The sequence below is a fragment of the Micrasema longulum genome, unplaced genomic scaffold (genome assembly GCF_059751315.1).
Source record: "Micrasema longulum isolate JH-2025_06_02 unplaced genomic scaffold, ASM5975131v1 h1tg001602l, whole genome shotgun sequence".
Classification (NCBI taxonomy): Eukaryota; Metazoa; Arthropoda; class Insecta; order Trichoptera; family Brachycentridae; genus Micrasema; species Micrasema longulum.
In genome coordinates, this window is record NW_028278783.1 from 1 (window position 1) to 119,112 (window position 119,112).

The 119,112-nt window shown below is 34.7% G+C and overlaps 4 protein-coding genes across 8 annotated transcripts; 2 read left to right on the forward strand and 2 right to left on the reverse strand.

Annotated features, from left to right (window-relative positions):
• The first annotated feature begins 12,214 nt into the window (after window positions 1–12,214).
• On the forward strand, window positions 12,215–37,323 carry LOC148274711 (serine protease snk-like). 5 transcript variants are annotated; one of them, XM_088236759.1, is made up of 9 exons: window positions 12,215–12,285; window positions 15,514–15,671; window positions 20,549–20,650; window positions 23,459–23,550; window positions 24,815–24,930; window positions 25,821–25,979; window positions 28,013–28,107; window positions 32,551–32,711; window positions 34,981–37,323. In XM_088236759.1, the coding sequence occupies exons 2-9, from the start codon at window positions 15,578–15,580 to the stop codon at window positions 35,143–35,145; spliced, it is 984 nt and encodes a 327-aa protein (XP_088092885.1). In that variant the 5' UTR covers window positions 12,215–12,285; window positions 15,514–15,577; the 3' UTR covers window positions 35,146–37,323. The 5 variants fall into 5 exon arrangements, with proteins under 5 accessions (XP_088092885.1, XP_088092883.1, XP_088092882.1 ...); XM_088236757.1 differs by having other exon boundaries at window positions 12,223–12,289; XM_088236756.1 differs by having other exon boundaries at window positions 12,226–12,332.
• A 12,912-nt stretch (window positions 37,324–50,235) lies between these two features.
• Window positions 50,236–87,987, forward strand: klg (klingon). The gene is made up of 12 exons (XM_088236752.1): window positions 50,236–50,607; window positions 59,609–59,714; window positions 61,968–62,057; window positions 63,583–63,710; window positions 68,649–68,843; window positions 70,036–70,174; window positions 72,257–72,354; window positions 73,732–73,853; window positions 80,342–80,522; window positions 81,893–82,060; window positions 83,657–83,811; window positions 86,747–87,987. The coding sequence occupies exons 2-12, from the start codon at window positions 59,639–59,641 to the stop codon at window positions 86,790–86,792; spliced, it is 1,398 nt and encodes a 465-aa protein (XP_088092878.1). The 5' UTR covers window positions 50,236–50,607; window positions 59,609–59,638; the 3' UTR covers window positions 86,793–87,987.
• Window positions 87,988–103,203: 15,216 nt separating this feature from the next.
• LOC148274713 (uncharacterized) lies at window positions 103,204–107,220 on the reverse strand. Its single transcript, XM_088236754.1, has 2 exons — window positions 107,146–107,220; window positions 103,204–106,268 (listed from the first exon to the last, which is right to left on the reverse strand). Exons 1-2 carry the CDS (start codon window positions 107,146–107,148, stop codon window positions 105,093–105,095), a joined length of 1,179 nt encoding a protein of 392 aa, XP_088092880.1. The 5' UTR covers window positions 107,149–107,220; the 3' UTR covers window positions 103,204–105,092.
• Window positions 107,221–111,073: 3,853 nt separating this feature from the next.
• LOC148274714 (uncharacterized) lies at window positions 111,074–118,557 on the reverse strand (the record flags this gene model as incomplete). Its single annotated transcript, XM_088236753.1, has 5 exons — window positions 111,074–111,822; window positions 114,323–114,404; window positions 115,936–116,101; window positions 117,629–117,807; window positions 118,253–118,557. Coding segments are annotated over 5 exons (1,013 nt in total), but the record flags the coding sequence as incomplete, so codon positions are not given.
• Between the last annotated feature and the right edge of the window lie 555 nt (window positions 118,558–119,112).

Sequence of the window (119,112 nt, forward strand, 5' to 3'; positions counted from 1 at the left end):
TCCCAAGCCCAGATCCCTAAAGTATAATGATTGATTGATTGATTGGTTTATTTATTTCTTTATTGGTTGATTGATTAATTGATTAATTGATTGATTGATGTATTTATTAATAAATTTATTAATTTATTATTTTTTCAATTGATTTACTTATTTATTTATTATTTATTTATATATTTATTTATCTATTTATTTATGTATTTATTAATTTATTTTCTTGTTTTTTTATATATTTTTTTATTTGTTTATTATTTATATATCTTTTTATTTATCTATTTATTTATGTATTTATTTATTTATTTTATTGTTTTTTTATTTTTTTTTATTTGTTTATTATTTATATATCTTTTTATTTATCTATTTATTTATCTATTTATTTATGTATTTATTTATTTATTTTATTTTTATTTATTTTTTTATTTATTTTATTTTTGTTTATTTTTTATTTTTTTATTTGTTTGTTTATTTAAGCTTGGTTGGCTAGCCAAATGTCAAGATAGGAGTTGCCATAGTACTTGTAATTTAATTTTTACTTTTTTGTATGAGATACTCATGCATTTCCAAAATATTAGGAGTATCTAATACAAAAAAGTGAAAATTAAATTACGATTACTATGGCGAATTTTTTTCTTGACCTTTGGATTGCCAACTGCCGCCGCCGGCTGAATGCAATAAATAGCATGATAAATAATAAATAAAAATATAAAAATAGTAGTTTTGGAATATTTTCCTTATTTACACCGGAAAAATTCAAATATGTGATTGCGCAGCAGGATTATACGTCGCGAAACGTAAATATTTTGACATTTAATATTAGGTGCTCACGAATGTTCAATTGTGATCTTGAATATGATAAACAACCATAGTGAGAAATTGTTATTTTATTTTATTTTATTTTATTTGGGAAATCAACAGTTCTACATACATATTTATAGTAAACAAACATAAATAGTGTATAAACTCAGAACTAATAACAGATTTCCACAAAGTATATAAAGTTAGTAGAGAAAATATATTACATATTGAATAAATATACACATATAAGTTTATACATATAAAAATGTAATTTTCATGTACTTACTATTTTTTTAAAAATATTTTAAGAACAGTAAGTAATTGTAAATTGGGCGGGATCAGGACAAGGATGCTTGAAGAGAGGATAAGGAGGGGAAGGGAGATGTACATATTTATTATTATATTGTCTACTAAGTTACATAATGCATTTTTAGTGTAAATTTTAAATCTGACAGAGTGATGTTTGTGTAATCTATATCTTTAAATGTTGTATTGTACACTGAAAAAGTCCTACGAAAAAAAGCATTTTTAACATACGATGTTTTACTTATTGGTACATATCACGTCGTTTATTAGCACGTCGATAGTTATTTGTGATTGAGCTACTGGGACTATTTTATTTCAACTTAAAACAGTATTTTTTCGAAGATAATATACTTCAGTATTTTATTCACGTATCAAATAGCTTATTGCGTTAATTTCTGCGTTTTTAACTTAAAAACAGCAAAACGTAGACTACCGTGTTTTATCCTCTAAGGTAGAGATGTTATCTGTGTCGTATTTTAAATCTTTATTTTATTTATTTATTGTTTACAAAGTGCATAAAAAGTCAGCGGTAAATGTATAAAAAAGTCAGAAGCACTTAACCCCATAACTTTGCATACAAGATAAAATATAAAAACATAAAAAAACACAAAGTTTAGGAGTGACAGAGGTAATGTATCATAATGTATTCCTGTTGACCCATCAATGCGTGATGCATTGCCCTATTTTCAGCTTGGAGCAATTTTATTTATTTATTTGACAAATTGTAGTCTGCATAACTTTACGGGCTGTTTAACCCATACGCAATGCCGGGTGTAAATATTTATTTATTTATTCATATTTTTTCTCTTACAAACTATAATTAATAATTAAAATAATGTGACCTCACTGAGGTTACCCGTGCCGAGGACACTTAACAATATACTTTTTTTGAAATATTTTTACATTTAAGAATTAACAAAGAAGACTTACTTAATAAACAGAGATTTTTGAAATATTAAGACAGTTTTAAACACTACGTATTTATGTTTATAATTAATTTATGTACGTCTATATTATGAATATTACAAAACGCACAATGAAAGAACAAAAACCTAACATAAGCTATACACTTGTGGAGCAGTTGATTCAATATTAGTTTGGACGAATGAGACAATCCATTTTACTTGTACCCAGCTCCACTGTCCATTTTTAATAGCCTTTTTGAACATTTTCTCGTTACTAATTGCTTAAATAGTTATAGATTTTAATAGAATAATACTCAAAATCCCTTTTTCCGAATGTGGTATTAGTTTTTGTTTGTTTAAATTGTCTTTGTGTTGAGGATCTAGTGATTATATTATTTGTATGTGATTTATTTTAGGGGTTTGTCTTTCATTTGAGTAAGAGTAGTTTTTGAATCTGTAAGTGAGTATTATTTTAGCGTATTATTGTTTTCGTGTCATAAGTTGTGATTTGTGGAATATTTCTTCAGTAGATGTCTGCATCGAGACTCTCAAGTATTATTTTAACTATGGATTTTTGTGCAACAAATTTAAAACTGTGTCACTCGCACCACCCCATCCGATTATACCGTTCTCCAAAATTGATTGGCACATATAAGTTAGACGTTAATGAATAGAAAGCAGATAGCTACCAAACTGCTGATATGTATAGAAAAATAGATCCAAAGCAGAAGCCGTATTCAGCCAGCAAATTGCCTTATTAATTGGTAAATTCTCACTTGCATTTGTACGGCTTCTGAATGCGTAAAATAGTGCCTGAGATCTTGCTCTAGTATAATTATTGGGAACATACAAACTGATCTCTTTCAGTATATTTGGATTAAATATACTTCCAGAAATCAGCTTGTACAAATGTTTTCAAAAAAAAAATGACGATGAGATTCGAGGGTGTTTTAATCCGGCGTCCCTGCTAGATACAGTAATGGATAACTATTTTTTTCTTTAAAATATAAGTATCGCAAAAATCGCTTTAGAGCCTTATCTATTTCAAGGATGTGGTTTGATTCAATGGGGTCCCAAATGATGGAACAGTATTCTAGTATGCTGCGGACTAGTGTATCAGATCATGAATTGCGGTAGTATTATTGAAATATCTAGAGTTTCGAAGTAAAAATCCGAGCATTTTACTAGATTTATCTACAACACCAGTCTCACTTCTGTGTACTTCATAGTCCTAACGCCCCTATATACCTGCGTGAAAAATTTCAACGCTTATCAGTTCATGGTTTGCCTCTTCGTTCTTATTCTCAAGGCACTCTCCTAATACCCATCCACAATTCCTCTTTCTTCTCTAACTCATATAGCGTCCATGCGGCTCGACTGTGGAATCATCTGCCATCCACCATCAAAGATGTTACTACATTATCTCTCTCTGTTTAAATCACGTCTGAAGAAACATCTCCCTTCTCTTCCTTAATCTCTCCTCCTTTCCTTTTTCTTCTTTTTTCCTTTTTCCCATTGAGTAATAGTTATTATTTAAGGTAATTTATAAACAAATACGTTTATTTCTTTTTTTATATATCTTGAGCTTTTTAATATTTTTTTCTATTGAATATGTTCTGTAACTTGAATTATAAATATAAAACTTTTATTTTATTGGTTGGTTGAAAGAAATTTCCATTTGGCAATAAGCTCGCCAATGTACAAATAACATTATGTACAAAAAGTTAAATTAATATATATTTTTAAAAAAAATTGGGACTTAAGCGTTAATTTCGCAAATGCTGCTAGAGGCGAGGTGAAGAAGTCTGAATGACGATCTGGAAGATATCGTAACAAGAATAAGTCATAAAGACTCACCGCTTGAGGTCATAAGGCTCATGCATGGTAAAAATAGACGTAATTTTTGAAATAAGTAAAAATAGGACACAAAATGCTAAACACTCTCGTGGAACGGGAGGTCTGTTGATGCCTGTCAATAGTCCGGCTTCTCCTGAATGAGTTTTTTGTGGTTTCCTCTTCTTAAAGCAAATGTGGCAATTATCGTACAGCGCCCTTGATGCGGTTTTGACGAAAATAGCGCTACATAAATTGTTCGGACCAACACTCAACTAAATCTTTATTTACCTACCTGTCCGTCCCGTTTTCTAGCATACTCCACGCAACAATAATTCTACGTGTGAGTGCCAGCAGCAACATTAAAATTGTAGTACTAATCGAACGTCAATCAGGTGAAGAGCTTAACAAATCTTATATCAAGCGGGCTCTGTTTAGACCGCCAGCTCCATACAAGCTGTGCCAGCGTCTCCCGACCGCCAGCTTCACCAGCCAGGTTTACAGCACACGTCACGCCTCATCGTCAGCTGGTTAGTGGAGTTGCGCAACCTTCCTTCCCCAACAATAGAGTCCACTCTAAATTTTTCTCCTCCAAGGACGAGGTATTTTTCACACTATGTCCACTCCTCCGCATAAATTATCCAAATATAATAATTCCCCTCCTCGGTGGTCTTCCGGGCAGACAGCTAACGGACGGGATTTTGTAGGCAATAGTTTAGGGAATTCTGGAGCTGTACATTAATGGAGTTATTGACGTAATCTCTCTATAATATATTTACTATGCACTGGGTATCGCAAATCCGTCTAACTTCTTGACTCTAGATTCTGCCTCTTTGGGGTTTCCCTGCGATTGCCTTTAGTACTTTCATCTCTGGCGTTCTGAACAGTTATTTGGTTTTTCTATTTAGTTTTTCTCTTTAGTTTTTCTACTTGGTTTTTCGATTTTTTTATTTTCTCTCTATCTATCCTCGCCTTTGTTGTATACACCATGATTTGGTCTGACACACGTTTTGTACATCCGAATTATGTTTCCAATAATCAGGTGTTCATTGTACTATACGACATTTCTTAGGCGTCCAGATGTTTACTAACTGAGATGGATATGTCACTATGGCAGCGTCATCTGCATGGCATGTGATGTTAATGACCTTATCTCCCTTAGTAGATTCACTGCTTTTTTTATTCTTAAAACGTTTTTTTAAATATATTTATTCTGCTTGTGTAAGAAAAAGTTTAAGACGAATATAATATTGTGCTACATTTAGTTATAAAGGTGCTAAACTTGCTTTGTTTCTTTGTTGTTCTCAATATGTGTTATTTTCTAAATGTTAATATTATTTTTGTCCCGAATTGAGTTGTTGTAACTCGTGGGAATGTAATTCAACGTATTATACTTTGTATTATATGATTTATAAATAAAATTAAAAAAATAATAATATGTTATTTTATAAATATTTCACTAAATTGCGAAAATGGTTAGATTATTTGTTTTGCCTTGATCAATTCATTTACGATCATGTTATACACGACATTGTCGTCATAACTATATCGTGACATCGGTTTAACTAATGTTGCATTTTATTTCTGTTTTATTATCTTCTTTTTCTTCTTTGTTTAGATCGGTTGATTTGTTATCGGCCAAAGTGTGATTCCTGAGTTCCATCTGTCCTTCTATCTCTTTGGTGGTCTTTCAGGCAGACGGCGACCAGCTGGGATTTTATAGATTACTGTACGAAGAATTTTGCAGCTGTCCATTCTATCGACGTGATCTCTTCAGAATCTTCTCTTTGTTCTACTCCACCTCTCTGCTCACCAAGATCTTGAGTATCGCGAGTCCGTTTAATTTCTTGATTCCGTATTCTGCCTCCTAGAGTTTTCCCTGCTGCTGCTCTTTGTACATTTATCTCTGATGTTCTGAGCAGATTTTTTGTTCTCACCGTATCAACTCACGTCTCTACTGCATACGTCATGATTGATCTGATACACGTTTTGTATAAATGGACCTTGCTTTCAATCCGCATGTGTTTATTGTGCCATCAAATATATTGCAAGCATCCAGATATTTCCGAGGCTTTATTAATTTGTTTTCTCACCTCAGAGTACAGGTCACTGTGGGTCGAGCTTTCAACACCTTAATATTTAAAAGATATGACGAAGATATTCCATTCTTATCATCCATCATCAGTTTGCATCTCTAAGCTACTGTTAAGCTTTTTGTTTTACTGACTGAGATGCTCATGTAAGTTTCTTAGATGCAAGATAAAACTTGTGGAATATGCTTCGTAAATCATCTTTTGATTCTCCAACTATGGTTGCATCGTTTGTGTAGCATATTATACTGATAACCTTATTACCCATTTTGTAACTTAGTCCTAGATTTGCCACTCTAAGATCTTGTCCATAATTAAACTGAATTGAAAGGGTCTCAGCCTATAACCCTGTCTTATGCCAATGGCTGCTGGGTTTTCTTTGGACATTTCACCATCGATTTTTATTTTGGTTTTGCTGCCAGTGTTAAATTATCATTAAGTACTTTATTTATTTATTATATATACGGCCTAAGCCAATTACAACAGTTACATGAAGAAACATAAATGCAAGAAACTGAACAAAAAGAACATTAAACTATTTAGCAAAGACAAACAAGGGCAAAACAATTATTGTATACAATATATTAAAAAAAACGAAAGACCTAAAAACTTTGAGCTAAACCATGCCAATCCAACTTCATCCCACACTGTTTAGTCGCGAAGAGGTCTACAAAAAGCCGGAAGATCTATCCCAAAGAATTCCAAGTCATGTGATGAATTGACTAATCTACACATTCTGGACGGGGCATAAAAACCAAAGTTGCTCTTAGAAGATTTTATAAATAGCAGATTTTGACTTCTGGTGACACGGTTGGGAACATGAAAAGAAATTGATCGCAACAGAGATGGGACATCACTTAAAGCATTAAGTATTTTGAAAATGCATATAAGGTCCATCTCAGTTCTACGTCTCTCCAATGAAGACAGATTAAGAGATTGCTCTATTTCAAAATAGGAATAATTACCTCTTTGTAATTTAAGGTATTCTCCATCCCTGTTGTAATTTGTTGAATACAAGTATTCACCAAAAAATAAGACATTTATACTTTTTTCGTGAACATTATCAAACGAAATATTTTTTTATTCGATCAAATTACATTGATCAATTTGTCCCATCTCTAACGTTTTTGCAAAATAATGTAACCTTGTAAGAACACCGTTAATAATTAGGTTTATGTTGGGTTTTTTTTAGTTTTAAAGCTGATTTTATATATTTATGTTGATTTATATGTCGAGCATTGTATTAAAAAAATAAATTAACATACCAAATATGAATGATTTTTCGTGTTTCAATATAAATCACTCCTTAGACGTTACTTCAAAGTTATGTCGTCAGTTTTTTTGACAACTCTCATTCTAATCATGCTATATTGTAAGGACTTTATTGTGACATCACAGTCACGCAAGAGTTAAACAAAGCGGACAGGATGAATTGTATTTTTAAATAATAATATAATAATATTGGTTCACGGCTTGTAAGGGGTCGGATGTTTTTGTTGTTAATATCAAAAACCGGTTCAGGGACTTAACTCTGTATAATAATAAAACTTCTCGGTATTATACGTAGACATATGAAACTGGTATTCCCATACTGGGGAAAATACCCATAACTGGCCACCTTTCGAAAACTGAAATGATATTATTTTACAAATAAATAATGAAGTTTTAGATCATGTAGCTAAAATAACTATCGACGTGATAACAATTTCTCACCATGGTTGTTTATCGTATTCCCGATCACAATGGAACATCCGTGAACACCTAATAAAATGTCAAAATATTTACGTTTCGCGACGTTTAATTCTGCTGCGCAATCATATATTTGAATTTCACTTATATTGATCTTTAAGAAACAGGATGGGATCATATTTCATGTGTAATTAGCAAATGCATATGTAAGGAGCAAATTCATTACTTAACAATATTTTGAGTTTGTCCAAATGTTTGTAGAAAGGGACTGGATTCAACTCCCTGGAGAGCTGTTTATATTAACACATTACAACAGAGATGAAGAACATTTAAGATAAGGTAATATAGAAGTCTAGACATCTACAGGGCTTATGACCTGTCAATGGCTGGTTTAAGTGGCCACTTTACACACCGTGTAACATTCACCATTCTGTCCATATTTGAACATCTATATTCCTTCAATTCTTTAAATGTTCTTCATCTCTGTTGTAATATGTAAATATAAACAGCTCCCCAGGGAGATGAATCCAGTCCTTGCCTTCAAAAATTTGGACAAACTCAAAATATTGTTGATAAATCCACCTGGTGGACCAGTTGGATTGATCAAGAATTTCTATACTTTTTCAAAAAGTATAGAAATTGAAAAATAACATTTTCAGGCGTTGCCTAGTATGTAGGTTCAATAATTCAATTAGATGAATCTCATCCGCATAAATGAAGGTTTCAGCTCTTTAACTTCACAAACATCAACAGATGAAAGAATTGAAGTTATATAGATGTTCAAATATGGGCAGAATTGTGAATGTTACACAGTGTGTAAAGTGGCCACTTAAACCAGCCATTGACAGGTCATAAGCCCTGTAATTAAATTAATTAATTAATTAATTATGGATAACTTATAAAGCGCCATTTTCGTAATAAAATACCTCAAGGGCGCTTTACATGGTGATTCTATTGTTAAGTTAATTTAATTGAAGCTTTTAAATTTGTAATTTAATTAAAATAATTTATTTTGTTATCACGTGCTACGGATTTATTCAAATGATTTAGAGAACAAGTGGGTTTTATTTATTTATATATATTTACAAGTGGGTAGTGGGTGGGTGTTGATACCTAGACTTTTATATTACCTTCTCTTAAATGTTCTTCATCTCTGTTGTAATATGTTAATTCAGTACTTATAAATTAAATAATTTTTCTATCTGTCAGATTGTCAAAAAAAATAAAATGGACATTTCGTCAGTGTTGCAAGGGTAGTAATTTATTTTTCCTTACTTTGCTCATCTAATGAAAATCGGATCTCGGATTAAACAACGCCGTGGTGGACATTTGACCGACATTATCTTTTAAACATCAAATATTTTTAAACATCCGTTTCATGTCAAATAAAATTTGTTTTATATTTTAAGTTCGTTAATTCAATTACTCCTTATCAAATGACCCTTGCAGGAGCCATCTTGAAAGAAGCCATCTGGAAAACTGTTTTCCCTGAAGATGGCTCCTGCAATGGTAGCCGAAACGTCGGATCAAATCCAACATACACGGTATCACCCAAAAAAGATACATAATATTAACATTAAGAAAATTCAATCTTTACAAAACTCGGCTCTTAAATTAATTAAGAGATCAGATAGAATTGATAAGGAAGAGGTACCCACACTTATTAAAAAGCGAGGGTGCCTGTCCGTTAATGCTATTCTATGGCTCAAATTTGTTACTAGATTTCGATTTGATAGTAACTACCAGAAAAGGTATTTACATACACATAATACAAGGCTAGCACAACGTGAAGGCTTGTCAGTACCGAGGTTTGTAAACGAATATGGTCAAAGAACATTTCGTTATACAATTACAAAAATTTTCAATAAGATTCCTAAGCTGACCTCAAAAGAAAATGTTGACAAAACTTTTAAGAAAAAATAATTAAATGGCTTATACATAACAAGACTTTATAACATTTTTTGGTTCGTGTACCTGCACACAAATCTGGATTTTCTCCCAAATAAAAATAAAAATACTCAACTTCAATATCAATGCATAGATGGCGCTTCCAACTCGCTTGTGGATGGGTTCTTGATTCGTAGCATATATACAAAAACCAAAAATGTTACCTGGTGTGGATATTCGCTAAATAAGCGTAATGGGGATTGTTGTAGTACCTACATAAAGTGGCCACTTAACCCAGCCAATGACAGGTCATAAGCCCTGTAAACGCTCGAATATCCATAATCCTGAATCTTGAATTTGAAAAAATTCTACCTCATCTCTGTAGGGATATAAATAAAAACAAGACTTTATATTGATTATTATTTTATATCAACGGTTATCTACTACTTCCTAAATTTTATGATAAATTAAGTGAGGTCAAAAGAACCCAACAAAATATAAACACTCGTTCAGCAACACAAATTAACTGTATTGTCCCATTTGTATCAACCGCCTTTGGTAAAAAGCAATACAATGTAATTGCTCCAAAAATATTTAATGATTCATTGCCAAATAATAAAAGATTCAAAATGTAAAAAAAATAAAAAATAATAATAACTGCACATATAAATAGTGGAGCGAGAGATTTTTTTTGTTTTTTTTTTTTGTAAATCAATAAACGTACTTTATATAATTGGTACACGTATTATTTATATTTTTATGTATTTCATTGCTTTATATTTGTTTTATTATATATTATACTTTATTATTTATGTTTAAGTAACATGTAACAGGTCGAAGAATTTGTATATCTGGGTAGTATGTTTACTAGATATGGAAATATGGACAAGGATATTGAAAGGAGGGTTAGTGCCGGTAACAGAGTTAATGGTGCCTTAAAGTCTGTCGTAGCAAATAAGTGTCTATCGCAAGAGGCTAAATTAGCAGTTCATAATGGAGTTCTGGTACCAACCCTAATGTATGGAAGCGATGCATGGAGTTGGAAAAAAAGGGACGAAAGTAGACTGAATGCTGTTGAAATGCGATCCCTCAGGCGAATGTGCGGAAAAACAATGTATGATACCCTAATGTCGAAATTAGAGCAGAATGCAAGGCTGAGTTAAGCATTATCGACAAAATTAAGAAAGGTCTTTTGCGATGGCTCGGTCATGTGGAGCGAATGAATGATGAAAGAACGGCTAAAAAGATTTATGATGCGAATGTGTCTGGTTGTAGAAGTCGAGGAAGGCCGAGAAAGACATGGCATGATCAAGTACAACAAATTCTTGAAAGTGGTCATGTGAAAAGTCGGAATAATCGACGTGCGTGCATGAGAAGATGTATGAATGTGAAGGAAGCAAAGGAAGTGTGCCAGGACAGAGTGGTGTGGCGTTCTATCCTCTCTGCCTACCCCTCCGGGGAAATGGCGTGATGGTTAGTTAGTTAGTTAGTTAAGTAACATGTTTTCTTGGCACATATATGTACTTTATATTTGTATAATAATAATTTTTAATTGCTTACATTTGATTAGCTAGGCATTTATAATTAAGTAGTTTTAGTTTTTTTTAATGTTATTGTTTTATTAGTTTAGGACTACTTACGCTCTAAATCTCCATCTTAGAACAGGCTGTGCCATGTTAGATGGAGACTATCATAAACATAGAACACTCCATTTTCATTTTACTTCAATTGGTTTTATATAGATTCCCCGTTATTAAGTATGTATGTATATTATTTTTTTGCAATAAATTTATAAATAAAAAATAAATAAAATAAATCTATTAAAGTTTTTGTTTTTAAATTTTGTGTAGAAATACGTATGCTTTAAGTTCTTAACTCTTGTGTGGCTGTGATGTCACACTAGTCGATGTAGGACACAAAACTCAATATATCTCTCTTATTTTTTTTAATGATGAACTCGTGTTTTTTGTAATCTCCAAATAGATATTTTCACACTGAATTTAGAAAGTAAAATTTGTATAACTATGCTGGATGTTAATACAAAAAAATATATCCTTACCACGCGACGGATGAATTTCCGCTAATTCAGCAACACATATGTATGAGAGAGAGCACGAAGATAGAACTTATAACAAGAAAGACAGATACGCTGTTCTGTAGCGGGTGTTGTGTCAAACAGATTAAGTATTTGGTCGGTTGATGACAGTGATGTGGGACGCACGCGCGTAATATTTATGATTTTTTTTTGTTGCTATAACAGGACTAAATTTTATGTTTATTTTCATAAATTATGAAAAAAGAATTATTAAACAGTATCTCTCCATGTTTGTTTTTTATTCAAACGTCTGAACTTTAAAATATTCCGTCTTTTACTAGTGGTAACATGATGTTACATCACCGCGCGCAAAGGGATTATTTACCACAGTATTTTAAGAGTTAATAATGTTTATATTACTTTTTAAATTGATGTAATTTCTCCAACGTTTTTCTTTGTAAATGAAAAATAAAAATCTGCAGACAAGCCGGTTTCGCGGTTGAGTGGGTTTCATTATTTTTCTTTTTATATTTTCTGTTCGTGCTTACCTTCTTAAATAAAAATAAATACAAAAAAAAGTATAATTGTGAAATTAGCAGTTCACTGGCTAAATTACCCTCTGTTGCTGTTTGTGCCTTGTACAGCCATTTAAAATGATTTTCTACGTAAACAAACATAGTTTTGCATTTAATTTTAAATGATTCGGACGCGTCATATTTACTGAGATAATTTTTGATCCCAAGCCACAGTAGGTCAATACTCAGAGTACAAGTAAATTAATTAAACGTATTACAGGTTAGATTTTCTTCGCTACAGAAAAAAAACGGTTTTAAATATACTTCAGCGTGATTTTACAAGATAATTATGTTCAGTTTTTTTTTGCTTTAGTGGTGCGTTTGGAACTGCGACACAACGCAAGATAATTAGACTTACGCTTCAGGAGACGGTGATAGTAAAATAATGTTGTTAACGACGCGTATAAGTGACAGTTCTTTCACGAGTTATTTTCTATGTCCGAGAATACAGTTTTGTGTGTAAAATAAAAACAGATCTCTAAACGAGTGTTTTTGACTCGATTTCTACTCTCTAGTAAAAATCTTGAGCAGGAAATCGAAAGAGAGATAAGTCCGTCTTGTAGTGTAGTGGTTGGCACGTGCGTCTTCCACGCTTGAGGTCCCATGTCAGATCCCTGGAAGGCTAGGCGTAAAATATGGTGACCTTCCCAAGAATCGAACCCAGGATCTCAAGCACTGCAGACAAACGCGTCAATCACTAATACGAAGCGGACTTATTTCCTCTCGATTTCCTTTTTCGTGGTTTTTACCGGAGGGCCATTTGTTGGCCTCGCGCGTCTGCCTACCATGCAAGAGGTCTCGGGATCGATTTCCGACATGGTTGACATGAAATAATTATTTAAAAAAAGGTATGTTTACACTAGATAGTCCCTGGGCCTCGATTACAATAGGAAGTTGACAGAGTTATCTTTGACTGTCTATAAAGAAAAAACCATTTTGGAATAATGAGAAGAACAGAAGTCTTTGATAAAAGTACAAAATTAATGATAGACAATGCTTTGATACTTCCACACTTTGTATATGGATTTTGTGGTTACACAAGTAAAAGCGACCATTTGCAAAAATGACGAAATTGAGATTATTGACTTTTTGACATCGTACTAGCATAATGCTTAACTGGTAAAAATGCCAAGTCGATCCGACACTCCAAAAAAAAATTAATTTGTAAAATATGTAACCATTTGATAGAAGATCACAGATTTTTGACAAGTAAAGCTGACCAACCAAGCCCTGTAGATGCCTAGACTTCTATATTACCTTCTCTTAAATGTTCTTCATCTCTGTTGTAATATGTTAATTAAAGGATTCTATTTCTTTTTCACACAGAACTGTATTCTTAGTCCGCCTGTACACACAAAACAAAAATTCTCTAAACACACTGCGATTCAAGTGCTGATGCGGTGCTCTATGCACCAATTAAAAAATGATTATGATCAATGGAAGTTCAATATTTTTATTGACAGTTATTTCCATTCTCTTTAGCATGTCGAAACTTCGTTTCGTATCTACGAACAAATTTCCGTTCGTATCCCATATTTCTTCTTCGCTTAGTGCCCTGTCAGGTACCCCAACGTTGGCAATCACTCTGGCAAAAGTCGCTCTGTCCTGTGCTGCCCGGAAAATCTGCTCCACAGTCCTGAAGCCAGTCCAGTTTCGTATATTACGCAGCCAGGACGTCTGTCTTCTTCCAGCCCCTCTGTGACCCTCAATCTTGCCTTTCAAAATTAAATTAAGCACGTGGCACTTTTCTCCGCGCATTATATGCCCCAGGTACGAACTTTTATGGTGGTTAAGAGTTCTCTGTTCGTTCTAGCATGACTTAAAAATTCTGAGTTCGTTATTAGGTCTGTCCAAGCATTCTGCGATGCAACCACATCTCAAAAGCCTCCAGCCTGTTCATAGTGTTTACCTTCAGAGTCCAAGTCTCACAGCCATACAACAACACAGACCACACCTAACATTTTACCTATCTTTGCCTTATTTTCAAGTTGAGATTAGCATTGCAGAAGAGGGATTTCATGTTATTAAAAGCAGCTCTTGCTGTCTCAATTCTGCATTTAATTTCTATATCTGGGTCGAGGGTCTCTGTTAGAATGCTGCCGAGGTATTCAAATTTGTCCACCTTTTCAATGTCACTACCCTTTAACTTGAGAGAAAATGCGGAGCAATCAAGTCGGCCAAACGTTATCCATTTTGTTTTACCAACATTAATTGTTAATAATATTGATATTTTTTGTTGATATTTCTTGATAAAACTCCATATGTATGATTATGATAAAATTATAAATAAACTTATCAATGAAACTACTTGGTTTAGTTTTACTTTTTATTATTTTGACCAACGAGCGCTTTCGCCTAAGTAGGCATCTTCAAGACTGGTGAATTGTTTACAACATTAACAGTTTGATCACTATTCTTAACATATTTTGGAGATAAGATCAAATGAGTATTTTAACAGGGGACAGAAACATAAATATTTACAACTAGTTTGCTGAACAGTTTATTTTTGGGAGTTTTTGGTCCGAAATTGGGATTAAGCTTTTATTATTTAAATGGTAGGAAAAGAACACATGGCGAAATACAACAGAGTGGGAAATACACATTTTAACAGATAAAGTTAGCACAATACTTGATTTTTGACAGGAAAGTTTACATACCTACAGATGAATGACGAAATATTTTAAGATACATCTAGATAATACATTGTTTATGGAATGAAGTCAAAATATTTCGTCATTCATCTATAGGTATGTAAACTTCCCTGTCAAAAATCAAGTATTGTTAGCACAAAGTTAGCACTTTATCTGTTAAAATGTCTATTTCCACTCTGTTGTATTTCGCCATGTGTTCTTTTCCCACCTTTTAAATAATAAAAGCTTAATCCCAATTTCGGTCCAAAAACTCAAAAAAATAAACTGTTTAGCAAACTAGTTGTAAATATTTGTTTCTGTCCCCTGTTAAAATACTCATTTGATCTTATCTCCCAAATATGTTAAGAATAATATTAAAACTGTAAATGTTGTAAACAATTCACCAGTCTTGAAGATGCCTACTTAGACGAAAGCGCTCGTTGGTCAAAATAATAAAAAGTAAAACGAAACCAAGAAATTTCATTGATAAGTTTATGTATAATTTTATCATAATCATTGATTGTTAAACCCAGTTGTTCGCCAAAGGTATCCACACTCCATGCATCACAGCTCCGCTCCTGAAGATCGGTAATGGTATCTGCCAGCAAAACATGTCGTCGGCGTACCTGATATTGTTGATTTTAACTCCATTAATCTTCGGGCCTATTTCTTTGTTGTTCAACGTTTAAAAGCATGACGCTGACTGAAAACTGCCCGCTGAATCCCATATATATATATATCTATAGTATTTCGTTTTCGTTTCCACTACAGAAGAACTATTTATTTGTGAATCTTGTGCTAACTAAATTTTTGTTGACGCTATAAAAATACAAAAATGTTTACCAAAAGTGATAGATTCTTTAGTGTTATTGTATTGAATATTTTGTGTTATATTTCACTTGTTGAAAGCATCATTCCGAGGAACACGTGTAAGTTATTTTTCTTATCAATCTTTAATCTTTAATTTCTACGATATATAAACTACAAACTAAACATTCCAATACAAAATGTGAATTATGACTATTTATACACTGCTCAACCTAACAACACTTTCTGAAAGAAGAACTATTAATGATCTCATTGTACTGTATAAAATTGTAAACTCTCTTTTTAACGCACCAAAAATACTTGAATTGATTAATTTTAGAGTACCTGCTGTCAACACTAGGAGTACTTTATTGTTTCATTGCTCCAGTACTTCTTCCAACCGACAAAACAATTCCTCGATACCGAGACTGCATAGTGCGTAGGTTAGGTAACACTTATGGAACGGCTGCAGACATTCTGTCCAATTCTTTACCATCTTATAAGTCCACAATATCAAGTTTATTTGTAGCTGCTCGTCAAACTATTATTGACAATTCAATTTCATAAATTAAAAAAAAATACTTTTTTATTTTTATTACCTTATACTTGTTTTTTATTTTTTACTATTATATCAAATTGCATTGTAGTATTGGCAAATACGCATTTCAGATATACATATTTTTATTTCTTCTTTTTTCGCGATAATACATTATGCTTGCTTGTTCATTAATTTAACTTAAATTTGTCTTTCTTGCTTACCGTAACACTTTATTTATTGTTTGCTTTACAGAATTTATGTCATAAGCTTATATCTTTGCATTTTTTGTTTATATGCTTACTGCTTTTTCTTGCATACCTTTGTTATTATTGTTTTTATTTTTTTATTTTGTAAAACTTTTTATCATATCCTTTTTAACTAATTTCGTAAATTTTTTCTGTATATTCTGTTTATTATTTAGTATGTTAGCATGTATCATTTTTATTTTTTGTAAATGCCTTTTGGGCGTTAATGAACAAAATAAATAAATATACGAGGGCGGATTGAAAATTAAGCTGCCTAAGTAGGAAAAAAACATTTATTTTTTTCAAATACCATTTATTTCTCAACATAGTCTCCTTTTACTTCGACACACTTAGTAAGACGATTTTCCAACTTTTTTCTCCATCTGAATAATACGATTTCGGGAACCTCTCAAAATACGCGTTAGTTTCGGTAATCACTTCTTCGTTTGAGCTGAATCTTTTTTCTGCGAGCCGTTTTTTCAAGTTTGGAAACAGGAAAAAGCCACAAGGGTCGCTAAATCTGGACTATAAGGTGGATGATCAACCAATTCGAAGTGCATTTCACGTAATTTTGGCATCCTATCTAACGCTGTGTGAACCGGTGCGTTGTCTTGGAGAAAGAACACTTTTTTCTTCTTTAAATGTGGTCGATTTTCCCTGATTGCATCATTCAATTGATCCAATAATGCACGACAATACTTTCCTGTGATTGTGGACCCTTTTTCAAGACAATCGATGATCAATATTCCTAGTGCATCCCAAAATACAGTGGCCATAACCTTGCCAGCCGATTTCACTGCCTTTGCCTTCTTCGGAGCACTTCCACCAGCTTCCACCCAGTGTTTCGATTGATTTTTGGTTTCAGGTGTATAGTAGTACACCCACGTTTTATCAATAGTTATTAATTGACGCCAAAAATCAACAGGATTACGCTTTATCATGTCCAAACACTGCAGTGGAATGGTCTCTCGAACTCGTTTTTGTTCGACACTGAGCAAACGCGGCACCCATCTTGCCGATAGCTTTTTCATATGCAAATGTTCATGCAAAATGTTGAACACGCATATTTACGTATGAAAATGAGATGTTTACCATTTCAACAATCTCACGCAACTTCACTCGGCGATCGTTCATAACTACATCGAGGATTTTCTTGATATTTTCTTCAGTAACCACCTCTTTTGGCCTTCCTGTTGATGGTATTGTTGCAGTGCTTGTTCGGCCGCGTTTAAATTCAGCAATCCAATATTTTACCAAGTAATCTGACGGAGCAGACTCACCGTAATGTTTATCGAGCTATTTTTTTTTTTGTCTCTTTCGCCGTTTTCCCTTTCAAATAATAGTGTTTAATCACTGCACGCTATTTGCTTTTTTCCATTTTTCAAGAAACACAAAAGTTGTTTACTTCAAACGACTACAACAAATAAACTAATCGATGAATTTGGGTGACATTTTAACAGCTGTCGTTTGACAGATCGCAATTTGGAAAAAAAAAGATTTTTTGTTTGTGCTGCCATCTAGCGCTAGGTAGCGTCATTATCAATCCGCCCTCGTATTTAACGTTTTTTGTGTGCTGATGATGCCGTGCTTCTTGCTAACAACAAAGAGAAACTGCTATTCTTGGTAACAACGATCTACGATGTATGCGAGGAAAGCGATTTGCTGATGAATGTGATGGTATTTGAAAGAAATAAAAGTATGACTAAATGTGAAATATCTGTGAATGAGGTTAAACCAAAATAAGTAGACGAATTCGTGTATCTGGGAAGAATGTTTACTAGGGATGCAATGACTGAGAAAGTTATTGAAAGGAAGGTAAGTGCCGGGAACCGAATGAACGGTGCAATCAAATCAACCTTGGCAAATAAATGTTTGTCGCAAGAGGCAAAATTAGCAGTTTACAATGGAGTCCTGATGTCCTTTATTTATGCGGGTGAGATTCATATAATTGAATTATTTCACCTACATACTAGGCAACGCCTGAAAATTTTTAAACTTCTATACTTCTTCATGGACCAGGTGGATTTATCAACAATAATTCAATAAAGATTTCAGCTCTTTAACTTCACAATATAGATGTTCAAATATAGGCAGAATGGTGAATGGTACACAGTGTGTAAAGTGGCCACGTTAACCAGCCAGGGACAGGTCATAAGCCCTGTAGATGCCTAGACTTCTATATTACCTTATCTTATATGTTCTTTATCTCTGTTGTAATATGTTAATATTAACATCTCCCCAGAGAGTTGAATCCAGTCCTTGTCTACAAAAATTTGGACGAACTCAAAATATTGTTGATTAATCCACCTGGTCCATGAAGAAGTATTGAAAATGAAAAAAAAAATTCAGGCGTTGCCTAGTATGTAGGTGAAATAATTCAGTTACACGAATCTCACTCGCATAAATAAAGGTTTTTGCTCTTTAACTTCACAAACATCAACAGATGAAAGAATTGAAGGGACGTAGATGTTCGAATACGGGCAGAATGGTGAATTTTACACAGTGTGTTAAATGGCCACGTAAACCAGCCAGTGACAGGTTATAAGCCCTGTAGATGTCTAGACTTGTTTATTATCTTCTCTTATATGTTATTTATCTCTGTTGTATATAAACAGCTCCCCAGGGAGTTGAATCCAGTCCTTTTCTACAAAAATTTGAACTAACTCAAAATATTGTTGTTTATATGGTGTCAATTCCTTCTCGATAGGTTAAGGGAAGTACCTCGCTGCCATTGCATCGGTGCGATTGCAAGAAATACAAACGGAACTTATTTTATGAACACATGTTTTAATTTTGCAGTTTGGTCTCCATTTTATATGTCTTAGCAAACAAGGCATCTAAATTTTATATCCTAAGCACGGGAGTTCCTCAGGGTAGTGTACATCTCCACTTCTATTTTCCATTTTCATAAAATCAATATTGAACCAGGTTGAGGTACCAGGGCTAGTGTTCCGGACTCAGGCATTAAGAGTCCTTGGTTCGGATCCCACTTTACCACAGCTTAATTCGAATTTTTCTAGTAGTGAGTTATTTATAGCTCGTTAAAAATGGCCCTCAAAATTGAAATATTTGGGTAAATCGGAAAAACGCAAATATTTTTTTTTCTTTTTAAAGGAATAATCTGCTCATCCTCTATTTTGAGGCTTGTCAGCAGGTGGGATAGAGGGGATATGGAAAAAGGTAATGAAAAATACACCACAACACCCAGACCAATTGAGAAAAATATATTTCTTGGATTTTTTCTTGCAACTGGCGGGAATCGAACCCGCGACGCCAGTTTCACAGTTGGCCGTCTAACCAACTGCGCCACGACGCCTGTATATATATATATAATATATAGCCTTAAAATATGTAATAAATAAACTGGCAGTGCACAACGGAATTTTTGTCCCAACACTTATGTATTGAAGTGAAACAAAGAACTGGCAAAGGAAGGATGAAAGCCAATTAAACGCGGTTGTAATGCGATCTCCTAGACAAATGTGTGGGAAATCAATGTGACAGGGTTGCGAATGATGAAATCAGGCGCGATTGTAAATCTGAGTCAGATTTAATTGATAAGATTAAGAAAGGGTCTCTGGGATGGTTTGGTCATGTAGAACAAATGGACACCAAAAAATTGGTAAAACAAGTAGATATGGTGAAAATAAACGGTAACGTGAGACGAGAACGACCAAGGAAGACGTGGCATGATCTGATGAACCAAAATCTTAAGTCTGGTCATGTCGAAAGCAGGCAGAGCCAGAGGGCTGTATGGCAAGATGTATGAATGTGGATTGTGGGTAGAAATGTATGCCAGGATATAGACGTCTGTGGCGGTCCATTCTCTCTGCCTGCCCCTACGGGGAAATGGCGCGATGGTAGTAGTAGAGTTAAAATATATATATATCTTCGCCTTTGGCTAGTTCCTTTCATCTCTATGTCAAAGGTCTTCCAATTTACCTGCACACTGATATTTTTTTATTTATTTATTTAGTGTGTTAATTTAATTTTCAATTATTGAGACATGAATCCCAATTTCATGGGACCAAAGTACTGTTTTGAGTTGGGACGAATTGTATGCAATACTTTGAGTTTGTCCAAATGTTTGTAGATAAAGACTGAAGTCACCACCGAGGTAGTCATGAAGATAAATATATTACAACAGAGATGGAGAACATTTGAGAGAAGGAAATATGGAAGTCAAGGCGTTTACAGTTTAAAATGTTTCTTTCAGCGGAGGGGCTTATCTTTTGCTGTCCGGAAAATAAAACTCGTGTCGAAAATGCTCCCCCAGTTATCAAAAGAAATTCAATGGGACAGAGAATCAGCGAAGAAAGTAAGTTAGCCACATTTTGGGTATTTATAAATATTTACAGATAAAAGCTGGTCTCCATCCGCAAGGGAGATTGAGAGATATCAATTTGACAAAGTTTAATGTTGCATTCTGGGAGAGAACATGAATTTATTATGATCCTTTTTCAAAAATGGCCTACCTCTCTTTTGCAATATATCTCGAAAGAGTAAATCTTTGTGTCTGGATGGATGAAAAATACAATCTATCATCATCATCATCAAACCCTTCGGTCACCGCATTGTTTAAGTAAATGCAGCCGTTTTCACCAAAGGTTTGGCAAATCGCATGAAAGCCTCGTGTCGGATATTATTGCTATATCTGTAGGGTTTTTAAGTCCATAATTAATGAGACACACCTGAAATAGTGCGATGACCGAACAAAGCAATGTCATCATTTTCTCTGGAATCCAATAAAACATATAATGCAACTCTTACAGTATTTCACATAAAATTGGAAACATCGTTCTGCAGTACATTTACATCGTCCCTTCCATGAAGAAGTGAACTACAAATGAACGTGGCCTATGAAGAGACTACAGGGCGTGGCAACGCCAGACAGTCATTCAGTCATTTCAGTTCATCTCCACTCAGCCACACAGTTCCAGCATGTAGTTCAAGTGCAGTCTTTTCAACTCCTAATGCGACATAATTCATTATTTATTCGCCGTGTGTTAAATAAACATCAAACGGCAAACTCGTGTCTTCTCTCAATCTCTAACTGGGGTAGCTCCAACCAACCCTCAACAATTAATTCCTACATATCTTATATTTTACTTGCATCAAATTCAGTTATCAAAATCACCAGTATTGCACTTGTAAACCACTTCATAAACAAATATCCACTTGATTTCCTCTTTCAGGATTTTTCGTCAGAGAACAGCCGTCGAGGTAAAAATCGCTCGTCTAAAATTCTAGTTCTAATCTTCATCAGTCTGAACATCAAAAAAACCTTGTGTTTCAATACACCTTGTGTTGCAATCAACCAAAAATTGATTGTAAGAGCCAAAGTGTCAAAGTCCTATATTTTCAGCATTCAAAATCAAATGTTCAAATTCATATTTATTCGTTTTACTAAAATAATATTACAAATATCTTATATATTCAAGGCATTACATCGAGACAATATTTCAAACCAGGAACGACATCATGAAGGTATAATACTCTCAACAGCAAGAATAGGTGGCCTCCTTGGTGTAGTGGTCAAGACGCTTGACTCACGCACGGAAGGTTCCGGGTTCGATTCCCGGTGAGAACACAAAAATTAAAAATGTGATTTTCCTCAAGCCTGGGTGCTCTGTGATGTAATTCACCACTGTAATTAGGCCTCCTGGCCTGTTTTGGTGCAAAAAAAAAAGTAAAAATGTATGTTAATGTAAAAAATATTTGCCTCTTAAACATAGTTTCGCTGATGTGAAAGCTGTCGATCTCCAAAGTGATAATGTCCAGCTGCTTGACTGCTCTTTCAATCGGCATAACCAGATGCAGGATGATTCTGGAAGCCGGGAGGTAAAACAGTCTCTGCTGACGCTGTCGGAGATAACCATCAAGAACATAAAAATGTATACTTTCTAAAATGATTAAGTTCTCGATAAAACCTCTGATCGTTCGGAAAAAATGGGTTCCACATTCCAAAGTTGCAAACTGTTGGTCCCAAGCATGCTCAAGAGGAATGCAATGGGAAAAGGTCACGTATAACTACCATACTCTCCATGCAGAGATACCTCAGATTTTTTTTTTGCGTGACTGAAGGAATACTGAAGAACCTGTTACCGCTGGCATGCTTACCAGATCCTGCTTCGAAAGAGTTTATGGTATTTTTGTAAATGCATATATATTATCTATGTATGTGTGTATCTTCCTCTTCCAAGTCGGTCCCTCAATGCTGAGGATCGTGATCACCATGAACACTTCTGATTAGTCTGTTCCACTCCAGTTTTTCCTCAGCCCGACGAACTGACTCATCAAATTTTAGCCCCGTAGCCACCTTCATTTGGTCAGTCCATCTATATGGGATTTTACCCCGGCTTCTCCTGCCTTCAACTCGGCGAGACATTATTGCCAGATTATCTGGCAATAATGTCTCGCCGAGTATCGCCGGTTATTGCTAGATTATCTGGCTCGCGCCTAGCAATATGTCCCAAGAAAGGCAGTATCCTTCTCAAACACACCACTGATAGACGAGTTGTAATATGCAGCTCTTCCAATATCGATGCATTCGTCCTTCTGGCTGTCCGAGGCACACGCGGCAGCCTTCTCCGACACCACATCTCGAATGCATCGATCCTCTTCCTCTCGTAGGCACGCATTGTCCACGTTTCAGCCCCATATAGGAAAACGGAGAATATCAGTGTGTATATATATGTATATATATATATATATATCTGTGTATATATGTGTGTATGTGTATATGAATGTATTTATATATTTTATTTAATTTTACATTTAAGGTAAACTATACTTTTTTTTTCTTATCTTTTGGGCTATAATAACTGTTTTTTCTATTTCTTCAATATTATTTTTATTTTTATTTATAGGAAACATATTCGAAAACCATATTTTCCGCAACAAATCGTTTTTTTAGAACAGGCATTTGCCCATATAGGAACCGATTGCAACATTAGGCATACTTATATTTCTGGCTTGCCGAGCCTTCATATACTGAGCCTACTCCGAGTACAAACAGAATTTGCCAGGGTGTTTTTTTGCCATCTTTGTATTACATCCTCTGTAAGGATGTAATAGTCGGCGTCAGCCAACTGCCGCTTTGATGTAAATTTTTCCTTTTTTTCAGAGTGTTTGGAGTATTCGAACTGCGGTGATTTGCCGCAAATTCATTCTATTGTTGGTGGAACCGCAGTTCGCGAAAGAGAATTTCCACATATGGTAAGATTTTCATGGAACTTTTCAGAGCCTAAGCGTGAAATAATCCTTTTCAGCAGGAGGAACCAGGAATACCCCAGGTAGAATGCTTTAATACGACGTAAGTTAAGTCTTTCAGGTACCCCAGCGTCAAGTTGTTCGAGGAATTCGATACATTAGATATAAGGCAATTATATATATCTAGAATAATTATGGTATTAGTATTCGAAAGAAAATTACTTGGGAAGATATTTGGTACTGTCAACCAAAACGGAGTGTGGAGGAGACAGTTGAATCATGAATTAGAGGCACTGTATGGCGAACCCAACATTGCGCAATTCATCAAAATAAGAAGATTACAATGGTTGGGCCATGCGCACAGAATGAATGATAACCGCACCCCCAAAAATATTATTTATACCGCTCTGGAAGACAGACGAAGCAGAGGCAGACCAAAATTAAGATGGCTGGATAATGTGGAAAGTGACGTTAGAGCGACTGGCCTGACGAACTGGAGAAGAGCCGCGGGGTGCAGGGAGGAATGGAGACAAATTCTGGAGGAGGCCAGGGCCCACAGCGGGCTGTAGCGCCACTGATGATGAGAATAATTATGTTTGTGAAAGCAAATTATTCTACCAAATCCCAAAAGGAACATTCCCACACTACTAGAAGTCAAACTAGAGGATGGGTCATGGGGTCTACCGCTAACTCTGAATTCGGGTAAAGAAATTTCCGGTTTCTGGGCCCCAAAATATTTAATATGTTACCCGAACATTGCTAAACCATGACCCGGATTCAATTGAATAAATTTGTAAAAAAATGGTTACTGGGTTTAGGTCGAAAAAATTGGAAAATTTACTGAAAAACATTATTAAATAATAAATGGTATAAATTAATATTGTATAACTGTACAGTAAATTAACTGGTAGGTAGTAATGTTATTGTTTATTTTGCATAAAAATGTCTGCCTTAAAACAGGTTGTACCTAGTGAGGCAGACTAGACATGATCCAGAGAAATCTATTACCTAAGTGTGCATGTAGTAGATAAAGTCATTTTTGTTAGTAAACCATGATAATAATAATTATTATTGATGTTGGCCTAGTGAAAAGTAACGATAAAAAAAGTCGTCGGATTTTCTAGCGAGTCAGGGCAACTTCACAGGCATGGGTCGTTCTTGTTCTGTGTCACTTTAAAACTGTGTCTCTGTCCCCAATAAATAAATGTATATACAGGAATTAAAACAATATTCCGAGTTTCATATAAAATATTTATATAAATTTTTGCAGGCTGCAATCGGGTGGAGACAAACAGGAAAAGCGGGGTACATCTGGAATTGCGGAGGATCGCTGATATCTGAAAAATTTGTCCTTACAGCCGCCCACTGCTCTTCTTCGAGAGAAAAGTACGTATAATATACCTGCCGTAATGATTTTTGTACAAATATGAATAAAATTCCTTGGTGATGATGATGAACGATGGCGACGATGACGACGGTGAAGATGATGGACGATGACGACGATGTCGATGATGTCGATGACGTCGATGACAATGATAATGATGATAATGACGACGATGACGACGATGACGATGACGACGATGACAACGATGTCGATGATGATAATGATGATAGTGACGACGATGAAGATGATGACGATGAAGACGATGACGATGACGATGACGACGATGTCGATGATGATAGTGATAATGATGATAATGACGACGATGAAGACTATGACGACGATGACGATGACGACGATGACGACGACGATAATGATAATGATGATAATGACGACGATGAAGACGATGTCGATGATGATAATGATAATGTCAACGATGAAGACTATGACGATTACGACGATGACGACAATGACGACGATGACGACGATGACGACGATGATGATGATGATGATGATGATAATGACGACGATGAAGACTATGACGACGATGACGACGATGACGACGATGATGACGATGTCGATGATGATAATGATAATAATGACGACGATGAAGACTATGACGACGATGACGATGATGGACGATGACGACGATGTCGATGGTGATAATGACGACGATGAAGAATATGATAACGACGATGACTACGGTGACGATGATGAACGATGGCGACGATGAAAATGACGACGATGAAGACTATGACGACGATGACGATGACGACGATGATGACGACTATGACTACGGTGACGATGATGACGATGATGATTATGATAATGATGATGATTATAATAATGATGATAATGATGATGATGATTTATTTATTTTATATTTAATTTTTAGCCTCGAGCCTGTGATTGTGAGGTTGGGGGAAAGGGATTTGGAATTCGACGATGGGAATGAACAAGATATATTCATCGAAAGTATATACGTCCACCCGGAGTACAGTCCGCCTGTGAAATACCATGACATCGCGCTGTTGAAATTAGCAAGGCCAGCTAGGTGAGTATCACATTTCTTCATATCTGACAAAAAATCAATAGATTTCATATTTTGATGGGCAGTGATGAGTCCGATCTATCACGCTCGAGCTCCGGTTGCCCGAGACAGCAGCGCCATCATCTAACGGCTGGCGTGTCGCTCTGGATAGCGTCGCGGAATCAGCCCATTGAGACGTGAATGATTTTACCTGAAATATAGATCGACGACCGATGAACCAAGTCAACGTTTTATATTGGATACAGTAAATTTTATTCTGCAAGACTTACAGTATTGCACATTTCCTTTAAGTTTTTTTTTGTTTTTTTACAATATACGTAAGAGGTAAAACAGAATATTCAAAAAATAAAGGATAATTACATAGCAATGAGATACATATTAACAGTAAAAATAGTAAAGAAAAATCCCACAAAGGCACGGCCTGTTCGTGGGTATACAAGAAAATGTTAATGAATTTTTGCTCCTATAATAAGTAGAAAGTTATAATATTTTTGTGTAAGAAAGAGAAAATAAAATATTCTGTAAAAGATTATATGGTATTTTTTTTATAGTAAATAAAAACTATTTTAAAAAACATAAAAATATTCCTTATTAAAGGGCAACAAAATATATCATAGAAAAAAAGAGTTCATATCTTTAGTTAGAATCCAGGATAGTGCGTGTTTTTTAAATGTTATCAACATTATAATATTTGAGTTTGTCCAAATGTTCGTAGACAAAAGACTAGATTTCACCCCCTCGGGAGTCATTAAGATTAACAAATTACAACAGGGATGGAGAATACCTTAAATAAGGGAATATGGAAGTCTAGGCATTTACAGGGCTCATGACCTGTCATTGGCTGGTTTAAGTGGCCACTTTACACACTGCGTAACATTCACCATTTTTCCTATGTTTGAACATCCATATTTCTTCAATTTGTTGATTTTAGTGAAGTTAAAGAGCTGAAACCTTTATTGTTGTGAAACGATTCATCTGACTGAATTATTTCACATACTAGGCAACGCCTGAAAAAGATTTTTAAATTTTTAAACTTATTCTTGGACCAGTTGGATTCATTACAATATTTGAGTTTGTCCAAATGTTCGTAGACTAAAGACTGGATTTCACCCCCTCGGGAGTCATTGAATGGCGAATGTTACAGTGTGTAAAGTGGCCACTTAAACCAGCCAATGAGCCATGTAAATTAGAGTGGGCCGATGATGTATGAGGTTTTAAATTTTTTTAGATATCAAAGTGAAAGGGGTCTAAAAAGTTGCATTTTGGATCACATTGAACGTAAAAATTATTTAAAAAAATATTCCATACTACTTTTGGCCCTCAACCGAGGTTTGAAGTTTATCACCGTCTGAACATTTTGTTAATTATCTATATTGAGACAATTATTTTGTGTTAGTAAAGAAACAACTTAATTCCATTACAAATTCGAACGCGCTTTAAAACTACCGAAATGGAAAAAGTTTACACTCCGCGGAACTAATTCCGTCGAGCGCCTGGCTAATATTGACGAAAACAATGGCCTATTAAAACAATGCTACCCATTTATTACAAAACAAAGTGCAACTAACGCCCTTAGATGCTTATTTAAATAATATTAATAAGATTGAATGCACATTATAACATTTAATTAGACTGATTTTCTTACTTAAATACGAAATGACAGCCGGTTTACTCCATAAAATCGACTTTTTCGAAAACTTCAAGCTCTGGTTGAGAGCCAAAAGTAGTATCGAATATTTTTTTTGATATTTTTTGCATTCTGAGTAATCCAAAAGGCAACTTTTTAGACCCCTTTCATTTCAAAAATCGGAAAAAAAAGTTATCGGCCCACCTTAATGTAAATGCCTAGACTTCCATATTCCCTTATTTAAGGTATTCTCCATCCCTGTTGTAATTTGTTAAGTTGTCAACATTTATCAACACCGTCCTAGAAAACCACTCTCCAGCCACCACGGCCGTTAACATACGGGCCCCGCTGTCCTAGGTAACCCTTAAGAGGTTATATACAAACATTTATTGAATATTTATAATTTCAGTTTGAACGAGTTCGTACGGCCATTATGCTTATGGCGAAATCAAACATTTGATACTGGATTCGCAATCGCTACTGGCTGGGGAAGTATCAACTATAGTAAGTAAATCAAATAGACCTTAAATCTCACGACAAAAACTGCGGAGACCATACAACTGTTCCTTTCAATGTGTTACCCTGGCCGAAAAATCTAAGATAAAATATCTGGGAATAATGAAAATAGGAATAATTAAAAAAATAAATATTTATAGATGACAACCATGAAGTTTCGCATAAATAAATTGTCTATGTTTTTATGAATGTATGTATGTGTATGCGCATGGGTGTATGTACGTGTGTGTGTATGTACATGTGTATATATGTGTATATTTATATATATGTGGGTATATATGTGTATGTTTGTATGTATATGAATCAAAATGTGTATCCGAATAAGTTTATATTTTGTTTGTCTGTGCTCTATATTAATTTGTTAAGTATTATAATATATTAAAATGTAATTGCCTAGCTTGGAACGGGGTATGTACCCTTGTTAGCTGGGCAAAGTGAACATGGAATTGTATTTTGATAAAGAGTTTTTTTTTTTTTTTTTTTTTTTTTCTTGGTTGTGTTGCATTGTTTTTCCCTTGCTTATTATTTATCAAGGTGATATATTTGTGCTGTTTTTAGTGTTAGTGCTTTGTGTATGATTTTACGTGTAAGTGTTTGTGTACTGTCAATTAGTTTACAATCACATCAAAAGCACTAACACAAATACATGTGTCGGCGCCCCCGAATGCGACTATACTTGTTTGTGTTATGTATTTTGTTATTTGTGTTCGTTTTTATGTGAGTCATTTTGCGTGTTTGTGTTTTGTGTACCTATTTGATAAAGAGTGTGAATAAATAAATAAATGAACAAATAGATTCAATGTGCAAAAGACTAAGAAAATTATCCCACAAATTTTTAAAGCTTAGAGGTATTTTATTGACGGATCAATTGAAGACAGTTTATTATGCTCTAGTTTATTTTTTTTTTTTATTTATTTATTTCTTTACTCTCTTTATTAAAATACAATTTAACATTTACTAGTAGTACCAAAATTTAAAAATAAATATGGACAACGTACGTTGGATTATATTGTTCCAAAAGTATTTAATTTGTTGCCACTTGACATGAAAACATGTCATAGTAAAAATAAAATTAAGTTTCTATTACGTAAGTGGTTAGTAGATAAAACGTTCCTATATTGATTTATTATTTATGTAATACATTTTTATTTTTTTTTCATATTTTTTATTTATTATTGTTTTTTTTCATATATTTTTTTATATTTTTTTATCCCGCATTGAATACATTTTTGTTATTTTCTTGGGTTAACCTTTTCTTTTCTTTTATTACTTTCTTATTTTATTTACATTTTTTAGATCTTAATTTTAATATGTATTTTTAATTTTCTAATTATTTTTTTTTTATGTAGATATGAATTGAAATTCTCGATTTATATACTTTGTTTAATTTATTTTTTGTCTTGTTTTGATTACATTTATGAGCACACACTATTTATATATATGTGTCTTTTATTTTTTTTTTCTTATATTTAAAATATATTTAAGTAAATTACTATTCTTTAATTTTAATTTTATTATTTCACTCTATTTTCTTACTTAAAAAAAAAATAATCTTTAAACTATTTTTATGTTTATTATTTTATACGTATACAGTATTATGTCTATACTCTTCTTATTTGACTATTAATTAAAACTTGTGTCTGAGCAGCCAATGACAAACTATTATTGAATAGTTTATCGGGACAAAATATATTTTAATACTTTGTTTTCTTTATAATGTATTAATATTGTAATAATATGTATATTTTATTGAATAAAGACTCTATAAAAAAATAAAAAAAACTTTGCCCAGCTGACAAGGGTACATACCCCGTTCTAATCTAGGCAATTACATGTTAATATATAATAAAAGTTAACAAATTAATAGAGAGCACAGACAAATAAAATATAAACTTATTCGTATACACATTTTGATACATATACATACACACATACACATATACACATATAAACACACATATATACACACACATATATATACACACACACATACATACACCCATGCGCATACACATACATTCATAAAAACAAAGACAATTTATTTATGCGAAACTTCGTGGTTTCCATCGATTAATATTTTTGAATTATTCCTTATTTTTTATATTTTATTTTCGACACCCAGTAAGAATATCCAATTCGTGGCATCCATCAACTTTTCTGACTCCCTACGACCAATGTCACGAAAGAGCGAGGTCAACATCTTCCGCAACTTGACAACACTCCCGTCTTTACACGATTCTGGCAAAAGGTCATGGACCTTTTTGCCTGCGTAATAGTGTTGTCTCGATGCCAGAACAGTGTTGACCCCTTCACTTAGTATCAGATCCCTATTAGAGTATCTTGTATTATGGTTGTGGTTGACGCTTGGGTAAATGTCTCTATTGATGTGTGTAACCACTATCGTTCTCAATATATACTGTTGAATAATATTCAGTACTCTGAATTCTTTGAGCAAGTCACTTGGATAGCGAAATGTTTTTTTTTTAAACATTTCGTTATCCAGTCAATCATTCAATATGCAATAGTTGGATGGGGAGGGGCTTTTAACGCTCATCCTAGACCCTTAAATGTTCTACAGAAAAAAAAAATTACCCTATATAAACCATCCTTCTTCTCAACTACCGAACTGTTCAAAGAATTTAATGTTTTAATAGTGGAAGATATCTACGGAAAGTGTTGTATGCTCCGGGTGCATAAAGAGAGCCTCCCATCGGACCGTATTACGGGAAGGTTAAGGTAAGAACAGGATGCCTCGCTCTGCAAAGAATTAAAACTACCTCGGCCAAACATCATTATACTTACATAGGACGGAAGCTTTTCAATAATTTACCACAAAATCTACGTCAAGAAATTAATTACAAAAAATTTAAGAAAAGCTTCCTGACATAATTGACAGTAACCGTATTTTGAAAATAAAAATGTATGTATAATATGTGCCTGTGTACTTCAATTTATATTTTTTTTTTATTTTTTATTATTTTGTTTTGCATTTTTTTGTTTCTTTTTTATAACTACTACTACTACCATCACGCCATTTTCCTGTAGGAGTAGGCAGAGAGAATGGACCGCCACACCCGTCTATCCTGGCATACATTCCTAGCTTCTTCTACATTCATACATCTTGTCATACATGCCCTTAAGTTCTGTCTGCTTTTGACATGACCGGACTTAAGATTTTGGTTTATCCGATCATCCCGCGTCTTCCTCGGTCGTCCTCGTCTGCCTCGTTGCCGCTCATTTTCGCCATATATACTTGTTTTACCATTCTTTCGTCGTCCATTCGTTCCTTTTTATAATATTTTGTAAACTTTCCAAACACAAGAGCCAGACCCTTTTTTGGCAAGTTCAACCTTAATTGTTCCATTTTTTTGCTGTATGTTTTGTTTTTTTACGCTAGTAAAGGTTTTTATTGAAAAAAAAACCAGTCCAGTAACCAGTGAGTCAAATAACTTTGACCTGAAGCGTAAGACCATCCTGCAACCGATGATCAGCTAATCACTATTGTGGTTATCAAAGTAGGATTCATAATAATAGTTCCATGCGTTCTATGAACGGACCGCGCGTGATATCATGGCCTGCACGTGTGTAGCCTGGTGTGGCACCACAGCAGTGGCGAGCCGTGATTTATTTTATAGGTAATCTATTAAAAATGTTCATTAATTTGTACCACATATAAGTACCTACATAACACGTAAGTAATGTAATTATAAATGACTTTTCTTGTGGTTCTGTGAAAATCAACTCAAACAACAATTATTATAAACCACGCGATAAACGTAGCTTTATTCTACACTATTTTAATACAATACTTGTACAAAAGTTTATTAACAAATACCACAATGACATTCCGCGGATATTTCCATTATGATCTGTCATTGACAGTACTGTCAGGACTTGAGCACGGGCCGATTTCTTTTAAAATGAATAATGCCTAAAATGGCCACTGCGAACGCCACCTGTCCTACGTGATACATAATATGTCGACGGTATCCCATCAAAGAAAAATAGTCCTTTGGAAATAATGTTCGAAATACTAGTTTCCAAATAGAGAATCTTCTAAAAATATTTGTAATCCGCGAGTTTGTTTTAGTACTAAAAAAGCCGACTTGGGTTAAAGACGAAAAATACAGTGTACTTTTTTGTATGGAAGAATAAGCTGAGGTAATCGGCTAGTTTCATCGTTCAGTAAGAATGGGCTGGGCGCCGGCGCTGGACGCACTTCTTAGATATTTTTTTGTAGAAAGATATAAACGGTGATTTATAATAAATGACAATTTATTTATTTATTTTCCCATAAACACGGTTACTATAAATTATTATTATTAAAAGTCAAATATAATGGTAAGCTGTGCATAATCGGTTACTTTGACGATTCGCTCCTGCACCACAGCCACACAAGAGTTAATTGATATTTTTTTCTATATTTTCTAGCCGGACCTAGATCGAGCACTCTTCAAAAGGTGGAACTTTTTTTTCACAAATCTGATGAATGCCAGAAAACTTATCAATCTCAGAGACGGACCCTGCCGAGAGGAATCATAACCAGACAGTTGTGCGTTGGCTACACTCCTGGTAACAGGGATACCTGTCAGGTAGTGCTTCCCCTTTTTTTTTCTTTATTTATTTTATACATATATTATATTTTATTTATTTATTTATTTATTTATTCACACTTTTTATCAAAATACAATTCCATATTCACTTTGCCCAGCTAACAAGGGTACATACCCCGTTCCAAGCTAGGCAATTACATTTTAATATATTATAATACTTAACAAATTAATATAGAGCACAGACAAACAAAATATAAACTTATTCGGATACACATTTTGATTCATATACATACAGACATACACATATATACACACATGTATATATAAATATACACATATATACACATGTACATACACACACACGTACATACACCCATGCGCATACACATACATACATTCATAAAAACATAGACAATTTATTTATGCGAAACTTCATGGTTGTCATCTATAAATATATATTTTTAAAATTATTCCTTATTTTTTATATTATATTTTTGACATCCAGTAAGGTTCTATATATTTTAATAATTTATATAGCGCCGTTTTTGTGAAAATCACCTCTAAGGCGCTGTACAATAAATAAATATCCCACCACGTATTGCAGCTACAGATCGCATGGACGGTTGAGATTCTTGTTCCTCGTCTCCAATTATGATATACAGGAGCAAGATTACAGCGCGTCTTGCAGCCACAGAGCGCATAGACAATAAGAAATCTAGCCCCAATTTACATATTTTATTTGACAATAAAGTATAGAGATTTAATGATATTTAAAAAAAATAAATAAAAAACAAATGTATAAAAACAGAAGTTAGATAACAACAAGTCTTGTAGCTACTGAGCGCATGGACGGTCGGAATTCTAGACCTCATTAACTAAATTTAATATTTGAAAGTTGATAACATTTACCTATTGAAGCTAGATTACTAATCGTCTTGCAGCTACAAAGTGCATGGACGAGTGAAATTCTAGCAACTTAAAGTTATCAACAAATTTACAAAAACAAACATTGTGCATAATTAAACATTCTGTAAATACAGATTTCAGTAAGGCATTTGATAAGGTGGATCATAAGATTCTCATACAAAAATTATCAATGTTTGGTGTAAGTGGTCCAGTGCTGTGTTGGTTTAAAAATTATTTGACTGAGAGAACACTTACAGTGAAAATTTGTGATACTTAGTCAAATCCTTTTCTTGCTACTAGCGGGGTTCCACAGGGATCGCACCTGGGCCCATTATTGTTTTTAATATTTATAAATGATATAGTTGACATATTTGAAGGAGTCCAAGTATTATTGATTGCAGATGACATGAAGATTTTTAGGACTATTAACAATGTTGATGATTGTGCTATATTGCAAAAAAATTAAGATAAGTTATCTGTATGGTGTTCTATTAACAACCTTCAATTGCATATAAAAAAATGCCATATCATGAGATTTTTCAGGATAAAAAATCTTATTTTATTTGACTACTCAATCGGTAATCCTGCATTAGATTCAGTTACTGAGATGCGGGATTTGGGGGTGATTTTTGATCAGAAAGCGTCTTTTATCAGTCACATTAATGATATTAGTAGTAGATCTTTGAAGACGCTTGGGTTTATTTTGCGCATCACTAAGGACTTTAAAAATATAAACACTTTAAAAATTTTATACACCTCCTTGGTGAGAAGCATCTTGGAGTATAATTCTACAATATGGAGCCCTTATTATGCCTCTCACCAAATTACCATAGAAAGAGTTCAGAATAAGTTTTTGAGATATGTTAATTTTAAATTAGGAATACGTAATAAATTTCGTAACTATGATTATTTATTAAATTTGATTAAATTAATGGACAGGAGAACTATTCATGATTTATTAGTTCTATTTAAAATCGTTAATTCAGTATTGGACAGCCCTGAAATTTTGGCCCTCGTTGGTTTTTATGTTCGTGGTCAAGACGCTTGACCCACGCACGGAAGGTTCCGGGTTCGATTCCCGGTGAGAACACAAAAAAATAAAATGTGATTTTTCTCAAGCCTGGGTGCTCTGTGATGTAATTCACCACTGTAATTAGGCCTCCTGGCCTGTTGTGGTGCAAAAAAAATAAAAAATAATAATAAAATGTAAAAAAAAGAAGCTAGGAATGTATAGGAATGGACAAAATGGTGAATGTTACACAGTGTGTAAAGTGGCCACTTATACCAGCCAATGACAGGTCATAAGCAGACTTCCATATTCCCTTCTCAATAATGTTTTCCCTCTCTGTTGCAATTATTTTTTTAAAAAAAAAGTTGTTTAGATGTTCTGTTTTTCTTCCAGGGGGACAGTGGGGGTCCTTTAACTTTCAACTATTATGCGAAAAAATGTGTTCATTACCAACTTGGTATTACTTCGTTCGGGATCGGCTGTGGCTCCCCAGTTCCAGCCGTCTACACCAAAGTCCCCTCATACTTAGACTGGATAGAGAGCGTCGTGTGGCCATAACCTCGAGGCAGCGAAAGCATCACGCCGTAGTGAATGCGTCGTGAAACATAACCGCGCGGTGGTGAAAGCATCGTGAAACATAACCGCACTATAGTGAAAGCATCGTGAAACATAACCGCGCGGTAGTGAAAGCATCGTGAAATATAACCGCACTGTAGTGAAAGCATCGTGAAACATAACCGCACTGTAGTGAAAGCATCGTGAAACATAACCGCACTGTAGTGAAAGCATCGTGAAACATAACCGCGCTGTGGTGAAAGCATCGTGAAACATAACCGCACTGTAGTGAAAGCATCGTGAAACATAACCGCACTGTAGTGAAAGCATCGTGAAACATAACCGCACTGTAGTGAAAGCATCGTGAAACATAACCGCACTGTAGTGAAAGCATCGTGAAACATAACCGCGCGGTGGTGAAAGCATCGTGAAACATAACCGCGTGGTTTATTTGTTTATTTATTTTATTTCATTGGAAAGCCAACAGACATTTATAAATTAATAAAATACAATCAACAACGAAGCTTCCACATAATATTTATATTGTAAATGTTGTCACCATAGAATTAAAAATAGTCCAGAAGGAGCGTAGAATCATATTTGAATACATCGGACTGTGTCCAATAATTCCCCCACTATGCCCTACTTCCGCCGCCCGCATTCGTGAAGTCGCCGGGTAATGTTTCTTGATGGGAAAATAAAATCCTAACACAAATGTAAGGTTAAAAAAAGTAATCTGTTAATTTCTCTAAAATGTTATTGTGCACGCGGAAACATTGATTGACACAACAGCGTAGATAAGTAAAGGGTCATTTAATAAGAGTAATAGAATTAATGAACTTTGAACTTAAAATATAAAACAAATTTTATTTGACATAAAACGGATATTTTTATATCATGTTAAATAATATTTGATTTTTTAAATAGAATGTCGTTCAAATGTCCCCCACGGCGTTGTTTAATCCGTGGTCTAATTTTCATCAGTTCTTTTATTAGTTAGCAAAGTAGGGTAAAAAAAAATTCTACCCTGGCAACACTAACGAAATTTCCATTTTGTTTCTTCGTCAATCTGACAGATGGAAACGTAATTCAATTTTTAAGTAATGCATTTGTTATATACACATTCATTTGCAAATTACAGACGAAATGTGATTGCATCCTGTTTCTTTAAGATCCTAGCAGTATTTCTAAACTTAAAAAAGACACAACACGGCATAGTTGAATTCAAATCAGGAGTTGCGTACTGAGCGACGTCTGAAATGAAACTAATTGGTCAAAACGTAAATCTACTCATTTATGAGTAGTTGAGTCGCCTTCTGTTTGATGCTAAATATTAAAAAATGCAAAATAATGTCATTTCATAGAACAAAACAACCAATTTCCTTCGAGTACCTATTAGAAAACTCCAAAATTGATGTAGTCAAGTCCATCAGAGATTTAGGAGTTGTTTTGGACTATAAACTGACATACAACGAGCATATAGATAATACAGTAAATAAATCACTGAAATTACTTGGCTTCATTAACAGAATATCCTCTGATTTTACTAATGTCCGTACAATCAAAACTCTTTATTGCTCGACTGTTCGCCCTCTTCTAGAATATGCCTCCTAGAATAGTGGGCTGCTCTCCATTCTATGTCAATCGCATAAATCACATTGAATCAGTCCAACATCGCTTGCTTCGAAAAATAGCGTGGATGCTTGGACTAGAGAGAGATAATTATTCTTATGCCGAAATAGAGTCAATGTTAAATATTTCTAGTCTACAAAAACGTAGAACTAATATTGACTCCATATATATGTTCGGCATACTAAATGGTATAATCGATGTTCCATCATTACTGGGACAAGTAAAATTCAATATTCCGACTCGTAGATTGAGAAACAATGAAGTACTGTTCATCGATCAGCATAGAACAAACTATGGCCTAAATTCTCCAATGACCCGCCTTTGTCGTATTGTTAACTCAAGACAGGATCTGGACTTTTTTGGTTTAAGTTTACAACGATTTAAACGAGCACTAAATAAATAGTCCAGATCTTGTCTCGATGTCCCTTATGTTTGTCAATGCTTCTTTCTTTTTTCTTTAAATGTTTTAAACTACTCTTTTATTTGTAATATTTAAACCTTATAAATTGTATACATGGACAATGTCCGTTAATAAATAAATAAATAAATGTGCGTATGCGGTTTCTGGACTATTCTTAATTCTATGCTTGTCACATTAAAATAAAAGATAACATAAAATAACTTTGTAATACACAATTTCAAAATATTAATGTTATGCATATTATTAAAAATATATCAACTTCTAAATATTTGTCACACAGTTGCACATCTTTATATATATATAATTCCTCTGTGCGTGTGATGTCACCGTACTCCTCCTAAATGGCTAAACCGATTTACGAGCGGGTTTTCACAGAAATATAGATCTTTGCGCTGTGTGTGTATGTAGATAATAAAATCTTTAATTAAATATGTAAAAAAGAAGTTAGGGGCATAATTGTTTTATTCATCGATCTACAGGGGTTGCATTCGAGTAGAATGCATTGGAAAAAAATGTAAAGATATTGTTTTTTTGTGTGTAAAAAAGTTGTTTTTTTTATGTTTACAAACATCATTTGTTTTTTGTGGATTTTAATCAGATTTTTTTCTTAAATTTCTTTTAATTTATACCCATTTTCATACTTTTATTGGATTTTTAGTAATACTAATATAATATTGAATTCAATACATTTTTTAAAATCGCATTCCTACATAAGTACACCCCTTTGTTGGTGAGACGACCGGAGTTTGACGTTTGCAAAAAGAATGCCATATTTGAAAAAATATTTATTTTATCTTTCAGAATTCAACCATAAACAAAGTACCCACTTAAATTTAATATTTGAATATTAACCATTTTTAGTTTTGGAATTTAATCACAAACAAGTACCTAGGTACGTACTAATGAATGAAAAGTCTTTTCAAGCTAATAGCAGGCAAGCCAACGTTCGGGCAGGACAGCGTCTTTCAGGTCCGCTAGTTATAATATATAATACAAATAATATAGTTGACCATACAGTGTACATTTATTATAAGCCTACATACATCATCATCATCATTCCATTTTCGCACCTAATGGTGCATAGGACACTGCATTGGTAACCAATCGCAGCGTGTCTTGATATTTTTTTAGTTACGTGAAGGTAAGATGATCAGTCTTACGCTTCAGAAACCAGTCCAGGGACTATGAAATATTCTAGTGTGAAAACACTCTTTTCAACAAATATTTCATATCAAGCATGTCGGGGATCAAACCCGAGACTTCTTGCTTGGTGGGCAAACGCGCTGACCATTACAGAACTGCATATAACCTGCATAATATAGGCTGCGGATTCAAGGCGCAACATCATAACTTGATTTTTTTTTTTGTTGTAAATTTCGTTTTTAAATGGAGTTTAATGGAAATATAATTTAATTATTAATATTGCAGGTTTTATTTACAAATACATTTTGAAAAGATTAAGTGAAACATTTAGAAGATTGGTTTCTAGTCTGCGTTACTGGGACTCTAAAATTAATAAGTGATAGAATCTTAGGATTATCTATCATGTTATTTAAAGTTTTTTTTACATAAAAATGGCGTCAGCCATGTTCCTGCGAGTTTAGATAAGTTTGTAGATTCATATGGACCTGTACTCAATCAGTCAATCGTCTTAAATTGCATTACAATATAAATTTTGATTGTATCGATTTAATTCGGTGGATGTATTTTTTGTATTTATTTATTTATTTATTTATTTATTTAGTATTTCACAGTTTTAAAATGTAAAGAGTTTATTTGTTTCAGGTCCCGACTAGCTAGGAAATTCCTGTGTTTAGGAAGGACCTTATTTTATTCATGTGTTTTTTTTATTTTTAATTTCATTAAATGATGCTTAATAAATTCAAAGAATAATAATAACAATATAAAAAATCAATATAAATTTAAATTAGAAAACATGCAAGTAATAATAATAAAAATAGATTAGAAAATATGCCATTAATAGTAAATAAATGAGACACAATTATTATAAATTATAAAACATACCGATAATAATAAAAATTGAACCACAAATACACATTATAATATATAAATTGAGTAATTAAGAAATTAAACAAAAATATAAATTGGAAAACATACCGATAATAATAAAAATTGAAGAACAAAAATAAATTACAGAATATACCATTTATATATTTTTTTAAAAATAAGATACGGTTAAAATACTAGTTTTAAAAAGAAAAAAAAACATATGTAAATGAATAAACATAAAAAGTAAAAATGAAATATACATAAAAACAATAAGAGATTTTTTTCAATTAAAAGCAACACAATTTTTAGTCATGAAAATAATTACAGGATATAAAAAGGTCTACCCCTAATCCACTTGCTCACCTTCTTCTTATAAATATTGTAACTGACAGACGTCTTTATGTCAGGGTCCAACATGTTAAAAAACCTAGGGCCCAATACTGCAAAATGCCTCTGAAAAAAGGCAGTTCTACTTAGAGGTACCCCAAAGTTTATGCTCATTGCATATCTTGTTTTAATATTTTGTTGTGTTCTATTTTTTATTGAAGACCAGAAATTTGTAAGGACTTCTCTAACATAAAGTTGTCTGATAGTTAGTAAATTTGTTGTTTCAAATAGAGTATGAGAGGGGTAAGTAAGATGGCAGTTTTAGCATTATTTTCAATATTCTTTTTTGGAGAATGACCAATGGATTTAGTATGACCTCCGAACAACCACCCCATCCAATTATTCCATATGACGCAACCGACTGGAACAGTGCAAAATATACCGATTTAACTGCTCCGTAGTCTAAAACACCTCTCAATGAGTAGAACACATGTATCAGTTTTCGGAGTTTTTTGACAGTCATAGAAATGTGAGATTCCCATTTAAGATGGCTGTCAATCATAATTCCCAAATATTTAATTTCATTAACTCTTTTCAAGGGAGAGCAGGTACACGGCACTTTATCTTGTCCAGGAATTTGGTTTAAACCACAAGTATGAAGCATAACATTGAAAGATGTGACTGGTTGGGTAGCTCCACTGAGGCTAAATGTTATGTAGTTTGTTTTATCAATATTGAGGGAAAGTAAATTTATGTCTAACCACTTTCTCACCATTTCCATTCCTTCTGTGGCCTTACAAAAAACATCGTTCCATGAGCATCCATCGAAAACGATTACGGTATCATCTGCGAAAGAAATAATGGCTTTGCCAAGTTCCATGTTACAGAGATTATTAATGTATACAAGAAATAGTATTGGACCCAGTGCACTACCTTGGGGCACACCGTTTATGACTGGTTGACTTTTGCTTCTAGTTTCTTTTCCCGTCTCATCCGTTATTTTTGTAGTTTGAGTTCTCCCTGTCAGATAATTTTCAGACCATTTTAATGCAGTTCCATTGACTCCTATTTCTGATAGTCTTCTACACAGTATCGAGTAGGACACAGTGTCAAAAGCCTTAGCTAGATCAAGGAACACAGCTATAGTTTTACTTTTTCTATCTAAACATTCGGACAGTATCTTTGATAAATTTGCTATCGCATCAGATGTGCTCTTTTTTTGTCTAAAACCGTACTGATTATTTGATAAAATGCTATTGCTCTCTAGGAAGAAATTAAACCTTGTTTTAACTATCAATTCTATGATTTTAGAAACTACACTAAGAAGAGAAATTGGTCGGTAATTGTTAACTGAGCACTTATCTTTGGATTTAAAAATAGGAATAACAATAGAGTTTTTCAGACAATTAGGGAAAATTCCCTCCTTAAAGCTGCAGTTTATAATATGTGTTAGAGGAAAAGCGATTATGTTTTTTAGGTGCTTAACACATTTAGTAGTAATATTGTCAGTACCTGAAGAGCAACAATTCTTTAGCGAGGAAATAACTGCATTAAGCTCAACATAATTAGTGGGTGAAATATTAAATGGAGGGTACGGTATATTAGAGCCGTTTATTCGCGAAGCCAATTCTTGTTCGGAGTTTTTCAGTCTATTTTTGATAATATTAGCTAAATTAGATCCTATGTTGGCGAAAAATTTGTTAAAGTGGTTGGCGATTTGGTCAGGGTTTTTCAGTACGTTATACGGTTTTCCATCTATGTTAATATCGTTTATAGAATTTCTTATCCCAGATGTATAAGAAATTTCTTTTATGATTTGCCATATTCTTTTTCCGTCACCTTTAGCATCGAGAATCTTATTTCTATAGTATTCCTCTTTAACATTTTTTAAGGTTTTGTTGCATCTATTTCTATATTTCTTATAGTAATGATTTAAAATTCGATCAGTAGGATTATTAGTACAATATCGATGAAGTTTGTCTCTTTTTCTAACACATTTGATAAGTCCTGTTGTTATCCAAGGTTTGATTTTACGTTTCTTTGACGATGTTCTCCGTGTGATGCTTGTAGCATTTGTTATATGTGCATCGAGTATATTAACAAAGTGTTTGCAAGAAATATTTGGGTCGTTGTTTGAATAGACTGGAGACCAGGTCTCTTCAGTTATTTTTTGGAATAATAAATTGTAATCAATATTTTTGCTATTATATTGTCGCTCAGGTGGAGGTGGTGTCGAGGTTGCTACACTGATAATGTTAGCATAGTGATCGGTTATGCCACATTTGTAAACAACTGCCCTAGTGTGTAGTAAACTTTTTAAGAAAACGTGGTCAATGCAGCTACTAGTTGTTTCCGTTACCCTTGTGGGTACCATAATTGCCGGATAGAATCCATATGTACCAAGAAGGTTCAGGTATTCATTGGCTTGTGGGTGCATATTATTGATTATATTGATGTTTGTATCTCCTAAGATAAAAAAGTTTTTTATGTTCTTGTTAAGTTCCAAATATTCGTTTAACGATGATAAGAAAGACGTTATGTTTGTGTTGTGAGGAGAACGGTAGATAGCTAGAATAGTCATCATATTATTAATTTCAATTTCAATACAATTGGAATGTGGAAAGCATACTTCCTTACTTGTAAAAGCTAGTTTACTTTTTACAAATATAACGACACCGTCATTTTGTAGTTTATTATTACAAGAATGACATTGGTTGTAGTTTCCAATAGTTTTAGGAATATAATATTCATTTATCCAGCATTCTGACAGTATGATAACATCTATATCACAATTTAGTTCAGTTAAAACAACCATTAGGGCATCAAAATTTTTGTTTATGCTTCTAATATTCATAGAAAATATTGAAAGAAAAGAAAGAAAGTATTGAGAGCTCCAAGCGGGAGATGCGAATTCTAATTGACTTCGCACATATATGTAAAGAATGTAAGCGGTAGTGAAAGAATCGTGAAACATAACCGCGTGGTAGTGAAAGCATCGTGAAATATAACCGCGTGGTAGTGAAAGCATCGTGAAATATAACCGCGTGGTAGCGAAAGCATCGTGAAATATAACCGCTCGGTAGTAAAAGCTTCTAGAAACATAAGTTATTTATATTTAACAATTTACATGTTTATGCGTCTAAGGGCCGGTTGCATCGACAAAAGTTAAGTTAAAGTCAGGGCTAAAGTCAAATAAAAGTTGCTTTTATGTCAAAATGCGTTGCATCAAAAAAGTTAACTAAATATTGACAAAAAAAATACTTTTATTTAACCGGCCGCTAGGGGGCCGTTTAAAGTTAAATGCGATCTGCCATCTGTCAAAAAACCGTCGTGAGTGTTGAAATCCATTGATCGATCTGTGAAAAGTTGCGCAAAATGTCAATTTTATCTGATTTTTCGTCTTCCGATGACGAATTTACCATCGAGTATATTCTAAACCAAAAAAAAAAAGTTTACACCACGAACGGACCATTTTTTGTGGGAAGAGTCCGACTTTATCGCAATATTTCGAATGTCAAAAAAGTGCAGAACTAATAATTATTTGAATTTTCAATTGTTAATTATTTTTCAAAACACAGGACTTGATCATCAGCGGCGTGGTGTAAAATAAATCTTAATCATAACTGTATTGAAATGCTGTTTATTTATTTTTAAATAGAGCTAGATTGAGCTCAGCTAACTCTTTCTGGGCATTTAAAGCTGCCATAGTTGCCCGAAAAATGTCCTTTTTTTGCTCTACTTCTAGGGTAAAAAGTTCTTCATTTTGTTTTAGCGTTTGCTCTTTTAATTTTTTATCTAGTTCAAAAAGGACGATGTCCCTTTTGTTATTTTCTTCTCCGAATGCGCAGTGTTGCTTCGCCCTTTCGCACACACTGAAAATTAGAACGAAATTCAAACGTTTGTGCCCAAAGACGCGTCGCGGGGCATGTGTATTGCCACATGTAAATAAACAAGTACGTGCTTGCGCAAAAATCCCAACAATTTATAGGGTGAAACTTGAACCTTTACAGTGGCAACATTCTTAACTTTAACTTAACTAAAATAATGTTGATGCAACGGAATTTTTCAGTTGCCAGATTTTGAGTCTTAACTAAGTTTAAATATTTAACTTTAAACTAAATTTATACTAACTTTGATGCAACCGGCCCTAAGAAAAACAATAAACGTATAAAATATGCAGTTTTTGGTAATAAAAATATGCAGAGAGAATAGACCGCCACACACGTCTATCCTGTCAAACATTTCAAGCTTCTTCCCCATTCGTACATCTTGTCATACGTGCCCTTCGGTTCTGCCTGCTTTTGACATGACCAGACTTGAGGTTTTTGTTTATCTGATCATGCCACGTCTTCCTTGGTCATCCACGTCCCACGTTACCGCACATTATCTTCATATATACCTGTTTTACCATTCTTTCGTCGTCCATTCGTTCTACATGAACAAACCATCTCAATCATCATCACCCTTTCTTAATGTTATCAATTAAACCTGACTCAGATTTACACTCTCGTCTGATTTAATCATTAATAACCGTGTCATACATGTTTTTATTTTCATTTTTAGAATAAATATAACATTTTTTATTTGATTTTTTTGGTATTTAAATTTTTTCCCCTCCTTCTGTATTCATAATAAATAGATTTGAAATCTGTAATTGGTCTTACTTTTTTTAATTTTTCTCTTGTACCCTCATTTCTTTATTCTTAAATGTTCTTCATCTCTGTTGTGATATGTTAATATAAACAGCTCCCCAGGGAGTTGAATCCAGTCCTTGTCTACAAAAATTTGGACAAACTCAAAATATTGTTGATAAATCCACCTGGTCCATGAAGAAGTACAGAAATTCAAGAAATAACATTTACAGGCGTTGCCTAGTATGTAGGTGAAATAATTCAATTAGATGAATCTCACCCACATAAATAAAGGTTTGAGCTCTTTAACTTCACAAACATCAAGAGATAAAAGAATTGAAGGAATATAGATGTTCAAATATGGGCAGAATGGTGAATGTTACTCAGTGTGTAAAGTGGCCACTTAAACCAGCCATTGACAGGTTATAAGCCCTGTAGATGCCTGGACTTTTATATTACCTTCTCCTTAATGTTCTTCATCTCTGTTGTGATATGTTAATATAAACAGCTCCCCAGGGAGTTGAATCCAGTCCTTGTCTACAAAAAATTGGACAAACTCAAAATATTGTTGATAAATCCACCTGGTCCATGAAGAAGTACAAGAGTTGAAAAAATATAATTTTCAGGCGTTGCCTAGTATGTAGGTGAAATAATTCAATGAGATGAATCTCACCCACATAAATAAAGGTTTGAGCTCTTTAACTTCACAAACATCAACAGATAAAAGAATGAAGGAATATAGATGTTCAAATATGGGCAGAATGGTGAATGTTACTCAGTGTGTAATGTGGCCACTTAAACCAGCCATTGACAGGTCATAAGCCCTGTAGATGCCTGGACTTTTAATATACCTTCTCTTAAATGTTCTTCATCTCTGTTGTGATATGTTAATTTATTTATTTATTTATTAACTTCAAAGCAGTTTATTACACATTATTTGAGACATAAGTCCCAACTCCATGGGACTAAAAGTCCTGTGTTGAGTTGGAACGAGCAATTATTTGACACAGACACAAGAGTATATCACCACAAATATTATATATATGTAGAATCAGAAACACAACAATATATCAACCACAACAATATGTCAACTACAACTATAATACAAGATGCTCTAATAGGGATCTGATACTAAGTGAAGGGGTCAACACTGTTCTGGCATCGAGACAACACTATTACGTAGGCAAAAAGGTCCATAACCTTTTGCCAGAATCGTGGAAAGACGGGAGTGTTGTCAAGTTGTGGAAGGTGTTGACCTCGCTCTTTCGTGACATTGGTTACGACCACGGGGAGTCAGAAAAGTTGGCGCATGCCACGGATTGGAGATTCTTACTGGATGTCGAAAATAAAAAGCAATAATCAAATAAATATATATTTATAGGTGACAACCATGAAGTTTCGCATAAATAAATTGTCTATGTTTTTATGAATGTATGTATGTGTATGCGCATCGATGTATGTACGTGTGTGTGTATGTACATGTGTATATATGTGTATATATATATGTGTGTGTATATATGTGTATGTCTGTATGTATGTGTATCAAAATGTGTATACGAATAAGCTTATATTTTGTTTGTCTGTGCTCTATATTAATTTGTTAACTATTATAATATATTAAAATGTAATTGCCTAGCTTGGAACGGGGTATGTACCCTTGTTAGCTGGGCAAAGTGAACATGGAATTGTATTTTGATAAAGAGTGTAAATAAATAAATAAATATGGCACATGAATATGGTAAACAGTAAAAAATTAAACATTTGGAAAAACATCAAGGGGTTTTCCACTCAAATCCCTTCCACTAATGAAAATCCAATCCTTAACTCCTTTCTTAAAAATAGTTTTAGTCCTTGAGAGCTTGATACGCTCTTTCAAAGTATTGAACACTCTCGCTGCGATAAACGAGAGATATCTCTGAGCAAAAGTCGTACGGGTTTTGGGTATGATATAATTTAGTACTCTGGGAAAACCTCGTGCGAAAATCTTGCTGGAATATTAGCTTTTATTTTTTCCTAATATACTATAAATATTTTTATCTGTTGTATTAGCGGTGATTTTTTAAAGTTTTGTATTTCTGCAATTACTCCGCGTGTGACATCAGAGGTTCTCTTCTTATTCTCGGTCAGTTCTGCCGATTGGTCCGTTGGCGGTAAGTAAACCGGATATCTTTCACAGCTCTCTCATCATCGGTTGATTCATATGAACTAGTGACGTCGTTCAAAATACTTCGTTTTAATTGTGGAGGGCAACACCAACAGCCGTGAGGTTGGCAGGTCCGAACTCCGCTTTGGCCCGCAACGCGTAGTCCGTTGCAACGCCAGCCCGGACAAGATATTAAATGCTGTGCATCGAAGAACTCGTCACATTTCATCTTAGCATTTCATGTCGCCCGTCCACCGGCTCCTCGCCAGTGTTCGCTATTGTAAATTCCTTCTGTACAAAATTGTAAGGATGTAACTCGTGTGTATCTACTCAATAAATAACTTCAATTATTGTAATCCATCTTTCGCATTTAACCTCAAATCAACTCACACGCACTCATCCTTAAAATGTGGACCCCGAAGTGAAAAAAAAAATATTTCGTAAATTTTAAAGAAACTTTTTTGTACAATTTAATGTTCTAATTTTTAACTTTAGCCCTAGGCTGGATCGTATGCTTTGGAATGTATGCTAAAGCTGAACATAATTTCTCTATCATTGGCTTTGCTTATATGTGAAAAAATTCAGGTCTGTATGGACCTGAATTGTCGTGAAGGTTATGTAGACCCGAATATAGTGTGTAGGTCTGTATAGACCTGAGTAATTTTTGGGTGTGTGGGTCTGTATATACCCGAATTTAGTGTGTAGGTCTGTATAGACCTAATTTTTTTGTGTGTAGGTCTGTATAGACCTGATTTTCGTGTGTGGGTCTGTGTATATCTGAATGGTTTTTGTGTGTGTGGGTCTGTATATACCCGAATTTAGTGTGTAGGTCTGTATAGACCTGATTTTTTTGCCTGTCGGTCTGTATAGACCTGAGTGATTTTTGTATGTGTGGGTCTGTATATACCCGAATTTAGTGTGTAGGTCTGCATAGACCTAATTTTCTTGTGTGTAGGTCTGCATAGACCTAATTTTCTTGTGTGTAGGTCTGTATAGACCTGATTTTCGTGTGTGGGTCTGTATAGACCTGAATGGTTTTTGTGTGTGTGGGTCTGTATATACCCGAATTTAGTGTGTAGGTCTGTATAGACCTAATTTTTTTGTGTGTAGGTCTGTATAGACCTGATTTTCGTGTGTGGGTCTGTATATATCTGAATGGTTTTTGTGTGTGTGGGTCTGTATATACCCGAATTTAGTGTGTAGGTCTGTATAGACCTGATTTTTGTGTGTGGGTCTGTATAGACCTGAAAGGTTTTTGTGTGTGTGGGTCTGTATATACCCGAATTTAGTGTGTAGGTCTGTATAGACCTGATTTTTGTGTGTAGGCTTGTATAGACCTAATTTTTTTATGTGTAGGTCTGTATAGACCCATTTTTTTTTTGGTGTGTGGGTCTGTATAGACCTGATTTTTGTGTGTAAGTCTGTATAGACCTGAATCACAAAAAATGATCAAATGAAACAATTGAAAAAAATCTTCATTATTAATGCATAGGGCACTGCATTGGGACTTCGATTGCAGCGTATCTGACTCACATTTCTTACGTGGAAGGTAAGGTGATTAGTCTTTCGCTTCAGCTGCAAGACCATGTACAGTGAAACGTTTCAATGTAGAATCACCTTTAAAATTATTTTTTCACTGGGATCGAGCTCGGGAACTTAGCATTTTAGGCGAACGCGCTAACCACTACACCACGAGGCGAATTTATCTCCACGGTTTTTATCTGAGAGTCGAATACACTCGTCCGAGATTCCGGTTCTATTTCAGAGACAGAACTGTATTCTCCATACGCCCGGACACTGACTGGAAGAAATATCGATGTTCAAGTGATGGCAGAATTACTAATGTTACACAGTGTATAAATGTGCCAATTCATCCAACCAATATGCCCTCAGTGTAATTCATAAGCCCTGCAAATGCCTTAACTTCCATATCCCTTTCTTTTTTATGTTCTCCGTATCTGTTGTAATATAACACGTTGTTTATAATAATATTTTTTAACTTGCAAACCGTATTTTTCGCAATTTTTTAAAATGTAAACATTTTTCTTTCGATGTACATTTTCTTCGGCGATCTCTTTCCTTTACTGGTAAGTAATTTTCAGCCACTCATAAAAAGGGAATTGAAATTGACGCCGTGGATTCGCCCCGTCGTATGTTTGTTTCGACACTTTGAAGAGACTGCGCCTGCGCGGAAAATTAGTCCCTTCGAAAGCGATCGATGAAGCGCGCATGCGTAGTATAATTCAAAGGCGTTCTCAAACTTTGTTTAGAAAAACATTAAAAACAAGCTATTTATTCTTAAAAACGTTTCATTACTTTAGATTTATTTCAACAGAGAGGGAAAACATTTTTGAGAAGGGAATATGGAAGTCTAGGCATTTACAGGGCTTATTGGCTGGTTTAAGTGGCCACTTAACACACTGTGTAACAACCACTTAAACCAGCCAATGACAGGTCATAAGCCCTGTAAATGCCTAGACTTCCATATTCCCTTCTCAAAAATGTTTTCCCTCTCTGTTGAAATAAATTTAAACCAATTATAACATTAGGCATATCAAGCCATAATCAGCAGAAAAACGTAAGCGACATTTTTGGCGAATTGCGTTTTTTAAGGAAAGTGTTTGAAAACTTATTGGCCCGTGCACAAGTGTTAAAAACATCATAGCTCTGTAAAATTCTACTGCTACATTTAAGGACATTTATTTTATTTATTAAAAGAAAACAATAGCCATTATAACAACAACAAAAAAAATAATATTTACAAATAAACCAAAATTATAGACCAATTATCGTTTTCTATGTATTACTCCGCATCGTTCTACTCTTTAAAAAGAAATAAAAAAATGTTGCCAAATTATTTTTAAGCCAAGCAAAACAACGTAACCGAAGATAATGTAGGCGGTTAAGTTAAGGTTTCCTAGGACAGCGGTGCCCGTATTTTAACGGCCGTAGTGAACGGTGATGCAGTGGACAGCCGTCGTAACGGTGACTAGAGTGTGGTTTCCTAGGAAAACGGTGTTATCAACACCATTTGATACCGTTTCCCTAGGAAATCACTCTCTAGTCGACGTTACGACGGCTGTCCACTGCATCACCGTTCACTACGGCCATTAAAATACGGGCACCGCTGTCCTAGGAAACCCTAGCTTTACGCTATCTTGCACCACTGTCAGAGTTATGGGCAAAAGAGCGTTACCGCCACTATCTTAAAAACGGAAGGTATTTAAACAATTTGGCTGTCATTTCAGTATTGGCAGTAACCAACCATTTACCGAATTATTTAAAAATATTCATATCGACCAAATTTTTTTTTAAATCTTCTCCTGTACACTTCATTATTTGTCGCTTACGTTGTTCTCCCGATTATCGCTCGATATTATCGATATATTGCTCGGGTATTGTTCCTATAGAACAAACCTTTTGAACCTTTTCAAAGACGGTGAATGGTAATTATATTTATTAATTCATGCATTTCATAATATATATATATAAATAAATAGTTTTTGTTCACTTTGCCTAGCTGTGTGAAACAGTACTTATGATTTTCTTGTTGTTTTACTGTAGAATGTTTTATTATTTAAACTTTCTACTGAATATGCTGTATAATTTTTAGGTTAATTTTTAAAATATAAATCTTGTATAATTTTTGGTTTATTTTTTTTTATATAAATCTTGGGTATATGGGAATTTGTGTTTAAAAAAAGTATTAAGCCAAATATGTTAATATTATTAATGTTTGTAAAAGGCAGATTTTCCGTTTATGTTAATAAAATAAAATAAAATAAATAAAAAAATATGTAGTAATATTTCTGGCTCGCCGACCCTTCATGAGCCTGCTCCTAGTACAAACAAAATTTGTCAGAGTGTTTTTGTGCCATTTCGTCTAATATGAAACGTATGTATAAATAAATAAATAAGAAATGTTTTTTGTTATGTTTCAAAATATTGACGGAACACAGTTGAACATTTTCTGGTCCTATCCGTGGAAGAAAATGGCCAGTCTAACTTTTGAGTAAGAAAATATTGCGGGTCGGTGACGCGATTATACCCGTTTCAAGCTAAAATCAGATCAATTATTTAGTTAGAAATAATCGAGGCATTATCCACAACATATCCGCGCGTTTCGAGGAGAAATCTCCCCGAAAATCGTGACGTCGCTTCCGGAATCGCGCGAATCGAGTCCAGCGTGCGAGTCAAAAATCGATTTTTTGGTCTTCGCGTTTTTCGCCAGAAATCTCAGTGAAAACACCATTTTCTTTAGTGATTTGTGACTAGTGAGCGATGGACTTCGCGATAATACAGTAAGGAATAAATTCATACTAATATCTGTACTTGAAGCCGAAAGGCTGGAAGACATTTCTTGCAAAATTGAGATATGAACGTCATATTGTTAATATATTCAGATTTGATTAATGCTTAAAACATCGGAGTCCTCCGGTATACCACTGCTGAAATAGCTTGTTCAAACACCAGTACACCAGTAGGCCACAATACTCTGCTGATTCAAAGCAGAGGATGCCGAATTAATTCCACAATTTTTATAACAAGCTACCTCTGACGCAGCGAGGGATTTTGCACAATATCAAGTCTGATTGTCATAATCAACCATACTTTTATTGTTTATTATACAAATAAAACACGAGTGATACTTTAATCCACAAATTTGGAATATCCAGTGACCGGTTTCATCGCTTTCGCGACATCTTCGAGACTGGTATCTTTATAAAAGAGTTAAATGTATTTATACAAAACATAGGTAAGGATAGATAATTCAAAGTTATATGTTAGTAAATTAAATAAAGTAATTTTTATCTTAAGGATCATTATCAAAAAAAATTCTGCGGGTTAACTAATGAGTTGATATAATGCTATTTTAATGAGTTTAAGTATTTTATTTTATTTTTATTGTCCCATCCTTCGTGAGTGTGGTTTTGTATATAATGATTTCTGAAAAACAAAGGGTAAAAAGCCATTAGTAAAATTATATTACAATGGGTAAAGTAATAATACATTAGTTGATAACCTTATAAGAAAAAAACAAAAGCGTATCGTAAACAATAAATTAACCCAAAGTTAACCCTGGGGAGCTTGAAGGAGCTTGAAGGGAGTTGAATCCAGTTCTTGTATACAAATATTTGGACAAACTCAAAATATTGTTGATAAATTACCTGGTCCATGAAGAAGTATAGAAATTGAAAAAATAATATTTTCAGGCGTTGCCTAGTCTAGTATGTAGGTGAAATAATTCAATTGGATGAATCTCACCCGCATAAATAAAGGTTTCAGCTCTTTAACTTCACAAACATCAATAGATGAAAGAATTGAAGGAACATGGATGTTCAAATATAGGCAGAATGGTGAATGTTACACAGTGTGTAAAGTAGCCACTTAAACCAGCCATTGACAGGTCATAAGCCCTGTAGATGCCTAGACTCCTATATTACCTTCTCTTAAATGTTCTTCATCTCTGTTGTAATTTCTTATGTTATCTTTAATTGTAACTAAATTTACATATTTATGTTTCTCTGCCGCACTTGAATGTTATTTCTAATATATGTAAAAGCCCGTAGGGCGTGTAAATTAATAAATAAAAAAATAAAATGTATTATAACACGACTGGTGTCTGAGAGAGCTCATCCAACCTCTTTCACAACACGGACTATCTGTTCGTTCTAGTAACGAGAGAACCCTTTTAATGCCCTGTCATCGCTCTAATTTTCTTATATATAGTTATAGTTGGGTAATTTATAAAGCGCCATCTTTGTGAAAATCACCTCAAGGGCGCTGTACACTTCATAAATATCCCAGCACGTCTTGCAGCTACAGAGCGCATGGACGGTTGGGATTCTAGTTTCTCGTTTTTAACAAAGATCAATTAAAAATTATAACAAATAGGAGCTAGATTACAAGACGTCTTGCAGCTACAGAGCGCATACACAGTTAGAAATTTAGCCCCCATTTACACATTTTAAAAATTGACAAATAAATTTACTGTATAAATGATATTTAAAAATAATAATAATATGAATAATAAAAAGGAGTAAGATTACAACACGTCTTGCAGCTACTAAGCGCATAGACGATTGGAATTCTAGACCCCATTTACAAAATTAAGGTATTTTAAAGTTGATATATGAAAGCTAGATAACCAATCATCGTGTAGCTACAAAGCGCACGGACGAGTGGAATTCTAGCAAAGTTAAAATGATATCAATAAATTTACAAAAAATAAAGCATAGTAGTAAATTGGTCAAGTGTTCATGCCAAGAAGTAAGCAATAAAAAACTAAATAAATAAAGCACTGTATCAACTCCATGGTTAACAAAGGGAGATAGATGTCCGAAGAGAAGCTTTTGTAGACAGTAGGTAGATACCGTCGGCATGTGACCCACTGGCTGCATGATAACTTCTGGAAACGCACGTGTGTAGTTACTGGGGGATTATGCCTATTGTTCCAACGACTTGGTGTCCATTTTGGTCCGTATTATTTCGTTTTATGAGACGCAACATTCCTGTCCAATTCACTCTTTTACATGAATATTACACAAACGCGTATATGAGCGGTTTGATTTATCATTTTGTGTGTTATTAGAAGGCAGATATTTGTAATAATATGTATTTATTTTTCTTGCCTCCTCTTTCACAGTAGTAGCCGCTCGGTTGTGGAAATCACAATAATGGAATAATGTCCTAACGCTCCTATATACCTGCGTGAAAAATTTCAACGCTTATCAGTTCATGCTTTACCTCTTCGTTCTAATTCTCAAGGCACTCTCTTAATACCCATCCACAATTCCTCTTTCTTCTCTAACTCATATAGTGTCCATGCGGCTCGACTGTGGAATCATCTCCCACCCACCATCAAAGATGTTACTACATTATATCTGTTTAAATCACGTCTGAAAAAACATCTCCTTTCTCTTCCTTAATCTCTCCTCCTTTCCTTTTTCCTCTTTCCTCTTTTTTTCCTTTTTCCCATTGAGTAATAGTTTTGATTTAAGGTAATTTATAAACGAATACGTTTATTTCTATTTTTATATACTTTTAGCTTTTTAATCTTTTTTTTCTATTGAATATGTTCTGTAACTTGAAGTATAAAAATAAAACTTTTATTTTATTGGTTGGTTGGAAGAAATTGCCATTTGGCAATAAGCCCGCCAATATACAAATAACATTATGTACAAAAGTTCTTTATTTACTTTTAAGTCAAGATTGAAATGTCACTATCTAAATATTTAAATTATTCCTTTATCCTTCTTCTTTCCTTCCCATCCCCCTCTCCTCTCTTCGTAGCATAGTGTTAATTTGTTTTTTTATAAATTTTTAATTTGTTAATCTTTGTTTTCAATTTTTGTATAAAATTGTAAGATTCAATATGTCCATGTATTTATAAATTTCTCAAACTGAACGGTTTGGGTAGATAGAAAGAAATTGCCTAAGACAATATGCCCGCCCTTATATGTGTGTATATATATTGTATATGTACATAAAGTGCCAAATAAAATAAAATAAATAAATGCTAGTTAATGTACACCTGAGGATGGGTAATACTGATTACCCGAAACTAGTCGTGTTAAAATATATTAAATTCTTGTGTGGTAAATTTACAAAGTAGTTTATTTTAAATAAATTCAACCATTATTTCATTACTTTTGCCGTTAATTTCATTATTTTATTTCGCTTTTTTTCATAAATTGTTGACTTTTTATTTTTAGGTGTTATTTTCATAAATAATTAACATTTTAATTATAGGCACGTAATTTAATGTTTTTGCCAAAATAAAGTTTTATAAGTACATTGTTTTTCTACAATGTTTGAGTATGTCCAAATGCTTGAAGACTGGCTGGATTTCCTCCTTAGGGAGTCATTCATATTTAAATTTACTTCAACACAGAGGGAAAACAGTTTTGAGAAGGAAATATAGAAGTCTAGGCATTTACAGGACTAATGACATGTCATTGGCTGGTTTAAGTGGCCACTATACACACCGTGTGAATGTTACGCAGTGAATGCCTAGACTTCCATATTTCCTTCTCAAAAATGTTTTTACTCTCTGTTGAAATAAATTTAAATATGAATCATTCTCTAGGGAGGAAATCCAGCCAGTTTGCAAGCATTTGGACATACTCAAACATTGTTGAATTAACCTACCTAGTAAAAGAAGAAGTATAAAAATTGGAAAATTGTTTTCAGGCGTTGCCTAGTAGGTGATTTGGTTCAGCCGGATGAATCTCACCCACATGATAAGGGTTTTAGCTCTTTCACTTTACAAACGTCAACAGATGGAAGCGTTGAGGAAATGTGGATGTTTAAACAAAGGCAGAATGGTGAATGTTACACAGTGTGTAAATTGGCCACGTAAACCATCCAATGACAGGTCATAACCCTGTAAACGCCTAGACTTCTATATTCCCTTCTCGAAAATGTTTCTTCTCTATGTCGCAACAAATTTAAATATGAAAAACTCCCCGGGGAGGAAATCCAGCCAGTCTGCAAGCATTTGGACATACTCAAAACAATTTTGTTGCAATCGGTTCCTATATGGACGAATGCCCGTTCTAAGAAACCGATTTGTTGCGGCAAATATGGCTATCGAATATGTTTCCTATAAATAAAAATAATGTTGAAGAAACAGAAAAAAGTGCCATAGATTAAAAGAGAGAATAAAGAAAACATTTTCACAAAACATCACGCCATTTCCCCGTAGTGGTAGGCAGAGGGGATAGAACGCCATAACACTCTATCTGCCAACTGTACTGTATATTTCCTGAATAAAATGAAATAAATAAATAAATGATCGAGGTCCTGGTCAGACTATTAATTCCTTAGATACGGTGTGCGGTCTATGTGACGGGCACGCTATCATATAATTGTGTTTTTGTAGATTGACAACATTATGTGCGATCAAAACCGATTCAAATAATACCCATAGGTCAGGTTATCGAAAAACACTATCAGTTCATTGTTTATACTAAAATAACAGTTTACTGTTACGATAAAAGTATTATTTATTTATTTATTTACATATCAACGGTTCAAAGAACCTTTTACAATAAAAAGTTTTACAGAAATAATCACAGCAGTGAACAATTCATTATTTAATATACAATATGAAATATAACTATATAATTCAACTAAATAATTAAAACTAAACAAATTGGTATTTTTTTATTTTTTTTAAACTGCAAAAAAGTAAAAAAGAAACATACAATAATATTCATTAGTAATATTCATGTAAAAAAGTGAATTTGAACAGGAATGTTGCGTCTCATAAAACGAAATAATACGGACCAAAATGGACACCAAGTCATTGGAACAAAAGGCATAATACGAGTAGTACTACACACGTGCGTTTCCAGAAACTATCTACTAGCCAGCGGGCCACATGGCGACGATATCTACCTACTGTCTACAAAAGCTTCTCTTCGGACATCTATCTCCCTTTGTTAACCATGGAGTTGAAACAGTGTTTGATTTATTTTGTTTTTTATTGCTTACTTCTGGGCATGAACACTCGACCAATTGACTACTATACTCTATTTTTTTTAAATGTATTGATATTGTTTTAACTTTGCTGGAATTCCTCTCGTCCACGCGCTTTGTAGCTGCACGATGATTGGTTATCTAGCTTTCATATATCAACTTTTGTATATAATACCTAAATTTTGTAAACGGGGTCTAGAATTGAAATCGTTTATGTGCTTAGTAGCTGCAAGGCGTGTGGTAATCTTACTCCTTTTTATTATTCATATTATTTATTTTTTTTATACACTAAATTTATTTGTCAATTTTTAAAATGTGTAAATGGGGGCTAAATTTCTAACTGTCTATGCGCTCTGTAGCTGCAAGATGTCCTGTAATCTAGCTCCTATCTGTTATAATTTTTTATTGATCTTAATTAAAAACGAGGAACTAGAATCCCAACCGTCCATGCGCTCTATAGCTGCAAGACGTACTGGGATATTTATTAATTGTACAGCGCCCTTGAGGTGATTTTCACAAAAATGGCGCTTTATAAATTATCCAACTATATATATATATAAGATGACAAATAAAAGATAACAAATTAAAGTGAGAAAACCTTATGTTCTAAATATAAATATAGCAAATTAAAATTGAGAATAATTTAACATAAACATAAAGTGACTAGCATCTAGGTTATAGTGAAAAATAAAAATAATGCTACAATAAGATTTTATAAATAATACGTTTTTTGGATCAAAGTGAAAACTTAAAAAATCTTAATAACGCCTTTGTATTATCAGTTGGTTGGAATTTGGCAATGAATCCACAAATGTACAATTTATATATAAAGAAATAAATAAAAATACGTATCCAAAAAAACCAAGTTAAATTTATTAATATATTTTTACACAACATTAACACGCTTGTGAATGGTTTCTCATTTAATAACATGTATACGTATACAAAAATCAAAAAAATGTTACCTGTGTCGATATTCGCTAATAAGCGGAATGGGGAATGTTGTAAATACGTAAAGTGGCCACTTAACCCAGCCAATGACAGGTCATAAGCCCTGTAAACGCTCGAATATCCATAATCCTGAATTTGAAAAAAATCTACCTCATCTCTGTAGGGATATTAATAAAAAATATATTTTTAAATAAATTCATTCCTTTTTTAAAAAATAACGAGTGAGATTACATTTTAATGCATTTACAGAGTTTGTATTAAAAATATCAAATATTTTTTCGAACTCATTTCCATACCTATGTATTCTGGATATAGGTGAATGCATTTCAAAGTTGGTACGAGAATTGTTCCAATAACATAATTCTCTACTTCTAGTGCACCTACCAGGTATTCAAATTTGAATTGGTTCAAGTAAAGCAGGGCTGTCAATTATTGATTTAATTATTTATTTCGCTTACGTTCGCAGTCTCCTTGAATATGCCTTCTCTGTGTGCTGTGTGGTCTCCTCAGATTCCATACACAAGATAAGGCTTGAAAATATTCAGAAAACATTTTTGAGACATCTCAATTGGAGATCCAGATTTACAGACCTTTACTATAAAACTTCTTGTCATAAACATAATATACTTAGTCTTGAGGATCGTCGTTTGTTATTAGATATGGGGATTTTACATGATATTCTTAATGGACGTCTTGATAGTAATGTTCTGGTTTCTGAGTTGGCCCTTAACGTACCTGGCTACCGCACCCGTCACACGAATCTATCTCTTTTCCATGTACCTACAGTTCGCACCAACTATGCACAGAACTCTCCTCTGATTCGCTTGGCGCGTAATTATAATGTATTTTTCAATAACATAGACATATTTAACTGCAGTAAACTCACTTTTAAAACCAAAATTAAAAAACTATTATTTGAAAAAAAATATGTTTCGTTATAAAAAAAAAAAACATATTTTTACATTATAAATTTAAATTGTTTTTATTCACTCATATCAAACACACACTTACCCTGTCCCTAAACCTACTCTCACACCCATATACAATCACACACATATTCACATACTTACTAAAACCACACTCCACTTTTTTACACACGCATCCTCACACAAAAAAAACTCGCACACATGCGCTTCTATGAATTATATTTAACTGAACTGGATTTTTATAATTGTATTTATGTGGAAAACTGATTTGGCTTAATTTCATGTTTTTTTTTTATAATGTTGTGTATATTTTTTTGTATTGCTGTTGTTTTTCTTAATGAACAAAAATTAAAATTAAATTAAATTAAATAAATATGATTAACAAATCAGCTATAACTCTTCGGTCTGACAATTCAAGTAATCTCATTTCACTTCTAAGAAAATCATAATTTAAGGCTTCAACAGCTATAATAATTATGACTCTGTTCGGAAAGCAAGATGAGCAATTTGTTGATGAATATAATCGAATGTGACGATTTTTTAATTGATGCAAGCATGACTAAATGTGCAATTTTGTCTCAGGTTAGTGCCGGGAAAAGGTAAACGGTGCATCTACTGTTTATTTATTTATTTATAGAAACGAAAATAATGAATGAAAATATTCATTACAAGGGTTTTTTTTTTTTTTTTTTTTTTTATTCAGGAAACATACAGTACAGTTACAAAGCTTAATATTTTACACAATTAGACTTAATTCTAATGGACCAGTGAAGTTTCCATATTAAAAAGCAATTATATGTAAGGTTAATTATGAAAGTATAAAAAAGAGAAGGAAAAAGAAAACATAAATGAAAGTTGTTTAAAAATTACAATTTAAGTGAAAAAAGGATATTTTAAGGTTTGTAGTTTGTAGTGAGTATTTACAAATGGAAATAATATTAAAAATGAAGAAAATTTTAAGAGTAATTAAAAATTAAGAATGGAAATAAAGAATGAAAAACATGCTCAGATGTAAAAATAAAATAAAATAGTAATAACATTTTTTTTAAAAAAGAAAAACAAACACTTATTTACTTTAAGGGGTTCAAAGAAACGATGAGAAGAATCTTTAAGTGAAATATAAGACAATAAACTTAGGTCAATTTAATAAAAATATAAACACGAGGAGAATCTTCAAAAAATCTTTTATTTGTAGAGTATGTTAAATCCGACATTCCCCCCGATTGATAATACCCTATTATCAACATATTACAACAGAGATGAAGAACATTTAAGAGAAGGTAATATAGAAGTCTAGGCATCTACAGGGCTTACGACCTGTCAATGGCTGGTTTAAGTGGCCACTTTACACACTGTGTAACATTCACCGTTCTGCCTATATTTGAACATCTATATTCCTTCAATTCTTTCATCTGTTGATGTTTGTGAAGTTAAAGAGCTGAAACCTTTATTTATGCGCGTGAGATTCATCTAATTGAATTATTTCACCTGCATACTAGGCAACGCCTGAAAATATTATTCTATATTACCTTCTCTTAAATGTTCTTCAGCTCTGTTGTAATATGTTAATATAAACAGCTCCCCGGGGAGTTGAATCCAGTTCTTGTCTACAAAAATTTGGACAAACTCAAAATATTGTTAAGTAATGAATTTGCTATTTACATATGCATTTGCTAATTACACATGAAATGTGATCCCATCCTGTTTCTTAAAGATCAATATAAGTGAAATTGAATTATATTATTGTTGCATGTCTGCTACTTACATTTTGTGTTTTTATCCATAGTGTTATTTATTATATTTTATTTATTTATTATGTACTAGATCATAATACAACAATAATGTAAATGAATGCCTCGACACGGGTTATGCTCAGCGAGGTGTTCATATAGAAATGAAAAAATGTAAAGTTTTATGTGAAATAAATAAATAAATCTTGCAGGTATGGAGGTGTGAGCAGTATGAAGCAGACATGAAGAGGGTTATCATTGCGCTGCTGGCCGCGCTGACGCTTCCAGCGGCCAGCGCGCAGTCGCACAATTCGAGAGGTAATTTTTTTCATTTATTTATTAGTTTACACATACATTGTTACAAAAACGGCACAAAAAACACTCTGGCAAATTCTGCTTGTACTAGGAGTAGGCTCAGTATATGAAGGCTCGGCAAGACGGAAATATTAGTATGCCTAATGTTGCAATCGGTTCCTATATGGGCAAATGCCTGTTCTAAGAAACCGATTCGTTGCGGCAAATATGGTTTTCGAAAATATTTCCCATAAATAAAAATAATATTGAAGAAATAGAAAAACAGCTATAGCCCAAAAGAGAAGAAATTAAAAAAAATACAGTTTAAATTAAATGTAAAAATACAATTAAATATATAGGATACATACATACATATACACATACATACATATATACACACATATACATACATACACATACATACATATATACACACATATACATACATTTACATATATATACACTGAAAACTCGCTAACAAACTATTTTAAACAATCTACAATACCTAGAATATGCGACCAATTTAACAATATATTTACCGAGGCTGATATTTTTTGTGACAATGTATGTAAATTTAGGTCAAAAATTATAGACATTTTGAGAGAAGCAGACATTTAACTTTATTATTATTATTATATAAATATTTTTTCATTTCGTTTCTTTTACATTTATTATATTGAACATAATTTAAATTATTGTATTAAGTGTAAACAATTGTTTTGGTGTGTGCGTGAGTTTCTTACTCTAATATACAAAGAAATTGGCAATACATGTGTACATGCTGTTTGTTTACCTAATAAAATAAATAAATAAATAAATATACACACATACATACACAATATATATGCACATGCAAATCAATATTGAACATAAATCCTTCTCCCTTATTTTTTACATATGTCCTCCTAAATGGAGCGTGTGGCCATCACCAGACGCCTCTAGGAGATTCCAACTGTATCGCCTCCGCTTAATGACAGTTGTCCGTTCTCTTATTACTTCATTCCTTACTAAGTTAAACCACGGCACATCCAATATTTTTCTGAGACACCTATTCCCAAAACTCAGAATTTTGCTTTTTCGGGCCCTAGTGAGGTGCCACGATTCGCATCCGTCGAGGAGAATAGCTGTTGCGCAGGCGTTATATAGGTGGCATTTGGTTTTCACTGAGTATATATCCGATCTCCAGACAGCCTTCATACTGCTGAATGTGGCGCCTGCTACTCCTAGCCGCACTTTCTTTTTAATAATTTCACTTTGATTTTCTTGTCCGTAAATGCTATTCTATGGTTCAAATTTGTTACTAGATATCGATTTGATAGTAACTACCAGAAAAGGTATTTACACACACACAATACAAGGCTAGCACAACGTGAAGGCTCGTCAGTACCGAGGTTTGTAAACAAGTATGGCCAAAGAACACTTCATTTTAATTATTAAAATTTCCAATTCTAAACAGATCTTAAAAGAAAATGTCCAAGAAACTTTTAAGAAAAAAATTACTAAATGGCCAATATGTAACAAAGCCTTATATTGATAATTATTTTATGTTAACAGACATCTATTTAATATTTTGTCCATAAATTTTGTAAAAAAATACGTATGCTTTTAGTTCTTAATAATCCTTATATTACTTTTTAAATTTATATAATTTCTCTAACGTTTTTCTTTGTAAATAAAAAATAAGAAACCTGCTGACAAGCCGGTTTCGCGATTTATTGGGTTTCATTAATTTTCTTTTTATATTTTTTTCTGTTCGTGTTTACCTTCTTAAATAATATTAAATACAAAACAAAAGTTGCCAGTAAATTAATTTTAAAAATATTTAAATGTCCGCTAATGAAGTTTAAATGTAAAACATTTTTTTATTGAACAGATTATTACCTACGCCTTAACTTCATATTACTAAACTAAAAAAATAGGTGGACTATTTTCAATTGAATTTTTATTTTTTAGGAGTTTTACTTGAGAGCGGGTTCAGTGAAAAATACTCGTCCAAAATTTTCGTTATATTTCACACACAAGACTGTAGTTTTCATCCGTTCGGATGTAGACATTTATAAAAATATTAAATAATAATGGAGCGAGGTGATTCCTTGAGGTACTCCGGTCATCGATTTTAGATAAAATAATTTATTCACTCAAATAAGATCTATCTTCGTTCTACGTTCCTGTGTTGAAGTCAAATTGTTATAAACATAAAATAAAAGCCTAAGGAAGCGCTGTTTTCAGCGCTGGTGACCTAATTTTTGTAAACGTTTGTATTTTTTATGTTTCCAGATGACAGTCCACGATTTTTGTCAAGAGGTCAGACGTATAGAGCTGTGATCGGTGACACGCTGCTTCTACCGTGCCAAGTGCAAAATCTAGGTAATTAGTATATTTATTAATTTGGCAAACGCGCATTTGCGGTCGCAGGCCCTACGGCATGGAATGCTCTCCCGGCAGAGGTCCGAAACTGTGAGAGTGAAGTGATGTTTCGGAAGAAAATCAAAACCCACTTTGTCTCTAAATCATTTGAATGTCATTTCATTGAACAAAACAACCGATTTCCTTCGAGAACCTATTAGAAAACTCCAAAATGGATGTAGTTAAGTCCATCAGAGATTTAGGAGTTGTTTTGGACTATAAACTGACATACAACGAGCATATAGATAATACAGTAAATAAATCACTGAAATTACTTGGCTTCATTAACAGAATATCCTCTGATTTTACTAATGTCCGTACAATCAAAACCCTTTATTGCTCAACTGTTCGCCCTCTTCTAGAATATGCCTCCGTGGTCTGGTCTCCATTCTATGTCAATCGCATAAATCACATTGAATCAGTCCAACATCGCTTGCTTCAAAAAATAGCGTGGATGCTCGGACTGGAGAGAGATAATTATTCTTATGCTGAAATAGAGTCAATGTTAAATATTTCTAGTCTACAAAAACGTAGAACTAATATTGACTCCATATATATGTTCGGCATGCTAAATGGTATAATCGATGTGCCATCATTACTGGGACAAGTAAAATTTAATATTCCGACTCGTAGATTGAGAAACAATGAAATACTGTTCATCGATCAGCATAGAACAAACTATGGCCTCAATTCTCCAATGACCCGTCTTTGTCGTATTGTTAACTCAAGACAAGATCTGGACTTTTTTGGTTTAAGTTTACAACGATTTAAACGAGCACTAAATAAATAGTCCAGATCTTGTCTCGATGTCCCTTATGTTTGTCAATGCTTTTTTTATTTTTTAAAATGTTTTAAACTATTCTTTTATTGTAATATTTAAACCCTATACATTGTATACATGGACAATATCCGTTAATAAATAAATAAATACATTTTTAGCATGTGGTGACAAAGTACATTATTTTTCTTAAGTTAAAAAGTTAAAATTAAATTTATATCTTTATATAATCACTTTGTAAAGCGCCCTTGAGGTATTACAAAAATGGCGCCATATAAGTTATCCATTAAAATAATAATAAGAATTACTCCGTATGGATCCACCGGTGAAAGGATTTTTAAGTCCGAATAAACAAAAAAAACTTTTTCTTTTATTTTTTTTATTATTTCATTATTATTGCAATATTTTATTTATTTTTTACGTGTGAAATGATGCGGAGTGGCTTTTTAAAGATACGTTTTTTTTGCTATTTTTTATATTGTATTAGAAAACTTTAATTGGCCTATAATTTTGGTTTATTTGTAAATATTTTTTTTGTTGTAATGGCTGTTGTTTTCTTTTAATAAATAAATAAATTTTGAAGGGGATAATAAATAAATTTATTAAAAATTAAAATTTTCCGTTGTTTCGCCAAATTCCCGTTTATTTTTGATCCACAAGGTATACCTTCATTTAGCGATTCTAATTCCTTGTAATTTTTATTTTTAGGATCTTTGGTTTTACTCTGGCGGAGGGGGGCCGCGGTCCTGACAGCCGCAAGTCTGATGGTCATAAGAGATGACCGCTTTCGCCTCGTTGACGGCTACAATCTACAGATCACCCAAGTCGGCCCACAAGTAAGGAGACAACTGGCTTAAAGCCGACATGCATCCAACATGTGTTCGTCCCCAGCTAGAATACTGTACTTCTATTCGATCGCCGTTCTATAATGTTAGTGTTAATAGACTAGAAGGGGTCCAACAAACATGATTTAAACTGGTCGAGTGCCGGTTGAACCTTATCTGTTTGGATAATTTATATAGCGCCATTTTTGTGAAAATCACCTCAAGGGCGCTGTACAATAAATAAATAGCCCAACACGTCTTACAGCTACAGAGCGCATGGACGGTTGGGATTCTAGTTCCTCATCTCCAATTATGATATATATGAGCTAGATAACAGAACGTCTTGCAGCTACAGAGCGCATGGACAATAAGAAATCTAGCCCCTATTTACATTTTAATTTTTAAATTTTTTATTTGACAATGAAGTTTAAAGTTTAAGGGATATTTTCGATAAACGAAATAAAAAGCAAATTTATTCAATTAGAATTTAGATAACAACAGGTCTCGCAGCTACTGAGCGCATGGACGGTTGAAATTCTAGACCCCATTTACTAAATTTAGATATTTGATAGTTGATAACATTTACATAATATGATAGCTTACATCACAAAAAGTCTTGCAGCTTCAAAAGGCATCGACAAATGAGCAAAGAACTAGTAAGTATGGCAATTAAGTGAACATGTAACAGCACGAAAAGTAAAATATAAAAAAACTAAACAAAGATAGCATTCCTTAACTTATTATTAAGGTTAACAAGACAATAGACGATACTCAAACTCAAACTCGTCCCTGTTTTATTTTGGTGTGCAGTAAACAGGATCTATTGTCTTTTTCCTGTAAAAACACTTGGTTCACATTTGGCTGTTCCCTGGGAGATGATCGTAGAAACGCATCTGTGTGCGTAGTGTAGAGTGTAGGTACCCAGGAATATATCTGCTTATTTTTTATTTAGTTTGTTATTACTTACGCATGTTTCCCGCTTAAAATTTCTGATCATTATTATTTTACTTTGATTAAGATGTCAGATAAACTTGTGTATTACGCGATACAGGAAAAAATGTATCATTTTTATTTTTAAATGAACATAGATAGGTAGCACTATATCATACAGAAATTGTTTTATAATAAATAGTTGAATTTCGGCACTTGATCTTCACAAATAAACACTTTTTTAAACAGTTTTAACAGAAGCACAGTTATAAAATCACGAGAGTTTGTGGCGTATTTTTGGTTAGGTTAGGTTAGAACAAAGCGTTAAATACAATAACGTTTATAAAACAATGCTTTAAATTAATTATCTCACTCTTTGTTTATGGCATGTTCACACCTTAGCGACTTAACTCAATGTTTACAACAATTTAACACATATTTGTGTATTTTAAACTAAACTTGCAGAGAGGAACTATATATCTCTCTTCTCTAACTATGCTGAGAGTATGCTGTACCATAGAATAAACTCCTATCAAAATCGAAGAATAATGTTTTACCAGTTATTTTTGTACAAATTGATTCTTCTTCTTATAGTTCCTCTCCCCGGTGGACCAGCCCTTTTAGAAGCTTCGACACCAATATGGCTTTCGAAGAAATCATTTCTGATTTTTTCTAAGTCAGTATATTGTATTTTGAAATCCTCTAGTGTATTGTCGTCATTTACAGATTTGGCAGTAGCCAATAAATTTGTTAATGATAATTGAGTCAATCGGTATCTTATTTCAGAAGACATGGTAACAAAATTTTAAAATACAAGATTAATTCACTTTAATAATGTAGCAAGGTAATTTAAAAATAAATATTCGCCGAGTTTATATACCTACGTAGTACAAATCTATAAAATATTTATAAATTGATACTAAAGTTTGACATATCTGTTGTGTCGTAATTCTTATTATGGCGTATCTAAATGGCCATAAGAAAATAATTCATTGTCTTACGCATAAACGAGAAATATTGTCAAAGAATGTCAAAGAATTCAGAGTACTGAATATTATTCAACAGTATATATTGAGAACGGTACTGGTTTTACACACATAAAAAGAGACATTTACCCAAGCATCAACCACAACCATAATACAAGATACTCTAATAGGGATCTGATACTAAGTGAAGGGGTCCACACTGTTCTGGCATCGAGACAACACTTTTACGTAGGCAAAACGGTCCATAACCTTTTGCCAGAATCGTGGAAAGACGGGAGTGTTGTCAAGTTACGGAAGGTGTTGACCTCGCTCTTTCGTGACATTGGTCGTAGGGAGTCAAAAAAGTTGATGCATGCCACGGATTGGAGATTCTTACTGGATGTCGAAAATAAAAAATAAGGAATAATTTTAAAAAATATATATTTATAGATGACAACAATGAAGTTTCGCATAAATAAATTGTCTATGTTTTTATGAATGTATGTATGTGTATGCGCATGGATGTATGTACGTGTGTGTATGTACATGTGTATATATGTGTTTATATATATATGTGTGTATATATGTGTATGTCTGTATGAATATGTATCAAAAATGTAAACACGAATAAGTTTATATTTTGTTTGTCTGTGCTCTATGTTAATTTGTTAACTATTATAATATATTAAAATGTAATTGCCTAGCTTGGAACGGGGTATGTACCCTTGTTAGCTGGGCAAAGTGAACATGGAATTGGATTTTGATAAAGAGTGTAAATAAATAAAAAAATAAATTTAAAAATAAATATTTACCGAGTTTATATACCTACGTAGTATAAATCTATGAAATATTTATAAATTGATACTAAAGTTTGACATATCTGTTGTGTCGTAATTCTTATTATGACATATCTAAATAGCCATAAGAAAATAATTCATTGCCTTACGCATAAACTAGACATATTGTGTAGGAACCTACCTACCTACGACAGGAATTACGAATCGAGTTAATTTTCGAACGTTATTTGAATTTACACATCACTAGTAGAAAAAAGACAAATGAACATTACGCATAAACGAGAAATATTGTGTAGGTACCTACCTACTACATGAATTACGAATAAATTTTCGAACGTTATTTGAATTTGCGCGTCACCGGTGGACAAATGGAAAAAAAACATGGAAGACAAATAAACAACGATAAAAACTTCATATAAGACTGTAATATGAATCGGGAATGAATTTTAGGAAAGAATTGATATTTATCCGTCTCAAATAGGACCAAAAAGAAATGTTTGGTCAGTACAATGCCTCTCAGGCACCGAGTTACTGATAACAGCGGGATTTTAGAGTTTAAGCGAACTGTATGGAATTGTTACTCACTTTTAAAGTTCTTCCGATTGTTTCTTAAATGAAGCACTCCACTATTGCTGCAGCACGTATACCGGTATCGTGTAGATGCTGTAGATGATGATGAACTGTACAATTTAGTCTATTTATAACACACTAAACTTCACTTTGTACGAATAAGCTGACGCAGTATATGATAAAGATGTATTAGAGAGGCGAATTTTCACATGTGACTTTTTCACAGAACGGTAGAAGCAACAAGAGTTTTGAAATAGGAAGGAAAGGAATATTTACAGTCTTATATGAGTTGCCAGTGTAGAAAATGTAAAATCAGTACTTAACAAGGACTGAGTGCTGCAATGGAACCAGTCGCGCAAGTTCTTAAGCCAAGAGATGCGCCTTCTACCTGCACTACGTCTTCCTTCAATACAAATTAATAAACAGCAAAATTGAGAGGGAAATCATTTTATGGAAGTCTAGGCATTTACGGGGCTTATGACCTGTCATTGGCTGGTTTAAGTGGCCACTTTACACACTGTGTAACATTCACCATTCTGCCCATGTTTGAACATCCGCTTTTCTCAACTCTTCCATCTGTTTGTGAAGTAAAAGAGCTGAAACCTTTATCACGTGCGTGGGTGACATTCATCCGGCTGAACTAAATCACCTACTAGGCAACGCCTAAAAACGATTTTTCAAATGTTATACTTCTTCTTTTACCAGGTTGTCAATTCAACAGTGTTTGAGTATGTCCAAATGCATGCAGACTAGCTGGATTTCTTTCCTAGGGAGTTCATTCATTTTTTAATTTATTTCAACAGAGAGGGAAAACCTTTTTGAGAAGGGAATATGAAAGTCTAGACATTTACAGGGCTTATGACCTGTCATTGGCTGGTTTAAGTGGCCACTTTACACACTGTGTAACATTCACCATTCTGCCCTGTTTGAACATCCACATTTCCTCAATTTTTCCATCTGTTGACTTTTGTGAAATAAAACAACTGAAACCTTTATCACGTGGGTGAGATTCATGTTATTTAAATGTGCCAATATGTCTTCTTGCTCATACTGATCATCGTGGTTTCGGATATGACAGGGTTTAAAAAAACACCCAGTATGTAAATAAACACACATATATACACATGTACATACACACACACGTACATTCACCCATGCGCATACACATACATACATTCATAAGACATAGACAATTTATTTATAATGCGAAACTTCATGGTTGCCATCTGTATATATATATATTTTAATTATTCTTTACTTTCATATTTTATTTTCGACATCCAGTAAGAATCTCCAATCCGTGGCATGCTTTAACTTTTCTGACTCCTACGACCAATGTCATGAAAGAGCGAGGTCAACACCTTCCGCAACTTGACAACACTCCCGTCTTTCCACAATTCTGGCAAAAGGTTATGGACCTTTTTGCCTACGTATTAGTGTTGTCTCGATGCCAGAACAGTGTTGACCCCTTCACTTAGTATCAGATCCCTATTAGAGTTTCTTGTTTTATAGTTGTGGTTGACGCTCGGTTCCCGGTGAGAACACAAAATATTAAATGTGATTTTTTAAGCCTGGTGGTCTGCGATATAATTGGGTCTCCTGGCCTGTTGTGGTGCAAAAAATAAAATAAAATAAAAAATAAAACTACAATGAAACGCGCGCTGAGTATTTGAGACGAATGTTTGCAGGACGCGGGCGACTACGTGTGCCAGATCAGCGACCGCGAGAACCGCGACCAGGTGCACACGGTGGAGATCCTCGTGCCGGCGTCCGTGCGCGCCGCGCCCGACGGCGGCCGCGTGGTCGCGCGTCGCGGCGGCGGCGCCACGCTCGAGTGCCGCGCCGCCGGGAACCCCGTGCCCAGTGTCGTGTGGACGCGTCTGGTGAGTCCCCGTAATACGTATAATAATTAATCGTTTTTTATAATGGCAACTTTCTAACGCCTAGATACTCGTATATGTACCACCTAGGTTAAACAGAACATCTACAATATTTTATTGTCAAAATTGTCGAACGGTAGCTCAATATAACTCACCTATTGTTAGATTACAGAATACCGGGAATGAATATGCGTCATTTTTTAAATATATTTAGTTTATCTCTGTCTAACTTAAAAAATAAAATGACCAACATATTTTTATCAAAAAGAGCAAACTAACTTCAGGAAATTGGGTTGGAATGGTTATAATTTGATTGACTTTAAAATATATATGTATTTCAAGTAATTTATTATGTGTATAGTACGAGTATATTATTATTTCAAACTCGATTTTTTTATATTTTTATTTTTAAGCACTCTTTATTCCACATATATGTAAATGGCAGGAATGCCGTATATAAATAAATAAATATGTAAATAAGTCAGAATCTAGCGGCATTATTTTTTGCATCTAGCCGCTCGTTTTCAAAACTGACAGTTATGTCAGAATTTAATTCGATGTCAGAATTTAATTCGACTTCAAAGTTTACTTATTTCTATCTCTTATTTTAAATAGGCTTTTAAGAAAAAGGTGCCTTAAAAAATTAAAGTAAAAATTATTCGCTCTAACATAATTTTTGACACTTTTAATGAGTAGATAAACGTATCGAAAGGTTCTAGACTCCTCGAGACAAACCGATGTACTTACATCAAAACTTGATGGTGCGGGGATCGGTAGTGTATCTTCATAATTGATCGGGAGAATTTTACCTTCAACTATGACGTCATACTGAAGCTATGTCATTTTAGTGCGTAGATATGTGTGCTGTGACGTACGCTTCCCCTTGGTTCATATCGATGTACCTATCCAAAACTTAAGGGTTGGTAGTATATATTTATAATCGCTAGAGGGAATTTTTTTTCAACTATGTCGTCAAGAAGAAGGTATGACGTCTTTATCTTCCCGTCATAATTGAGGCCCAGGGCCCAGTATGCAGCAAATAAATCAAACAAAGTCAATGTGGCGTAACCATTATACATTCAGAAAAGTACCCCTGACGGCCTCCGCTGATGTTCACATGCTCAACTTGGAGCGGATGTGGAAACATAAAAAGATTTCTTAATTTAATAAACATGAAATATTTTTTTAATTCTAGAATGATAGTTCGCGAGTCGGAGAGGGCCCCCAGCTGGTGCTGGAGCACGTCGGCCGAGCTGCAGCAGGGAAGTACCGGTGTACCGTGGACAACGGTGTGGGCTCCCCTCTACATCGAGATTTCGTGCTTCAAGTTTTGTGTAAGTTTCTGCGCGCTTAATTACCGCGAGGGTAGGCTGAAAACTGAAATCTAATACACACATGCTTGTATAACGCAAACGAAATGACCCTCGAAAGCGCACCATGTGGAAGTAACATTCTCCCTCTGCGCGCATGCGCAGGTTTCAAGGCGTTGCGTTCATCCAGTGTATTTTTAGAAGCGAAAGTATAGAGACGTGTTGACGCGAGATAACCTAGCCGGACCAAAGGGGGGATTCGAATCCCCCATAGAGCGATTTTAATTTGATAACTCAAGTATTATTAAAGCTGCTTGCCGTATATTTTTTGTAATCGTAAATCAAAAGAAAGAAGCGTTTTCCTGTTTTTGTTTTTAAATTTTGAAAAATTTAAATATTAAAATAAAAAAGTCGTAAATAATACAAGGGTCAATTTCACTTTATGTACAGAAGCATTCGGCAAACTAACAAAAATTAATAAAATACACGAATGAGTAAAATATGTGTACGCGAAAACATGAATAAATTATTGCCCGGTCATAAACACTTCCAACGTTTTATCTCCTGACGCCATATACAAGTAGGCGCTGAGGTTGTTTGGTCCCCCCGTTTGGATCATCTGTAATTTTTTATGCTTAGTGAGTGAAGGTGGTACATTGAAAAAATATTTAAATATAATCTGTAATACAATGTGCTTTGATATTTCCCAATATTAGTTTTTGTTGCATCTATCTATGTAGGTAAACCCGTATAAAAATATATGCAAGATATATGGTGGGGTATCGGTAGGGTATCGCACCCGCAGGCGGCACAGCAGGAAGCGACTGCAAGGCAATCCACGGTCACTCGCTCAAATATTCTTATATTCACCCAAATTACAGCGGACCACCCTGCAATCAACGCTCACCATTCCTTTCACAAGTACATAAACACATTAGCAATCTGCAGTAAAAAATAGTATGCATAAATAATACACTATGTTTCAGGGGCATTGTGCCTTGTTCAATAGCCACATCGCCATGGCTCTCAAAAACCTGTATGGCGGTTTTATATCTCTAATTGATGATGGAAGTTTATTGTATAGTTTTATTCCACTACAGCATTGAAAGCGCTGGTCCGATATGGTCCTTAGTTTGGGAACAATGAAGGATTTGTGTGTGTTAGCTCTAGTGTGGTATGAATATATAAGTTCTATTAAGGAGTGGTTAGATCGAAATCTTTTCTCGCTTAATTGTAATAAAACACTGTTTATTCCATTTTACAACTCAAAATCATCTTCCCCTTCTTCTTCCCTTGGTGTAATGTTTTATTATAAATATTGTAATCTTGGCATATGTAATAACTGCGAAAACATGAAGTCTGAAAGGTGTACAAAATACCTGGGAGTAATCATTGACTGTCAACTTAAATCTACGTGGCATGATCAGATAAACCAAAATCTTAAGTCTGGTCATGTCAACAGCAGACATAACCGAATGGCATGTACGACAAGAAGTATGAATGTGGAAGAAGCTAGGAATATATGCCAGGATAGACGGGTGTCGCGGTCTGTTCTCTCTGCCTACCCCTACGGGACAATGGCGTGATGGTAGTAGTAGAAGTAGTAGTGATTTAACGATGGGTTAGTGACGATGCCGTTAATAGATCTTTAAATCGATGGGTAGTAAAGTTTTGTGGTTGTGAGCCTGGAAAAACCGTTATTGTTGATGAAACAACGCTCGTCCACACACCTCGCCCGTAACTGAAATGGCTCTGCGAAACCTGAAGTTTGAACCGATTCCACACATGATTTCCACAACCGATCTTTTTTCTCTACTCCATAAAGACCTCGAAGGTAATCATTATACCTCGGATGATGATGTGATGGCAGCTATCGAGTCTTGGATTCAAGAAAAGTCGGAAGAATTTGGATGTTGGAAGAAATATGTTAGGCTTATCGTTGACTATGTCGAAAAATAAATATGTAATTTTGAAACTTATTAATTGTACTTTTAAAATCCGCTGATATCCACTGCCTTACAACCAGTGGGGGGGACGTCCCATCGTCTTGGTCCAACAAATCGCCAGCAGCACATCAGCTAAAATAATCTTACAATTATTTTACAGACCCTCCCGAGATCTCCGTGGAGCGTTCCTGGGTGCATAGCGGAGAAGGCTTCAGGGCAGAGTTGGTCTGCACAGTTTTAGCAGATCCAGTTGCTGAGGTAACCTCATGTTTTTGTCATTCAAAACATTAATTTATCCTTTAATTTCATTAGTACAGGTAAACGTCTTTTTACTCCGGGGTTCCATTCCGAGAGACACCGGCGCAAAAAAAAATCGGCGTAAAATGAACACAAATATAATGGTAGATATAAGGTTAGGTTCCGTGTCGAAATTCTAAGAACAATCTAACATGTTTATTTAATACATATATCATATTATTATATTCAAAATAAATTATAAATGTATTTAATAAATACAGTTTAAATTCGTTTACAAAATAAATAATAATCTCTTGATTTAGATTATTATTTTTTTATAATAAATACTAACTCACCAGTTCGTCGGTATTAAATTAAATTCTCACACTTTTTGAAAAAAACATAAAATTTAATTTGCTTTGATTGTTGCTTCTTTTTTTGCAGAATCATAGCATAAACTGCAAAAATATGAATAGCCTTTTAATTTAAATAATAATAAAATTAAAAGTAAAATCATACCTTTTAATTTTTCTTAAAAACAAAACGAAAACTATCTCGAACACAATTTCGCATACACAATAGGCTGCTTGCGTACACGGTAATAGAATAAAACAACGTGTAAAAGTGTGTCTGCTATTAGAGTTATTGTCTGGCGCCAACCGGCGTAATGAGAAATTCCAGCCCAACCCGGAATTAAATTTTTAAAATGTTTTCGTGTACACGTGAATATTTAAAAATTTTGGAGTAGGATGAAACATCTCAAAAACGCACGCAAAAATAAATAAAAAATGTTAAAAATAGTATTCATTTTAAAATCGTAAATAATGACGTCACTCCTTATATCTACGTGTAGTGTTTCCGGTTTCCGCTTAAAGCCTCCGCGCCTTGTAAGGAACGTTTTGACCATAGAAAAAAAATAGTATAATTTGTATAATTTGACATTTTAACCAGAGATTATGTCAACTATCTAGGTTTTTTCTAAATAGAAATTTTCTTAAAAATAACCATAACAGAAATGAAAAAAGGAATGAGCAAATTACGATCAACTAAATGAAGTAATCAAAGCAATATTCCATAGATTCTTGTCAGGTCAGTGAAAGTAAGAACGCCAACCGTTTCATGACGTCACTACTGAAAAGTGACACACTGATTACAGTCACAAATGACTGCGCCAAATCGCATTTTGATAAATGTAACTTCAAAAAATCATATCTTTGTAAATAACGCACAAAAAAAACATATATTTCTGTTTAGTTAAATAGTACGCTAATAGAAAATAAATAAATTAGAAAACAGTGGAATTCCTCATTGTAAATCGGCGTAAATCAAACCGGCGCAAAACGACGTTCACGTGTACTAGTGATCTCATAACACTGTGTTTTTTTTATTATCTTCCAGGTGTCTTGGTACCAAAACTCCTTCCCACTATCACAAACAGAACGACTAATTATGGCGCAGAACCAACAGAACCATTCCCTTTTGATCAGCAATGTGCAGCCGGAAGATTTTGGCAACTATAGGTAAGTAATAATTTAATAAACATTTGTATACAGCTTGCCCACCACATATCGCGTACCGCACCTGAGGACATAAGTCTCCTTGGCGGTGGAATACACGGAAAACTTCCTTGTTGTCAAACGAGAAAAGCTGCCTGAAGGAGCTCTCTGTAATCTGTAGCCTAAGGATCTTTTTGCTGAAAGAAAGTAATCCAGAAGTACACAATATGCACTTCATTGAATTGAGAAAAGAGGGAAGTGAGTTCTTCATTGACTGGGATTAAATTGATTGGACAGGATAAATTTGCCGAAATGATTACAAAACTTTTTGAAAGCCTCGAAATTCTTTTTGGAAGCCACAAGATCTGTATTTCCGACAGGACCTATAACAGGGCCACGGATAGTAGCGAGAAGCTCCATTCAGTAATCATAGAGAAGAGGAAAAGGACAAGACCACAGGATGTGTTCAGAAGATCGGTTAGGATATCCGCAGCAGTACGAAGGGGAGTCAACAATATTAAAAACAAATAGTTTTTTATTAAATTTACCATGACCTGATAAAAACTGCGTAGTCCAGTGATTGAAGATAACCCAAGAAAATTCTAAGCCCCGACGGATTGAAGGAAAAAAAGAAAGGTAACCCTCCCTGAAGGGGAAGATTGCCAAGCATTAAGAAGAGCATTTAAAGTTAAAAAAATATATATTCGATTGAGATATTCCTTCAATTGGGAGTAGACGGACGCCACCAATACCAGAGAAACGCCTTCTTTTTGGGTGGAAATTTGCAGATTATCGCTGAACCTCCAGATCTAAAGGAAACAAGCCCGTTAGAACATTTGTATACAATCACTTACCGACTTTTCTTTAGTCTACCGGTTTCTTCAAAACACTTATTACACTAACATACCAATTAAAAATGCCTACACAATGCTGGGCTTCATTTAAAGAATGTCCAAATCCTTTAAAAAACTTAATTAGTTGAAGACTTTATACTACACTTTTGCAAACAGTAATTTACAAATTTTAAAAAACAGTAATCAAAGAAGCGTTGATTGGTATCAATCTCGGTGTGAAGGTAAACGGTGTAGCCATCAATAATTAACAAAATTATACTTGTGGTTTTTAGCCGAGAGAGTCATCTAAATGTAATTCTCCAACTTAAAGGTGTCAATATTGAAAGAGTGAAATAGTTCAGGTGGGTACTTAGGCAGTATCATCACTGAAAATCTAGACCCCGACATTGAGATAAAATGCAGAATAGAAGCAGCCCGAACAGGATTTAACAAAATGAAAAATCTTCTTTGTGACGATAGTATAAACCTTGAGCCGAGACAACAAATGGTCAAATGTTATGTATGGTCTGTCTTACTGTACGGTGTAGGGGCGTGGACTCTAAAAGTTAATATTATAAACCATCTTGAAGCATTTGAAATGTGGATCCACCGTAGAATGTTAAGAATATCTTGGACCGATATGATAACCAACAATGAAGTATTACGTAGAGCCATCACAAATACAGAACTGTTCACCACTGTTCAGCTCCAAAAGATTTCATATTTTAGCCATGTGTTTTTTTTTTTATTTTTATTTATTGGGGATATCAACAGTAATATATGTAACAAAAATACAACAAATAAAATATACAGATAATAAAACCAATGACAGATATCCACAGAAATACATTAAATACACGTACAATACATACTAGTGTGTTTGTGTGAGTGTAAGTGAGTGAGAGGGTGGGTGAGTGGGTGTTATATTGGAATGAGAGTGGACATGTGTGTAAATATTGCACAAGTGTCAAGTGTCGAAAATACAAATATATTAAAAATATTAAGAATTAGAGATAAAATATAATAAAATAAAATAAGATAAGATAAAATAAGACTTTATTATTGAAACTAAGTATAAGACAAAAAAGTATGTTTTAAGACGCGCATTTTAAATGTTATTTTTTTACAATCAAATGGATCAATAAGGGGAAAGTTCAAATTATATTCACTAGCAAAACGTATAAGTGGAGAGTTCTGGGCATAGTTCGTACGAACTGCTGGCACATGAAATAGAGAGCTCGACGTGTGACGGGTGCGGTAGCCGGGGACATTTAATGATAACTCCGACAAAAGAGCCGGACTATCAAGGCGTCCACTAAGTATGTCATGAAGCACCCCCATGTCCAACAGTAGACGGCGATCTTCTAAAGTAAGCAAGTGGTGTTTTTTGCAGGAAGACATATAATTGAGATCGGTATTCCTGCATCTCCAGTTAAGATGTCTAAGAAATGTCCATTGAATTTTCTCGAACTTTTCTTTATGTGTGACATATTGCGGAGACCAAACAGAAGAGGCATACTCGAGCAAACTGCGAACATGACCAAAGTAGACCATTTTAATACACGCGATATCTTTAAATACCTGACATGTACGAAGTACAAAACCAAGGTTTCTATGTGCACGGGTCAGTATGTCATCGAAGTGATTCTCAAATGTAAGTTTGCTATCAAGAATAACACCCAGATCGCGTACGGTATCAACTCTCTGAACAGGTTGGTTTTCTAGTTGAGAGGTGATAAATATGCCATACTTCAGCTTGTCACGAAGGGGAAGATCGAGGGACGTAGAGGGGTCGGAAGAAAACAGCTTTCCCGGCTTCGAAACATCCGAGCATGGACCAGGATTAGAACTGTGGAGGAGCTGTTTCGCACTGCTCAGGATAGGGAAGCTTTCTCCCGAGTGATCTTCAACGTCGCACAGTGTTTTGAGCCATACAAGCTACAAGATAAAAAGTCACTTTTGAATTCTTAAACGATGACGTCATGGGGGCATAACCAGATAGTTAGTGTGACGATTGTAAGCCTAATTGGGGTGATTAATGCTTAGGGTGATTCATACCAGAATATGAAAGTCGGATAATTGGCTTTTGAAAGCCTAATTACATTTATTTGCATTTTGGTGTCCGACGTGTAAAGGTTGTTTATCCAGTTTAAAGTTTTTTATTTCGATTTAAAAAAAAATGGAAGCTATTTTGGAAGGTATGTTGTATGGTTTTTTTTTCTAATATTTTAATGTATTTCATTTAGGTATTTAAAAAAACAATAATTTAACTCATGTATTTTTCAGTAGTTAAAAAAATATCAATTTCTAACTTCTCGAGAATTTATCTCGGAGAGTATATCAAAGTAGCAAAATATTATTTTTATTTTTCAATAGACCAATTTATTGTTAATTCATTACAGTTTCGATATTTTACCGCACGAAGTTGCATCTATCTTATTTTGTTATTTTACAGGTACCAGATACGAGATTTCCAAGCAAGAATTGTACATGATGTGGAAGAGTTTGACGAAGAAAGAAAGGCTTCAAGGAGTGTTAAATAATATTGTTAGTAAATTTGAAGTCGGTGAACTCAGTGCAAGTGGTGAAAAACTGTTAAAAAATCAAATTAAGCTTATTTGTTTAAATATAAGCAGAAAATGGACCGAATCTGGCTGTAAACTAGATAGATTTGTTAAAAAAAAAAATTGAATGGCTCGACGGTAGTGAAAATATTTTGATATGTGAAAACTTTCGACAAAGTCCTTCAGTAGACATGAATGAACCATCTACGTCTACTGGAAGGCCCGCAAAGGATTTTGGGGCATGCAGTGATCAGTACAAAAGGGCAAAAGTGCGTGATTTAGTGAGTACGAAGACATCTGAAGAACTTTCGTTTGCCACGCAGGTATCTATTCGAGCATTAGGAAAACGCACAGATGCCGATCTCCTAAAGAAAATTTTGAAAGCTACTCCCAATGAAGTAGCAAAAATACGTAGGGAACGTCAACAAGTAAACAAACAGCGGGCATTGACAATTGAGGAAGCGCTAAGTTTATACGTTGACTGTAAATTATATTTGCATTCCTACAAAGTTATGCGTAAAAATGCCATAAAAACCGACCACAACATATATCCGGCATTTTATAGTTTAAGAAAAACAAAAAAAACATGTTGCCTGAGCGAGGAATTTGTCAAAATAACGGAAACTAGTGCAGAAATCCAGCTACAAGTGATTTTAAATCATACGGTGGAACGATTGCTAAATGTAGAATCAGAATTCTTAAAAGAAAGAGTTCCTTCAGGTTCTGTACTGACTCTTATATGCAAGTGCGGTGGAGATGGAAGCTCGGGACATAGTAATTATAAACAGAAATTTCACACAGAGCATGCAATAGATGAATTTTTATTTATTATGTCATTCGTTCCAATACAACTAAGGCTTAATGATGACCCTAATATAGTAATTTGGCAAAATTTAAGCCCTTCCTCAACCTCTTATTGTCGTCCTATTAAATTTATTTTCGCCAAAGAAACTGATATTCTTACTAAGTCTGAAATTGAAAAACTTCAAGATGCAATTGAAAAACTTGAAAATTTTAATGTTAATATTGGAGGTGTAGTATTTATTGTCCATAAAATTTAAAATGCTTTTAATAATGGTAGATGGTAAAATTTGCAACGTTTTGGCTGAAAATAAGTCAACCATGTCCTGTTATATTTGTGGCGCCAAACCCAGTGAAATGAACTCTATTAGTATTAATAGAGTTTCTCGACAAGAATTTTATTCCTTTGGCTTATCTACATTACATGCTCTTTTTATATTTCTCAAAATACATCTATTTGAAAATCACTTATAACAAATGTTTTATTTAAAAACCTTTAAGTTTTATTATCATCATACCATATCCGCTCCCTATGTGGAGCATATGGATTCCATAATCTGCCTCCGGCCAAGCGATCGACCTCCCGTACATCCTCCCAAGTTAAGTCCACGTACCGCAACTCTGACGCAAACTGCCCACAAATTGTCAACAGTGGACGACCAGGACGCCAAGAACCTGATGCTTTGTAACATAGGCAAGCATGGTTAAGGCTCTCGGAAGGCATACGTAGTACATGGCCTTGCCAGCCAAAACGCCTTGGATGACAGTAGATACCAAGGGTTGCTGTGTCCGTTGCCTCACTTCTGTGTTCCTTACAATGTCAAACTTTTAAGTTTATTTAAAACCTTTCAGTTGTCATGTTTAACATAATAAAATCAGCTGTAAAATGGTTATTCTGACAAAACAAGTGAAGGCAGATTAGTTCTCTCGGGTGAAATCTTTATTTTATGCCTAAGTATCTGATATAATTTTCAATGATTTATTTTATAGGTTGACCGATTTATCAGTCAATAGAATTAAAGTAATAATTTCAATTATTTATGATCCTTAAATACATTATTGGATGCAGATATCAATTTCCAGAAAATTTATTTCGTTTATGAAATAACAAAATGTGACATATTTTTAATAAAACGAATTATAATTACATATTTAATAAAAAAAACCTCTTTTTGGGATTAAATGAATCGCATACGTGAGTTAAAAGTACATTCAGAATTTTTAGTTTCTAGCTTGTATGAAACGAAACACTGTGCGTCGGGGGGACCCGACATGACACGTGAAGAGGAAGAAACGGTAATTTGTAGTTATGTGGAGCCCCCAATACAACACACGGGACCAGAATCTGCTACGAATAACAAATATTAAGGATCTAGGCGTTAGATTTGTGAGCACCGTGACATTTCATGATCACATAGAGACAAGCAGTGGCAAAGCATTGCAGAAGTTAGAATTCGTTCGGCGTACTGCCAGAGTTTTCGAAAATACCCGCGTACTGAGAACTCTTTACAGCTCCTCGGTGCGAAGTAGACTCGAGAATGGCTAGATAATTTAAGGGCCACGTGAACGGAAGTCCTCTCTTATGATATAAAAAGACCAAAAAGAGATATCTCTACATGAGAAAGAGAGTGCGGGTATTATTAACTCTACCCGACAAGTTTCTCCAGGGTATGCTTGGCTACAACAGTTTTTAAAAAATAATTTTTGACGCGTATTTACGTACTAAAGTGTCTCGATGATTTGGGGGCCAAATGAACTGATATACTCTCCTATGATAGAGAAAATCTTAAAGTTTCTGAAATATCTCTACATGAGAGAGTGTAAGTAACCTTTTCTCTATCCGACGAGTTTCTCCAGGGTATGCTTGGCTACAACAGTTTTTAAAAACGAATTTTTGACGCGTATTTACGTACTAAAGTGGCTCGATGATTTGGGGACCAAATGAACTGAAATACTCTCCTATGATAGAGAAAATCTTAAAGTTTCTGAAATATTTCTACATGAGAGAGTGTAAGTAACCTATGCTCTATTCGACGAGTTTCTCCAGGGTATGCTCGGCTACAACCGTTCAAAGACTAGAAGGAATGTGCATTTGACTACACATTTTTATCGATTGTTGCGTGGTATGGTCGATAATCCTGAGATTATAAGGAGCATTGGTTTGTATGTATATAAAAGGCTCAGACGACCTTTTCAAAAGATGCTAAAAATATTATCATCATCAGTAAGAATTAAAAATTGTTGAATTAATGTAATAATTTATAAGAGTTAAAAAATTAATTTCAAATTAAATATTTAAAAAAATGTTTTCTAGCTGTGCGGCCGACAACTCGCTGGGCAGGGCCCGCCAGCACGTGGAGGTGTCCGGCAGGCCGGGGCCCGCCCAGTTCCGCTCCTCCCCGCTGTCGCGCTCCCCGCACACCTACACGCTCTCCTTCCAGCTGGACAGCTACCCCCCGCTGGACGAGCTGCGGCTGCTCTACAGGCAGCTCATGGTGAGCCAAACAGAGAAGCCGACGCACAGAGATGCGGAACGTTTTGCCTTTCCGAGTCTGAATACCACCCGTGCTTAGTTACTATAAATACGATATTCGAAAAATATCTTTATATTTTCCATGATAGTTTTCAAAAAACTGAATAGGTACGAAGGTTTTCACGGTCACTGTTATCAATTTGTTTCTTTTTTGGGTGATACCGTGTGTGTTGGATTAGTTCCGACGTTTCGGCTACCATTGCAGGAGCCATCTTCAGGGTAAACTGATTGTCGAAACGAAGACGAAGTGCTGGACGAGTAGCCGAAACGTCGGAACAAATCCAACACTCACGGTATTACCCAAAAAAAACAAATTCATAAAACTGTTTCATAATATTTTGAATATTTTTGCGAAATACATAGATTTTATCATTAAATACTGTTGCGGGAGGATGATATACGACATCGCTCTGCTCTTTCTGTGACACGTTGAACAACACTGATCTATTTTTAAAAAATATATTTATTTATTTGTTCAATCAGAGCGCAGCAGCAAAACTTTATTTTTTCAAAACCTAATAAAACCCATTGTTTGAATCAGATTTATAAAATTTGTTTTCATAATGTAGGCACATGCCTAAAGTTTTGTTTTGCTTAGATTTTAAAGATCAAATCAGGTAGGTGACGTCCCCACTCTCCATACACTGAGTAAACCGATTTCTGGCGTTGGTCATGACTCTTACCAGCACATCAGGCGTTATCTTGGCAATTTCTTCCTGGATGTTGGTCTTCAAACCTGTTAGGGTCCTTGGACGGTTTACATAAACACGGGATTTCAAAAAACCCCATAAAAAATCACAAAGGGACGAATCGGGAGAGCGGGCGGCCACTCCAAATCGCCCCTAATTCAGAGGCAGAGGATCCGAATACCACCCCCGTAAGGGGAGGACAAAACAAAAGAACGTGTGCTTTCCGCTCGGAAGGAAGCACAGTCTTAACTGAATGAGAATCCCACAGGGACAGTTGCCTGGCCCACCATATTTTACCCACCTAGGCGTCCGCGCATCTGAGGAGCTCCCAACGCGATACCCAAGTCCGGACAAACTGACGGAAGAGTGCGAAATTCGTACTGTTGGCCATCAGATCCACATTCCACGCTGGTCGCATGACCCCTGTCAGACCATTCAGCATCTCATCCCTGGCATCATCCAATAGCACACAGTGCCACAGGATGTGTTCGGCCGATCGATGGTCATCTCCGCAAGCACAGCTCGAGACAGGGGCAAGTCCAAGATTGTCTCTAAACTCCTCATGTCCGAAACCATTTGTAATAATAATAATATTACTTTAAATGTAAAAAAAGTGATTTTTCCCTATTGTTGATAATTCCAGGTGAACGAGTCGTTCCAGCAGCCGGGTCGGTGGCACGACGTCACGCTGCCGGGGGCCACCGGCTCCGGCGGCCTCACGCACAGGGTCAGCCACGAGCTGAGGGGCCTCAGGCCGTCGGCGGTCTACGAGGTCATCGTGCAGGCCAAGAACAGATACGGCTGGAACGAGGTCAGCGCGAAACCTCCAAAGTCACTCATTTATTTATTCGTTTCAATATACTTGTTTATATGGGAGTTAATAATCATGGTTTGTTAACAAAATAATACGATATCTTTATTTACTGCATACATGTATACCAGGGGCGAACCGTGTATAGAAGCGATTATGCACAGCTTATCATTATATTTGACTAACCATCATAACGTTTTACTGTAACATTATCTACAGAAAAACAAATTAATAATTACCATTTATTTTAAATCATCCCCACCGTTTGTATTTTTATCCTAATATAAATATAAATTTTAATAAAGCGCGCCCAGCGCCTGTGGTGAGCCAAGAAACTAGCCGATTATTCCAGCTTATTTTTTCATACAAATAAGTATACTATATTTCGAATGTAACCCCAGTGCGGGTTTTTTCTCCTAGATTAAACTTGCAGATTACGCAAATTATTTGAAGATTCTTGATTTGGAAAACAGTATTTCAAACATTGTTTCTTAAGGACTATTTTTCTTTGAGATGGTACTTTTGACATTAATTACTTTTACGCGTCATATTGCAGGACACATAGCACTCCACGCGGCCGTTTTTAGCACTAGTAATTACTAGAACAATGCCAGAACGGCCGGTTGACATTTCAATTGAATACCTAATATTGACTTAATTCATAATGGTATATTTAATTAATTTTTTAATGAATTATATATTAAAGTAATGGATAATATAACTACATAATATAATATATCACGAAGTTACATAGTTTGAGTTGATTTCATGGATGAGAGTTGTTGTATCACACAGAACCACAGAAAAATATCAATTTATAGTATATATTACTTACATTATATTATGTACCTCCTATGTAGGTACAAATATGTAATATTTTTTTATAGCTTACCTGTAAATAAAATCACCATTCGCCACTGATGTATACATAGGTAATTTCAATTTCAGTTTTAATTTTTTTCAATTTTATTTATTCATATATATGTACATTACAAAATGGAATATCTTGATTCGTACATATAGAAATAATAAGGTAAAATTAGGTATATATAAAAATAACACATAAGTTTACATAATATCCAGAGAATAATATGTTAAAAAAGAAAGAGAATCTTGTAACGTAAACCCCTCAGAAAATAGAAAAATGACAATGTCCAAAGTAATATTGTTCAACATAGAGATAGCCCTTCCATCGGTAGGATGGTTCTGTACGTATATTGGAATGTGAAACAGTCTATGCTGACGCTGTCCAAGGTAATTATCCGGAACATAAAAGCTAATGCTCCGCATAAATTTCAGGGTTGTCAATAATACCGCGCAACAATCGAAAGAAGTCCGCAGTTATACACATCCCTTCTAGTCTTCAAACTGCCGTAACCGAGCATACCCTGGAGGAACTCGGGGGATGAAGCCACGGATAATATCCGCACTCCCTCATGTAGAGAAACCGAAGAAATTGCATCCGAACCCTCTCCACCATAAGAGAGTACTTCAACTCACGCGGTCCCCGAATCATCAAGCCACTCTCGGCTGCGGGTGGAGATGCGTGTCTCCCTCAATGTATAACATAAATAAATAGAATATTATCTTCCACAGGTGTCGGACATCTTCCAATTCCACACGAGGGGCTCGCTGGAGGGGGCGGTAGTGGGAGGGGAGAGTTCCGAGGGCTCCCTGCTGGGCTTCAACTCGAGCCCGCCCACTCAGTCGCTCACCCACTCACTCCTGACGCTACTCGCTTTACTACACGCGTAAGTACGCCATTCGTCATAATCCAAGCCGAACACCTTCCAGGCAGTTGAGGGTATAAGAAGCAAACTTAGAAATCTCAAGCAAAACGGAGAATTAGTAATTGATGCCAAAATAAACTATACATCGAGCGGATGAACGAGCAAGAGCCGCGACTTGTAAAAGAACGGCACCTTTCTTCTCAGAATTTCCCCTTAGCTTTGCTAAACGCCGTATAAAACAAAATACGCAGCAGCGTTGGGAGGATCATTACCGCGCTTCTTCTACAGGTCAAATCACTAAACCCAACGCTGGCTGATGCGGCAAACTTCCGTCATCATCACCAAAGTACTTTCGAAACGACCCAAATTTTTACCGGACACGGAGCCATGAGAATTTATCTATATAGGTTTAAATTAAGGAATGATGACTATTGTCCATGCGATGATATTTCTTCACAGAGTATCGAACATCTGTTATTTCAGAGCCCATTTTTGAGTTTACAACGCCATAATCTCGAAGCAGAATGCAGAAAAGATGGAATATCCTTAACAGATATCCACACTGTAGTTAAAAGTGGTTATCGCGCGCCATTGTTCTTGAACTTTGCAACAATGGTGACTGGACTCATAAAGGTAATAAATCAAAATCAGTGATCGAACATCCCATTTCCAAGACAAACAAAAACGAGTTTTTCCGAGTACCTTAGCCTTGTACATGACACGTAAGGCTACTAAATACAGGGGTCCAAATATATATATAAATAAAACTATACATCAAAACCTACCTACCTAAATAATAGCGTAATTCAAAACCGTCTCTAAATCTTGCCAAAACTGATTTCCATTATGTTAATTGACACCGCAAACTTCTCAGCATTCTCCATTGAGTTGGTGAAGCATAATTACAAATCTTGCAACTCTCTTTTCAAAGTTTTTCGCAAATACCTCAGTAACTCCTTCGATTTCGGCGTTGCCTAATAGGTTAATCGGTTCAGCCGTATGAATCTCACCCACATGATAAAGGTTTCAGCTCTTTTACTTCACAAAAGTCGACAGATGGAAGAGTTGAGGGTACTACTTGCAAACCCGGCAAAATCCAAAATGAAAAAATAGTAAGAAATTAATTTTGTCGGCCTCGTGGTGTAATGGTCAGCGCGTTAGCCCGCCATGCAAAAGGTCTCGGGTTCGATTCCCGACATCGTTGATGTGAAATATTAATTTAAATGGGTGTTTTACACACTAGAATATTTCATAGTCCCGGACTGGTACCTGAATCGAAGGACTGATCATCTTACCTTCATGTAACAAAAATGATCAAGATACGCTGCGATTGGAGTGCCAATGCAGTGCCCTATGCACCATTAGGTGCGGAAAGGGAACGATGATGATGATTATGAAGATATTAATTGAAACCACTGAATAGATAATACACTAGAAGTGGCAATAGTAAGTTTTACATTTCGTTCCAATTTTCAGTGTGTGCGAAAGAACGAAGCAACACTGCGCATTCGGAGAAGAAAAGAACAAAAGGGACATCGTCTTTTTTGTTCTAGATAAAAAATTAAAAGAGCAAAAGCTAAAACGAAATGAAGAACTTGTTACTCTAGAAGTAGAGCAAAAAAATGACATTTTTCGGGCAACTATGGCAGCCTTAAATGCCCAGAAAGAGTTAGCTGAGCTCAATCTAGCTCTATTTAAAAATAAATAAACAGAATTTCAATACAGTGCTGATTTAGATTTATTTTACACCACGCCGCTGATGATCAAGTCCTGTGTTTTGAAAGATTATTAACAATTAAAAATTCAAATAATTATTAGTTCTTCACTTTTTTGACATTCGAAATCTTGCGACAAAGTCGGACTGTTCCCACAAAAAATGGTCCGTTCGTGGTTTGAACAGTTTTTTTTTTCGGTTTAGAATATACTCGATGGTAAATTCGTCATCGGAAGACGAAAAATCAGATAAAATTGACATTTTGCGCAACTTTTCACAGATTGATCTATAGATTTCAACACTAACAGCGCTTTTTTGACAGATGGCAGATCGCATTTAACTTTAAACTTAACTTTAAACAGCCCGCTAGCGGCCGGTTAAATAAAAGTAACTTTTTTGTTAATATTTAGTTAACTTTTTTTGATGCAACGCATTTTGACATAAAAGTCACTTTTATTTGACTTTAGCCCTGACTTTAACTTAACCTTTGTCGATGCAACCGGCCCTTACACTGTTATAGTTGTTTATTTATTAGAATTTATATATTTTAAATATCCGAGTAAATGACAAAAAAAAAAAAAAACTTACAGAATATAAAATGAAAAACAAAAAATAATAATACATTCATACTAATCAAAATTGAAAGCAGTTTTTACACTTGTTCATAAAATATCTTTAAATTTACTTTGAATTTATTTATTGATATATTAGTTTTAAAAGTTTTTAGTTCATCGGAGAGATTATTGTAATTTTTGACACCTTTGAAGACAAAGCTATTTTGACCATGACTTGTGTGGAGTTTTGGGATTTTAATATTATTTTGGTATCCGAGTGACTTATTCATCTCAAAGTCTTTTATTTTTTCTTCTTTATAATTTTTTTATGATGGAAATTATTTTATAAATAGCGTCTACTGTGTGAATTTTAAATAATTTAATTTATCATACATGTATATATATTTTTCTTGTTTTTTCCCCTTTCTTTTTATACCCATGTTTTAGTATTATTTTTTTATATTTTTAAATCCATAATAAATAAATAAATATGAAAAAAAGCATCGAGACATACTGTTAAATTGCTTTTCCATAATTTAATAAAAATATTATACAATTTAGGCCTGTTATAGTAAAATAAATTAAAAACCATAAGTACGCCGGTCATATGACTAGCGCGCACTCCCGCTTACCGCCAATAACCAACATCCTTTAATTGCAAGAGATACAAATGTGTTTTTTTTTTCAGAATATGGCGTCACTCTGAAATGGAGCCTACGGTAAACGACGTGTAGACATTCAAGATTGATTGAACAAATCACATTAAAAAAATTACTACCCAAATATACCGACCATAATTCACAATGAGGATATTTCACAAGTCAAAAAATTGTAACGACGGACGAAGTCCGATTCAAACAGATATTTCGCAAAATTTTACACAAATACAAAGTCAGAATATAAACTAAGGCAAATGAATTGGGTGTTAAGATAAGTTGTGTCTATTTTTTTTAAATTAAAAAATGAGCACCAGAAATAAAATAAAATGGTGAAGATTATACGTCATTCGAAAGAAAAATTTCTGCTCTACAAGACGTTGTGTTTGCTTTTAGGTTACAAATCGTGGACATACATAGAAATTGACTTGTCAATTTCTTTTCTTGTGATTGAATTGAAAATGTAAAAAATATGTGAGCTTCTATCAAATGGTCACATATTTAAAAGCTATTTTTTTTTTTGGAGTGTCGGATCGACTTGGCATTTTTACCAGTCAAGCATTATGCTAATACGATGTCAAAAAGTCAATAATCTCAATTTTGTCATTTTTGCAAATGATCACTTTTACTTGTATAACCACGATGTATATGTACCTTTGAGGATAAAACACGAGAGTCCACTTTTGGCTTAAAAATGCTTTTTTAAGTTGAAATTAAAATCTTAAGTCCATTTTGTTTCAATGCAAAAATATCAGTTGTCCCACATATGCTATTTTAAGATGTACTAGTATTTTCCAATTGAATATGGAAATTTTTTTTCGAATGACCTTTACCATTTTGTGTCACTTTTGATACTCATTTTTTTAATTGGAAAAGAACGACACAACCCAATACATTATCGAGACAATAGGAAAGTATATTTTTTTCTTACAATTTTTACGTTATACTGATGCATAGATAAATTTAATATCGTGTTTAGGATTTTTTGTGTGAGAACTGAATTATCAGCCTCACGCTTTGTAAATGTGTCTCGTTTTTTATTTGTGAAATAAACTTATTGATGAAAAAAATATAGAAACTTCAAGAATGCAATAAAAAAATTATTTAAAATTATGATATTTATAATATCCTAATTTTGAAATACAGAGATCAAGATATCTACAAATAAAAAAATTAAATAACGTAGAACTTTAAAATACGTACATTGATTGTCTAGTTCATTAATATATATGTCCAGGATACAAGACTCGAGTTAATTACACTGTTTAATGTATTTTTTTCCTCTCTGATTTATTTATATGTACGCCCAATTGTGAAGGACATATTTATGCATAGAAAATTATTATTAAACTTTTTTGAAAGACTCAATGGTATATAGTAGACTCGGTGGGAGTGGAAGCGGGAGAGAGGTGTTTATAATTAAATTTGATTCAGTGATCGTTTGAAAGACAACTTGTTTTCAAAGAAAACAAGACTGGTATGTTTGTTGGCAGACCTGAGAATTCTGGGCACAGGGGAATGAAAACCATAGTTAGTTCTATGGTTATCGGTATGAAAGAGCAAGTTTTGTCTGAGGTTTCTAGTTGGGATAATTAATTTTATTGAGCTCAGTAGTTCAGGCGCATCAAAGATTGAGTTGACAAATTTAAATAGGACTATAAGGTCGGATTTATTTCGACGGTCTTGAAGAGAAGATATATTTAATCTTAGGTCGTTTCTAACTCATTATACGTATATTGGTCTATGGATAAGCCCAGCCTCCAGCCTATCTTTCTCAAAAATCCATGTTGAACTGATTCAATATTCTTGATGCGAACATCATAATATGGAGACCAGATAACAGAGGAATACTCTAGGTGCGGGCGAACTAGGGAACAGAAGAGAGCTTTATTTTTGAAGTCAGTTGTGCTTCTGTAAATAAATCCAAGGAGTTTTAAGGATTTATTGATAACATGTTCTAAGTGCTATAAAGACGTGGAATTTTTTCAATCACTCGACAATAGCCGAGTGGCCATTTCGATTGCTTAGTCAAATTGCTATTCCTGAAAAACCTTCGACAATTGAATTATATAGCTGATGAAAATGTGGCAACACTAACAAATACGTTTTTATCTATGACTTTCGTGTCACTTTTGACTCTTAAAAGACCGTGGTAAAAAAATACTTTGCCCACGGTGGTGTATCATTGTGTTACCACAAGCAAAAGACGGAATATTCTAAAGTTCAGACGTTTGAAAAAAAACATTGAAAAATACTGTTTTTAAACAAAAAAAGGAAATATGAGCGTTTTTATAATTGACACAAATATTTCAATTTTGGTGAACATTTTCAACGAGTTGTAAATAACTCACTATTAGAAAATGGAAATCAAGTTGGGGTATAGTGGAATTCGAACCTCGGACCTCTGGCCCGTGAGTCCGCATCACCAGCCACGGGACCACACAACCCGATTCAAATTACATAGTAAAATTTAACAAAATATATTTTAATGATAATTTTATCAAAATCATTGTTTAAATTTAGCGAGTACTCTCAGGTAAAAATCCTGCAAAAGGTAATTTCATGGTGTACTGGGTATTGCATTTGCCAGGCAATTAATGAGTAAATAATTGTAATACAATAAATATGGATCCATAGTATTGTATTTAATCATGCCGTGGTGTGAAATGGGCCAATAATGCAATATCAAGCAGTGGGTTCGCGGTTTTCACGTGCACAGCGGTCCAATTGTTGTAATTGGTTGTTAAGATATTTAGATGCTTATTTTCTTATTGTTTTTAAACTTGTAATTTGGACATGTCTGATAATGAACTTGGCTAATCGACGTACTATAATAAATATGTAAAAAGACTTTTAGAATATTTAAATGTATAAATAATTCGATTTTTATATTATTTCGAAATGTGAAAGTGAAGTGAGTTTGGAAGAACGGTTTTATACAAAATGAAAAAAGACAGTAAGTGTGTTTAACCTGAATATTTAATTATTGGGTGCCGAACATTATATCAAGTCTAAAGGTAATCTAATATTTAAGATTCTATTAAAATTTGGTGTAAGCGTCGCTATAGGTTTTTTAGAAATGTGAAAAAAAAACAAAATACTTTTAAAAATGCATTTAAGTTTTTAATATTTTGCAAATTATGCAACAGATATGGAAAATTTTCATTGGTTGATTTGAGTGATTCTTCTCTAACCCATGTAACTTACTAGAGCCCTTACAGGGCATTGCAGATTGAACAAACACCTTGCTAGAATGAACCTTTCCGAGACTTCTAGATGTAGGTTCTGCATTGCAGATGAGGAAACACCTATACGCATTCTATGTGAATGTGATGCTTTACATCATAAAAGGAGCCTCATTCTCGGTGGACCACTGTTTAAACCTGAAGATGTTAAAGAACCCGCCCCCTACCTAATCTTCTTCTTCTCTGTCGTTCCTCAGTTCTGAGGGTCGTGATCGTTGGTACTCTTACCAGCCATTCCATTGACAAAGCGTCTCCACTCTTCGCGGCTCTGCGCCCTCTCCACAGCTCCATCTATAAGACCCTATGGTCTTCACCTGGTCGATCCATCGAGCTGCATCTCTGCCTCTGCTTCTTCGTCCTGGCACACTGCCCGTGATTATCATTTTTTCCAGATTTTCTGGGTTACGTCTAGCTATGTGACCGAAGAACTGCAGCATACGTTGGCAGCATATGGCCGATAGGCGAACTTTTATGTTGAGTTCTTCCAGTATAGAGACATTTATTCTTCTGGCTGTCCATGGTATTCTCAGCATTCGACGCCAACACATCTCGAAGGCATCTATTCTCTCCTCCTCACGTGCTTTAATTGTCCACGTTTCTGCGCCATACAAGAATATTGGGAACACAAGCGTACGCTCTGTGAATATTTTAGTTTTTTTCGAGATGCCCCGATCTTGCCAAATTTCGGTCAGTCGAGTCATGGCATTTTTTGCTATTGGGATGCATCTTTTAATTTGTAAAGTGCATGCACCGCCCGCAGAGATGGATGAGCCTAAATAAATAAAATCTTGCACTTTTTCAAGGTCTTGGAGTCTAGTTGATGGTTGTAGCATATTGCTTCTGTCAACAATCATGAGCTTTGTTTTACTTCTGATTATTTCCAGCCCGAATTTGCGACTTTCTGCTGCTACCCGAGCCAATATATCTGTCATTTCCAACTCGTCTTTAGCAAGTAACGTGGTATCATCTGCAAATCTGAGGTGGTTGATTAGGCAACCACCAATTTTAAAACCTCCTTTCCAGCCTTCCAGTGCTCTTCTCACTATGTGTTCCCTGCACAAGTTGAAAAAACCCTACCCATCCTAATAGCCCGGTAGTTAACGGATCTGGGCTTGGAGAGGAGATTTAGCAAAATGAATGCAAACTCTCGCCTTCCCTCAGTAACCAGACTCTTTACAGACCTGGGCTTGGAGGGCGATAACTATTCACGGGGACCCGTCACAATAGATCTTCACAGGTCGCAGTGACGTCAGGAGCTTGCGTAAAGCTGACCCCACCACTAAAAATAAGAATTAGAATCCATGTGACTGCCGGAGTACCTCAAGGAGCCTACCTTGCTCAGCTAAGGTAGGTACAGATAAACCAATACGCACAGGCTTGCATGTATTTTATGCTGGCTGTCTCTCCGAGGAATCGAACCTGGGATCTCGAGTATGGTACGCAAACACGTCAATCGATGCACTACCGGCCGGACACAGACAGCAACGGAAGAGAAAACATTTTTGAGAAGGGAACACAGAAGTCTCGGCTTTTGAATTTGTCATCCATATTTCCTTCAATTTTCCGTCTATTGACTTTTTTGAAGGAAAAGAGCTGAAACATTTGTCGGTGTGTAAAAATACTAGGCAATGCGTAAAAATACTTATCAATTTTTACACTCCTTGGACCAGTTGATTTGATCAATAATATTTTGAGCATGTCCATTGTCTAAAATCGGTAGTGCGTGGCCATAGAGGTGAGCGTTTTGCAGCGCGGTGACTCAAAGAACTTATACCAAAAAAGAAAAAGTGCAATATTCGAAGCTCATGTTATAAGCAAATTGAGTTACGTGATCGCCGCGAGACACATTTATAATCAACCTGGCAAAGCACATGGTGACTACACTGAGCAGGCGAGACATGGCAGGACTAGACCTTATATTTCTTATATGACCCTGACGGGTTTTAGCAAATGATAAATAAATAAACAAATTCACATCGACCGCGCCCGCGCTGCGCCGCAAAACGCTCACCACTATGGCCAAGCACTTTGACAAACTCAACATTTTTTTTGTAGATTATTTTTAATAAAAACTACGATATTGTGTATCAGCTCTTTTCACCACCGAGCAAACGACATGTACCTTTTGAGAAATCTGTCTGCACAGGTAACAATTGCTTTGAGATGAAAATTCAATTAATTTTGTGGATTCCGATTTTGTTCATTCTGTTATTGCTAGATATTCTAATGATGCTTACAGCATTGCCAACTTTCACCAAGCTGAAATCGGTAGATAAAGAAAAATAAATCGGTAGATTTCGGTAGGTTCATTGTCCTAATCGCGGGTCTGGTGAGGGGGGGAAGGGGTACTAGAATCCATCATAATCATTATCATCCCCTTTCCGCACCAAATGGTGCATAGGGCACTGCTTAGTACACCAATCGCACCGAAGGTGCCGGTCCAGAGACTGAAATATTCAAATGTAAAAACACATTTTTAAATAAATATTTTAAGTTTGTCCAATTTTTGTAGACAAGGACTGGATTCGACTCCCTGGGGAGCTGTTAACATATTACAACAGAAATAAAGAACATGGCTTAAGACATGTCATTGGCTCGTTGAGGAGGCCACTTTAGACACACTGTGTAACATTCACCATTCTGCCCATATTTGAACTAAATATTTCTTTAACTTTTTCAGCCAGTCCTTGTCTACAAAAATTTGGACAAACTCAAAATATTGTTGATAAATCCACCTGATCCTTGAGATGTATAGAAATTGAAAAAAATACAGTTTCAGGCGTTGCCTAGTATGTAGGTTAAAAAAATCAATTAGACGAATCTCACCGGCATAAATAAAGGTTTCAGCTCTTTAACTTCACAAACATCAACAGATGAAAAAGTTGAAGGAATATAGATGTTCAAATATAAATCAGAATGGTGAATGTTACACAGTGTGTTACGTGGCCACTTAAATCAGTCAATGACATGTCATAAGCCCTATAGATGCTTAGACTTCTATATTACCATCTCTAAAATGTTCTTCATCTCTGTTTTAATATGTTAAATATGTCATTTCAACCATGTCGGCAATCGAACCCGAGACCTCTTGCATTGTAGGCGTCTGCCTACAATGCAAGAGGTCTAAATTTACCTACCTTTTTCATTACAAAATTTCGCTACACGTGCAAATGGAACTTTTTTAAAAATTTTTTTTTAACATTTGGGTTCTTGCGATTTTCCCAAATATTTCAATTTTGGTGGCCATTTTCAACGAGTTGTAAAAATAACAGTTGAGGTAGAGTGGAATTCGAATCGAATTCGAATTTACGGTCATTTTTGCGTTTACGACTCTTTTATTGTAGGTGGAAGCTCAAAGATACAATTAATAATTACTACTTATCGCTGAAATAGGTAACTTAATTTGAGCAGCAAATAGTTACAGGTGAAAAAAAAAAATTTTTTTTTAAAACTTGTGACCCGCTGACATAATATTTAATGAAATAGAAACTGTGAAATTATGAAGAAAAATGACGTAATTTAAATTTTTCTAATTTGAAAATAACCGGGAATCCCCGTTTTTCAATACTAACCAATCAACGTATGTATTATGTACGACCGAAGTATGAATAGTTTTAACAAAAAACTGATGGCAGAAAAGTCGCTTTCAGTGGTGGTATTCTAAATATTCTCTACCCCCTCTAGAGCGTGATTAATTTACGGATTTTAATTTTGTGCATGCGTTTACACTTTGCTTCATATATGGCCGCACTGATGATTGAACGTCAAATAAATTTGAACACGTGGAATCAAACAGGATGATTTTCATTCAGCACGTTATTACGATTAAACCAAACGGCATTCGTTTTTGGTTTAAAAAGTTTAATTAAATTTAATTTAACGGAGAGACTATCACTCCCTCTCACTTCTGTTCAATGTACTTCATAGTCCTAATGCTCCTATATACCTGCGTGAAAAAATTCAATGCTTATCAGTTCATGGTTTACCTCTTCGTTCTAATTCTCAAGGCACTCTCTTAATACCCATCCACAATTCTTCTTTCTTCTCTAACTCATATAGTGTCCATGCGGCTCCACTGTGGAATCATCTCCCATCCACCATCAGAGATGTTACTACATTATCTCTGTTTAAATCACGTCTGAAGAAACATCTCCTTTCTCTTCCTTAATCTCTCCTCCTTTCCTTTTTCCTCTTTCCTCTTTTTTCCTTTTTCCCATTGAGTAATAGTTTCGATTTAAGGTAATTTATAAACAAATGCGTTTATTTATATTTCTACATATCTTTTAGCTTTTTAATTTTTTTTTCAATTGAATATGTTCTGTGACTTGAATTATAAAAAAAAACTTTTATTTTATTGGTTGGTTGGAAGAAATTGCCATTTGGCAATAAGCCCGCCAATGTACAAATAACATTATGTACAAAAAGTTAAATAAATAAAATTAATGTATAATTCTCAGTGCGGCCATTATATGAAGCAAATTGTCGTCGTATAAAAAAAATTCCCCAAATTAAACATTTTCTAGGGGGTAGAGAAGATTCAGAATACCACCCCTGAGCAAACAGAAAAAAAACTGAGTATTCAGTTTATTCGTTTATAAGGGGATTGCCTATATTGGAGACGAATGAATAGGCGGTAAAAAATAATATTTCGTGGGAAAAAAATTATTTTAAAAAATCGGTAGAATTTCGATCAAATTCTGTAGATCGGTAGATTCCGCCCGGTAGATCTACCGCAAAATCGGTAGGGTTGGCAACGCTGGATGCTAGTAAAAAACGTATTTTTTAATGTTTCAAATAACATAAGATAGAAATATGTACATATAATGTAAATTGACTGCTAATATATTTAGGAACCATTCATTTTATTTTAATTATTATACAGAGGTTTATCTGTCGGTGCATTATATAGAAACGAATGTTGGGGAGCAATGGCGTATACGTGAATACACACATTACGAGCGCGTTGAAAATGCCATTCGATTGGCAAGCTTGTCTTCATTCTCTAACGGAATCGAACTCAAAACATCTTGCATTGTGGGCCACGCGCGGACCACTACACCGCGAGGCCAGTTGACTAAGATGGCTACTACTTACATACATTAATTGTCTAATGTTCACTTTACTTCCTAGTGGGGACTCGAGGTCGTATACTATCTCCCTGGCTGTCAGTAATTTGATGTCCGCGCGAGTCAGCGATTTGTATCATTCAGAGCATCTTTGAATTGGAACTTTTTTACTTTGATGTAAAATACCCATATTTTGAATAACCTGAAAACTCTTACGAATTACAGTTTTATTATGGAAAAAATTGGCATACTTTGGCAACCCTTGCTCGAAATTTAATGATGTCATTAATACTCACGCTCCCGACCTTTGAACGTTCGCCCGATCGTTATGGAAACCATGTTTTTTCCAATAAAAACAACCAATTAAAACTGAAAATCTCTTCAACATTTCTTTAAATATAATGCATAAACTTAAACACTATTTTCATTTATAAACGTTATTATTATAACTGTGTTCGGGACAAGGCTTCAAACCACGATAATTATGTAAAAGGCAGTTTCATTATTTTTAATGTGTTTTTAACAAATTATAAAGGTCTTCTGCATACATATTCTAGCAAAAGTATTTAAATTACAAATTCCTACTGGCGCAATCTTTTAGCTAGAATATGTATAAGTAAGACTCACCTAATGTAGAAATTATGTGTTTGGATAATTTATAAAGCGCCATTTTTGTGAAAATCACCTCAAGGGCGCTGTACAATAAATAAATACGTCTTAAATTATGATATTTTACAATTGTGATATTTAGGAGCTAGATTACAGCACGTCTTGCAGCTGCAGAGCGCAAGGACAGTAAGAAATCTAGCCCCTATTTACATTTTTTATTTTACTATGAAGTTTAGAGTTTTAGAGATATTTTAAATTTTCAAATTTATAAAAATATAAGTTAGATTACAACAAGTCTTGCAGCTACTGAGCGCATGTACGGTTGGAATTCTAGACCCCATTTACTAAATTGAGATATTTGATAATTAATCAATTTACCTATTGAAGTTAGATTACTATTCGTCTTGCAGCTACAAAGTGCATGGACGAGTGGAATTCTAGCAACTTAGAGTAGTTAATTTGGGGATTTTTATTTTTTTAATGCGACGACACATTGCTTCATAAAATGGTCACACTGATGATTAAACGTCAGACAGCGTATAAAACTATTTTAAAAACGTAATAAAACTAATGCAGTTTGGTCAATTCCATCTAATTAAGTGTTTTAAGGTCGCAATAATGTTCTTAATGAAGACCATCATGTTTGATTTTACGTGTTTATATTTTTTTGACGTTTAATTATCTTGTTGCCAGATATGAAGTGAAGTGTTTACGCATGCAAAAATCAACTATCCCCAAATGAATCACTCTCTGGGTTTTTTAAAAAAATATTTGTTATTACACTATCAAACTTATGATTTCTAAGGTTTCGTATCTTTAAAAATCACCACCGGAACTTCGAAACGTTACGAATTCACGTCGCGCGTCGTTGAGTATTTCTGACATTTAAAAGATGAACAAATTATTTAAACCTGCTAAACGTAGAAAAACATGGCTATTTTGGAACGTAAAAATGTGTTGCCAATCGCCACAACAACATAACAATGCTATAATGAGGAATTCCACTGTTTTCTAATTCATTTATTTTCTATTAGCGCACTATTTAACTTAAGCAAAAATATATTATTTTTTTTGTGCGTTATTTACAGATATGTGATTTTTTAAAGTTACATTTATCAAATACCGCGCCAAATGTCTGTAATCAGTGTGTCACTTTTCAGTAGTGACGTCATGAAACGGTTGGCGTTCTTACTTTCACTGACTTGACAAGAATCTATGGAATATTGCTTTGATTACTTCATTTAGCTGATCGTAATTTGCTAATTTCTATGTTATGGTTGTTTTTACGAACGTTTCGATTTAGAAAAACCTAGAAAGTTGACTTAATCTCTGGTTGAAATGTCCAATCATAGAAATCATACTCTTTTTTTTCTATGGTCAAAACGTTCCTTACAAGGTGCGGGGGCTTTAAGCGGAAACCGGAAATACTACACGTAGATATAAGGAGTGACGTCATTATTTACGATTTTAAAATGAATACTATTTTTAACATTTTTTATTTATTTTTGCGTGCGTTTTTGAGATATTTTATCCTACTCCAAATTTTTTAAATATACACGTGTACACGAAAACATTTTTAAAATTTAATTCCGGGTTGGGCTGAAATTCCTCATTGACGTGTTACGCGAATCTGTGACGTTGCAAATTAGTCCATTATTGCTATTTTTCATACATTTTTGAGAAACTTTGCCGTACAATTTAATGCTCTAATTTCCCCGTTGTTCAAAAACCATTTTATCCCTTATAAACAACTTTGTCCGAAATTGAATTCGGGCTCGTCAGGGCGTTTGTTTACCATGCAAGAGGTCTTGAGTTCGATTCTCGACATGCTTGACATGAAACATTTTAAAAGGTGTTTTTACGCTAGAGTATTTCATAGGTCCCGGACTGGCACCTGGGCAGGAATTCCGAACGCATTTAAAGCGCGCTATAACGCGTATTTAATACGTAAAAACACGCTATAATTGCGTTCGAAATACCAGCCCTGAAGCGTAAGACTGATCATCTCACCTTCATGTAACAAAAATGATCAGGAAATGATAGTGATTATTGTCCGAAATCGCGGTTTGAAGCCATTGTTCTTATTTTTTCTTAGATTTTCTCCGTTACATCGCGCACAAACATTTTGCCCGGCGGCGAATAAATAATACGATCCATCACGCTCTTGCGAATCATTCTTTCGGGTATATTCGGGGGGCCGAACTTAGCCGAACGAATGGGACGCAAATTGCGCGTCGCTGCTGTGGCCTGCTGTGTTTAGTTTAGTTACCAAATGTTTTGATACTGTGAGTATTGTGAACACGGTTTTCCATTTTTTGAACGTTTTAAAATATCTGTATCTCGTGTCCATACACATTTAGCAATAATTAGTATTATTATATGATATAATAACGCTTAAGTAAAAATGTTAGTTATAAGAACGTACTCGTAGACAATTTCATATAAACTTAACCAAACACGTCTAGATGTTACGAAAATTATGAAATATATTCAACTTTTTATTTAACATTATGTGTTTAGATCAATGTGCAAAAACATTTTTTTTATTATTTCTATATACATTTTTTCTAATTTATAAAATAAAAATATGTAAATTATCAAAACGTTTTTTATTACATCTGTATATTTAAAAGTCAATGTTTGTAATGTGTGTCCTCAATAGACTAAATAACTACTGGATCGATTTACGTGCTGTTTTTTGGAAAATGACGAGCTTTGGCCTGGGCATGTAGCTCTTAAAATCTTCAATTTGCCCCTTAGTTCCGCCGAAAAAAGTCAAAATATCTTCATCGACGGCCTTTCAGGGCGGCGCGAGCCAGCAGGTTTGAAGAAGGGACAACTCGGGTTTGGGTTCTCTTGAGGCATGCGCAGCACGTGTCCGAGCCAAGTCTACCCCAGCATCCACAAGACGCTCGTTACAAGGAGACTGCTGCGTCATTTTTCGGACTTCAATGGTTGTAAAATCAAACCACCTTATGCCTAATATTTTCCTCGAGCCCTTACTCTCAAAACTCGGAAGTTCGATGTTCTGAGCCTTAGTGAGGTCTCAAGATCGCACCTATACAGGAGTACTGGCACTACACAAGAGTTCAATAATCGGCATTTCGTACAATTTTTTAGGACAGGTTTTTTTAAATATTTTTTATTTTATTTATTTTTTTATTTTTTACAATAAACATAATAATATAAAACAGAGTATGTATAAAAAATAAAGCATAATTACATATCAATGAAATACATATTAATAGAAAAATAGTAAACAAAAAAATCCCAAAAAGGCCTGTTCGTGGGTATACAAGAAAATGTTAATGAATTTTTGCTCCTATAATAATATAAGAAAGAATAACATAAGAAAGAAAAAATAAAATATTCTGTAAAAGATAATATGTTTTTTTTTTTTTATAGTACCTAATTAAAAAAGGGAGTAAAAAATATTTTTAAAAAAAAACACAAAAATATTCCTTATTATTTAAGGGCAACAAAATAAATCATGTTTTTTAAAAGAAGGAAAATTTTGAATGTTTGGAATCAATGAAATATTATCAGTAAAAAAAGAATTAAAAAATTTTGGGCCTATAAAATATGCATGTCTCTCTCTCTCTTTTATATATACAGGGTGGCGCGCGGCAGACGCTTGGATTTGAGGCCCGTAGGGCCGATGAAACGAGGCCCGGAGAGCCAATTACATGTGGCCGAACTTCGTACATACATGCTTAACATAATATGTAGCGGCATTTGGGTAAATATCCTCAGAGCGCAGCACAAAAGTGATTCTTCGCATTTTTGATTCAAACTTGATTTCAGTAAAACGATTATTTAGTCAACAAATGCTAAGAATTAATTTTATTATTATGAACAGGTAGGTTTCAAGTTTGTTCCGTAACCACGAATGCGCGCACCGGCTTCAATGCGCTGGTTGTATACAGGTGTAATTACTTTTTCTTTTGCTGTAGGTGTAGCTGATTTAAGCGTGAGACGTATTTCAGCATTAGTCACAGTATTCAGGGTGTTGCGTTAATTGGGACATATAGAGCGAAGGGACAGGGATAAAATGGCTAAAAGGATTTACGATGCGAATGCTGATAGGTGCAAAAAAACGAAAAAGACCAGAAAAGACACATACTTGTATTTGAGCATGTCAAAAGTCATAATATTTGGCGTACATTCATAAGATGACTTTCGTATAAATCTAAAAGAAGCGAGGTCTTCGTGTATTTCTATAATGACTTTCATTTATTTTTGTCATGGCCACAAACTAAAAATAAATTCATGAATAAATTGTAAATCGTGACACCTGTTTATGGGTCAAAAGAGCGAATAAATTCATCAAATTATGAATATTGAAATTTCAATTATTATTAGTGATGCCAGTTTTCTGTTATGACTGTAATTACTTACACGTTCAAGCCAGTTTTCTGTTATCACTGACAACATTAAAGTATAGTTTGACTATTTGCACGGAATATCGTCAATATCAAGAAACATGTAAAATATTTGTTACTTAAATTGCTTTATGTAGTTATTAAATGATATATGCCTAGATTTAATTTTGAGGATTTTATCAAACCAAGCACCCGCATATTATACTTCTTCATTCTACGTCGTTTTCAGAGATAATCACTAATTTTTGTTTTTAGCGTCATTACCTCTTTACCCGCAGACGGCTCATGGGGAGCTGCATCGATATTCCAAATACAGCCAATCTCAATAGTTTGTTGTCATATGAAGGTAAAATTATCAGTCTTACGCTTGAAGTCCCGGTCTAGGGACACAAAAAGATGTAGTAGAAAAACCAACTTAATAAATTAATATATTTAACGACCATATAATTTAGAAACTAGTTTAAAATTAAAATATAAATGATTCCCCTTTCCGAACCCAGTGGTGCATAGAGCACTGCGTTGGTACAACAAATGCAGGGTATTTCAATCATCTGTTACACGAAGGTGGAGTGATCAGTGTCGCTTCAGTTACGGAACAATGATATATTACAGTTAAAACCTTCAAAATCAATATTTCACGTCCACGCTGTCAGGAATCGAACACAGGACCTCAAGAACGGTAGGTGAACGCGCCAACCACTTCTCCTCGAGGCGGAATTATCTCCACTCAGTTTCCTTTTTCAGGATTTTTACCGGAGAGCTGCCATCGAGTCGAAAACACTCGTCCAGAATTCTGGTTTTATTTCACACACATAATTATATCCTTCATCCGCCTGGACACGGATTTTTTTTTAATTGCACGGCTTTATGTAAATTTCATGGATTGATCGATTGGGAAAAAATCAATACATTAAGAAAATGAAAAGGGGTATTAGGTTACAAAAATAATACATAAAAATATAATGCGTGATTTATTTCTTATATTTAAAAATAATACATTAAATGATATGGGTATGAAATGACCCGCTTAGAATTTTATAGAAATTGACAGATATTTCAACAGGAGGTAATATTTTATTTATTTATTTTAATAGAAAAGGAAACATTTGCGTTCTTATTATTTACCTAAATATTTCGGTTTTTGCGGCCATTTGAAACGAGTTATCACTATTGGAAAATGTAAATCAAGTTGGGGTTGTGCGGGGTTCGAACCTCAAACCTCTGATTCGCGAGTCCGCAACGCTAACTCGGGACCACAACCCGATTCAAATGATGATCAAAACGGTGAATGCGTATATAAACCAGTCAATGACAATAGGGTATTCTTACAAATTAGTATAAAGTTTAAAATACACACGGCTGCAGATAGCGTCACGCCCGCCGAGTGTAACAATCATTGCATACAAGTTTGACGTGGTAACGTAATACATGCCGTTTCTCCCGTCTCGTTTCCAAGTAATTAAAAAACGCGTATTATAAACCATTGTCAATTTTTTTTTAATAATGTCTTTACCGTCGTAATATTTTGTTTATTTAAAAATAACAATTGTAAAAAGGCCCTTGATCGATTAAAATTATTGAATATTATCAGGGTGTGTATTCGATAAAACAATGTTGATTTGACACGTACACTGGCATAAAAATACTGAAAAAATAATATAAAAAGAAATAAATTACCCATGCAAATGTCTAGACATTCATATTACTTCATAAATCTGTTGAAATTCTGAAAATTATGCAGAGGTTAAGGTTTAAAACATATTTAGTCTTTTTCATTATTATCACTAAACCATCGTTATAGTATGGAATTTTATTTTATAGGAACTTAATATTATTTATTGAAATTACACTACACTAAACTAGCGGTTAAACATGTGTATTTCATAATATTTTTATTAATTTATTTTCGAAGATATGAAAAAATAGGTCCATAATGAGAAAAACCGAAAACCTGTCTACTGAATTCCCTGGAGAGAAATTGTGTGCAGTTCTCCGCTGTCGATCACTTCTCGTCTAAATTGAGACCTCGCTTTGTACAAGCCAAAGTTTTGAACAGGACATCAGATAACACGTGAGAAGATAACATATTAAGGACATACGAGTAGTTAAGAGGAATGCACAGCGAATGTGAAGAGCGAATGGACAGCGAAAGAACGACTAAAAATATTTACAGTGCGAATGTGTTGTGGCGTTCTATCCTCTCTGCCTATCCTTACAGGGAATCAGCGTGATGGATTGTTTGTTTGTTTAGTGAGGGGAAATTCGGCAGATAAGAATTTTGAAGAATGGGTATTTGAAGATTGTCTTCAGGTCACTCTCTCGCAAACGTCTGAACCGATTTTGATGTTTTTTTTATGGAAAAGGTATTCAAATGAAATTTTCTATGTCAATACCTTTTCCGTTTTTGAAAATTATGTATCATATTTATATATTGTACGTCCGAAGACGGCAGATAAAACTGGGCGCTTTTATGGGTTTTCAGGTGGTCCAGCTCAACAATAAGAAACAATAAATCAAAAAAGCACGATAGAGACACGCAAATGGTAAATATTTATAGTGCGTAAAAAAATCATTGCTCTCGTGCCGTAATACAGGGAGAAAATACGGGACTACGTTTGTACGAAGAAAAATAAGACCGCGTTTCCTCTTAAGTCGGGTGAGACTTCTCTCTCTTCAAGGGGGAATAAACGAGACGTTGATCAAGCGCCATGGAACTGTTAGGAGCGAGATGATGATACGAGAGTGGTGGACAATTTCTGAAGACTCGTATTTATTTATTTTTATATACGCCCAACGGGCATTTTTAAGGACATATTTATACACAGAAAATTATTATAAAGGAAAGTAGAAAGACACAATGGTATATAGTAGACTTGGTGGGAGCGGAAGCGGGAGAAAGGTGTTTATAATTGAATTTGACTCAGTGATCGTTTGAAAGAAGACAACTTGTTATCAAAGGAATCAAGATTGGTATGCTTGTTGGCAGACCTGAGAATTCTAGGCATAGGGGAATGAAAACCATGGTTAGTTCAATGGTTATCGGTATGAAAGAGTAAGTTTTGTCTGGGGTTTCTAGTTAGGATATTTAATTTTATTGCGCTCAGTAGTTCAGGTGCATCAAAAAGTGAGTACTGATTAGAAAGACTCCAGTGAAAAAGTTGTATGATGTAGTATTTGTTTTCTTCCATTTTGCTGTGTGATGAATGAAGGGAATAAGCTTGGCGTTAGAACTCGGAAAATCGTTGAAATGTGAGGTGACGATATCTTTACTAAGCAAATGCTCGGTAGAGTCGCTAATTTAACTAATTTATTGAGTCTCTTTTGCGTGTCTCGTATGTAGTGCCAAGCATGTGTTTTGCTTGGTGATCTCCATTGCGTTGTATGGGACGGAAACATGGGTACTCGAGGGAAAAGAATGGCGTATGGCCGATATGTTTGAAATGTGCTGAAGGCGGATGCTGCGCATTTCATAGACAGCAAGACGCACACACGTTTCTATCCTCCACGAACTATGATAGCGAAAGACTCCACGACATGCAGAAAAGGGATTCTCTCTTATTTCTTCTCTCGCGTGTCAAAAATCTGGTGGTAATGGTGGCAGTTGAGGATAAACGAGTAAGAGAACGGACTCCTACAAGATAAATCGATGAAATAAAGGAATTCACGGGGTCCTAATTAAAGGCTGAAACTTATAGAATCAACAGGTGGAAAAACGGAAGAAAAAAGGATATTCAAACAAAGACACGATGACATGACAATGATCACTTAAACCAGCTGACAGTTTATACGCCTCGCAAATGCGTAGACTTCCATATCCTCCATCTCTGATTCAATTCCCATGAAACATTTTTGAGCATCTTGACTTCTTGAAAACTTGATGTATTTATAGTCTTTACACGTGTAATTTTCTGGCATAAACTTATATTTACAAAATTAAAAGTAAACATTTCATGGTGGGGATCGAGCTCAGCTCATAAGACCCGAAGCGCTAACCACTACTCCGCCAAGCGGACAATAGTAAAATAGATGGACGAACTAAATAAAAAATATTTTGATTGAATCGGCATTCACTTCGTAACACTACACACAAAACAACAAGCTCTTTTTTCAATGCTACTCAATTTTACAGTGTGTTTTATTCATTCTTTTCAAAAAAGAATTATTTAAATATTGTTCCCGAATACTCACACGCGTAACCTTGGTTTTTCAGACAGATTTTTTAAAATTATTACTAATTATTATATTATGCAAAGCGTAAGAATGGTCATCTTGCCTTCATGATGAAAAGAGCAGAAACATTTATTGACTATTATGAAATAATATTTCGTATTTATAACACTCATCGATGGATGGAGTACTCGCCCGAAATTATAGTTGTAATGAGGAAGTTCAGTGCTAAAGGGAATTTGATATGAAAAATGTTTTCTTGCACGCGGCAAAAATTAGAGCATTTTATAAATTGTATGGCAAAGTTTCTTGAAAATGTATGAAAAAATCAATGAAAATGGTTTTAATAAAAATTAACTACTTTAAATGCGACCTCCGTGGTGTAGTGGTCAAGACGCTTGACTCACACACGGAAGGTTCCGGGTTCGATTCCCGGTGAGAACACAAAAATTAAATGTGATTTTTCTAAGGCTGGGTGTTCCGTGATGTTATTCACCACTGTAATTAGGGCTCCTGGCCTGTTGTGGTGCAAAAAAAAAATGAATGATGTCACAAGTTCTTGTGAATCAACTAATCAAGTACAGCTTGACATGTGTTGTAATAGATTCCCGGTTTACGGGAAACCATTATTTTCAACGTTTAGTATATTTTGATATCTAAGTAAACAGAACTCACCGACGGGAACTAGTGACGTCACGGAGTCTTTTCAAAATCACAAAACTTTAAAAAACATAGCGATGAGAATACGATACATAAAAGTAATTTTTAAAATGTCTTAGTTTAATAGTCTATTAACAAATAATATTTTTATTTTGAAAACCGCTGAACCTCCTCATTTAAAAACAATTGTTTATTAATGTAATAAATTGAGTAGCACTAATGAGAAGTTTGTTATTCAACAATGGTAAATCATGATTTTGGAGCATGACTCAGCATATGCCTTTTATAATTAGATTTTTGCGTAAATTTATGATCGCATATGTCACAGACAAATGGCTTCTCGCCGGTATGAATTAACATGTGTCTCTTCAAATCATGTTTCCGATATCCGTTGAAGTCGCACAGTTTACAAGCGAAAGGTCTCTCACCTGTATGAGTCAAAATATGTCTCTTGAGGTGCGGAATTTGCGAAAACCTTTGACTGCACACTTCGCACGCAAACGGCTTCTCGCCGGTGTGGATCAGCATGTGTCGCGTGACGTAGACCTTCCTCGAAAAGGTGGAGTTGCACAATTTACAAGCGAACGGCTTCTCTCCCGAGTGGCCGAGAACATGCCTTTGCAAGTCTCTGTTCTGGGAGCAGCTGAAATCGCACATATCACAGGAAAATGGCTTTTCCGTCGAGTGCGTTTGCATGTGTTTCCGCAAGTACGCTTTCTTGGAGCATTTGTAGGAGCACAGCTCGCAAGCGTGCGGCTTTTCGTCCGAGTGCGAAAGCATGTGGCCCCGCAGATATGAGATCCTAGAACACTTATAATTGCATAATTCGCATTTGAAATTCTTTTCTGCGGCGTGTATGAGCATGTGGCTTTTCAAATCTCCTTTTCTGGAACACGGCAAAGCGCATATCTCGCAAGAGAATGGTTTCTCGCCCGTATGCGTCAACATGTGGCTTTGTAGATAGCGCTTCCTGGAGCAGACATAACTGCACTTCTCACAGGCAAATGGTTTCTCCCCGGTGTGACCTAACATGTGTACGCTCAAATCTACATTTCTATCAGTGGCGAACTTACACTCGGGACAGTTATAGGTTTTCTCTTTAACACCGCTTTGTAATATTTTGTAATATTCTCTCAGCACGTTTGTTTGACTTTTAGTGCTAAAAAAATCTTCGTTTAAACTGAAACCAGCGCTAGTGCTCGGTCCAGCGAGGAAATGATCATATTCTTCTCCATTGTCCGTCTCCTCTTCAGTCTTGATAGGGAGTTCTTCCCGTGGAATATTGCTCTGGTTAGTATATGATTCTTCTCCGTCATAGTAAACTTCACAATCCGCGTCTTCTGGTTCAGTTTTTACATTTAAAGCGGGGTACTCCATATTTATATCTATTTTGATTGATTGGTTCAAAATCAGTTGATGAAAAACCTACAAACATAAAGAGTAAAACATTATATTCATCCACTCATTCATTTCATCATTCTGTTTCCGCACCCAATGGCGCATAGGCCACTGCATTGGCACACCAATCACCGTGTAACATGATCATTTTAGTTAGTCAGTATTACGCTTCAGCAGCCTGTCCTGGGACTATGAAACATTCTAGAGTAAAACGCCTTTATAAATAATTTAATTGAATCCAAGACCTCCTGTATGGTGAGCTAACGTGTAATTAAGTCTTCCATATTGAGATTTTAAAATTAAGGAAAACAAAATTATTATTTTCATTACTTGGTACATTAAAGAATAATAAATTATTTTTCTTATTAAAAAGATAAAAAGTTTAGTTTTTAGGATTGACTAAATGTGAAAATGTTGAGGACATTTTCTAAGAGTCATAAATAACTCTGTTAAAAATGAGAATTAATTGTGTAAGAGCGGAATTAGAACATAAGAATTTTGATCCATAAGTCGGCGACACTTCCTAATACTGTTAATTGAATATTGAACGCATACTAATAATGTATTTAAAAAATGACAGTAAAATTACTTAAATTTAAACAATCGTTTTTATGCCCTTCGGCTGACCGCAGAATTGATATATTTATGTATGAACACTGTGGAGATACACGCAAACTAATTTGTATGGGATTAATCTTCTTTAATAAGTAAACAGAAGTTTTAAAAGTAAATTCTAAAGAACATTCACTTGTAGTACATAGAAATGACCGGCCGCCAATGAAAAGGTGACATTCGACTCAAAACTAACTCTAAAGCTTATCAAGTTAGATTTTTTAAAACTTAAAATGATAACAACATACGAATTCATTATAATGTTGTGCAAATTCCTTAGAAAAACACTCACCATTCATGAAAAATAGAGTTTAAAATGCCAGACTAACAAACGCAACTGACACATCACACCATACAGCCATTTTGTGGCGCTTCATAGACAACAAGATTCGAAACACGAAACCCATAGACAATTTATTTTATGAAGTACTTAACGGGTTGGCAAAGCGAACTGAATCACCATAAAAGTAGGGGGAGAGGATAAAACACATTCCGCGTTTATCTTCGAAAACATCTTAGCTCCTTAAATTATGAGCGAAAAAAAACACATTTAAGAAGGTAAACATGAACAGAAAATATAAAAGGAAAAATAATGAAACCCACTAAACCGCGAAACCGGGTTGTCAGCCGTTGGGTCGGGTTTCTGGCAGAAGTTGATAAGATATTATTGGAGTTTTAATGTTTGAAGCTCATTCCAAATCGTCAATTCTAATAAAACCACAATTTGAATATTAGAAAGTTTTATTTTTTGTATTTATAAAATATGACGTATTTTCATTAATTTTTTACCCAAGATTATTTGATGCCAGTTATCAAAAAATCTCAGTTTTCGACAATTTATTTGTAGCTACCAACTTGTGGCAGAAACTCGACGAGTGGTACCATACCATGGGTACCGCCAGTTAACAAAAAGGCGGACTGTAAATGAAAAACTAATTTCATTAAGTTTTGTGATAGGGAAATATTTGAAGAAAGGATAGGAACATGGAATGGATACCTACCTTTAATATGATGTGAATGTTCTTCAATTTCGGGCACTAGATGACAAAATGCACTATATAATGTAACAATGTTTTCAACGACGCGCGACGAATCCAACCACTTTTTATGCATTTTTTTGTGAAGTGAAAAATGTTGTTTTGTTTTTGTTCTACATTCGAATCTTCTAATTTTGAATTTTTTCTATCTTGATGTTATGTAGGTACCATAAGGATGGGTCAAGGGAAGGATGGGAAAGATAGGTAATCGGCCAGGAATAGTATCGATAAATGCTGTTATTTACTTAACACCGCCATTGTGATTTTTTAAGGATACTCATTTCCAAACCGTAAGGTTATTTTCCATTGTAGGCGAGCGCTGCGAGGCAGATGCATAAATGTATTTACAATTATGTTTTTTATATTAATTTCAATGTTTCTATTATCAATTTATATATTTAATTATGTTTGTCACGACATACATTTAATTTATATTTGATTATTTTTAATGTTATTCCTTTTTTATATTGTTAATTTTTATAATATGGGGAAATTAGAAGCAAACTTAGAAATCTCCATTAACACTTCCGACTCGTAGATTGAGAAGCAATGAAGTACTGTTCATCGATCAGCATAGAACAAACTATGGCCTAAATTCCCCAATGACCCGCCTTTGTCGTATTGTTAACTCAAGACAAGATCTGGACTTTTTTGGTTTAAGTTTATAAGGATTTAAACGAGCACTAAATAAAAAGTCCAGATCTTGTCTCGATGTCCCTTATGTTTGTCAATGCTTCTTTCTTTTTTTTAAAAATGTTTTAAACTATTCTTTTATTGTAATATTTAAACCTTATAAATTGTATACATGGACAATGTCCGTTAATAAATAAATAAATAAATAAACACTTGTGTGGCTGCGATGTCACACTAGTTGACATAGGACACAAGACTTAATATGTCTCTCTTATTTTTTAAAATAATTAATTCGTATTTTGTTGTAATCTTTAAATGAACATTTTCACACACGATTTGGAAAGTAAAATTTGTAAAACTATTCTAAATGTTAATACAAAAAATATTTATTGTTGCTACGCGAAGAATGAATGTCCGCTAATTCAGCAAAACATCTATACAGATACCTTATACGAGAGAGAGCACGATGATAGAATTCGTAACGAGGAAGACAGGGACGCTGTTCTGCGGCGGCTGTTGTCTAAAACAGATTCAGTCTTCAGTCGGTTGATAACAGCGATGGGAGACGCACGCGCGTAACATAAGCGGCGTATTTGTGATTTTTAATTTATTTTGCTATCAAAGGGCTAAATTATATGTTTTTTCGCATAAATTACGAAGAACGAATTATTAAACAGTTTGACTCCATGTTTTTTTTTTTCAAATGTCTGAACTTTAGAATATTCCTTCTTTGCTTGTGGTAACACAACGTTACATCACCGCGCGCAAAGGGATTATTTACCACAGTCTTTTAAGAGTTAAAGGAGTTGCTGAGATATTGGCGAAAAACGAAAAAATAATTGTGAGATTTGTAATTATGCTTCGCTAACTCAGTGGAGAATGCTTAGTAGTAAAATTGAAATATTTTACGAGATTTAGAGACGGGTTTGAATTACGCTATTATTTAGGTAGGTAGGTTTTTATACATAGTCCATTTTGGCATCAATAACTAATTATCTATACCTCTATGAAAGGCTTCAACTAAAGTTTTTAAATTATTTTTTTTTAAGTATTACCGAAGGCATAATTTTAAGTATAAATAAAGGAAAATGTCACAAAAATGTATATGATTTAAAATGTTTGTATTTTTTTTCAAAAACAAAAAATTTAAATTTGGTTGCGGCCACTTTTATGTTAAATGTTTCTTCAAATAACTACAACAAATTTTTGTTCAATACTTAGTCTTTATTGAGATCCCAGATACGTAAGTTTAGTCTAAATTTAAAATGGCGTAATCTGCCGGTCTAAAAGTAATTATATTTTAGTTACATTAAACATTTAAACATATTTTATAACAGAAATACATTTAAAACATATTGTTTTTATCTAATTTATGTGTTTTTGTCTTTTTATCATTGCCCGATTAAAAAAAACATTCATTTTAATATGGCAAAATCGTACGATTTCCTAATTTTGCGTTCGTTTTTCTCGACTACAGCCTCAAGAAGAATAATTTTGGGTGTGCGGTGGTTTGACTTGATAAGGAATAAAGAAGTAAGGGAACAGACACAACAAAGTCATTTTGCGGCATGACAACACTCACCCAGTCAAAACGTACTTGGAAACGCTTAAATGGAAAGTCCTACCCCACCTGTATTCACCGGACACTGCTCCTTCCGATTTCCACTCGTCCCGATCGATGACTCATGGCCTGGCTGAGCAGCATTTCATCCTTACAGCGATGACAAAAATGGCTAGATTCGCGGATAACCTCAAAACATGAGTCGTTCTTTTGAGGGTGTATTCATATGCCACCAGAAAGGCGGGAGAAAGTAGTCGAAAGCGATGCATGGAATTAAGAATAGTCCAGAAGGAGCGTAGAATCATATTTGAATACATCGGGTTGTGCCCGAAAATCCCCCCACTTTGCCCCACTTTCACTGCGCGCATTAGCGAAGTCACCGCGTTATGTTGCCAGATGGGAAAAAATATAATCATAACACAAATGTAAGGTAAAAAAAAAAGCATTGATGAAACATTGATTGACACAACAAAGTAGATAGTGGCCATGTTGGTGAAGCTAGAGAGAGTAAAATTGAAGGATATTCTGTTAATAAAACCAAATTATTTCAGTGATTTATTTACTGTATAATTTAATAGACATATTGTAAGTAATACAGAATTTTACAATTTTATACAACATTTATTTAAAAAATTGACTAAAAATTTACACTGTACTATGAAGAGAGGAGAGGGGATGAAAAGGATAGAAGACAGGATCAACCTCAGAGTAATAATGCGTAACCTAGAGAGAAGCCCTATCACTATGTTTCATAGAATGCACGCGATGTTGGTTTGTTGGTTAGCAACCAATTAGCCCATTGTTTTGCTGCGAACTGTAGCTAACTTAATACCCAATAGTCATAGAATGGTTTTCCTACGTTTGGGCTCCTCTCTAGGTTACGCATTATTACTCTGAGGTAACAACTCGACAATTTAGATAATTACGTTTCATTCTTGGCTTGAAAGTAAATAAAGAAGAGGCGGGGCCCCCGTCTCTAACATTAGTGGGTAGATTTTATTTTTATTTTATTTTATTTATTTCCAATACAAACAGATGTACAGGTTAAATTAATATTTTTTTTTTAAAACAGTATAAAATGTATATATATTATTCCACAATCGAGCAGCTATTACTGTGAAAGAGGAGGCAAGAAAATAAGAGCGGTGAATGGGTATTAAAAGGGTTCTCTCGTTACTCGAACGAAGAGATAGTCCATGTTGTGATGGAGGATGGAAAAGCTTTCACAGATAAACAGGCGAAGTGGGATTATTAATGATATTGCGAAGAAGTGAGTCAATATTTCACGTCAACCATGTCAGGAAACGAGCCCGAGACCTCTTGCAAGGCAGGCAAATGCGCTGACCACTACACCACGAGGCCGACTTCAAATGAACATCTCTATATTACGCAGAATGGGCACAGTGTACTTCTGAGGTCGCGATTTGTCAACGATCCCTTCTCAATGGCCGTCGAGGTTACGCCTGCTCCTCGCCGCCGTCCGCCGCGTGGTGCGCGCGCGCGTGGAAGTTGAGGTGCGTGGCCTGCTTGAAGGCGCGCGGGCAGCGCGGGCAGCGGAAGGGGCGCACGCGCGTGTGCGTGCGCACGTGCTGCGCCAGGTGCGCCGCCTGGCGGAAGCCGCGCGCGCACACCACGCACGCGTACGGCCGCCGCGCCGAGTGCGTGCGCGCGTGCTGCTCCAGCCCGCTCTTCTGCGTGAAGGACTTGCCGCACGCCGTGCAGCCGTACGGCCGGACGCCTGCAACGTGTAACGACGACAACGTCCGACATGAGACCATACAATTTGCCAAACTCGCGGTAGACAGACCATTCATCTGGCTGAGCTTATTGCTGGTCCGAGTACGTCTCCAGTAGAGTGTTGGCTGCATCCACCAGCTCACATTGTCGGTTTGGAGAAATAATCTACTATCCGCTATTACAAAATTGTTTCTAACGCAAAGGTGCATTCTATTTACACGAATCATCATAATATGAAAAGAAAAAAAAGACAAATCTCGATTTGTGGCCCTTTCGAATTCAAGCAGCTATAAACAAGGTGTGTTCTGAAATTAACGGAATTTTTTTAATTTCGCGAGTTCGGAGAGTCCTAATGTCATATTTACTTTTACTTTGTCTATGGCAAGGTTAGACGTGTTCGGCGTGCTTGGCGATTTTCGTCTTGGCGATCCAGAATGCCGCCACTGGGACGATTGAAAGCCAATGTTTCGTCACAACACGTTTTAGTCATTCTGCATCATCGTTGACTTGTTCAAAATTCAAAATTTTGTAACAAATTTTGCTGCCACGCGTTTCATACCCGAAACATTCGAAAAACTTTCAAGGCATGAGCCAATCGATATGCCAACATCATCAGCGACTTCTCTGATTGTGATTCGGCGATAGTTCATAACCATTTCATGACCTTTTTCCACGTTTTCATCGGTTGTTGATGTGCTGGGGTGTCCGGGCAGTTCGTCATCTTCAACGTCTTCCCCGCTATCTTGAAAACGCTTATACCACTCGTAAACTCTTGTTTTACTCGTAGCAGACTCGCCATAGGCCTTTGTTAACATTTCACACACTTAATTTAATTTTTTACACAAAATTTGATACAAATTCTTTGATCCATTTTTTTTAACAAACAAAAATCGCAGAGCTCTTATAAAAAATGAATACAGCTGAAAATTTTAGCATACTTCAGGGGCATGTATACCAGTGGCGAGCGGTGAGTTTTTAAATTGGTAAGCTATGAAAATTCTGATAAAATGTCCATAGCGGTAGTATAACATATAAAAAACAAGTCTATTTTATATTTAATAAATAATTCCTAACAAATGGCTCCAGCGGCTAATAGTTTCAGTAAAAATATTTTCTAATGTAGCACAAACATTTGATTTAAAAAATACAATTTAAAAAAACATAATTGCAAAAAAAATAATTTGAACCCCTGTGGACTCGAACTCCCGCCTTCATCGTTAGAAAGCAACGACCCAACCGCGCAGCTATTTCGCGTTTTGGGCTAAGCGTCGAAAAAGTAATTAATAAACTGGATAATTCATTAGCGCACCGGTGCATCTTTGGTTAAGTCAGACTATTATAACTTGTCTCGAAATAAAACACTATTTCTTAATAAATGATAATAATTAAATAATTTAAAAGTATTCCTTACCGAGTACGATAGTTCACCAAACAAAACATAAATTACGTTTTAAGAATCATTGTTTCATCGACTTTTATATCACATTATTATTCACAAAACGACATAAGTTATGCATATTATAATTCTTCATATATATTTATTCTTAACACTATACACTAGCAACGTTTTTATCATAACTCTAACTAAATTTTTAAAGTTTAAATGGATACTGAAGAATAACCTACAATATTCAACTGTCATCGTATGCACAAAAACGAATTACAATAAAAAAACAATTAGCAAATCTTTGTTTTTTTAAAACCCACTAAAGGATTTATGCTATATTATGGATTAAAATATCAATTTGTTTCGATTAAAATATCAATATATCAATTTATTTTAAAGCAAATTTACTTTCAAACCACCGAAACATAAGTATGATCAATTACTTACTTATTATTGTAACTTTCGTGTTAAGACATACAAAATATATTCGTTATCTCTTTCTCACACATAACGAGTGCGTATATTGTCACCTCCCTTAGACTGTCGTAAGTCAAATTGATGTATTTTAAAGAATACTAGCCCTTATGAAAAAGTATTGAAAGACTAAATTGCAGTAATGAAAGCTGCAAGATTTTACTGTAATCGCAAGTGTAATTTTTCGAACGAGATTCTAAAGTTTTAGGTTAAAGACGTATTTGAATTAGTGATTTTAAAGTGAGCCGAGTAATCTCGTGTAATCCAGTAGTAATAATTTTGGCCAATAGAGGCGCAACTGGTCGCCGTATGGAATAAAGGAATATTATATAAATTTACTTACCCAAGAAAAGTAATATATTTTTTTGGTGATGTGTTTTTTCCTAATAATACTACAGTATTATTAAACATTACTTACGATGTCAAAAAAATTTGGTAAGCTGCATGTAATCGATTGTAAGGAGCATTCGCCCCTGATGTATACCAACATATTTTGACAATCGGACTCTCAGAACCCGCGAAATTTAAAAATTCCCGTTATTTTCTGAACACACCTCGTATCTGTTTATAATATTAAGAGATCAATTTACACACTGCGAAACATGCATTCTGCTATGTTTAGAACCTAATCAAACATTACCCGAATGAATCTTCATGTGTTGGCTAAGACCATTTCCTTGGGAGAATGTTTTAGGGCAGAGGCTGCACTGGAACGGCTTCAGCTAGAACAGAAACAATGACATTAATAGCACGTAAAAGATTATAATACGATACGTTAATTTTTGGGTTTGTTTGACGATTTGTTAATAAATACAGTAAAATCCCTGTTTTATGTGTTTCAGGGTAGCTACAAAAAAAAGTGTAAAACTGAGGAAATCTTTCAAATGAGGAAATGAAAAATGTATGGAAAAAATGAAATTTTGTTAAAATATAATGAGGAATTCCAGCCCATACCGGAATTAAATTTTAAAAATGTTTTCGTGAAAACGCACGCAAAAATAAATAAAAAATGTTAAAAATAGTATTCATTTTAAAATCGTAAATAATGACGTCACTCCTTATATCTATGTGTAGCATTTCCGGTTTCCGCTCTAAAGCCCCCGCACCTTGTAAGAAACGTTTTGACCATAGTAAAAAAGAGTATAATTTGTATAATTTGACATTTCAACCAGAGATTAAGTCAACGTTCTAGGTTTTTCTAAATCGAAACGTTCGTAAAAACAACCATAACATAGAAATGAGCAAATTACGATCAACTAAATGAAGTGATCAAAGCAATATTCCATAGATTCTTGTCAGGTCAGTGAAAGTAAGAACGCCAACCGTTTCATGACGTCACTACTGAAAAGTGACGCACTGATTACAGTCATTTGGCGCGGTATTTGATAAATGTCACTTTCAAAAATCATATCTTTGTAAATAAGGCACAATATATATATATTTGCTTAGTTAAATAGTACGTACGCTAATAGAAAAAAAAATAGAAAACAGTGAAATTCCTCATTATTGTACAAGGCTATACTAAAATATACTGCAGAAAATTTGTAAGAACTGTCATGATTGAGGATTATTCATATTTACCAATGATACAATTAAAAATATTTTGTATTTTTTCAAACAATACTGCAATGTGTTATTTATTATTGAATTAAAAAAAAAACACGCATAAATACTTAACCTTAAAAACACAAAAATAAACATTTTAATTTACATTAAACGCATACAACGATTTTTTCCCTAAATATTGGGAAATTTTATTTATATGGTATCACTTTTTTTAATATGGCACCACAAAATTTCAACTGTCATTTACATCGCGGACTGTTTCACACTTTTATGATAACTGTTTAAACTATCTCCTTTTCGCATTATGTGTGTATAACATCAAATAATATTTATATTGTCAATTTTTTTAACTTTCTGCATCGTAATTTATTGATGTAAAGACTTTATTCTTCCTAAACATGCGTCAACTGCATGTCACAATTTAGTAAAATGTCAAAATTAGACACTTAAACAAAATGGTCAATTACACTGCACCTACTTTGAATTTAGTTTGAGACAATAATTTACACATTTTTTTATTTACCTCGATTTTATTCTCCATTCACGCGGCGGCGCGCGGCTCGTCTTTTGACAGATCGAATGAGTTATGAAAAAATTTCGACGTAAAACCGGGGTTATGGAAAACGTAAAAACGAGGTTTTACTGTAAACATATTTTTAAAACGGAATTTTCTCGGATGGGGCGTACCTTGGAGTGAGCGGCTTTGTGGTGAGCTTCCAGCTGGAGGGCGGTGGGGAAACGCTCGGAGCATATGGAGCACACGACGCACACGGGCTGGTCGTCCTCCGGGTAGAGGAACACGCCCAGTTGAGAGTCCAACTCCTGGTCGAACCGCTTCTCGCATATCTGGCACCTGCCGGGCAACATTAGATCAGATAACCAAATTACGCTGATGTTCCTATGGGTGATTCGAGCTGTGGACTCATAATCTTGAACGACTTCAGACAAGACGCTGGTATATTTTTGGTCTGAGAAAATATGACCACGTATCCGATTGTAGGTATATCGTAGGCAACTGAAACAAACAAACCATCACGCCGTTTCTCCGTAGGGGTAGGCAGAGAGGATAGAATGCCATAACACTCTATCTTGGCATACAGACCTCGCTTCCTCTACATTCATACATCTTCTCATGCACGCACGCCGATTATTCCTACTTTTGACATGTCCATCTTCAAGTATTTGATGGACTCGATTGTGCCATGTCTTTCTCGTTTTCTGTATCCATCAACATTCGCATCGTAGATCCTTTTAACCGTTCTTTCGCTGTCCATTCGCTCTAAATGTCCAAACCAACGCAGCACCCCTTTCTTGATTCTGCCGATAATGCTTGTCTCAGCCTTACACACTTCACGGATCTCGAAATTTGTGCACCACACTTATTATACATCGTTTTACCACACATTCGCCTGAGGAATCGCATTTCGACAGCATTTAACCTACTTTCATTATAATTTTTCCAATTCCATACTTCGCTCCCATACATTAGAGTTGGCACTAGAACTCCGTTGTGAACTGCTAGTTTAGCCTCCTGCGATAAATATTTGTTTGCCAAAGTAGATTTCAGTGCACCGTTTACCCCGTTCCCGGCACTCACCCTCCTTTCCATCCCTAGTAAACATACTTCCCAGGTACACAAAGTCTTCTACCCGATTCAGAATATCTCCGTTCACGCTGATCTCACATTTAGTTAAATTTTCATCCCTTTCAAAAACCATCACTTTGGATTTATCAACATTCATAAGCAAATCGCTTTTCTTGCATACATCGTAGGCAACTGAAAAGGCTCTAAATTAGACAGCGGAGAGACTATCATTCCCTCTCACTTCTATTCAAGGTACTTCATAGTCCTAACGCTCCTATATACCTCTGTCAACGCTTAGCAGTTCGTATAACTTCTAGGACCTTTTATTTATAATAGCCAATAAAAAAGTGACATTTGAAATAATTTTTCCGAAATAAATAATTCAAAAATAAAATGTGCATGTTGTAGCCAGTCTGTAACCGACAATGTTTTGAGTATGTCCAAATGTTTGCAGACTGGCTGGATTTCCTGGCTGGAGTTATTTACATCTAAATTTGTTGCAACAGAGAGGGAAAACATTTTTGAGAAGGGAATATGGAAGTCTAGGCATTTACAGAGCTTATGACCTATAATGGGCTGGTTTAAGTGGGCACGATGAAAGAGTTGAGGAAATGTGGTTGTTTAAACATAGGCAGAATGGCAAAAGTTAAAGTGTAAAGTGGCCACTTAAACCAGCCAATGACAGATGATAAGCCCTGTAAACGCCTAGACCTCCGTATTCCCTTCTCGAAAATGCTTTCTCTTGGTTGCAACAAATTTAGATCTAAATAACATAATTGTGGTTGTGCTCGTCACCTGGTGAGACGTTTCCGCTTGGAGTGTGCGTTGTGGAAGTGCTGCGAATACTCGCAGCAGTCGGTGAAGACCTCCGCGCACCTGACGCAGCTGAAGGGACCCCCGAACTCCACCAGCTTCACGTCGCGGCTCTCGCTCCGGCTCCGGTTCTCGTAGGGCTTCCGCGGCCGCGTCTCCACCTGAGGACGGGCGATCATTATCAAGCAATTTTTCCTATAATTATGATTTATTTCAATTTTAAATCGTTTCGAGGTTGGCACTTTCAGAAAAATTAGTAAATTTTGAAGTCGAATCAAATTCCGACATAACTGTCAGTTTTATAAAACGAACGCCTAGATGTGGAAATAATGTCGCTAGATTCTGTCCTATTAACATACAAGAGTATCTAGACGAGGATGACCGAGTAAGACGTGGCATGATCAGATAAACCAAAATCTTTAATCTGGTCATGTCAAAAGCAGACAGAACTGAAGGGCATGTATGACAAGATGTATCAATGTGGAAGAAGCTAGGAATGTATGCCAGGATAGACGTGTGTGGCGGTCCATTCTCTCTGCCTACCACTACGGAGAAATGGCGTGATGGTAGTAGTAGTAGTAGTAATAATTAAACTACACGAGTTACCTTTCTGGCCTTGCGCATAGGTCCCATGCTGCTCCCGAGGACCGGCGTCTTGATGACGACGTAGCTGACCTCGTCGGAAGCGTCGCACGTCCCGTCCGATATGAAGCTGGAGTCCACCACTTGGTACTGGCTCCCCACGGGCAGGCTCGACTCCGACTGGTCTCCGTTCACATTCTCGTCCCCGAGGCTGGCCTCGAACCTGTCAAACTCCTCGTTGATCAGGTCAAAGTGCTCGTTCTTCGAGTGGTTGCGCAGGGCGATGGAGTTGGCGAAGGATTTGCCGCAGAACCGGCACTTCGGCACGCCTGGTGGTAAAAAAAAGATTAAATAGTTTGGAGTTGCTTTAAATTTTTTCACCACAACAGATCACGAGGTCTAATTACAATGGCGAACAGCACAGAACACCGGGGCTTATTACGGGGTAATTTATCAACAATATTTTCATATAGGCAGAATGGTGAATGTTACACAGTGTGTAAAGTGACCACTTAAACCAGCCATTGACAGGTCATAAGCCCTGTAGATGCCTAGACTTCTATATTATCTTTTCTTAAATGTTCTTCATCTCCGTTGTAATATGTTAATATAAACAGCTCCACAGGCAGTTGAATCCAGTCCTTGTCTACAAAAATTTGGACAAACTCAAAATATTGTTGATAATCAGTTTGTTTCGTTCATTGAGGGAGGTGGTATTTTTATTTTTTATTATTTTTTAATTTTATTTTATAACTATAAATTATGTTTTTGGAATTTTTTATTTCAATAATCCATTTTTTTATATTTTTTTTATATTTGCGTTCTTACGATTTACCGAAATATTTAATTTTGAGGGCCATTTTCAACGAGTTGTAAATAACTCA

Excerpts from the sequence above, each read along its gene's own strand:
- klg (XM_088236752.1), top strand. The coding sequence starts at position 59,639 with ATGAAGAGGGTTATCATTGCGCTGCTGGCCGCGCTGACGCTTCCAGCG. Across the intron at positions 62,058-63,582 it reads GTGCCAAGTGCAAAATCTAG|GATCTTTGGTTTTACTCTGG; the intron begins GTAATTAGTATA and ends TTTTATTTTTAG. Across the intron at positions 80,523-81,892 it reads TGCTCTACAGGCAGCTCATG|GTGAACGAGTCGTTCCAGCA; the intron begins GTGAGCCAAACA and ends TGATAATTCCAG.
- LOC148274711 (XM_088236759.1), top strand. The coding sequence starts at position 15,578 with ATGTTTACCAAAAGTGATAGATTCTTTAGTGTTATTGTATTGAATATT. Across the intron at positions 20,651-23,458 it reads ACAGAGAATCAGCGAAGAAA|AGTGTTTGGAGTATTCGAAC; the intron begins GTAAGTTAGCCA and ends CCTTTTTTTCAG. Across the intron at positions 28,108-32,550 it reads CTGGGGAAGTATCAACTATA|CCGGACCTAGATCGAGCACT; the intron begins GTAAGTAAATCA and ends TATATTTTCTAG.